Source organism: Stigmatopora nigra, chromosome 2 (genome assembly GCF_051989575.1).
Source record: "Stigmatopora nigra isolate UIUO_SnigA chromosome 2, RoL_Snig_1.1, whole genome shotgun sequence".
In the NCBI taxonomy this organism is placed as follows: domain Eukaryota; kingdom Metazoa; phylum Chordata; class Actinopteri; order Syngnathiformes; family Syngnathidae; genus Stigmatopora; species Stigmatopora nigra.
The window spans coordinates 1414749-1553362 of record NC_135509.1 but is presented as its reverse complement, the minus strand read 5'-3'; the positions used below and the strand labels follow the sequence as shown (position 1 = coordinate 1553362).

General features: G+C 41.2%; 5 protein-coding genes and 3 long non-coding RNA genes across 8 annotated transcripts in view; 3 read left to right on the top strand and 5 right to left on the bottom strand.

Annotated features, from left to right (window-relative positions):
• The window catches only part of LOC144191792 (uncharacterized), a 12368-nt gene extending 8586 nt beyond the window's left edge, over positions 1-3782 (top strand). Inside the window, exons 2-4 of the long non-coding RNA XR_013325015.1 lie at positions 463-598; positions 2161-2277; positions 3383-3782. This is a non-coding gene — a long non-coding RNA (uncharacterized LOC144191792). The remainder of the gene's footprint in view (positions 1-462; positions 599-2160; positions 2278-3382) is intronic.
• Positions 3783-20878: 17096 nt separating this feature from the next.
• LOC144191337 (uncharacterized) lies at positions 20879-36075 on the top strand. Its single transcript, XR_013325007.1, has 3 exons — positions 20879-21031; positions 34471-34610; positions 35358-36075. It is a non-coding gene; the product is annotated as an uncharacterized LOC144191337 (long non-coding RNA).
• A 4278-nt stretch (positions 36076-40353) lies between these two features.
• Positions 40354-64744, bottom strand: ncoa1 (nuclear receptor coactivator 1). The gene is made up of 22 exons (XM_077744212.1): positions 64054-64744; positions 57553-57736; positions 54631-54736; positions 53032-53201; positions 52861-52967; positions 52607-52784; positions 52194-52376; positions 52027-52119; positions 51814-51954; positions 51521-51668; positions 50569-51448; positions 50087-50299; positions 49686-49992; positions 49426-49593; positions 48887-49001; positions 48625-48793; positions 48223-48549; positions 47853-47951; positions 47453-47780; positions 47207-47366; positions 46950-47139; positions 40354-45598 (listed from the first exon to the last, which is right to left on the bottom strand). Exons 3-22 carry the CDS (start codon positions 54717-54719, stop codon positions 45410-45412), a joined length of 4254 nt encoding a protein of 1417 aa, XP_077600338.1. The 5' UTR covers positions 54720-54736; positions 57553-57736; positions 64054-64744; the 3' UTR covers positions 40354-45409.
• Positions 64745-65216: 472 nt separating this feature from the next.
• Positions 65217-66392, bottom strand: ptrhd1 (peptidyl-tRNA hydrolase domain containing 1). The gene is made up of 2 exons (XM_077744201.1): positions 66029-66392; positions 65217-65570 (listed from the first exon to the last, which is right to left on the bottom strand). The coding sequence occupies exons 1-2, from the start codon at positions 66239-66241 to the stop codon at positions 65400-65402; spliced, it is 384 nt and encodes a 127-aa protein (XP_077600327.1). The 5' UTR covers positions 66242-66392; the 3' UTR covers positions 65217-65399.
• A 167-nt stretch (positions 66393-66559) lies between these two features.
• Positions 66560-81496, bottom strand: fam184ab (family with sequence similarity 184 member Ab). Its single transcript, XM_077744237.1, has 21 exons — positions 80717-81496; positions 78051-78170; positions 77566-77964; positions 77414-77497; positions 77101-77352; positions 76568-76703; positions 76323-76504; positions 75401-75586; positions 74677-74799; positions 74313-74474; positions 74114-74235; positions 73388-73538; positions 72840-73052; positions 71698-71851; positions 70991-71118; positions 69777-69961; positions 69558-69704; positions 69240-69357; positions 69011-69115; positions 68437-68702; positions 66560-67342 (listed from the first exon to the last, which is right to left on the bottom strand). Exons 1-21 carry the CDS (start codon positions 80903-80905, stop codon positions 67261-67263), a joined length of 3504 nt encoding a protein of 1167 aa, XP_077600363.1. The 5' UTR covers positions 80906-81496; the 3' UTR covers positions 66560-67260.
• Positions 80629-82949, top strand: LOC144215376 (uncharacterized). The gene is made up of 2 exons (XR_013330416.1): positions 80629-80993; positions 81071-82949. It is a non-coding gene; the product is annotated as an uncharacterized LOC144215376 (long non-coding RNA).
• On the bottom strand, positions 81983-113448 carry man1a1 (mannosidase, alpha, class 1A, member 1). Its single transcript, XM_077744247.1, has 12 exons — positions 112690-113448; positions 99120-99216; positions 96762-96877; positions 95842-95922; positions 89126-89220; positions 87996-88119; positions 87336-87429; positions 86313-86428; positions 85357-85576; positions 85110-85282; positions 84929-85044; positions 81983-84540 (listed from the first exon to the last, which is right to left on the bottom strand). Exons 1-12 carry the CDS (start codon positions 113233-113235, stop codon positions 84414-84416), a joined length of 1905 nt encoding a protein of 634 aa, XP_077600373.1. The 5' UTR covers positions 113236-113448; the 3' UTR covers positions 81983-84413.
• A 6285-nt stretch (positions 113449-119733) lies between these two features.
• The window catches only part of tbc1d32 (TBC1 domain family, member 32), a 36444-nt gene continuing 17563 nt past the window's right edge, over positions 119734-138614 (bottom strand). The window contains exons 30-41 of the mRNA XM_077744224.1: positions 138104-138219; positions 137445-137599; positions 137220-137342; positions 136793-136981; positions 136184-136499; positions 135923-136094; positions 133312-133479; positions 132980-133188; positions 132437-132708; positions 131896-132064; positions 126378-126469; positions 119734-119842 (exon numbers count right to left, since the gene is read on the bottom strand). Coding sequence (XP_077600350.1) covers positions 136383-136499; positions 136793-136981; positions 137220-137342; positions 137445-137599; positions 138104-138219 — 700 coding nt within the window. The 3' untranslated portion in view covers positions 119734-119842; positions 126378-126469; positions 131896-132064; ... (3 more) ...; positions 135923-136094; positions 136184-136382. The remainder of the gene's footprint in view (positions 119843-126377; positions 126470-131895; positions 132065-132436; positions 132709-132979; positions 133189-133311; positions 133480-135922; positions 136095-136183; positions 136500-136792; positions 136982-137219; positions 137343-137444; positions 137600-138103; positions 138220-138614) is intronic.

The window sequence follows — 138614 nt, the reverse complement described above, 5'->3', positions numbered from 1 at the left end:
AAACGCCACATCCGTCTGCTGTACGTATTAGCATAACAAAGGAAGAAGAATCAGGGGGAGGGAAGCCATATTGACTGTCCTTTTTGACAAATTCTCCCCCGATTACTATCTATTTTTGTCTTCTCTCTTCTCTGCTTTCATCGCAGGGTGAGAACAGGTGTTGGGGGCCACCTTGAGAATATCCTCCAACATCATCTCCTCCCGTCTTGTCGGAATTTTTCCCTTTGAATAAAAAAAACGCTAAGAAAAAAAGAAGGAACTCATTGCTTTTCTGTTTCTATCTCTATAACCCCCCACCATAGAAAGCTCATTGGGTGGAAAGAGAAGGAAATGGGAAGGCTGTAAGAGGAGGCTGGTGGAGGTGGTGGTAGTGGTGGTGGTGGGGGGGGGGGGGGGGAGCTTGGAGGACATTATGCATATGAAAATGTCCTGAAAGAGGGTTGTGATTTATGTATGCATTAGATGCAGATTCCATTACGGGCCAGTGGCTCAAGTGAGATCTTCCCGGGAACGCCGAGGCCGACCTGATCAAACTCCGCCTTCATTACTGGCCATACGAGGGGCTGGCAGAAGAGGGGGCTGAAATAAAACGAATGAGGTGAGGGAGGGGGTGTTGTATTTACAACCAACACACACACACGCATATATACGTACACTGCTCACTCACCCATGGGGGCTGGCGAGGTAAATTGCAATCTGCCCTCCAAGCGTTTACTTGAGGGGTAAAAGAAGGGGGAAAAATATGTCCGAACCGTTGGGGATTCTGATGGTCAACATTTAGTTATTTCACTGCATGTCAATGACCTCTATGGAAAACAGTCGGAATATTTAGCGAGAAAAGTTAAGTAACTATGATCCTGTCAGTGGCAGTAATGTCCACAAGAGAAAGTAGAAGGATTACTTTGTAAGAATCAAAGTGTGGTATCTACACAAGTACTGCATAAAAAATCTGCCATTAGTGAGTTCTAAAAAACTAAAATAACGCACCATTGCAATATGTATGCTTTGAGTTTCCAACTACCAAGAAAAACTTGAAATACAATACTTGAAAACAAGTAAAAGGGGTACAAGAAGAAAGAAGACCCCTCAAATGCTTGGTATCAATACAGCTTCTAAACACAGTCCAAGATGTGAACATGTTGAAAAGTACACAGGTACAGACATATTGAAACTCTTGACACTAAAAATATAATTGGTCAGATTGCGTCTAACGTCCACAAAAAGTATTTTTCACTTCACAAACCCCCCCAATAGATGATGTAGTTTTCTGATGAAAACAGATACATAGCTTTACAAACATAGTCATTAAGGTAGTTAATGTCAATCCACTTAAGTCCAAATGGTAAAAGTCTTGAGGGAAAAGCGCAAATTCGCTGGCCAATACATGCGAGCGCAGAAAGAGCCGGCCAAACTGGATTCCGTCAGGATTGTTTGACTTGATAATCACGTGGCGGCCGGCGATAAGGAAAAAGTGTTTTGCGCAAAGAAAACACAGGCAGCAGGCAGGCAAGACGGCACCTTGGCGTGCGACCCCGCCGCCGCGGCCCCCCGTGATTGGGGTCAGCCGGGAGATTCCTCTCTGGCCAGCTAATGTGATTGCATCGCGGCAATCCCCCTAAACGCCATCACGTCTGATCTGCATAGTAATTGGCTGCGCTCTCCTTGGATGTGACCTTGGGGAGGGAGTGCTGTCACTCCTGCTGCTCCCTTGCCTGTAACACCAATCGCACATATACCTATATATACATCTACATATACAGGCATATATCTACATATGGAGAGTGTCCTCTGAAGGCTGGTTCGGACCTACAAGGTGAGGCGCCCTTGTCTTACATGGATGGTTGGGTTCTGAGTGGATGTGAGGAGATGGTAAGAAATGTAGCCAGGTATCTGGAAAAATGTGGGAAACATTTTGAAAGTGTGTAGCGTCCTAAGAGTACTTTTTCGGGTCAGAGACCAGGAGAGAAAAAGATAATCGGGGTTGGGATTTCTGTGTTAGCCATACTTATGTTGTGGGTGTCAAAGTCAAGCTCCTAGTTCAATTTACTACAAATGGTATTCTAATTACAACGAAAACAAACTTTTCTATGAGTGAAATCATCCTAACCCCCTATACACACCATCGCCAGTTTTAACGACATGTTTATTTTTTGCCAACAGATGTATAGTTGCCATGGTGACTGACGTCTATCAGTCATTTCTCTCCCGAAACAAAAGCAGCGAGGCGCAGAGGCGCCATCCCAAAGCCAAAGAAGGGGAACGGCGTGTTAAAATAAGGTTTGCATCTGTCTCATCACGACCCTTCCGCCGCCTGGGCAGCCGAGTCTGACGCGGCAGATGCTCGCTGACGTTAGAAGAAGAAACTAAAAGATGAATATGAATGTGAATTAGTAATTAATGCACAAAAAGGTATGGTCTATCCGGGCTATTTCCGAGGGACATGGTCTACGAATCCTTTACAATTTATAAATGATTACAATGAAAATACAAATACCTGAATGGGTAATTTATGAAAAAAGATAAAAAATATTTGCTCCTATATTCAGTTGAAGAAACAGGCTATAGAAAAATACGATATTTTTGGGGGATTTTGGATCACTGAGAAACTTCCAGGCCGATATTTTTTACAGCCTGCTAATTCAAATGAATACAGTTACTATTCTCCTTTCAAAACCATTCATTCATCCACACAAACAAAATCAATCAATACTACGATTCAAAATACAACATACGAGTCTCCCCGGCCAACTGTTAAGATGGCGCCGCAATTAACGCTGCCGTAAAAGGCGGAAAAGTACAGTTAAGTTTGAGGTTAAGTCCTTGTTCAAACACGCCCGTCGGCGCCATTCTTTTTCTCCTCTCTTTTCTTCTTCTGGGTTTTTTTTTCTGGCATCAGCGCTATTTGCGGAAGATCTTAACGAAAGACAAAGAAGCCAATGTATATTTTATGAACGTGCGCCGCTGGTTTATCTGGATTTCTTCTTTTTTTTCTTCTTCTTCATATATATATATATATTTATTATTATTTGGCGCATACGCCTTGTGTACACACAGAGCGGCGGGGCGGCCCTCAAAGAGCACGTCGCCTTTCTTCTCCCCCTCGTAAGCCCACCCCCCTATATTCGCTGCTCCCCCCCCCCGAACCCGATGTCAGCGACAAGGTAAGTTGTGGCGTTTTCATATGCATTTCAAACAGGCCCAACTTCACAAGCACGCCAACGACGGCTAATTTGCAATGGAGATTTCTTCTCCTTCCTCTTCATCTTTATTATTATTTTTATGATCACCAAGGTGGTGCAAAAGTGTCAAGCGAGTGACGAGTTTGTTTTGCTGTAATGATTTGCGCAAACTTGAGGTCTGTTGTGTTTTGTTCCTGAGACAGTTTGACCTAGTTGGAGTACGCAAGCGTCCCCTCTCGCGATGCCGCGCTCATGCATTGTTAAAGAGGCGGGACCACCCGGCGCACGCCGACAAGCGACAGAAAGGGGGAATCGGGCGGGCGGGCGGAGAGATAATGGGCGACAGCACGCCGGAACCGTCCAGGTCCGACGTGGCCGTCTCCCGGAACTGCCATTTGTTAACAACTTTTCCCCATCGCTAGCACGTCTGTGGACAAACTTAGCTTCTTAACTCTGTCTGTCAAAAAGTTGAATCGCAGTTAAGTTAATGGCTGCCATTCAGTTTTGCTGCGAGGAGTTAGTTGTTAAAAGACTGAAAATATGTTTGACTTTGGTAATCCAAAATACATTTCTACAAATAAACAATTTGTCACATTCATCCATCCATCCACCAATATTTTTTCATGATTAATTTATGAACTCCATGAGTCATTCAAAATGAAATTGTTTTCATTTAAATGAACAAACAAATTAAATCTGACGGCATTAATATTATTTTTTAATTGCATTCAATGTTATTAGGACGGAATAACAATTAAAAAAAATTAACTGCAATTAATAAGAAGAGATTAAAGCCATTGATAGTATTGTTACATAAAGTAATACTATTCCAAAGCAAAATAGAACTGTAGTATTGAAACTTTACTCGATAGTTGAATGAGAAAAAGTCTTGAATCTTTTGACCAAGTATGTTAATAGAAATGATGGACTTATGTTCTTTAAGTAATGAATGTCTCTTTGATAAATAAAGTCAAACTGAGCTTGTAAAACTACTCAAAGCTAGTAAGCATTACAGTAAAAGTATAGAAGTATATGGTACATCAAATCCCCCTCCCCACCCCGTTCAAGCGGTTTGACACGCGTCTCTAAGGACCAATTGAAGTCCTCAACAAGCCTATCCCGATTACTTTTCGAACGTGGGAGGAACCCCGAGTACCCAGAGAAAACCCACGCAGGCACAGAAACTCCACGGAAAAGACAACCGGGACCTTAAAAATTGTGGGGCGAATTACTGCGAATTACTAAGTGAAATTCCTCTAAAATATGCCAAAAAAACTCTCAAAATTCTCCTTTCAATACAGCTGAAACCAAAAAAGTCAACGGCACAAAAAATTCTCAGCGGCCTTCAGCAACTTTTCCAGGTTAACCCTATTTCCCATTGGCGTGGGAGAAGGTGGGGGCTGCATAAAGTTGTACAAAGCACCGATACGGTGACAAAAGTCAACAAACGAGCATAAGCCTCCACCGCCCTACCCCTCTTTCGCCCCTTCTAACCAACCACGCCACCACCCACCCCTTCCTCCTCTCCCGGCTTGCCTCTCACCATGACACCCAACGGGAAGACGAGGCACCTCCAGAGAGCGCGGTGCGCCTGGTTGTCTCCAGGTGACAGATATGTCACCGCAGCTAAAACCCTGTGGCACAATTATACTTCTGTCGGTCTGAGGGGAGAAGGAGGGTGGGCGCAGAGGGGGGATAGGGCGGCTTTTCGGGCTGCTGGGTAGTTTGGGAACACAGTGAGTGAGAAGTGTGTGTATATATGTGTATATGTGTGTGTGTGTGTGTGTGAGACGCTTTACTCGCGGCTTATTCAAAGAGACAGCCCAAGGGATGCCTCTCGCTCTTCTAACAAAGCACTTTTTTTTCTATTTTTTTTTCTTGAGTATCGCTGGGTGCGCTCCAGTCAAATCCTCGGGGTCTCAGTCAGTCACCACGCCCGCCCAATCATCATCGCCGTCAACCTTCTCTCCACCTCAGCCATTTGAGAAACTTTTTTCAAATGAATAATCCAGAAGCGCCGCTAAAAAGGTCCAGGGTTTTAACGTCAAACGGGGCGGTGGCTCGTTTAGATATTTGATTTATCGGTGATTTATTTTTTATCCTCGGAACGTAATGAATAAGATGGACGTCGCGAGGTCGGCATGCCTTGTTCAGGTGCGTCCCGGTCAATTGATTATTTCGATGGGTCACGGTTTGCCATTTGTTGATTGTTATTGACAACGAAAGATGTCCGCAATTAGTTAGCTAAGTGATAAGAAAATGATTTGACAACGGGTGACTTGTATTACTGTCCAAACACACAGTATGATCCTAACTCACAGTCATACATCACATGTCAATTTCTAATTGTAGTCCGGTATTTTCAGCTATTTTTGCTTCAATTTCCAAGATTTTTTGCTGCTTTACAAATTTTCTGAAGGAATTTCTTCACTTTCAAAATCAGGCAATTGTGTTTCCTAATATTAGAAATATTTTAAAGATGACTTTAGTGGTACTGCCGCTTTTTAAAGTTGAAGAGGGAAAAAAGTTTGTATTGGGGCAATGAGAGGACGGAGAGAAGTATTTTTCCCGTTTTATTTTTCGTCATTAAACAGGTACGGCGACGGCGCGTACATCCAAGACAATATGTCTGCCTTCTGTCCTTCCCTGAGAGGCTCGCCTGACTTCAATTTAAAAAGGAAAGTGTCATTTTTCCATAAATGATGAGACGCGTCCGTCGTCGTCGTCCCTCCTTTTTGGCTCGTCCTCGTACTTCACAGCCAAATCAACGATTCCTTTGGCAGTGAAGTCGAGTGAATTTGACAAATCCGAGAAAGACTTTCTGGAGGAGAGTTTTTTCGCATTTTTTTCTTTGACTATTTGATTTTATTTATTTTTTATATATTTTGGGGTGACCTAATTGTACGCTCCCCATGGCTGCTCCTTGTGCGGTCTCTCTCTCTCCTTCTCTCTCCTTTTTTTTTTTCCAAACGGCTTCATTTCCACATTCAAATTATTCATCATCGCCCGGATTTATTCCTTCCTTTCTTCACTTTTCGTACCTTTGGTGTTCTCTGCGGGGATTTGAGAAGTGGAAGAAGGAGGGAGGAGGAGGAGGGTGATGCATCAAAAAAAATGCTCCTTTGTTTTTTCATTTTTTTGCCTGTTTTTTTTTTCATTCTTCTTCTTCACGCGCTATTGTTGAAACACCTTAAGTCTCTGGTGTGTGGCAGGAAGCCAAGTGATAGACAGGGCTGCCCTATTTACAGCCAGATTAAAAGGAATCCGACAGCAAGACGCGGCTAAATGATGATTGTCTATGACATTTAACAATTGATTAAAGAAAGATAAGTTTTAATAGGTGCTGAGGAGCTGGCGGCGTGGGCGGTGGCTCTGGCTTTTTAGGCGAACCGAGGGAAAAAAAAGGGAGGGTAGGAAAGGAAAAGAGGGGACTCTTCTCGTCGTATCAAACGTGGCACGGCCGCAACGTCGAGAAAGAAAGTCGTTTAGCGCCCCCCCGGAAAACTTTGCATCAAAATAGGGACTTTTTTTCTAGATATTTCCAATTAGTTGGGAGAAAAGTGAGACATGAAAAGTTTCATTTTGACTGCGTTGAAGGCGTTTCCAAAAAGTAGGTATTATAATTAGGACATTTTAGATTGAGCGGGTTACGGCGGTCAATTGCGTTTTCCACGTGCGAATTGAACGCTGGCAACCGAGGCGAAGACGAGATGACAACAAAGACGGAAAAAGTGTTGATGCTAATTCAAATAAATCGGACTGCTGAAGGTAAACTTTAAAAGGAATCCAAGATTTGAGGTATCAGAACGTTTTTTACTATGGATAAAATACAAAATGTTTTCAAAGTATTTTCAAAAAGTACATTCAAGACTATTCCATGAACCTTGCACTCTGGTCAACGAAATGTTTTTTAGCAAATGTTACAAATACGGTACAGACTCTAAATAATACATATTTGGGCGTATCCCATATTGGTGGCATACATTATGTGAGGCAGAAGAGATGGAAGGAAATGAAAAGAGACTGGAAGGAAGAAGACTTGGCTTTGATGGCTGATTTGATAAATATTCACTATACACCACATTACGTATCATTTGGAAGTCGCTTGTCAAAAATGTCAATGAAATGTCATCTGGATTCAAATTTGTAAAATACTGAGAAGGAATTTTTTGCAAGGTAAATTAAAAAAAATGGCACAGAATTTGCTGTTCAATGAATACCTTTTTTTAAGTCAATGAAGTGATGGAATGTGCTAAAGTTTAACCAAAAACTTGCTTAATGAAGAAGACAAATCCTGTTGTCCAATATTTTAAGGTTTGTTTTTAATTGGCATAACTTGCTGACCCTAAAGTAGTAAATTTACTTTTTAAAAACAGTTATACATTTAAAAGATCTAGTTAAATTTGCACTTCTCAAGGATCCAAGCCACCCATCTAAATATAAACCTAAAAAAACAACAGCCAATAAACTCATTTTTGTCACGTTTTGGTCACCGAATTAGCCTCGCAATTCACAATACACGCCGAGGTTGTTTCCGAATCCCCCGTTCCCCCAAACTTGCCCACTTCTCCGAAAAAAAAAAAACTCAAAAGAAAAGTGCGTCTAAATGCGTCGGAAACAAACAAAAGTTTTCAGGGGGTGCGAAGAGTTTAATGAGTTGCGTCGTATTGTGCCGTAAATAGTTCCTCTCGCCGGGGCTGCGCGTTGGCCTGCGGACGCTCGCTGGCGCGTCTGTGAAGTGTGGCGGTGCCCTGTGGGGACGTGCGTACACGCCGCGCACACACACAAAAGTGCGCACCAACGCGCACAGCCGTACGCACGCACGTACGCACGCCATCCCCGCTAGCATCCCCCTCACAACAGCTGCCATGCTGCGGGAGGCAGGCGCACCCCTCGCTGATCAAATCTTGTCCGTCACATTTCCCCTAATTAACGGGCATCTGCTTCCCCCGCGTTCCCAACACGACGGTGACGCGCTCTGCCCGTGTAGTCGCAATCATCCGACTGGCGCGACCTTTCACCCCTGCGCGCAGGCACCTGCGCCGGAAGCAGCTGCCAACAGACGACGTTGTTTTCTTTGGCTAACGTGTGCTGGAATGTTAGCGAGTTGTTATTTCTGTGTGTTCTTTTTTAAATAACAAAAAATTATATTTTTATTTTCAACTGACAATAAACGCCAGCTATTTTTGGAGAGTTTGAAAATATCTGGCAGTCTAAGGCCGTGCTGGTAAAAATATGACGCAATGAAAGATTTTTATGGCTGTTTTTTTGCTCGTACGCTATGTTTGATGTGGAAAAAGTCCAACTGGTATTTTCTATAGGTGGGCCTAGGAGGAAACACGACACTATAAAAGACCGATTTATAGAAGTGGCAAAGAGTGCGGTCATTAAAAGTGTTTTATCCACTCAAACGCGGCGGGCTGTTAGCGTTTTAAAATGTTATCGGTCCCTAAAGGAGAAAGAAGCCTCAATACTTGGATTTACTGCATTATCAATCCTGAAAGAATTCTTAAAGTGGACTTGCGAGCTTTCATGACATGTTAAAAATAATTAAAGATTTGCATATGGTGGACGGTACAGTCATTTAGTTTGTAACGATAAATATACATTTTTAAAAATGTGGGTTAAATCTAAAGATACATTGGAACATTAGCATTTTGATACCTAAAAATCCACAAGTTAACTATAGCATGAATTTAAACAACAAGCTAGGACCCTGAAAAGTGCAAATCTTTACCTTTTTTGAAACAGAATAAGTAAGATGTAAAATAACCTAAAGTCAAATGGGAAAAACCGCAAACTTAATGAAATATTCTGGAAACATTTTAGTTACATTTCTCATGGTTCAATTTATTTCTGCATGACATATGTTGTCAAATCTAAACTGGCAGGAAAAAAACCCCATAAGTCCAGTTTAAATTCCCCCCTAAAATAGAGAATACTAATAATAATTGAGTGCCTTGACATAATGAAAGTGCGCTAAAAGCCGGGATTAACACCAGTCACTCTCTTTGTTGAGTGAGGGTGCTAAGGATTGAGGATACGAGTGTGTGTAAGTGTAAGTGTGTGTGTATAAGTGTGTGTGTGTGCATGCATTCCGTCATTCACAACACAGACGCACCTGAACAGGCACCAGCTGGCGACGTGGAGAGGTGCGCTCTAATTTAAAATGCATCTCATTAAAAGAAAGCCTCTGCCTGTCACATAGCAAGGCGACGAACGACCACGCGGGCTGGAATTAATGAAGATTCTCTCAAGGAAAGAAAAACTAAAAAGGATGGGTACAATACAATGAGACATTTTCTCCCTCTTATTTAAAATGGATATTTCCGCCCGGTGGTTTTGTTGTGGTTGGACCTTGGGCAGGCAGGTGTCACGGCCGCTTTCTGACGGAAACGTCATTGAAAAAGCTTTTGTTTGTTTGTGTCCATTGTTTTTAAAAAAGAGGGAGAAAAAAGCCATTTCCCATTTGTGGGCAGAAAAGGCAAGAGAAATATACTTAAGAGAAAAGAAGTGTTTATTCATTTGTGGCGATGGCACTGCGCCGCTCGCTGCCAAGGAGAGGGGACGTGATGGAAGCTCAGATTCATTAAAACTTAATTAATATGCATCATTATGTAAATGAGGGTGCAGTTAATGAGTTTTTAAAAGAAGCATTCCTTAATTAGTTCACTTTTAATGGCATCATCATTTATCTTTTTCTTCTTTGAAGCAGAATGATGCACGGGACGCGGGCACTTTCTAAAATGCTAATCTACGTTTTATCATCTTGTTTTTGCGTCCCCCCCAACCCCCCCACGACGCCTCACGTGACGCCTCAAATCTTGTCACTAATGAGCGACGTTTACGCGTTTTAATGTTGCTTTTTTTTGCAGAGAATTTTTTTTTTTACCCCCGTTTTGTTTAACCCCCTTTTTTTTCGAACGGGAAAGATTACAAACGACACGGACCGCTTATCCCGCCCGGCACCTCGGGAAAGGATAATTAAAAATGTATTGGTCCAAGTTAAATCCCAACCCTTAGGCAATACAAGTGTGTATATTTTTTTCCCTTTTTTTTCGTATCGTATCCTGTTTGGAGTTGGTACAAAAAAATCAAGTGACGAGGTGTCAAGGCACCTGACGGATACTTCTGATGGCGCCACACTTTGGGGGATAATTGGTAGTTTCGCATAAGAAAAAGAAGGGAAAAAAAGTCGGGAAAGTTCCTCGTTTAGCCGGCAAGTGTTGATAAAAGTTTGGTGGCTTTCGAAGTCGACGGGGATTCATTTCGCTCGACTGTCAGCTGTCGGTTGCCAAAACAACGCATTGAAGGTTATAAATATAACAACTTTAAATGAAGAGTAAGATTACTTTGTGGACATTGGCATTTAAGTTGATTTCTTATATCGGAATTATGGAGATCAGTAACAAATGGAGATTGAAAATATAACGAAATTGACGAAAATATTATTTTCTATGAGGAAAAAAAATAATATTGTTGATTTTTAGGGTCAAAATAGATTGGGTGTCTATTTTAATCTCTAAAAAATTTTCCTTGAGAAGTGCAAATTTAACTAGATCTTTCAAATGTATAACTGTTTTTAAAAAGTAAATTTACTACTTTAGGGTCAGCAAGTTATGCCAATTAAAATTTAACTTTAAAATATTGGACAACAGGATTGGTTTTCTTCATTAAGCAAGTTTTGGGTTAAACTTTAGCACATTCCATTACTTCATTGACTAGTTTTTTTTTAATTTAATTTAATATTTTTAAAATATTTTAGATATTAAGGACTGATTCAAAATGATAATTTAATAGAACTTGCACTACAATGATTTAAAAAAACCTATTTTGGGAGAGGAGTTTGACTTGGACAGTGGATTTGATGCTCAAGTTATGTTAAAAAGTCAAAGTATTGTGTTTAAAATGGTCTTACATGCTTTTCATGGGCTTGCGACAATCCGCGCTGATAAAAAATTCTGAGGTTTCAGCTTTTCTACACACACACCCATACGCACACACTGATGAACATCCGGATTGTTCCGCCTCAGAAGGAATCAGTTGCATCATTCCTCCCAGGGCATTAGCACTGGGCGCTACAAGCCTTTTGCATTAACAATAAATTCATCATGCATGAGGATGGATGGTATGATCAAAAGCGACCCTAAAGTAGCTAAAAGAGATGGAACCGACCGCCAGGTCAACACTACACTAAGAAAGTTCACGTGGGTTGTCGCCAAGATGGAAAAGGGAAAAACAGGCCATAATTGGACACAATTTCTTTCTGCCTTGTTGACCTTAGAACAAAGAATTAATTGCAAAAGACAACATGCTCTACATCCACTCTTAGGAGAATCAGTATGGTGGTAAATCGCAATATTTGTATGACCCTAGAAAATTGATATGACCCTAGAAAATGGATATGACCCTAGATAATATATATGACCTTAGATAATAAATATGACCCTAGATAATATATATGACCCCCACCAAGTAAGCAATAATTACTTACAGAAATGATGCAACGGAATATTCTTTGTATCTATAAATATTGTACACATAAATATCACTAATAGTCACAGAATCAAAAGGTCCAACTAAATACTCAACCATTTTTACAACACAATTAACTTTGCTTGACTTTGTCTATTTAGAAAATGCAAATATTTTGCCTTATGATAGATATTTCAACTCTATTGGCATCAATGGGAGCGTAAAAAATTACCAAAACGATGGGACGTCTAATCGAGGGCGACTCACTCCACTAAATATCAAAAATAACAAACTTGCCTCAACTCATTTAAATAGTAGCCTCCGTAAATATCACTTTTTATTTTTACTATCACGCCGATTATTACGGGCACGCCGTTGTTGTTGTTGTTGTTGTTGTTGGGGGGAGAGAGAAAAAGCCGCCTTTGTTTAGCTATTATTATCCCCAGCGCTGCGGCTCCTTATAGATGAAATGCAGCAGATTCTCTCATTATTTAGATGTGCATTCCTGTGGAATCAATTCTCATAGACACATATAAATTATTGTTTAACGAGAAGCTGTATCCCATAAATTATTCAAAGCACCTGGGATTACAATATGAGATCAAATGATAGGAAAGAAAGAGCACTCTGCTGGAGGCGGCCCGCACACCAGTCAGCCCCGTCGCTGGTTTGATGTTGCACACAATCTGCTTATGCGGGAATAATTGAGGGATGGGGACAAGGATGGGGGGGTTAACGTGCACCATGTGTTATGGCGAAAGAGGGCGCCAGGTAATTGGGACGCCGGACACGGTCCAAAATATCTGACTTCTACCACAGAAATAATAATCATGGCCTTATTTATCCCAAATCCGACATGGGGAGGCGTTTACAACTGTCTAACGTGTGTGTGGCAAAAAAACACTCGTAATTTTTTTTTTCTTCTTCCAACGGCACTCTCCAAGTCTGGGCCAATCCGAAAAGACTCTGGAATACGCAAGCAGCAAGTGAGAAAAAAGAGAAGAAGAAAAAAAAAGGGAAGGAATTTACGGCGCGTTACGGCGCCCTGAAGTGCCGTAAAAAAAGGGGACACTCGTGCAGATAAGCAGGAAGCCATTGTGTGGCGTGTGACTGATGGAGGGTGGTGAGGGTGCCGAGGCGGGGGCTTCGATGGAGTCCTCGGCCATAAAGTAAATAATGTGCGTGTCAGCCGAGCGCCAAGCAGATAGGAGGAGAAAAGATGACAATGATCTGCTCTCACGGCACACCCGGCCGGCCTGGGAGGACGAGGAGGGAGGGGCGGGAAGGAGGCGGAATAGAGGGCTGGGCTGTAATGAAGGCCCCAAGATGGAGGGCATTGTAGGACAAGGGAGGTGCATGTCCACCGGGCCATTCCGGCACCGCTTTGCTTCCAGGTCGCTTGATTTATAGACGCCGAGTTTTTCAACAGGTAGGAAAATGTGGCCGAGTCGAAAATGATCGGCAAGATATCCAGGCTAGGCACTGAATAAGAATTTTAAGGGAGAGAAAGGCTAACATGAAGGTTTATGTAAGAGGATATAGACATTGGATTTTGAGGAGTTTCTAGGCAAAGTACACCCTGACCTCTACCACACAACCGCTGACAGATTTCCATCACTACGGGGAAAAACATTCATCCATGTATACATAGATCCTACATATTGCAATAACTGATTTGAAGAACTTTTTAAGACCACACTCTATGGAAATCAATTCCTGTTACAGACCAAAATTCATGACAAGTTTCATGCATGCCAACCAATAAAGTTATTTCCAATCATTCTTCCTCGGTACAAGATGTCAAATTGTAACAAAATATGCAAATAGTTTGCATGTCTATTGTTGTCCAAGGATTTAAATATTAGTTCTTCGTTATCAGTGGGCATACTTGAAATTGCAACTTCGGCCTTTCTCTGCCACAATTGTTTTACATTGCTGTGAAAATTTCTAGAAAATCCCAGCAAAATATTACAAGCTACATAGAGATAGGTAGAAGTGTCCACAAAAAAGTTCTGTTGTAAATTATTCTGCTTTATAAAGCGCAAGGTTCCCGGGTACCCACAACAGGACGGCTGCATACTTTTATTTTTTGTGTCATATGGAACACAAACACATACAAAGAGTCAAAAACAAGTCAGTTAAATATTCATTCCTTTAAAAAATGTTCTGGCTTACAAAAACAAAATAAAGTTTTCAGAACCTTTGGAGGTGTGTCTACAAAAACTATTGGCTAAACCTACTTTCAGAGTAAAAATGTGGAGTCATTCCAGAATAAGAGAACATTTTACATCCCACCACTAAAACGCTTAAGGGTCAAAGTCGTATAAAACTGTCCATAACACAAACTTATTTCACTTTTTGGGTAAAACTTCTGGGAATGAAAAGTATTGCAAGAGAGGACGAGACGTGTCCGCCGCCCAAAAAGTTAAAAAAGATGTAAATGACTCTGCCTTACAAAGCGCAAGTGCTACGACACCCTCAACAGGGCCATTTCCTCTTCTTCAACTCAAGCTCTTTCACTCACACATACACAGTCAAAAAAAAAGAAAGTTTTTTTTAAAATATAGCGGCGGCGGCAGCAACGCCGAGCGAACACACGGAGGAAGATGAAGCGAGGACGGGCCATGGGGAGAGAGACAAACCGACACAAAGATAGAGAGGAGGAAGCGGGCGAGTGGGAGGGAAACAGGAAGCGGCAGATCACAGCCACGGAGAAGAAGAGGAGCCAAAGATCACAAGAAGAAGGAGAGCGATGCGCCATTTGCACACGAGAGGGAAAAGAGCGCCAAAAAGGAAGAGGCGGGAGGGATTGAGGGAGGTAGGCCCGGGACCGTTGGGGACTGTCCCCATTCCGGCACCCCACGCTGAGGCTGACGCTCGGCCGTGGCCCCCGTGACGAGTGGCGGCGCCATCTAAAGGCTGGATCCCTTTGGAATAGACCCACACCAGAAGCTGTTTTTTTTTTTTCAATTACAAGAGGGGGACGCTTGTACCCAACCCCCGCCCACGACTCCCCGGCCGCCGTCCCCTCGTCGTGTGATCCGGTGTAACTCGGTGGGGCCGACACGGTGGAGATACGGCGTCGAGACATTATCTGCATATTATATGCGGATGCTTACATTAGTGGAGGAGGAGGAGGTTTGCACAGGCTGGAGAAGTAGCACACACACACACACACACACATTTTGCGCAAAACAAATTTATGAGGGCAAACATGTTGTGAAAAAATAAAAAAAATGCCACGCCGTGTTGTGAATACAAGCGGGACTGCTTGAGCACATGTGTCAATGTCACGCACTGACCGACTTTATTGCAATCTAATCAGATCGGCTACAAATTAAAGAGCCTTCCTAATGATTTGACTTATCTCCTTCTGACTACAAGGTACACTTGTACTATCTATACACACGCAAATGGAAAAATAATACACTGGATGGACACTGAATGAGAGCCCCTAAAGTAGACATTAAAAAATATCATTCTGCAATTCGCAACTACCCAAAAGAACCTGATAAAGTCTTCACATATGTAGCTATACTTGCAAAATACACAATCTTAAAAGAATACCTTAAAGAAAAGAGTATTATCATCTCTGTAAATGCAACATTTTCCCATTTAGTGCAGGTGTACTTTAAATTTATGTCCGGTGCGCCACGGTTAATCCGCTTTCTGCTCCATGGATTAGCCGCAAAATGTGGATTCATTCGTTTCTACCTGAAGTCTTTAACTTCCCATAATCTTGACTTCCATTCTGAATGCTTTTTGGGGTGTCTCCACTTCCTTGGGAAGAAGCGCCGCTCGTCTTTGTGCCTTTTATTTGTGTTTATGCATATGAATAGCATACGCTGAATGCCAATGATTAGATGGCTTAAGTTCCCCTTCAGAGTTCATATCCCCCATAAAACTGTCCAATTACGCCTTGGCGAGGCTGTGCCTCCAAAGCACACACAACAGCGCCCCCTAGCACCCGATCCACACCACTCTGTCGTCTCGATTTTTAGGGGGGCGAGGTGGCGTGGGGGTCGTCTCAAAATGCCGAATGATACGTCACACAAAAGGAGGGAATTGTCACTTTTCTGTGACAATTCCTTGTTTCCTAATCACTCTTCACACACACACACGGGTAAAAATTTCCAGCCGAGCACATAATATGCATACCTTGTCGGCGGCGCGGCACAATACCTCACCGGGAGCCGGTGAGTAATTTTTCGCTGTGTGAGTTCGCCAACGGAGCAGGGGGAGTTATTCGCCGGGCTGATAAGTGCCAAAATAACAGCAGATAATTAGGCCCTTTAGAGCGCGGGGGTGTCTCTTAACAAAGGCACCTGCGCACCCCCGCGCCTCCCGCACCCCATCGAGGCGTCGTGGTTCAACCCACCCCCCCAACCGACTGATTGTCATTTTTAATCTGCCGCTACCGCTGAGGCTTTGTTGGTGGCGGCCTTGTTTGGAAGACGGCGAGGATACCTGGCATCAAGACAGGGGGGACAGTTTTACGTGCAGAGGTATGCGGCTATCCAAAACGGGGTGAAGAAGTACATGAAAGTCTACATCTAATGATACTACTGATTCCCAACACAAAGTAAAGTCAACCCAACACAAGCACCTGAACTGGAACAATACTGTTAAATATAGAGATGGCAAATTACTTGCAAGACACATCAACAAGAGCTGGCTCTAGAGGTGACTGTGTAGATATTGCTGAAATAATAAGACCGTTGAAATTTTATGAGAAGAAAAGTCTAAGGTCACTGCAATGTTTCAGCCAAAAGTAGTTATCTTATTGTATTTCCAGGTTACGTTATTGGTCCCAGAAGAAGAGTCTGCTAAGGGTTCGCATTTTTCAGAGAGCCATAAGCCTTAGGGCAGGATTTGGATTGCTTGGGGTTGTACTGTAAAAAAACGATAAAGGACTGGTAGGAAAAAAATAACGGGAAAACTGTAAAACACTCGTTGACAAATTAACAAGCAACAGTAAAAAGGATGATGTTTTATATAGTGTTTAACTCTAGTTGTATGCCAAACTTTTCTTGTCAATCACACAACTCTACAACGGGAAAAAGAACAATCCTCCACATGACACTACTATTTTGTTATCATTTTTCAAGTCAAGAAAGTGAGAACTCAATGAGTTTAGATACATGTCTGGATACTTTTGGATCACATAAGTGTGCACCCACCGCTGTGTGTGCAAATAACGATCCTTATTTTTTTTCTGTCTTGGCTCTCCTCAAGTAATTTCTTCTGAGCATCTTCGCTCATCCGACAACAAGCTTGCCTTCCTCCTCTTGGCCGAGGCGCCCCTCTTTTGTCTCCCCCACCACCACCATCTTTCTCTCACACTCCAATAAAGAAACAAGCGGCGTGCCAAATAAACGCAATTCCTCTCCAGTGCAGCCATCCACATCCTGGACTGTGCCAGAGCTGGGAAATCATTGGGATTGTTTACCCCCTTTCGTACCCACCGCCGCCTTCTCCCACGACGACACCCCCCCCCAAACCCAAAATGAGAGGCGCCTCCCCGCCTCCTTCTGCACACGCGCTCAAACACATAAAGAAAAGAAGATGCTCGCTGGGTGATTGTCGGAGCCAATTTGCGAGGCCCGCGTGGCACCCTTCCCTTCAGACGCGGGCATTGTGCCTAGCGCTCGCTTGGCAAAGAGGCGAGGAATTATTTTTATCCCCCAAACACGCGGGGCTACGCGCTGATGATTTCCAAAAGGCTCGGCCCTATTGTGCGGACCGTTCGGGCCAGGTGCCAAAGCTATTATATTGATCTCTCTTTTCTCTGGCATTTCAATGCAGATTTAGCGCACCGAGCATATTAGGGGAATACAATCAAGACGGGGCGGCGCGGTGGACCTGCGGTTAGCACATCTGCCTTCGCTTCTTGAGTTCGGGGTGTTAAATCTCTGATCCGACCTTCAACACATTGGTTGACGGTGCAGGGTGTCCTATCTGTTTTCGAATGGGAGGAAGAAAATAGCCAGTCTTCCTAGAAAAGGGCTGACTGTCATGTCTGAAAAAGACATGAAAATCCTCATCACTGTATTCACAACTGATCACAAGGTAAAAAGCAACTTTCTCTTCTTCTGGCATGAACCAGCAGGTCTCCACATGTTGGACAGACTATCAGACACGTTTGTGATTTCCGGGAAACGCCAGCCAAACAGCACGCCGTTAAGTATCGCCGCATTCCAGCTATTATTTTTCCCTTTCTTCTTCTGGCATTATTGCCTTGGCATGGCGCCGCTCTCCTCGGAGGGCGTCGCTGGCACGGGCGGCGGCGACTTTGGTTGGAAAACGACGAGACCTCCGATGTTTGCCGAGGAGCGCGGGGGAATATTCCAATGTTGAAACTGGCAGTGTAAAAGGAGGAAGGAGGGCGGGCGGGCGAGAGAGGGTGGCTAATGAGCGTGTCTATGAGAAAATGATTTGCTTGTTTCCTGAGAGGGGAATCACAGAGAATGGCTAAATGGGAGCTCTCCGAAGACACGGCGGCAGGCCTTCGTGTTGGGAGGCCGTCGACTCTGCGCGCCAATGTCATTAACGTCGGGAAGCCAACGCTGACGCCGGTCGCCGACTTCCGTCTGCTCTCCGTCGGAGGAACGCCGAGGGACGGCCATTCCGCCGAACGCTTTTGCGTATAAAAGATTTCATTTGTTACTGGGGCTGTGCGGAGAGACTAGCCTTGGCGCTGACGCTGAAGTCGAGGATTCGTTGTCAGACAACCTACTCCTATATCACAAACATTCGTCATGTTAACCCCAAAAGACAACCGTTTATACTCCTACGGACCCATGACAGAGAAGTAATCGAACTGATGCCAGCGGGCGCCATCCTCAGTGTTTGGGAGGCCCGTCTGACTGGATGTGCCAATGTCATTATTGGTGAGAAGCGACCATCTGAGAAGCAGAGCCAAACAGACGAGCCGCCAAAAACAAGAGGGTCCCCGAATCAGACGACAAGCTGAGGTTACGCCAGGCTTTTGGCGTCCTTACGGGCCGCAGCCTGTTTGGCAGGAGGCGGGCAACGTGCGGAAAAGCCAAAACATAGTGTGCTGGTATCAATGCATTGATCACACTTGTCAGGGATTGAAATAAAAACGACTGGCGGGACATGAAATGCTAACGAGGGTTCAACAAGCTCATTTGTGATTGCCTGTGTTTGCTATTAGCCTTCACCTTGGAGCTCAGTCATAGTCATAGTCCCACTGGGTGACTGTGTTCGCATCACAGGCTTGAAGAGCCGCTAAAATGGCGCTAATAAAGATTTAAACGGGCCAAACATCCAATCCATTTTGACTAGGGGAACTGATACTGATCATTCTCTGCCACTTTTAAGCCAGGCTTCCACCAAATCTTCTTTCTATGCTAATTTCCGATGACTGATTCCCAGCCTTGCATTGGTTCTAATTGGGTTAGAGTCCAAGAGGTGATGTCAGGATCTTCTGGCCTCCGGTGAGCATTCAGCACCGTCAGAATAAAGATTGATGACACGGAGATTAGAAGGGTCGTCGTGGCAGCGCAGTATTTTTGCAAATGGAATAAAAAAAACATGTGGAGAAGCAATTAGTGAGCTCTCGGCACCCTTGACGAGAGACAAACGCTTCTTGTTTGGCCTTCAGTGTATGCTGCTCCATTTTCATCCATTTTCATGCAGTCGTCCCACGTTAATTGAGGTCAAACCGTTGGTATGAAGCTACACTTGATTCTTGCGATGATACCCCTCATGAAAGCAAGCGTATGACCAAGAAAACAATGCTGTCTGTTGAGTGGTCAAAGATTGGTCACTTAAATCCCACATTGTTAATCCAAAGCATGAAGCAGTGAATTGTAAAGACTTTTTCCACCAAATCAAATGGATAAATATTCTTTAGCCATCTCATCTTGAAGTATATTTTTGTAGTAGACTGGAGAATCCTCCTCGGAATGCTTTCATGCTCGTCTGAGGCTCTTCCTGTTGATTTTGGGGCATTCACGGATGACTCGCCATTTCTTTTGAGCTATTTCCAGGTCACTAACTTCTGGTGACTAAGTTTTGATTTGGGGCACTCCAGAGTCTCCTCCTGCTGATCTCAGGCCAATCTCTGCTGAAATATTTCCTGTTGAAATATGCTGTGTTCATTCTGTGGCACCATATGTAACTGTATCGTTAAGGTTTGATTTCCAACAGTGAGAAGTAAAAGGCGAGCCAGCTGGCTGTAGCTAGAATCCAACAAAAGCCAGTCTTCTCGTTTCTTTGCGATCCCACAAGGCTCCTTCCTCCGGCTGGCGGCCCGTCAGAATCCTACTCTCTCTCATCGTTGCAGAGACGGCGGGATGTTGCTCAGATGGCACGGGTAGTATTGTCGGAGGGGCGACATGTGACTAATCAGGAGTGGGCCTGCCTCGCCGTATAGCGCCGATTCAAAAGGCCACTGAGACTCGGCGGTAATGGAAAAGCATGATGGGGGCCATCAGAGGGAGTCAACAAGTATTGCACTCACTATTGCTTTGCTTTGCATCCAATAGCGAGCGGGGTAATATATCAGCGGTGTCACTGAAAGCCATCGTGGGATTCATTACATAATGTAAACAAATGATTGATCCCCCTCTGCTGTCAATAATCTGCTTTACAAGTCAAGTGTGGATCTGGGGGGGACGCGGGAACGTTGGGGGGGGGGGAGAAACGGCACGTGTCACTCGTCTCCCGCCTCCATCTTTCTCTGGCTCCCTTGTTATCTCTTATTTCTCTCCGCGGTCATTCGGCACCTCCGCACGCGAGCATAAAATGGAGGGCGGCCAGGTTCCAATTCAGATCTCATTTGCGGCGCCGCCGGCCCCCTGCCCGCGTCGCAGTCAGCGAGGGGACCCGGGGGAGCCCTATCGCGGCTCTATATGCAAATGCGCCTGCACCTGGGCAACGGCGTGGGCATGCTGTGACGCCGAGCTTATTTATGCAAATCTGGCACGGCGCCGTACGCAGCCCAGCCCGCGGATGGCGACCCAACTCTGTGTCGGGTGGGAAACGTGCAGAACATGAAAGATGTCCACTGAGGTGGGCGAGACGGGGATATAAACACAGGGGAAACGGGGGACGTTAGCCAGACGTGATGCTAGTTCCACCATAACTTCACAATTTTCTAATGTTTCACATATAAAGGACGGAAAACCATGGCAACTGCAAAACAAATGCGTCATCGACAACAAAGCTGACTATGTCAAAAAGGGCAAAAGCATGGAGCTATTCGGGCGCCCCGCCTGGACAATCACATGGGAGGACATTCCCTTGGCAAGTAAAGAATCACATTTGTGTGCAAATGTATGCAAGAAATGTCAAAACGACTACTGAGCCAAAAATACCGACACAAATCGTTGGTATTATGAATAACTATGGTAGGTGCTTTTGTTCTTACTTATTTACTCTCACTTCATTCACACTTAATTCAAAATAAAACAGAACAATGGATTTGTGATTTACTCAAGACTAATATAAGTATGGTGAGGATGAGGGGAAATAGACACGGGATACTATATTTCTATAGTCTGCCCTAAGGGCAGTTTGCTATGCAGTTTTATCAACCCACGTTGTATTCTGAAAGTAACAACCGCTGAAGAATTAGAGCCATATAATACTGAAAATGATTAAGCTATGTCAAAAGCCTCCCTTTCAAGGAGGTACTAGAGTACTTCTCCTGGGACAAACGGTGCCAAAGCCCAAGAATTCCCTTGACTGTTCATTTGTACTTGGTTGCTGGCCTGTCATTTAAATCTGTCACATGACTTCAGCATCTCATTGAGTACTTGTACAATCGCGCATACTTTTCAGAATTTCATCAACGCCTGACTCTGATCCACCATCAGTACTGATTGATGAATGCAATAGTCTGATTAGAACCTCCAGAGGAGGATCATATGTCTCAAATACAGCCATCCATGTATTGAAATCTAAAAGGGTTAGGAAGAAAAAATTCCTAAATGATCGAGGACCATCCACTCATACTTGTTCCATGTAAAGAACAGAACTTTACATTTGGAAGAGGCCTGATCGTAAATTTAAGATATCAACGGTATATGTTAACAAGGTAATGTATAGATAAACACCCAACATATCAGAATCTTGACACTTGGATATTGTCATTTAAACCTGTCAATCAATAGACTGAAAGTACGGTACATTTAGGCAGATATAAAACCAACGATAAGGAAAACTATACCCTTTAAAGAAGCCACACAGGTTTTTACTACCTAAAGAGAAGCAACACCACACTGGAAAACTACAACTGAGATTTAAAACACTGCTCCTATTTTGAACCATGGAGACAAAATCCAAACTACTCAGAGTTTCCAACTTAAAACAATAGGAGGTATCATTGACTACATTGTATTTTTACTTCAATCTGGGAATTGCCTTAACTACACTTTCCCGATCATACTTGCGCTCATTTCCGTAAGCGAACTAGTCAATAGGAGGCAGCTCCGCCCGGAGGCTGACTGGCAGCTTTGATGCTGTGATCATCAGGTTCCTGCCTCGCACCTTCTGGTTCAAAACCCTAGTCGACAAAAGGACTCTAGCCGTCTCCGCGGGGAGTGATTGACTGCGGCAACACGCCGTGACGTGGCGTGCAGGTAAGTTGCCTTTAAAGAATGCATATGAGTCCACCGTGAAAGGCACATGAAAGCAGCCTTTGGAGATGAGGCCCAAGAAAGGGAAATGTCAGGGAAAGTATTAAAGAAAGTAAGGGGGGGGAAGAACGAGGGGGAGGAGGCAGCTTGCCGCTGTTGTTATTGTGTTTGATGTAGCGCTTGACAAGGCAGAGAGTTTAGACATCCTCGTGTCATACAATATGCACGCCAGGAGAGGTTTCATTTAAATGCGCGCTCACTCGGCGTATGCGGCGGAGTGCCGGTCTGCTGGGGATTCATCACGGCCTCGCCGATAAAGACTCTCAGCAGACACCGATCGCTCGCTCGAGGTGAGATTGCCTTCCGAATGGACACTTGTTAAGTCGGAACACGCGACCCCGGCTGGTATTATCAGCGCACTTGTGGACGAGCCCGTACGCCTGTCCGAGGATTGGAGTCGCTACTTTTGCTACAAAGCGTTCAAGTGGCCAATTTGGCACATCGCTGAGTGTCGGCTTAAACGGGGAAAAAACAGGCACAACTATGACTGAGTAGAAATAAAATGTTGGCGCTCGCCGAGGTCTGATTGGAGTTACAACGGGAGATAAAACTGCAATATTGAAACGGGAGAACTGTGTGACTGTAAACTACATCTACAACTACAACTAGTTACAAGACTTACCTGCGCAAAATATCTATAGGTTCGAGTGAGTTGACGTTAGAATGGGAGTCCCTTACGAGTAGTACAAGGCACTTGCTTACATTGAAAATGAACTTACCGTGAGTACAATGTACTTATTTACCTAGAAGATGAACTTACCTTGATCTTTACAAACAATTTTCATACAGATATAACAACAAACTTACCTTGTTGAGAATGAAACAAACAAATAGCAGACAACAATCTCAAATGGTTGAAATTGTCAACCTCATAAAATTATGTGCCTCAGTGAGTGTTGTTTGTGTTGCAGGTGCAGACTACTTTCAGCATTTCTTCAATTTAGCGTCTTCTTGTTAAAAGCCACAGAATCAATCTGTAGCCTTTACACATTTTGTGCATCTGTAGTATGTATATGTTCCTCACTAACATTTTTCATCCAAACATGTAACAACACTTACCTTACCTAACTAACAGACTAACTTTCAGCATTTCTTCAATTTAGCGTCTTCGGATAAGGCCACAAACGGTAGCCTTTCCACATTTGTACATTTTAGCTGAAATTTGCAGGAAAAATTGCCAAAATAATGTGCCCCAGTGAGTGTTGTTTGTGTTGCAGGTGCAGACTACTTTCAGCATTTCTTCAATTTAGCGTCTTCTTGTTAAAAGCCACAGAATCAATCTGTAGCCTTTACACATTCTGTGCATCTGTAGTATGTATATGTTCCTCACTAACATTTTTCATCCAAACATGTAACAACACTTACCTTACCTAACAGACTAACTTTCAGCATTTCTTCAATTTAGCGTCTTCGGATAAGGCCACAAACGGTAGCCTTTCCACATTTGTACATTTTAGCTGAAATTTGCAGGAAAAATTGCTAAGCTGAAGTGTTCACTAAAATGTCTGAATTAGCAGATCTTGTACAATGTTGGAAATCTAATGTGTTATAGTAAGTAAATATTTGGTCCTACTGGTATCGAAGGCGTCTACATCTGATGGGATGTTTTTCCATGATGGAGGTTTTTGATGCTTTTTCAGCATAACCTCATTATTGACACTCATTGTCATGTTGAGTATTGACAATCCTTGTCATGTTGAGTAGATGAGGACAGACTTGTCATTATTAATGTCAAGTGCTTCTCCTGAAAAAATGGGGGAAAAAATATTTGAAAATTGTCAAGTATAAACCTAACCCCAAGAACTTTCTTGAGGTCAAGAATTTCCAAAATGCATTACAAGTTATCTCTACACTTAGCAGTTCAAGCATACTATAATATCACTCAAATCCTTATGTTTAGCTGAAATATTATTTAGTTAAAAGCACAAAAATACATTTTCTTTGTTAACCCAAGTTTTTAAAAAACATCTAGTCGATGGCGGCCACTAAATGGGAGTCCCTTGCGAGTAGTACAAGGTACTACTTCTTTACATTGAAGATGAACTTACCGTGCGTGAGTACAAGGTACTCGTTTACGTTGAAGATGAACTTACCGTGAGTACAATGTACTTGTTTACTTAGATGAACTTACCTTGATCTTTACAAACAATTTTCATACAGATATAACAACAAACTTACCTTGTTGAGAATGAAACAAACAAATAGCAGACAACAATCTCAAATGGTTGAAATTGTCAACCTCATAAAATTATGTGCCTCAGTGAGTGTTGTTTGTGTTGCAGGTGCAGACTACTTTCAGCATTTCTTCAATTTAGCGTCTTCTTGTTAAAAGCCACAGAATCAATCTGTAGCCTTTACACATTTTGTGCATCTGTAGTATGTATATGTTCCTCACTAACATTTTTCATCCAAACATGTAACAACACTTACCTTACCTAACTAACAGACTAACTTTCAGCATTTCTTCAATTTAGCGTCTTCGGATAAGGCCACAAACGGTAGCCTTTCCACATTTGTACATTTTAGCTGAAATTTGCAGGAAAAATTGCCAAAATAATGTGCCCCAGTGAGTGTTGTTTGTGTTGCAGGTGCAGACTACTTTCAGCATTTCTTCAATTTAGCGTCTTCTTGTTAAAAGCCACAGAATCAATCTGTAGCCTTTACACATTCTGTGCATCTGTAGTATGTATATGTTCCTCACTAACATTTTTCATCCAAACATGTAACAACACTTACCTTACCTAACAGACTAACTTTCAGCATTTCTTCAATTTAGCGTCTTCGGATAAGGCCACAAACGGTAGCCTTTCCACATTTGTACATTTTAGCTGAAATTTGCAGGAAAAATTGCTAAGCTGAAGTGTTCACTAAAATGTCTGAATTAGCAGATCTTGTACAATGTTGGAAATCTAATGTGTTATAGTAAGTAAATATTTGGTCCTACTGGTATCGAAGGCGTCTACATCTGATGGGATGTTTTTCCATGATGGAGGTTTTTGATGCTTTTTCAGCATAACCTCATTATTGACACTCATTGTCATGTTGAGTATTGACAATCCTTGTCATGTTGAGTAGATGAGGACAGACTTGTCATTATTAATGTCAAGTGCTTCTCCTGAAAAAATGGGGGAAAAAATATTTGAAAATTGTCAAGTATAAACCTAACCCCAAGAACTTTCTTGAGGTCAAGAATTTCCAAAATGCATTACAAGTTATCTCTACACTTAGCAGTTCAAGCATACTATAATATCACTCAAATCCTTATGTTTAGCTGAAATATTATTTAGTTAAAAGCACAAAAATACATTTTCTTTGTTAACCCAAGTTTTTAAAAAACATCTAGTCGATGGCGGCCACTAAATGGGAGTCCCTTGCGAGTAGTACAAGGTACTACTTCTTTACATTGAAGATGAACTTACCGTGCGTGAGTACAAGGTACTCGTTTACGTTGAAGATGAACTTACCGTGAGTACAATGTACTTGTTTACTTAGATGAACTTACCTTGATCTTTACAAACAATTTTCATACAGATATAACAACAAACTTACCTTGTTGAGAATGAAACAAACAAATAGCAGACAACAATCTCAAATGGTTGAAATTGTCAACCTCATAAAATTATGTGCCTCAGTGAGTGTTGTTTGTGTTGCAGGTGCAGACTACTTTCAGCATTTCTTCAATTTAGCGTCTTCTTGTTAAAAGCCACAGAATCAATCTGTAGCCTTTACACATTTTGTGCATCTGTAGTATGTATATGTTCCTCACTAACATTTTTCATCCAAACATGTAACAACACTTACCTTACCTAACTAACAGACTAACTTTCAGCATTTCTTCAATTTAGCGTCTTCGGATAAGGCCACAAACGGTAGCCTTTCCACATTTGTACATTTTAGCTGAAATTTGCAGGAAAAATTGCCAAAATAATGTGCCCCAGTGAGTGTTGTTTGTGTTGCAGGTGCAGACTACTTTCAGCATTTCTTCAATTTAGCGTCTTCTTGTTAAAAGCCACAGAATCAATCTGTAGCCTTTACACATTCTGTGCATCTGTAGTATGTATATGTTCCTCACTAACATTTTTCATCCAAACATGTAACAACACTTACCTTACCTAACAGACTAACTTTCAGCATTTCTTCAATTTAGCGTCTTCGGATAAGGCCACAAACGGTAGCCTTTCCACATTTGTACATTTTAGCTGAAATTTGCAGGAAAAATTGCTAAGCTGAAGTGTTCACTAAAATGTCTGAATTAGCAGATCTTGTACAATGTTGGAAATCTAATGTGTTATAGTAAGTAAATATTTGGTCCTACTGGTATCGAAGGCGTCTACATCTGATGGGATGTTTTTCCATGATGGAGGTTTTTGATGCTTTTTCAGCATAACCTCATTATTGACACTCATTGTCATGTTGAGTATTGACAATCCTTGTCATGTTGAGTAGATGAGGACAGACTTGTCATTATTAATGTCAAGTGCTTCTCCTGAAAAAATGGGGGAAAAAATATTTGAAAATTGTCAAGTATAAACCTAACCCCAAGAACTTTCTTGAGGTCAAGAATTTCCAAAATGCATTACAAGTTATCTCTACACTTAGCAGTTCAAGCATACTATAATATCACTCAAATCCTTATGTTTAGCTGAAATATTATTTAGTTAAAAGCACAAAAATACATTTTCTTTGTTAACCCAAGTTTTTAAAAAACATCTAGTCGATGGCGGCCACTAAATGGGAGTCCCTTGCGAGTAGTACAAGGTACTACTTCTTTACATTGAAGATGAACTTACCGTGCGTGAGTACAAGGTACTCGTTTACGTTGAAGATGAACTTACCGTGAGTACAATGTACTTGTTTACTTAGATGAACTTACCTTGATCTTTACAAACAATTTTCATACAGATATAACAACAAACTTACCTTGTTGAGAATGAAACAAACAAATAGCAGACAACAATCTCAAATGGTTGAAATTGTCAACCTCATAAAATTATGTGCCTCAGTGAGTGTTGTTTGTGTTGCAGGTGCAGACTACTTTCAGCATTTCTTCAATTTAGCGTCTTCTTGTTAAAAGCCACAGAATCAATCTGTAGCCTTTACACATTTTGTGCATCTGTAGTATGTATATGTTCCTCACTAACATTTTTCATCCAAACATGTAACAACACTTACCTTACCTAACTAACAGACTAACTTTCAGCATTTCTTCAATTTAGCGTCTTCGGATAAGGCCACAAACGGTAGCCTTTCCACATTTGTACATTTTAGCTGAAATTTGCAGGAAAAATTGCCAAAATAATGTGCCCCAGTGAGTGTTGTTTGTGTTGCAGGTGCAGACTACTTTCAGCATTTCTTCAATTTAGCGTCTTCTTGTTAAAAGCCACAGAATCAATCTGTAGCCTTTACACATTCTGTGCATCTGTAGTATGTATATGTTCCTCACTAACATTTTTCATCCAAACATGTAACAACACTTACCTTACCTAACAGACTAACTTTCAGCATTTCTTCAATTTAGCGTCTTCGGATAAGGCCACAAACGGTAGCCTTTCCACATTTGTACATTTTAGCTGAAATTTGCAGGAAAAATTGCTAAGCTGAAGTGTTCACTAAAATGTCTGAATTAGCAGATCTTGTACAATGTTGGAAATCTAATGTGTTATAGTAAGTAAATATTTGGTCCTACTGGTATCGAAGGCGTCTACATCTGATGGGATGTTTTTCCATGATGGAGGTTTTTGATGCTTTTTCAGCATAACCTCATTATTGACACTCATTGTCATGTTGAGTATTGACAATCCTTGTCATGTTGAGTAGATGAGGACAGACTTGTCATTATTAATGTCAAGTGCTTCTCCTGAAAAAATGGGGGAAAAAATATTTGAAAATTGTCAAGTATAAACCTAACCCCAAGAACTTTCTTGAGGTCAAGAATTTCCAAAATGCATTACAAGTTATCTCTACACTTAGCAGTTCAAGCATACTATAATATCACTCAAATCCTTATGTTTAGCTGAAATATTATTTAGTTAAAAGCACAAAAATACATTTTCTTTGTTAACCCAAGTTTTTAAAAAACATCTAGTCGATGGCGGCCACTAAATGGGAGTCCCTTGCGAGTAGTACAAGGTACTACTTCTTTACATTGAAGATGAACTTACCGTGCGTGAGTACAAGGTACTCGTTTACGTTGAAGATGAACTTACCGTGAGTACAATGTACTTGTTTACTTAGATGAACTTACCTTGATCTTTACAAACAATTTTCATACAGATATAACAACAAACTTACCTTGTTGAGAATGAAACAAACAAATAGCAGACAACAATCTCAAATGGTTGAAATTGTCAACCTCATAAAATTATGTGCCTCAGTGAGTGTTGTTTGTGTTGCAGGTGCAGACTACTTTCAGCATTTCTTCAATTTAGCGTCTTCTTGTTAAAAGCCACAGAATCAATCTGTAGCCTTTACACATTTTGTGCATCTGTAGTATGTATATGTTCCTCACTAACATTTTTCATCCAAACATGTAACAACACTTACCTTACCTAACTAACAGACTAACTTTCAGCATTTCTTCAATTTAGCGTCTTCGGATAAGGCCACAAACGGTAGCCTTTCCACATTTGTACATTTTAGCTGAAATTTGCAGGAAAAATTGCCAAAATAATGTGCCCCAGTGAGTGTTGTTTGTGTTGCAGGTGCAGACTACTTTCAGCATTTCTTCAATTTAGCGTCTTCTTGTTAAAAGCCACAGAATCAATCTGTAGCCTTTACACATTCTGTGCATCTGTAGTATGTATATGTTCCTCACTAACATTTTTCATCCAAACATGTAACAACACTTACCTTACCTAACAGACAAACTTTCAGCATTTCTTCAATTTAGCGTCTTCGGATAAGGCCACAAACGGTAGCCTTTCCACATTTGTACATTTTAGCTGAAATTTGCAGGAAAAATTGCTAAGCTGAAGTGTTCACTAAAATGTCTGAATTAGCAGATCTTGTACAATGTTGGAAATCTAATGTGTTATAGTAAGTAAATATTTGGTCCTACTGGTATCGAAGGCGTCTACATCTGATGGGATGTTTTTCCATGATGGAGGTTTTTGATGCTTTTTCAGCATAACCTCATCATTGACACTCATTGTCATGTTGAGTATTGACAATCATTGTCATGTTGAGTAGATGAAGACAGACTGGTGTCATTATTATTGTCAAGTGCATCTCCTGAAAAAAATGGGAAAAAAAACAACATTTGAACATTGTCAAAGTATAAACCTGACCCCAAGAATTTCCTTGGGATCAATTGTAGGAGTACATCTAGAATTCCCAAAATATGTTATAAGTTATCTCTACACTTAGCAGGTCAAGCATACTATAATATCACTCAAATCATTAACTTTAGCTGAACTGTTCATTAGTTAAAACACAAAAATGGTTCAAATAATATGCAGAAATAGTTTAGTTTAAAATTCTATTACACATTACATTTTCTTTGTTAACCCAAGTTTAAAAAAAACATCTAGTCGATGGCGGCCACTAAATTTACGTTGAACAGGTGTATCTAACAAAGTGGTGCACAGTGCCATTAACAGCATAAATGAACAACAACAATTAGCTTTTGATGAGTAATTAGCGCAGATGTGCAGACAAAAATAAGCGAGAAATAACGGCCTTAGGTGGTGGGGTCCTTCTTGTCTGTTCAAGATATTTCAATGTTTGCATTAAATTCATTTTTGTGAAATAACAACACCAATGTCTTAGAAAACTACCCAATTAAGAAATGTGAAGAACATCATATTTGATTTGTGGTTTTATTGAATTTCAACTTGCACACAAAAAAGGCTATTACATTTCAGGTACATTTTAGTTTTAGCTTGAATATTCCAGTCGTAACAACGGAGTATGTTGCAGGTGGGGTTGAGTCCAAGCTGAATCAGCAATTAGTAGCGAGCAATTAGTGTACTCATTCTCTTCGTTGTGTTCTCGGACACAAGTGAATCCAATCAGCGAAAAAGATTCTCGGCGTCGACACGGTAAGAAGAAGCGACCTGGGTATATAAAGTAGCCCCCCTCTTCCAACCCCCTGCGTTTCCTCCCATAACTTAAGCAGAGATCAGTGGCTAACACTCTTAATCCCAAGGGGGTGCTTTCTGAGCTGTAATTTAAAAATAGCGTTTTAATAACACACCACTGCTACAGTACATTAATCTCGGAATTAATTATCTAGCCCACCCTCAGCCTATTTGCTTGAAAGAGACTCTTTGCTCGCGTTTCTTGTGTTTTAGCTCTATTTATTCCACGAGTGAGCGGATAAAGAGATGCTCGCCGAGCCTCTGCCGTGCACCGCGCTAATTATGCCGCTGTACATTAGCGTGCCAGCGTATTAAAAATTTAAACCGGACGAGGAAGCGGGGCGCGGGCGGGCGAGGTGTGAATTTCTTAAACGCCGCCCAATCTAGTGCTGGGCGTGCAACGTAAACAAGAATCAATTCAATTAAATGGGGGTAAATGCGAGCATAATCCAAAGATATTGTCGCAAACGGCTTCGTTTACATTTTCGTGCCGAGACACTATTTTTTTTTTAATCAAACGTCACTGGCAGCCATAGGAAATCAATTCCGGGGAGAAATTAAAGAGGGCGACGTGACGGCGCGAGAGGCCTAAAGGCAGCGCAAATATTCAAAAACAATATTAAAGTGCAATAAATAAAATATGAAGCTTCTTTGGCAATATAACACCGGGGGCGTCGGGGGAAGTGGGCACTAAATGCGACTTAATGAAAGACGCTAGCGTTTAAAGGCGCAGTAATCACCGTGCCAAAGGTGGCGCCGCTCAGCCCTCCGGCGCGAGCTGCTGCCTGACGAGTACCAGTGAGTATTAAGGCCACACACTAAAGAAAAACCATGGCAAGAAAAAACTCTTGGAGGAAAGAAAGAAAAGACACTTTTTCATAAAAGCAGATTATGACCTACCTTTCCTCAAATGAATGGAAATGCTACAATACTAACAATGTTTATGACAATTAAAAATTTTAGTTTCAGACCATAACCATGACTATTGTTGTACACGCCGGACTTCTAATAGTAGAATGCTTTCCCCCATTAAGTCTCCAACGCTCTTTGTAGACTAGAGATCAAGTCTAACGCTGACATTTATGATTTGTATATGAGGAGCCATGTTAATAAAAAAAGAACATCATCCTTGTCCCCTTCTGTCTCCCCCTGATGATTGACTGACTGACTGACCTCTATTGTCACGCCGACACCGATCTCCCCGTACACGCATCACTTTGTACGTCCTCGGCTGAATGGCGTCGGGGTGCGTGAGGCGGGTGCCCCCGGGTCTGTGTATAGCAGATAACCTTTAAGGAGGTGCGGTTCATGCCTCCTGGCCCCCGGCACCTCGCCCGCTATCGCGCAACGGCATCGGGGGCGCTAAAATGCGGAGAGTGGAGGCTCGCCGCGCATGATTGATGTCGACTATGGCGCGGCCGCTATCGTGAGGTGTAATGCGGAAGATACCGTGGAGTGTAAGATTGCTTTGGATGGGGGGCGAGGGGTGGTTAGGAAAAGTATGTGGCGATAGCGTCCTGTTTCTTTTACGTGAAATCAAAGTCTATGTGCGTGTTTTAGGCAGAATAGTCTTAAACTTCTGTCCAGGGGCGTTATGGATGTGCATGGTTATGTCTAGAAAATGTGGTTCTTGCAATTGAAATTATTTTTTAGCAGTTGTATGACGCGCATGAACAAGAGAAGGTAGTCTTTGATTTAACATGATAATGGTGACGCAAAGCAAAATACAGACAGTTGCGTGATGCTAGCATGTCAAAGCTACAAATAGTTTTGAACATTCAATTAGGCTTGATGGAGTAATGAAAGGCAACATGCAAGCAAGACCAAAAATATTTGATTGAAAAAAAGATGACATCTCTGCTGGGTTTTTTTGGGGGGTGACACGGCGCCTGATTTTTTTCGCACCTATTCGTTTTGTTTACGGCGAGGCAGGTGGTCTTCTCGTCAATCATCTCGTTTTGTGCCCTTGTACGGGACTGACTATATTTTTTCAAACGGGAAAAAAAGAAGTTGCTAATTTTGCCAGTGCTCTTTCTAGACACTGCAGGTTTAATTGCTAATTGTTAACTGGGAATGAATGCATTTGCATATTAATTAGTTAGCCCATTTGCATTTTTAATTTGCCGCCTTCAAAGGGGGTGAGATAAAAGGTCGCACAATTCTGAATAATTTAAATAATTTATGCTCCATTGGTGAAAAGAAGGCGAACAGAGAAGTGTTCCGCGGATATTAACCCCTGAGAGCTTTTACCGAATAAAGCACTCCAAAAATTGTTTTAACAAATCTAATTAAACGGAAAAGGGTCTGAACACACAACCACCCGGAGCACCAGCAGCTCGAGTGTGTCCCCGGGACCAAAACAACGCCGGGGAGCTGAGCTATGGCGGTGGTGGTGGCGGCGGCGAGGACGACACTTCCTGTCCTCCGTGCGGATATAAAGGCCCGGGCGAGTCCTTTCATCAGTCAGATTGATCAAATATCCCTACAGGAATGCTGATGGAGTCGCCGCTTGCTAATAGGAATTCTCTCTGAAGTGAAGCTACTCTCCGCTGAGCGTCACCCTCCATGAGCAATCAAAGAGAGGCGTGCATCCTGGAAAGTTAACCGGGACAACTTTGGGCGACGAGGGGGCCTAACGAATCGCAGACCGCCACAGACACTGTCCGCCTGCCAGGGTGCGTTGAAATAAGGCCAAGCTTTTTTTGCAGATCTGGGCCCAAGGAAGAAACCCAGTAAGACGAGCGTGATTGGATTGATCTCCATGTCGAAAACAGCCGCTTCCTCGCAGTCAATGCCTCACCAAAGTTTATTGAAAAAAGGCCAACGTTTACACTTCTCTGCCTGCCAGTTGTCAATATTTTCTTCTCTGCCAGTGGTGATTAGAAATATGGGCTCAGGGAAAAAGACCATCCCGATTCAAACTAGCTTCTGTAAAATGACAGATCTCATCATTGCAAACAGTCCACGTTGATCTGAATTAAAGGTTACGTTGCGGCAGAAGGTGAGCTTGCAGAAGCAAATTGGAAACTACTGCCATGAAGAAAACCAAATGTAGAGTTGGTTTTAATTTGGGCAATTTCTGGCTGCCACCACCCATGGCCAAAAAATGATGATTTTTGCCACGCATTCTTCACTCCTATTTGCTTGTTGTGCCATCTTCGTCAATCTCTCCAAGGCTTTGTACGTCTGACTCTAATCCGGTCTCCTGGATGATCTTCCAAACAAAGCAGATGCAGATATCCTCCATTGGAAAAAGTCCAACTTCAACACTTTTCCTCGTGCCAGTCGTTAAATTTCTCCCCCCTCTCTCTATTTTTGATCCGGGTCTCGGGGCGCTTTGTGTGTCTGTCTCCTCTCCGGTGTCCTAGTGATCTTAATTACAGGCCCTTGGCTTGCAGCTGAGAGAGCCATTAGAATCAGAAGACATCCAGCTTCCATTATGGGCTTGGCATTTGGTCTTTGTGCCCGTGCTCTTAAATTACACGTTGCCAATCGCAGTAGGCACGGGCAGGACGGGGATGGCTAAGGGATAAGTTGAAGGAGGAGTGGGCGGCGATGGAGGCGAGCGACGTGGGGTTCTGGGGCTTGCCAACTGTACCCCCCCTTTTGGTGGGCGCCCCCTCCCGTGGCTCCTCTTTATCGCCAGATAACTTATGCAAAATGGCAAATGAAACCCATTCCCATTCACGTCGCGCTGATTGTCAGAGTACGCTCGCATTCCTTTGAGAGCGTGATTGACCGGCTGAAAGGCGACAAATTAGGGGGCCTGCGCCGTCTTTTCTTCGCGCCGGTCGCCGGGTTTATTTGCGGCAGATTCACCCGGGCCCAAAATGAAGTGAACTCAGGCAGCGCTGAATGGGAGAGCTCTGATTGAATAATTGATTTCCTTTGTGTGGCCTGTGTTTAAGAGGGATAACTCGACATCCTTTGGAGTGTAATGATTGTAATTACCGCCGTGACTGGTCATGTCAAATATGACACAAGAAAGGACTGTTATTAACCTTTATTCTCCACCAGACGACAAAAAAAAGATGTCCTCGTCTCTTAGCTTTTGCTTCGGGTTTCTTCCAGGCAGGCGTGGGTTGGAACGCTTGGACGAGCTTCTGGTGCCAGCCTGCCAAAGGTTGACGCCTAATTGAGTGTGCAGTCGGGAGTCGGCAGAGTGTCAGAGACTCGTTTTCGGGATGAAAGAGTAACTACGACGCATTCAGGTGGATACTGAGAGAAAACGCATCCCTTACCTGTTGTCTTTGGGTTATAAGCTTGGTGCGAAACGAAGTCCACGGATCGGGAAAAAATATTCCGGTGAAGTAACGTAACCGATCTTGTTCTGCGTAACTACCTTTACCTAACAGCAATTTACTCGAAAAGATTTCAAATGACCCTGGGGTGGCAAATGATGGAGGATAATAACTACTTTTATCTGAATGACGCTCTTCAAATACTTTACCATTAGGTCACACATTATAAAGCATATACAGAGTATTCACTTACCTGTAGTTATACACTTTGTATTACATTAGGAACTAATCTATAAGATATTTTTTACAACTATGGCTCCTGGCCCTTTGTATGGTTAAGTATCTATACTTTAACTAGCTAAATTCTCCCCAAAAAAGATTTTCAACAAATAACAAAGGGTAGATTACAAAATATAAGAGTATGTACTTACCCAAAGTTTCTCCTTTTGTCTTCTTTTGTATTTTTATTGTAGCATTGCATTAGTTGTACTTGCAATAAAGCTTGAGAATATTTTGTTTTCTTGGCCTGAAAGATAAACAAAAAATAGTTTAATTTTTTTTTATTTCAAAATGCAGATTTGCTTTATGTACTGTAAAGTTTGCTACCATCACTAGATTGTTTAATAATGAGTTCAAAAGTGAATGGGAGTGGTAAAACAATTTTAAAAATGTATCTTCATAGATTATTGTCCTTTTTGTGTCTCACTGTTGATTTAGGTAACAGCATTGAGGTTAACGGAGACATATTTGGTCATATTATCAGTGACGAGCACACGCTGTGGTCATGTGTCAGACGCCCAGCAGGATGCGTGGCTTCTTTTAGGTTGTAAACAAGATGGCCGATTAGCCTTGTCGTGCACTCGGCCGCGTGGAAGTGAAGTCGCGCATCGTCTGGAGTTCCCTAATGACTTCCTAATTCCTCATCAAGAGATGAATGTCCTCCACAGCAGGCGGACTGGCGCGGTGGCAGGGTGCCATCCGGGAGCAGGTGCCGCACACCCGCCGTCCGTAGGCCTCAATTACCTCCTTCCGGCGAGAAGCCCGCTCACCTAGTCGCCCCTAACGCTAATCATGCTCATTTTGACATCTGGCAGCAAAGTTATTGCAAGAGCCGCCTTTCGGGGGGCATTTTGGGGCTTTTTTAGCTTGGTAAATGAACACATTCAATAATTACATGTAACAACAAAATGGCTGAATTCAAATATTATATTATGTTTTTGTGATTTACTCAATCATACAAGTTGTGTGAATTTAAATTGTAACAAAAGATGCTAAACTTGCTTGAGTATTCATGTGACATAAGGCAAAAAGTGACATTTGCTCATTTTTATACTCTAACATATTCATTACTGTTGTAAAAAGTACTGCCTGATAACAACATGGTCATATCATAAACATCCATAACAGAGAAAAGTAGTTTTTTATTTACACATGAAACACAATGACTCATGAACAAAAATAACTGCGTCACATTGACCACCCAATAACGTCACGAAATGTGTACAACGTCTAGCAAAACTTCCAACATGTGTCCTATTAAATATTAATGTAATGTACATTACACATACTCTTGTTAACTCAACAATATTCCATTAGTGTAATAAGGGTGAATACGCGATGTAAATGGTAATTACTAGCTTTAAGAAGCCTAAATGCTAATAACCACACACCGGTGCTGTACTGTACTGATTACAATAAAAAAAAACTTCTAAAACGCTAATTTAGCACAAGACTTCGCGTTTATACTCGTTTCTGAAACGTTCTCAAAAGAAACACATAGTAGGGTTTCAACATGAAAATGTAAACGACGACGCAACGAGTAATAATACATTTATAAGTGACGTTATGCGTCTTTTTCGCCATTTTAGGACGTCTCTTTCGCCATTTTAGGACGAACGGAGTGTACTTGAATTTGAACATACATTGAAGCGCGCCCATTCTGGAAACAAACATTTTATTGAGTCATAAAACATATTCGGTTAACTTCATTAAGCGTCACTTCTCTAAGAAGGCGAAACGCATTTTTTCCACATACTACTGTTTTCTAAAGTTTAGCAATGTAAAAGTAACTGCGTCATGCTATCTTAGCACAGTAGCCTATTAATATGTACTTACCACGTCATGTTCGTTTCAAAAACGTCCACTTTGAGCACACAGTCGACGTTCAAAGGCGGGAATGTCCTAAAAACACATTTAAAAGTGCGTATGAGGCGAGGTGGACGTTTTAACGTGACTTTTAACCATACATTTTGTTTAATTTAATTATCCGGACTTCGGAAACATATTACCTTAGCGCCATTTCGTCCTCTTTGTTTGATCAATTGCAAGTATGTATTGATTAGGGTGAATGCCCACAAGCGCCCCCTAACGGAAAACAACGTAATTATTTAGCTATCAAGAACTTGTATTTAACGTTCTTTTAAAGTCACATATTATAAAAATGAGGACAAATTTTAGAGCACAGTGACGTTTTGAATATATTTATAATATTTCTAAACATTATATGTTACTTATTGCATCTATTTCAATCACCAAATTCAGCTTTTACATTTCATTACTATTTTCATCTCATGTTTTTAGTACTTTAACTCTTAAAAGCTCAAACCACTAAATAATTGACAGCATATTAAAATTATTTAAACTCTGAGCCTTTAATACTCCCCGGGGAAAAGTCTAAAACATTTCAAACATAATTTTTCAAGACTTGGTATCATATATATGTATATATGATACATCAGTTTCATCAACTGGGAAAAAGTATATTTCTCAAAACTCATGTATCAAATAATATATTCCTATATCAATTCCTTTTATGTACTGCTCATCCTCACATCGTGGGGGGTGCTGGAGCATATCCCAACCAACTATGTGCCCTAAATACTATGTTAACCTATTGTTTATAAATAACATATACATAACATTACCTTTTTTTGTAGTTTAGTTTTTGTCATATGCGACATTGTCTACTTTTTAAAAGCATGTTATTTTTTAATGTAAAAAAAATACAAATGCAATTACATTGTATTTATAAGGAGTGTTTACATGCTATATGCTGCTTTATTTTATGTTTATAGCAAATTATGCATATATTTTTCTTACATATTTACCTTTGATAAGTCAGTATTATTAATATTTTTGTTTTGGTTTGTTTTTTCTAGCATACTGCATGAACCCACTTGGTCGTGTGTCTGCAGCATCCACCATCCGTCATCCCATTAGCCTCATTGGCACAGTGCCGGCCGGTTATCGGGGGTTGGTGCTCGGGGTACCCGAGGGGGGTCCGAATCGCTCTGTCACTCAAGTCCCAGAGTCATCAATCGCGGCGTGTAAGCGTCCTGCCAACAGATGGAGGCCCGATAGGGAGGGAACCCAGGGTGGCGCCCTCCTCCCCTGACCTCACACAGAGTACAGCAAAGAGGGCCACTGGGAGTCACCTTTGCCTGTAGTAAAATCTGATTAAGAGACCCTAAATGGACAAGAACAAGCAAGAAAACATGCAGTCGGGTCATTATTTTCCACCAATAGCAATAGTACTGTTTAATATCTAAGTACTGTTTAATATCTAAGTACTGTTTAATATCTAAGTACTGTTTGATATCTAAGTACTGTTTAATATCTGAGTACTGTTTGATATCTAAGTACTGTTTACTATCTAAGTACTGTTTAATATATAAGTACTGTTTAATATCTAAGTACTGTTTAATATCTAAGTACTGTTTGATATCTAAGTACTGTTTACTATCTAAGTACTGTTTAATATCTGAGTACTGTTTGATATCTAAGTACTGTTTAATATCTAATTACCCGAATACGGGATGAATAAAGTTATCCAATCCAATAAGTACTGTATAATATCTAAGTACTGTTTATTATCTAAGTACTGTTTGATATCTAAGTAGTGTTTAATATCTAAGTAGCGCTTTATATCTAAGTACTGTTTACTATCTAAGTACTGTTTAATATCTGAGTACTGTTTGATATCTAAGTACTGTATAATATCTAAGTATTGTTTGATATCTAAGTACTGTTTACTATCTAAGTACTGTTTAATATATAAGTACTGTTTGATATCTAAGTAGTGTTTAATATCTAAGTAGCGCTTTATATCTAAGTACTGTTTACTATCTAAGTACTGTTTAATATCTGAGTACTGTTTGATATCTAAGTACTGTATAATATCTAAGTATTGTTTGATATCTAAGTACTGTTTACTATCTAAGTACTGTTTAATATATAAGTACTGTTTAATATCTAAGTACTGTTTAATATCTAAGTACTGTTTGATATCTAAGTACTGTTTACTATCTAAGTACTGTTTAATATATGAGTACTGTTTGATATCTAAGTACTGTTTAATATCTAAGTACTGTTTGATATCTAAGTACTGTTTACTATCTAAGTACTGTTTAATATCTGAGTAGTGTTTGATATCTAAGTACTGTTTAATATCTAATTACCCGAATGCGGGATGAATAAAGTTATTCAATCCAATAAGTACTGTATAATATCTAAGTACTGTTTAATATCTAAGTACTGTTTGATATCTAAGTACTGTTTACTATCTAAGTACTGTTTAATATCTGAGTACTGTTTGATATCTAAGTACTGTTTAATATCTAATTACCCGAATACGGGATGAATAAAGTTATCCAATCCAATAAGTACTGTATAATATCTAAGTACTGTTTAATATCTAAGTACATTCGCCGGCGACCAAAAGACCGGTGACACAGCTATCTGAAAATAGAACTTAAAACAACACTCGAAAAAAAATCTCTCCCAACTTTTCCTACTATGTCTTTCATGTATTTAATTGTATTATACGACTTTGCAAAGCACTGACATAAGAAAAAATAATTCCCCTTGTGCCGGCTGGAGAGCAAAAAATAGCGATTAAGACGGATAAAGATGTCTCGCTGTGTCGACGGAGATATGTAATGATATTCATAAAAGAGACCAGCGACTGGGGGGGTCTTCAAAAAAGAGAAAGGGGGAAAAAATGTTCCTAAGCAACAACAAGCGCACAACAAGCTGCGACTTGGGAAATTTTGACCGGATTGGGACGAGGCAAACGGGAAAAGCTTTTTCAAAGTAGGCCATGATGTGTGTGTGCATGTGTGTGTGTGTGTGTGTGTCGTCTCTGCGGGCTGCAAACACCAGCCAACTGCCATTGATCAATTAAACATGAAAGTCTTAACACACTGGCTACCATTGACGGTGATGGACGTTGAAGTTGGAGGGCCTGAGAGTGTCCTTCATGTCCAAATGGCTCGGACGTCCATCATCGTCAATGGCAGCCAATGTAGACCAGCAGTTTGGATTAACAGTATGGTTGTGAAGTTACATAGTTTTAGGATGGACTGTGCTCAAAAGGAGAGGTAATAGAAGGGTCTTTCTGCCCTCCTGTGGCTGCAGGTGATATTACAAGAAAGTACTCCTATAAGGGCCAGAAATGTTACTATATAATAAAGGAAATCAACTATAACTATTTAAATATGCATACATAGTACAATTTTGATACAAACATTTATAAATAATAAATATTTGAGTAAGTTAGGCTTACCTTAAAGTCGTTACGAAGCCACCCTGGGATGGGAAAAAAAGAACTTTAAAAATGAGTATTAAAATACAATCATGAAATTGTGACTACTTAGAAATACTTATCCTCTCATCTAGTCAAAACACACCAATAAACATCAAGTCAACCGACGTCTGCATTTTAAATGGTGCTTTTATTGCAATGTGTTGCATTCCCACATTCATATTCAGATGTTATAGATTTGTTAGTCAAAAAAAATAATAATAAAAAGATAATGTATCATGTTCTCCAAAGAGGAGCAAATAAAATAAAGACAACGCAACTAAAACATTCAAAAGGAGCTTCTTTTAAAAAGAGCGAGGGATCCAAAATGATGCACGAGGTTTTTTGTTTACTCGAAAAGTGTGTTACATTAGTGTGTGTGTGTGTGTGTGTATCTGTGTGTATTTGTGTGTATGTGTGTGTGTGTGTAAACTTGAGCAGCCACAGACAGAAAAAAAAGTTCCAGTAGAGGTTTTTTTGCTTATTTTTTCTTTTCTTTTCCTTTTTTTTTATATATAAATGAGTCCAACGAGGAACGGGGCACTGAGAAGGCCCACACTGATTGTCTTGTACACCCCCCAAAATAAAATCATTTTCAATTTACACCTGAACAGATTGGTGGGAGGTGCTAAGCGGACGGGGATTTTCAAACAAAAACAAACAAAAATAGACTGGGAAAAACTCCCAACATGCATAAAATAAAATGAAAATTAAAAAAAATGAAACAAAAAGTTATCCCACATGAACACTGTCACTCGTCATATTGTAGCTGCTCCCGTGCCACTTCAAAACCAAACGAGGGGGGTCATATACAGAGGGGGCAAAAAAAATGCATATTTATATCTCTATATATTTATTTATATTAATTTGTACAAGGGGAGAAAGTGGAGCATAAGCGCTTGAAAGCGGAGGAAAAAAAGGCAGACTTGGCCAGGGGTCTTTAAAAATAATAATAAAAATAATAAAGTATTTTGCATGCAAAACGTACATTGGGAAGTGCTTTTTCAAAATAAAAGTGCGTGAGAAAGCTGGGATTTGTGTTTTTTAAAGAACCTGCTGTTGTGATCCGGAATGTTCTGAGAGCTTGAGGTCTGAGTTGTGGATAAAAAATAAAACTATTTTGTGAAATGTTAGCCATTTTTTTCTATAACAAAACCGTTTCTGGTTGAATTCAATGACGGTTGTATTTTTAAGTGCTTTTAATTCATTTTATGATATGTAAACCAGTTTTAAACTGTGTTTAAAAATTAAAGTACTGATGGAAATGTCCAAATTTACAAGTGGAATGAAAATATATTTTGTCAAAAGATTGGCTACCGTTTTTCTTAAAGGAGCATATTTAATAAAGGATCATTGCTAAACTATTTGCTTCAAAATTTTCTAAATGCTTTTAAGTTAGCAGCAGTAATGGTCATTTTTTCTAGCACTGTCAAATTAGCTTGAGAGCTGGATTATAATAAAGTACAATTGTTATAAAGTAGTGCACTGTGGTTTTGTTTTGCTTTTATCGGGATGCATTTGCCAAGAATCTGACCCTGCAAAAAAACAAGAAAAACATTAGCTTAGTTCAAATACAAGACAATATTAGCCATCCAATAAGTGGCCTGCTTCCACTTTCAGTTAAATTTAACATTACTATTCTGGAACTGCTACTGCCGCACGGGTTTTAGTCTAACAACAATAACTGATGACTCATTCCAGTATTTTAGTTTCTAACAACAAAGTTTGCATTATTTTTTTCAGGCTTTGGTCATTTCTACAAATTAAAAAGGGCCCAAAAAATCTAATCGAATCAAACTATATAGTCTGTCAATTTTTTCTCCGCTAAGCAAAAAGCTCCACTTTCTCACGTCGACTATGACAACAAGAGAGAAAAAATATACAATATGGCCTTTTCTTCTCTTAAATTAACCCGTACGACGACAAATAATAATTAAAAAAAAAGCCAGTCCAAACTGCTCGTCGCTCAGTAAAAATCACATTCAGCAGTCGCTATAGAAACCATTCTCTGGCGTGGGGGGGACACGTGGAGCAGGAAAAAAATTATTCAGAACAATATACAGTATTCATCACACGCACTGATAGTCATATACATACGCGTCATCATCCTCATCCAAAGAATTAGAAAACAAAATCTTTTAAAAAAAATGGCGGAGGCGAGTCGTTATTTACCACAAACTTGTCTTGATGATGATGATGATGTTGATGATGATTCTCCTATTATTATTCACATTTCTTTGTTATTTACATTATGTTAACAAAAGAGCCTGTACCTGCCGACTAGGAGGAGGAGGAGGAAGAGGAAGAAAAGGGAGACCTTTCCGTGGAGCAGCTGTTGCATAACATCTGGAATTTTCAACGTGCATCGTTTGGGTTGTCATTTTTTTGCTGTTTTTTTTTTTTTTTTGGCTTTTGGTTGTAGTGTGGAGTGATGAGAGGAAAAGAATTCCTCGTCCCTGCAGAAAAAACATTGCCAGATGGGACTAGGAGACATTACAAATCATAAAATGAAACATTCTCCCACTTTGCCAGAAATTGACAAAAAAAACATAGGGAATAATTCGGAGCGTTTTGTTTAAAACGACGAGGACGTAACCAAAAACATGATGCAAAGTGAAGTCATGCTATAATTTAAGAAAACTTAACAGTGCATCCATTTTTTTTTTTTACATACTATGTTCCAATTTGTAACAAAATTCTATGTACTCGTGTTCTAATATTATTATTTTTTGATAGTCTAGCAATTATGTAGTTTACTGTTTTATCCACAAAAGTTGTGCCATATTATCTAACATTATTATAACATATAATTATAAAGTTACTCTTGGGATAATTTAACTTGCAAAAAAGGTAGTAAGAAAAACAAAAAGTGATTCAATTATGGATACATTTGTCATTAAAAAACATTTTGGAGTATGAGGGTTCAAAGGCCAAAGGTCACAAAGGTCATATTGACCTGAAATGCTTTAAATTTCCCTAAAAGTATATTAGAATGAGTTAACTGCATTTGCATTGAAAAATCTGTAAATATGGGCCATTAAAAAAATGTAAATAATCTCAAGGCACCATTTTAAGAACACATTCTGATCTATTTTTTAAAGCTATAAGCAGTGGGGGTGCCCCAATTTTTTTTAACAAAGTTATGATAGTCCTGGATGCACTGTGTCTATATATAATAACATCATCTTTTAAATTCTATTAGTATTTACAACCAAAATCATGTGACAAAAATTCCTTCCTGAATTTTGACCTGGCCCAAAACTTTCCCCATCCGCCTTGGCTCCGATAGAAAAGTACAGTAAAATCTAAAAAACAAAAAAATGGCCATCACTAGAAAGCAAAAATAGTGAATAAAGTTTACAAAGTGTGGAAAAAAAAGAGCACATTGCGGTTCTCCTTGATCGATACTGCGTCACTCACCACCGTCATGGTAATAATACACAAAATATAAAAAAAATAACCAAAGAAGAGCGGCGAGCTGAGATCACAGTGTGAAAACGAGGTCCGAAAACCAGACCGGGTCTGGTATAGAGAAGTGGATGAGGTATTTGGAAGAAAATCTAAAGAAAAGTGCTCTGAGGTAGTGCGTGGAATGACAGAGCATCTCCTGTCCGTTTTGAGGGAGTCTTAAGTGCAGGATGCCAACATACCATAAACGCGGCGCTTTGGCGGGCGAGCGAGCGGGCGAGTGAGAGAATGTTTGCCACCCAACGTGACCCAAGTGCTTCTCCTAGGGCGACGAAAAGCGGCGCTAAACGTGAGAATGCAACGTTTTCATGAATTTCTTCACATTTTAGAGAAAGGGTTAGGGGGCCACTACTTCCTCCTCCGCTGCAATTTTTCTCAGTACAGATTGAAAAATCGGCTATGATAACAATAACTCCCTTTTGTGCCAAGATCGGTTGTTGGGGAAAATGGGGCGGTAATGTGGTGGAAAAACTAATGCTGGGCGTAGATTTCTTTACCACAAAAAGCCGATAAAGGTTTTTTTTCTTTACACTGAAATAAATAAATCAAAGTTGTGACTAATACTATCGCATTATGAAAGGCCCAAATCATAAAAATATGTTTTTTTTTCTGTATCGCCCATCAGTAGTGAGACCACTGAGAAAATAGTGTTCATTTGACACAGCTATTTTTGGGGGTATTTTTTTACCTTAAAAATTGTGACAGAAATCCCGAAAATACATATTTTTTGCCCAGAATTAGCTAGACCCGTGGGCCAATAGCATTAATTTGAAACGGTTGAAAATGTTCCCCCTCCCACAAAGAGGTACCTTTGGTAAACAGAGTTTGTCAATTAACCATCACTCCATTTTTCCCAAGCGGCACAGCACAAAAGGGGTATTTTTTTTTTTTTTTTGCCGTTACTGTCCTTCTGTACTGTACAACACTACACACGCCCGCATGGCAAACAACACTGATAGGCCGAGTTAGCGCCGGATAGAAAAAATAAAAAGAAGATGAAAGATGGAGGCCGAGCTGGCCTCATATTCACAGCTGCTGAGGTGAGGGCTAATAAACTGGCGACTGTTAAATAATCCCAACAGTCTCCCACATTGTTGTTGTTTTTTTTTTTTGTCTGGTACTTATTAATAATACAAAAGTAAAAGAGTTCCCATTAAAACGAAAAAAAAAAAAGTGAGCAGCATCCCGTCCGTCTCCCGTCCGTACATCACCGTTTGTCAAAAAGTTGATGGAGATGACGATGACGAGCACGAAGAGAGCGGAACAGAAAAAAAATAAAAGATCGGATTAAATCGTGTGTGGAAGAAGGAAAAGAAAAGATGAAGCTCAAACTTCCACCAGGCACCGTGAGGCTGACGGAGAGAGAGCGCATCGCAGAACCAGCTGGTACCGACCCAGCTTCCGTCGTCACATTCCCGGAAAAAAAGAAGCCCAAAAATACAAAATAAAAAAGCCAAGGCGGGGGCTGCCGCCCCTCCGAGGTATTCCCGGGTCCCGATTGGACAGCGGGTGGGTGATGGTTGGTGTTGGGCGAAAGGTGGGGGATGAGCAGCAAAAGACAACACTGCCTTCAATGAATTGGCTGAGGCAGACAGACAGGTTGTCAGACAGGCAGCTTGCCGGTGCCCTCTGCGGCACGGGAAGTGCTAAAACACCCCCAAGGTGTACGAGTAAAAAGAAAAATGGAGGAGTAGTGGGGTGGGAGGTCCACGCTTTGACCTCACTCGGTGAGCAGCTGCTGGAGGAGACTCTTCTGTTGGGCCTGGCTGGTCTGGGAGGCCGGTGGTGGGGCACCGGGACTCTTTTGGGCGCCGCTACTGCCGGACATGGAGCCCTGATTCAGGTAGGAGTCGCTGCCCACCAAGTTGACGGTGCACTGGACGTCGGCGTAAACCTGAACCTGTTCCACCTGTGAGGAAATGTAAACACAGGTTAACAAACTAGGCTTTATTCTATAACACAGGTATCACTACATCACTATTTATTCCCAGGTACATATCTACAGAAACAGGTACAGGCACACATGTACAGACACACATGTACAGAGACAGGTACAGACACACATGTACAGAGACAGGTACAGACACACATGTACAGAAACAGGTACAGACACACATGTACAGAAACAGGTACAGACACACATGTACAGGTACAGGCACACATATACAGACACATGTACAGACACATGTACAGAGACAGGTACAGACACACATGTACAGAGACAGGTACATACACACATGTACAGAAACAGGTACAGGCACACATATACAGACACACATGTACAGAAACAGGTACAGACACATATGTACAGGTACAGACACATATGTACAGGTACAGGCACACAAGTAGACACATGTACAGAGACAGGTACAGACACACATGTACAGACACACATGTACAGAGACAGGTACATACACACATGTACAGAAACAGGTACAGACACAGATGTACAGAAACAGGCACACATGTACAGAAACAGGTACAGACACACATGTACAGAAACAGGCACACATGTACAGACACATGTACAAAGACAGGTACAGACACACATGTACAGACACACATGTACAGAGACAGGTACATACACACATGTACAGAAACAGGTACAGACACACATGTACAGAAACAGGCACACATGTACAGACACATGTACAAAGACAGGTACAGACACACATGTACAGACACACATGTACAGAGACAGGTACAGGCACACATGTACAGACACACATGTACAGAGACAGGTACAGACACACATGTACAGAAACAGGTACAGACACACATGTACAGAGACAGTTACATACACACATGTACAGAAACAGGTACAGGCACACATGTACAGACACACATGTACAGACACACATGTACAGAAACAGGCACATATGTACATATGTACATGTACATATGTACATGTACATATGTACATGTACATATGTACATGTACATATGTACATGTACATATGTACATGTACATATGTACATGTACATATGTACATGTACATATGTACATGTACATATTGACATTTGAATACGTACATGTACATATGTACATGTACATATGTACATGTACATATGTACATGTACATATGTACATGTACATATGTACATGTACATATGTACATGTACATATGTACATGTACATATGTACATGTACATATGTACATGTACATATGTACATGCACATGTACATGCGCATGCAAGGCAGAAATGAATTGGACATCTAATTGGACTCATATTTTGAACACACTAAAGTTTGTTCTGACCTGCTGGTCGTCACACAGCGAGCCGCCACCGCTGCTGTTCAGGCCGGCGCCCGGCTGCCCCAGGGACGCCGGCAAGGACCCAGCGCCGCCAGAGCCCCCCGCCATGGACACGGTGACGCTCATGTTGTTGTACATTCCCTGCTGGCTAAAGGTCGGACCCCCGCCATGCTGCGGCGATGGACTGAAAAGGCTGTGGGGGGCACACGGAAGAAATGCTAGACCCTTGTATGATAAAATAATTCCATTTTATAACGGACCTGTTGCTGGTCTGCTGCCAGTTCTTGATGTCCGGGGACTGGTAGCCAGAAGGCGGGGCTTGCTGCATCAGAGGACTCTGGCAAGGGGGGTTCTGGGGGGACAACAGTGGACTGGAAGGGCTCATCTCGGGGGGGAAAGGCGGGTCCGGCTGCACCATGGCTGTGAGGAAATAGAAATATTTTTTAAAAGGGGAGCACAATTCGCTTCATTTTTTTCTGTCAGCCATTAGCCGCATCTGGACTTACCGGCTCCCCCAAATTGCTGCATCAACGAGGACCCCCCGCCAAAAGGCAGGGCCTGCACGGCGCCCAGAACGGGTGAGGTAGGAGGGTTCCCCGAAACCAGGCCGTAACCGGTGGGGAAATTGAACTGCGTTTGCTGAGGCGCACCACTGCTGTTGTTGTTGGCCATTTTGGGGACCCTGGCGGCACCGGCGGCGACGGGTGCGGCAGTGGCGCCGCCGGCCATGTTCTGTCTCATCAGCATGACCTGCTGGAAAAGCTGGCGCTGGCGGTGCTGGATGCTGTAGAGTTCTCGCTGTCGCTGAGCTAGCATTTGAGCATTTAGTGGAGGCTGCGGACAACAAATATTGACGTTTGAAATCAAAGATTCACTATAGTGGTATAAAATAGAGTAAGTTTTCACCTGCGAGGGAATTTGAGGTTGCGGCGCTCCCAGGCGAACAGCCATGTGTGGGGGTCCGCCACCCGCGGGGAACGTATTCATCGCCAGTCGGTTCTGGAGCTGAGGACAGACGGGAAATGTGTGGGTGAGATGTCAGGCAAAGAAAGAGCATTGGATAAGATGACCAGAGAAAAATGAAATGGAGCAAGGAGATAGCATAAACCATTATTTATTCATGTGGCTTCGGCCTTCGTTTCTTTAAATAGCCAAAGGGGCTCGTGGCAAATTCTATGCTCAGATGAAGAGGAGTTGTCGATCAAAGACATTTACTTTTCCCTTCACTACTTCGTTAAAGAGCGAAATTTAAAGAAAGTAGTTGTTTTCTTCTCACCTGCTGAGGACCTTGAAGTCTTTGCTGTAGTTGGAGCCGCAGCTGGTTGGGCGGCAGCCTGAGCTGAGGGCCCATACCCTGCACCGCCGGCCGGACCATCCCGGGTCGGAGTCCCACTGCCGGGGCGGTGGAGGCGGCGCCGAGCAAAGCCCCCCGGGCGGGGGCGAAGGCCAACGCCTGCTGCCCCGCGGCAGCCAACTCCGGGGAAAACGGAATGGGTGGCGTGAACTGAGAAGGGTACGAAGGTGGTTTGGACTCCAAGGCCAGTGGAGGGGCGCTCACTTGCTGAAGTGCAAAGTTTTGTCCCAATGGGTCGAAACAGCCGCCCTTGGGGAGAAACAAATTAAAAAATTGTCAGGAATACAGTGAGTGGATTTCAAGCAAAAGTGGAATTATGCTCACCTGCACTAGTTTATCGATACCGAGCGCTTTGTCAAGCTCGGCCAGTTCGCTTTCGTCCGTGCCGCTGAGGAAGGAGACCAGCTGTTCCAGCAGGGCTTTCTCGTCATTCCGGGCCTCGGGGGTGTTGGGTGCTGCCAGGACTTCATCCAGCGTACAGGGCACGCATTGCCTGATCAAAAAAACATTTTCATCGTGTTTGTAAATGACAAGAATGAATTTCGTTATGGCTTTGTTAAGGGCGAAGACGTGAATCAGTACTCACTCTTGGGGTGAAGTCAGAGGAGTTTGCAACGGCGTTCCGAGTGTATCGAAGGACAGCGAGTCAGGCAGAGTCAGAGGCTGGAACTGGGAGTCTGCTAAATCCAACTTGGTCTGGCCTGCATGGATTGAGCAACATGAACATTTAAGGAAAAGGACATAGAAGGCTTTCGCCAGGAGGTGGCAGCCCGGAACAACTCCGTGTCGGGTGGGTGACTATTGCATATTTTCTAACGTCATGTGATTCATTTCTGAAACATTGTATTTCAGAAAGTATCGACTTCTGTTTGGCCTTTGGTGACCTCAATGTTTGAAATTATCGGTGCTGCATTTAGCGCCAAGGTGCAAATGAGCGCCAGGGTTATTGTTATCTTACAACATGGACATGACAGAATATACATCTGCCTTGTAGCAATGTGTGGTCAAAAGTACAGGTCTTGTTTTGGTATGTGCAACCATGTCTGAAACTATCACAAGCAGGAGACTATTTTTTACAAAGCTGTTTGCCCAAAATGTCAATGCCTGCGAATTCCCCTAGCTTACCAGTAGTCGAACTGAACAGGTTGACGATTTCTGCCTCGGGGAAGGGACTACTGCTATTTTGGGGGGCCTGGAAGGGGTCTCCCAGTCCCTTTCCTTGGGTCTGGCTTGGTGTCGGAGGACTGCAGAAATCGAACGTCGATTGACTTTGGAGACCGCCATCATTGTTGCCTTAGAAAACAAACATTGGTAATGGGTCGACTCGTATGGATATTTATTGATGTAACCCCCTTCCTTATCGGTCGGGGGAGGTGGGAGCTCACCTCTATTGGGAGTACCGGGCGGTTCCCTCTTCACGCTGATGCCACCTGGCTGTGGTTGGGTGGGCGACTGGAGTTTGAGCTGAGGAGAAGGCGATTGGAGTTGTGGGGACGGGGACTGCAAGGAGGACTGGGAGAGTGGAGACTGCATTGGAGGTCCCGGTGACTGGAGTTGTGTGGGGGCCTGGGAGGCCGGAGAGGGGAGTTGGTGGATCCCGGGGTCGTCGGTGACCTGCTTGAGGGCGTTGGGGCCCCTGAGGGCGGCTGGTAGCTGGCTTGGGGTCTCCGTGTCAGTCCCGCCGCTTGACATCTGGATGGTGGATTTTAACAAAACAAAAGGAGGACCAAAAAATGAGAGAGCAGTGTAATTTTGATAAATGTTGTCAAATCAATGCTATCGTTACCGTGGAGTCACGGCTATCCCGCCGGCTGTCTCGCCGCCTCTCCCCCAAGGGGCTGGATTTAGGGCTGACGCAAGCCGGGGCACTGCAGGTTTTGGCGACGGGGCTGCCGCCCAGAGTCGCCGCCGTGCACACCTCCCCGGTGTTTCGCTTCTCCACCTTGACCCGAACTGTCTGCAGGCTGAGCGCCGAGGGAGGGGGAAGGTCTCCCAAGTCCTGCCAAGGAAAATCCGTAAGTGTTATTATTGCTCGCTGATTAATGTTTAACTGGAGATAGTAGCTGGTGCCTTCTAAAGTCTCAGCAATAAAAGGATTGTTTACTCAAGTTTCAAAATTAAATTGTTAATAGTCACTTTTTCCTAGTGTTACAAATAATATGAGAAAGGAGATTTTATGAGGTCTAGGTTTTCAGAAATAAATTCACAAGACCTTTTCTGACCCTGTACACAGTTAGGATGAAGCAACCAGACTGCAGTGAAACTCACCTTCTCGTCCGTGTCAAGCAAAAAGCGAAGGAGCTGGTGGTCCTGGGGTTCTCTGGACGTGGAGCGCTGCAGGGTGGACGGCGGTTCTTTCTTTATCTCCATCTCTCTCTTGTCCACGCCGTCCTCGGGGGCGGTCGAGGTGGAGCAGGTACTGGAATCGTTGCTGTCCTGGAGCAGTTTGTGTAAGATCTTATGCCGTTCCGTCAGCGTGCTGTGGGAGGCGGGGCACTGGGGCGCCGGAGAGGGTTTGGGGTGAGGTGATGGGGTGCGCTGGAGGAGGTGGAGGTCGCCGCCGCTGTCGCTTCCCTTCCCATTGCTGTCCAGCGGCTGATTGGGTCTGAGATGAGCGGGCGGCGTGACGGGGGTCGTTGGGGCTCTGACCGGGTCCTCTAGCCCTCCCTCCACTCCGGGCCGGTTAGAGGAGAAGCCGCCCTGTCTGGAGAAGCATCCCTTCGGCTGAGCGCCGTTACTGGCGTCGCCGCCGCTGACTTGTCTGTTCAGAGGCGAGTGGAGGCCCGGCACCCGCGGGCCCCCCGTCGAGGGGGCCCGTGACGCGGTAGGCGACATGAACGAGGTAGGGGTGGCTGTGGTGGTGGTGGTGGGGCTGCCCAGAGGGGACGGGCTGTCTCCCCGCTGGGGTCGAGTCCGGCTGGGGGGCGGCGGGTAGCCGGGATTCAGTCGTTGGGGGGAGACGTTGCTGCTGCTGCTGCCGGGGCGGAGCCCCGTTGAGGCGGAGGCGCTGGCGGCGGGGCCTGAGGTTTGTTTAGAGTTGCTGCCGGTGGCGAGGGCCGGCGAGCGTGAGGACGTCTGGGCCGGGTTGCCCAGGGTTGGCTGAAGGCTGGGGTTAGTGTTTTCCTGAGAGCTACCAGTGTTGTGTTCCCTGGGAAGAAAAACAAAAAATCCAAGAAAGTTAGTATGGAACTGTTTTCAAAATTGGAATTGAAATGAGCACCTGTTTATAGTGTGGATGCCCATGATGAAGGGCTGAACGTCTGGGTTGGGGGGGCAGCAGAACTTGCAGCGGGTCTGAGCGCTGAGCGGCGTGCCGTCACTCAGGGCGAAGCCATACAACGGGCTGATGGCAGTGCCGTGGGTCATCACTGGATGTGAAGAAAATATTGAAGGGTTCTCAAGTTAAAACAACATTTGTATACTTATATACTACCAGAAAACTTAGAAAGTGGTAGCTTTGTGCTACCTTAAACACTGTCAGTAGAATATGTTATGCACACTCGTTTGACTCACCGTCATGGAGCAGCTTTTTGGCATGGGAGGGTTCTTTGCCCTGCGGCTGGAAGAAGGCGTAAATGCACTTCCTGACCAGGTCTTCCCAGCCAGGCCGCCCCGTCGCCCGCAACGCGCTGGTCTCGATGGAGACGATCTTCCCTGAGTGGAACAATGGGCAAACCAAACATTGTAACGGCGCCAAGGGCAATCTGGACCCGCCCCCAAAATCACCTGTAGGGTCTTGCTTGGTGATAAAAGACTCGTTGGTGACGGGCGGAGGACGAGGCATCCGGCAGGCGATGCAAATCAGGCAGCTCTGCAGCTCTAAAAACAAAATATTGGTGGATGAGATGTTTTGGCTGATGATAGAGCGGAGCCAAAAAGCATGGTGGTCTTACCATCTCCCTCCTCCTGCACAGGGGCCCGGGGCTGCGTCACGCTAAAGCACTGCATGATCTCGTACTGCTGGCGGGCCTCCTGGTTCTCCGAGTCCATCTCGTCGGGGGGTCTCTTCAGCATGCGGCAGTTGAAGGCGTGGCCGCTCCCGCGTCCTGACTCCTGAGGCCACGGCACGCCGTTCACTAGGCGCACGGAAACCAACAGTTCATCATTTGAACCACAATTTGCCCATTGGCAGACACTACAGGTCTCACAAAGGCAGTTTCTGGGTATGAAGACAATTAGGCTTTTGTTGTTGATGATGACAACAAAGTCTACGTCCCATTATTATTATTATTATTATGGTAAATAAAAATTAAAGTAGATCAAGATGCGACCCTACTTTGCCATTTTTCTGGTGTACATGACTCACCCTGACTTTTGGGCAGCAGTTTGCGGACAAACTCGTTGTGGTCTCCCACGTGGAGGATGCTGTAGACGCTGGACGTCATCAGCTCCTCCGGAGGGTAGCCCAGGTAGCTCACCACGTTCTCCGAGACAAAGACGATGCGTCCTTCGCGGTTCACCACGAAGAAAAAGCCATCCAAAGCCTGCCAACAACAACAACAATGCCATTCTTTTAAAAAACTGTGTCTTGTTAATGGAGAGTGGGGAATGTTTTTTTACCTCGAGCAGGATGGGTCCCAGGGCTTCCTTCTCCAGGAGTCCTTGGCTACTGGAGGAGATGTCACTCTTTTGCACCGCGTCATCTGGAGAACGAAGAGCTGCTTTTTCTTTGGAAGGGAAAATGAAGCAGTCAGTTGGTGGATATTTGGAAAAATAGAAAAAGTTTGTCACCTTGCTCACGTCGCTTCATCTGCTGGATTTGGTCCACGGTGCTCTTGAGGATGTGGCACTTATCGGGCTTGGCGCTGAGACTGGCGATGTCGCCCATGTTGGAGGAGGAGAGCAGATCCGCCAACTCGCCGATGTAACGGCTCTCCAGCTCGCGCCGCCGCTTCTCCAGGCTGTTGGAAAAAATATATATATAAATACATGTGATTAAAATTTGGGAGTCATTTGAATGGATCCCTCAATTAGCACAACAGGTTTTTTAAGTGAACTACACAGTCACCTCTAGAGCCGGCTCTTGTTATTGTGTTGGGATTTTTTGGGACAAAATCTTACAGGGTTGCTGAAGTTTTTTTTGAAAATCTGTTGTTTATTTTTCTAATGCAAGGTTGTCATGTTCAAAAAACAAAACAAAGTGTTTTCCATGAATGAAGGAAAAACTCTAAATATACATAAGTGTGGTCGTGGCTGTGTTGAGAACCAACCAATCACTTTCAACTCATGTTAAATGGCAAATCAGTGCGCCTGCACCATCATTCAAAGCACCGCTGGTTAACTCCAATTTAATTCCCGCCGTCCTCACAGGCTTTTCCTCTTACATTTTTATCAACGGCACGGTTAGCGCTAACGCAAAGCGTGACGGAAACACGTAAAGAGATTTGTCATAGACGTCACTCCGTCTAATAAAGTGCTAATGAAGTCCTTTAAAGCTCGATTTGAAAATACTGCGTTAACAGGCGGCTACTTTACGTAGTAAAAGCGGAAAATGAAAACGTTTGTGTGTCTATGAAGACAACAACGGAAAAGTAGGTCAGCGCTTGGACCGGCCAAAACACACAGGCATGGTGGCCCAGAGAGAGGGAGGGAGGTAGGGAGGGCGGAAGGGGGTGTGTTATGGAGGGAGTCGGAAAAGGGTGAGGAGGAGGAGGAAGAGGAGGAGGAGGACGCTGTGTGAACACCAAGGCGAAGCGCAGGTCGCTCACTGGTGGCTTTTGGAAATACGAGCCGGGATGTTACATCAGCTTACATCAGCTATTGGGCCTTAAAAGGCTCACAAGAGTGGCCAAGCTTTTACTCTGGGATCTGGAAATGTGTGTGTGGGTGTGTGTGTGTGTGTGTTTGGAAGTGCGTGCGTGCCAGGGTCCACGCTCGACTCTTCGGCTAAACTTCAGCTAACCCGTGATCTGATGATCCGTCTGCATGAGAAGTAGACTCAAAGGCGGTACTATGATAGAGTAGCAATTTGTTTTTTTAGAGGGGAAATGACTTTGGTGTCATCGTAGAACTAAAATATATATACGTATTTTGGACATCTAGGGCCCCATAAGTAATTTCTACATGTCCCGGATTTTTGCCATTGCAATCAATTATATTGTGTTTTTGCTTGATTGCTAAAAATGGCACTCAAGATTGCCTTTTTGGTGATAAATCATTTAAATATTGAAAATGTAGTATACGGTAAAAAAAAGTTCAACTTTCAAAATTCCTCGTGTTTTTGTATATTGCCAGACATTGCATTTGCTACATTTTAAGCAGAGGCCTTAAAAAGTCAATATTTTGCATGTACATAGCACAAGAGGATTTTTTTTTGGTGTGTGTGGTTACCTTTGCGCTGACGTGTCGCATGGCGAGCCCTTCCTCTTGCGCGACTCGGCCGGGTCAGGGTCCAAGGGACTTTCCCCGACGGCGCTCATCTTCAGCTTTGACTGACCTACAAGTCACAACATAAAAACAATTATTAGCAGAGCTTCACAATTACTTTGTTATTTTTCATAATGAGCATAAAACTTGTTGCCATTCCTGGCAGGAATAGTAAGTAATCACATTAGTAAAATGGGTGTGCAAACTTTTCTAATTTCTAAATCTAATTATAAGCCTATACATCTTATCGCGTTTGATCTAGAGTGGGCCGAACACCGGGGGGGTGTTCTTTGCATGCACAGTGTTAATGCACAGCGGGCCTATCTTTTTTTAGGCCCTGTGTGTTAGTAGCGTGTCGGAGGGGTGATCTCAGGTCAAATGCAAACAAGGCTAGTCAAGAGGGATTAGCGTCGTGCGCCAGTGCCACAATGGCCGCCGACCCCTCCCGCACCCTTTTTTTGCCAGTGGATTTCCAAACCATTTTCCGGGCGTATACGTACACCACGAAAATTATTGTATTGGAATATCATGTTGGTTTTGCTGTGTGCAAACACAAAAGGTCGGGTTTAACAAGTTGTCCTAAATAACCGTGAAATGGACACTTCCCGTCACTTTCCGGCGCCACTGGTGGTATGCGTGCGTGTATGTACACTATGTACTTTACGGGCTGGTCGCATGATGACACGCTTGGGTCGTGTAAGATGATCGAGCAGTTGGCGCTTAAGCCCAAAGCTTTCAAGTGTTGATAATGGCGCCGTAAACGTTGGCCTAAAATGACATGGAGGGAAAAAATAATCACCTTTAGGGTGGCGTGTTACGCATTTGACAATCTCGCGCATAATGCGGCGTGGGGAGGAAGGAAGGATGCTTAAATACTTGGACATTGTCCTTCTTAATCTTTGAAATGTACATTCAAAGTTTCAGAAGGTTCCACTTCATTATTTAAGCTTCTTTGGGGCCCCATTGGGAGTCGGCCTGGGAATGCCAGGCGGCAGAGGGAGGCTTATTTACCAAGTTAAACAGTCAAATGCAACTCAAAAGTTGCTTCAAATGCAAGAAATATTTACAAAAAAGACTGCCAATGTGCGCTCATACTATTCTTTAAATTTCCATTATAGAAACAAAGCAAAACATGATATGTAAACGAAAAAGTATTCCATTATTGTATACAAATAATTACAAAAATGACTGCCAATGTGCTCTTGTACTATTCTTTAAATTTTCATTCGCAAAACATGACATATAAAAAGTATATATATTCCATTATTGTGTACAATTACCATCAGCATCCTCATTTTACTGACTTTTGTTTCCATATTCTTAAATGTTTTGCTACTACATGAAATAAATTGCCTTGACAATAAAACCCAAGTCACTTCATCCTCTTAGTATTAATGATTATAATTAAAATACTACACAGATATACTCACCCAGATATGCAGTTCAAATACTTAATGATCACATATATTCCAGTTTGCTAAACAGGTTATTCCACATGGAACCACCACTGCACACTAACCAAAAAATTTAGAATCCCACATATATTTGCCAAGCCCTTCCAGACGTCGAAATGATGTTGCAAAGCTTTGTTTACAATGACACGCCACCAAAGTAAAGCATAAAAGGGCAAATTATATTTTGGGGTTTGAATCTTAAATGGCTCTATACCTTTGATTCACAGTGCTTTTATCATTTAAAAGCTTTATCATAGAAATCTTTGATTTGTTTTTTCAGTTGTTTCAACCAATTTGAGTTGTTTTTGGTTAAACCGATGATCGCCTGCAAATGTTAAGCGCTACTTTTTCTAGAACGCGACCCCCCGTTGGGACCGGGTCCCTGTGGCCAAGGCCCCCCTGCCGTGGGTATAGGACATATGGAAGGGACGTATACACGGATGGACGCGGCGTCACCCGCTGAATCCCCGCTCGCACGACCGGTCCACTCACATGAATAGTTGCGATTAGCGAGCGCGTCGTGCGTGAGGATGCGTTGCTGGGTCACTGCGTTCGTGGTTTAATCAATGGGGGAAACGATTTGGCCGTTAGTGTGCTGCGATTGATAAAGCGAGAGGACCCGTCGCGGCGACAAATTTGCCCACTTCATTATGTTATCTTTGAATGCATCGTTTATGCATTTTAAATGGTTGGCGTGCGGGTTTCCCTTTTGTATTGTTTTAAAATGGCGGTCAAGAATTGATATATTAGACGGCTATCTTTGTCTATGGTGAGAAATTAGTGGGAAAGAATGTATTGGAATAAATGAAGGATATGTTAAATCAGATGGAATTATTGTTTTAATCCAAATTTCAGCCATTTTTTTTTTGTTGGAAAATATTTCTTTTCTGAGAGAGGATAAAGAATATAGTACAATACAGTAAATATTGCTGGATTATTTTCATTCCTTCATTAAAGTATTTTTTTCTGAATTCTGAATACGAGGTATTTTGGATACTACACATTTTAATTTATTTTGAATGGGGGTAAAGATGATGGCAATTTTTCAGATATTATGGTTTATAATTTAATCAATTTAAAGATGACTTTTATCTCCATAAACCTAGAATATTTTATAGTGGAAAATATTGTCAAAAACTATTTAAAGTCTTGAAGGGGAAAAAAACATAGATTTTAAAGCTTGGAAGTTATTTTGGCCTCCTTCTATGCAACTAAAGACTTAAAAAAATTATATATATATCTTTATCTTTTGTCCCAAGCAACAAAGAGACTATATGAGGAGTATTACATCATGCATTGAAGCCATCTAAAGACTCCCAGCTCCCTTGTTAAGACCGACTTTGCCTCCCAGACCAATAATTCCACATGAATATGGGAGACTATTATGGATACGTATTTGTCGCTGTGATTGGATGTCAGTGTGCAATACAACCTGTGTGGTCTAGGTCTCCAGGGGTTGAGTCATGTGGCGGCCGGCCGTGTCCGAGGCAAGAAGGCGGCGGCGGCGACCGGTCGGCGGCGTGGCTTGGAGCAAACCAGAAGGTTACGGCTGCGTTAGGCCGCCTCCGTCACGTGGCATGGTCGCTCGCGGGTGCGCCGTCCGCCAAGTACTGCACCTGGAAATGATGCAAAAATAGGAAGATTTGTTTCATCACAATAACATGACATCAACACTATTTTTAAATCCTGTTGACATTTTTTATAGTAAATGCCATATAAACATGCATATATATAATGTAGTATGTGTATATATAGGTAATATGTGTATATATATTGTTGTATGTGCATATATATATGTAGTATGTGTATATATATGTAGTATGTGTATAAATATGTAGTATGTGTATATATATATGTAGTATGTAGTATGTATATATATGTAGTATGTAGTATGTGTATATATATGTAGTATGTGTATATAAATGTAGTATGTAGTATGTGTATATATATGTAGTATGTGTATATGTGTATATAAATGTAGTATGTAGTATGTGTATATGTGTATATATATGTAGTATGTATATATGTGTATATATATGTAGTATGTGTATATATATGTAGTATGTAGTATGTGTATATATATGTAGTATGTAGTGTGTATATATATGTAGTATGTAGTATGTGTATATATATGTAGTATGTAGTGTGTATATATATGTAGTATGTAGTGTGTATATATATGTAGTATGTAGTGTGTATATATATGTAGTATGTAGTATGTGTATATATATGTAGTATGTAGTTTGTGTATATGTGTATATATATGTAGTATGTAGTGTGTATATATATGTAGTATGTAGTTTGTGTATATGTGTATATATATGTAGTATGTAGTGTGTATATATATGTAGTATGTAGTTTGTGTATATGTGTATATATATGTAGTATGTAGTATGTGTATATGTGTACATATATGTAGTATGTGTATATATATGTAGTATGTAGTATGTGTATATATATGTAGTATGTGTATATATATGTAGTATGTGTATATATATATGTAGTATGTGTATATATATGTAGTATGTGTATATGTGTATATATATGTAGTATGTAGTATGTGTATATGTGTATATATATGTAGTATGTGTATATATATATATGTAGTATATAGTATGTGTATATATATGTAGTATATAGTATGTGTATATATATATGTAGTATATAGTATGTGTATATATATGTAGTATGTGTATATATATGTAGTATGTAGTATGTGTATATATACATATATGTAGTATGTGTATATATGTAGTATGTAGTATGTGTATATATATGTAGTAAGTAGTGTGTATATATATGTAGTATGTAGTATGTGTATATGTAGTAAGTAGTGTGTATATATATGTAGTATGTAGTATGTGTATATATGTAGTATGTGTATATATATGTAGTATGTGTATGTATATGTAGTATGTAGTATGACTTACTATTAAGTACCTATTTGTGTATAATGCCTTTCCTATTCCTGCATCCTCACCCTCTTCCTACTGCAACAAAGAAATTTCCTGATTACGGGATGAATAAAGTTATCCAATCCAATCCAATATATATGTAGTATGTAGTATGTGTATATATATGTAATATGTAGTATGTGTATATATTTGTAGTATGTAGTATGTGTATATATATGTAGTATGTGTATATATATGTAGTATGTAGTATGTGTGTATATAAATGTAGTATGTAGTATGTGTATATATAAATGTAGTATGTAGTATGTGTATGTATATATATGTAGTATGTATGTATATATATGTAGTATGTATGTATATATATGTAGTATGTATGTATATATATGTAGTATGTATGTATATATATGTAGTATGTATGTATATATATGTAGTATGTATGTATATATATGTAGTATGTATGTATATATATGTAGTATGTATGTATATATATGTAGTATGTATGTATATATATGTAGTATGTATGTATATATATGTAGTATGTAGTATGTGTATATATATATGTAGTATGTAGTATGTGTATATATATGTAGTATGTAGTATGTGTATATATATATGTAGTATGTAGTATGTGTATATATATGTAGTATGTGTATATATATATGTAGTATGTAGTATGTGTATATATATGTAGTATGTGTATATTTAAATGTAGTATGTAGTGTGTATATATGTAGTATGTATATATATATATATATATATATATATATATATATATATATATATATATATATATATATATATATATATATATATATATATATATATATATATATATATATATATATATATATATGTAGTATGTGTATATATATATGTAGTATGTAGTATGTGTATATTTAAATGTAGTATGTAGTGTGTATATATGTAGTATGTATATATATATATATATATATATATATATATATATATATATATATATATATATATATATATATATATATATATATATATATATATATATATATATATATATATATATATATATATATATATATATATATATATATATGTATATGTAAATATATATGTAGTATGTATGTATATATATGTAGTATGTATGTATATATATGTAGTATGTATGTATATATATGTAGTATGTATGTATATATATGTAGTATGTATGTATATATATGTAGTATGTAGTATGTGTATATATATATGTAGTATGTAGTATGTGTATATATATGTAGTATGTAGTATGTGTATATATATATGTAGTATGTAGTATGTGTATATATATGTAGTATGTGTATATATATATGTAGTATGTAGTATGTGTATATATATGTAGTATGTGTATATTTAAATGTAGTATGTAGTGTGTATATATGTAGTATGTATATATATATATATATATATATATATATATATATATATATATATATATATATATATATATATATATATATATATATATATATATATATATATATATATATATATATATATATATATATATATATATATATATATATATATATATATATATATATATATATATATATATATATATATATATATATATATATATATATATATATATATATATATATATATATATATATATATATATATATATATATATATATATATATATATATATATATATATATATATATATATGTAGTATGTGTATATATATATGTAGTATGTAGTATGTGTATATTTAAATGTAGTATGTAGTGTGTATATATGTAGTATGTATATATATATATATATATATATATATATATATATATATATATATATATATATATATATATATATATATATATATATATATATATATATATATATATATATATATATATATATATATATATATATATATATATATATATATATATATATATATATATATATATATATATATATATATATATATATATACACACATAGAGAGAGAGAGAGAGAGAGAGAGAGAGAGAGAGAGAGAGAGAGAGAGAGAGAGAGAAGGAAGGGATTGTGTAAGACAGGATCTATATTCTGTGGCATGCTTAGTACTGCATTCCAAGCGTTGAAGCAAACACTTCTGGTCCCGTCATCTGCGCCCTACGCGGAGGCCTCGCAGCCCGCCATGGTCGTCTGGCTCGCCCTATGGATAGATCGATCTCCCCCTCGCTCGCTCGGCCTTCCCTATTCTCTTTTCCCTCCTCCTTCCTTGGCGCCCCCGGACTGTCAATAACCGCCACGAGCCAGAAAATAAATCTCCCGAGCCTCGGCACGCCATTCTTCTTCTTCTTTGCGGCTTTGTGCTATGGCGTGAGCTAAAGTGGAGGGGGATTCTAACGTCAAAAGACGGAGGGTCGACTGCCACAATCAAAACAACAACAGCATTCAGACTTCAAGAGATGAAGGACTGTAAAGTCTTCTTCTGGGGGTCGGCTGGGGGGGCAAAGAAGTGCCATTTGTACGTCAAAATGACCTTTGGGGCTGCTCTGCAAAACAAACACATGCAAAGGTTTGACGCGCTAGCGGAATCTGCCACGGAAGGAGCGCATGTTTCTGCAGTGTATAAATAATGCAGAGGGAATCTATAGCTAGTTCTGCCAAGGACGACGACGTGGTTGGCAAATGCAATGTAATCATTACAAGGCTAATAATGCGTGGAACATTGAAATGATAGATTTGGGGCAATATGTAGACTTTTTTTGTCTTGCTGAGATCACCCTTTTTTAAAAATGTTACCATTATTTACCATCTACTTATTCATGTGACAGTATACTACTACATTTGTATTTTGTTTGGTTAAATGACTTGAGCATTGTGCTAGATTTAGGAATGAAAACTCTTCTGAGGCCAAATCCAAGAGATGACACCACCACGGACTAAAAACATGACACGCCGCCACCGCCTTCCGCCGCTCTCCGGGCCGAAAGCCACCGACCGGGGCGATTAAAGCCGGCGATTCAAGTGCGGCCAAGTTCTGGCGGCAAGTCACAACTGCCGACGGAGCGCGTTGATAAATATCGCAGCCACCCCGAAGGACAGCTGGCCGCCTGACGACATCCGGGTCGGGATACTTCCTGGAGTCAAGTGACAGTGTGTTAATAAGAATCCGGTGTTGTCGCCTAACCAGGTTGGATCCCCATTGGATGGGAAATCTGACCTGATCGTGTCCAAAAAAATCTATTATTATTTTGAAAGTATTAACTCATCAAAAAATCCAAATAACCAAAATAATAAGGCTACAAAAATTAAATATATATATATATATATATATATATATATATATATATATATATATATATATATATATATATATATATATATATATATATATATATATATATATATATATATATATATATATATATATATATATATATATATATATATATATATATATATATATATATATATATATATATATATATATATATATATATATATATATATATATATATATATATATATACATGTGAAAAATATATATACAAAAAAACGTTTTATTTCTTTTTAAAGTATGAACTCATTTACTGCTAGCAAAAATCCAAATACTTAAAGCGCAAGACAACAAAAATTAAAATATATATATATAAATGGTACCTTTTATCCTATTTAAGGTCAACAAACAACAAAATAATATAGCAAAAACCACTCAAAATCTCCTGATTGACTCTTGTATCTTAAAAAATCCTGGAGTTTGACATCCCTAGACTTGAACAAGAATGACCGCCGTATGTTTGCTTTTAAAATGGACGTTCTCAGTAAGCCGCCATGACATTGAGCCAACAAAGACATCCACAACAACGGCAGAAAAAAAAAACACCAGCCGCCCGCCCGTCCGCCACCAGCTCCGTCCCGTGACACGGCAGTAAATCTCCCAAGGATCCAAACAACAAATGGACCCTGCGGAGGGATCCACTTTACAAAAACCTCACACGCCCCCCCTTTCTGTTTGGAGAGATTAGTGTGGAGGAATTCCACAGCAGATATCGCTTACCCACTCAACTTTGCTCGCCGCCGCCACAATTTTTACTTTGAGCCGCGAGCAAAAAAACAACCCAAAAAAAAAAAAAAAACAGTCCGGGTGTCTGCCGTTTTTTGCCCGTGGAGTTAAATTGGCTTATCTGACGACATATTAACCTCTAGAGGCCCCCGCTAGAATGCTTCCACATACAAAAAAAATAAAAATCGATCAACTAGGAAACTTGACAAAAACAAAGCGACCGCAAAATGAAAAAATATTTGTTATTGGAATTGCTGGGTTTTGGTAGAGTCAAAATAATCTGAAAAAAATGGGTGGAATCTTATAAAAAATCTGGTTGTTGATTGGACGATGGATTTCTCGTTATGCTGGTAAAAATATTTTTATCCTGTCAAAATAGCTTTACCGTCAGAAAAAAATGACAAAAAACATTTTTTGTTCTGCATTGTACACCTAGTTTTTTGTTCACTTCTGCTGACCCCGCCTCTTTCCCCTGATTGGCTTGCCCTGAGAAGGCACCCAATAACACCATGCAAAAACACACAAAACCATTTTTACTGTCAAAACTCAAAACCCGTTCTTTTCTTCCTCCAATCAAGGAAACAAATTAAATTTCCAGGAATACTTTAACTAAATACTTCCTGTTCTGCCCCAGCCTTCAAATCTCAAACCACAACAAAAACTAAGTCAATAACATTTGGATGAGCAATTACAATAAAATCAATCAATCAATTAATTTGAAGAAGAAAAAAAACAACACATTCTGGTGACAGCGACGCCTTGTGGCCACTCTGGCAATCTTACGCAAGACTTGATTAATTTACAGGTGCGCAGCTATAAAAGAATGGATGGGTAAACGTGCAAAGCGCATGTTGGTGGGTGTGCACGGCCCACGTGCACGCGCGTGCGGCGTCCAGGCAAGGCATCGGTGGGAGGCCGCAGCCGTAGCCGCAGTGGCCGTGTGTGTCCCATTGTGGCTGTCAACAGCCGAGATCCAACCTCCCCCCTCCCCGCACGATGGGCTTACCTTATCCCCGCATAAGCAGGCGTCGTCCTCCGGTGTGCTCTCAACCCCGATCTTCTCTTCCCTTGATTTGTTTGTTTGTTTTCTTTACATCCCACGAGAAGTCACCGCGCCCCCCTCTGCGAAGGGGCGTCCAACAAAAGCCAGTTAGCTCAGATCAGCTAACATAACTTACGTGTGACGATCGCGTTGATCGGGGTATTTTTTTTGGCGTGTTTACTAGATGTCTGCCACTAACTTTACGGGGGTAACTTTACACTCGATCCGATCAGGCTGACACGTAACATCCCCCTTTTATGAAGATCCAAGCTTTAAGTTGGATCTTTTCTTCACGTAGGCTGGCTAACAAGTCATCGGCGTCTGTTGACAAACAAGCCTGCGTGGAGGGAAGGGGGAGAGAAAAAAATCGCACACACGCCTCGAAGCCAGCGAGCCTGAACGTCAGTTAGCTTAGCCGCAGCTAGCACGCCTGGCTACAGCAGCAGCACCGCGAGGGAGATCCGCAAAACAAATCCTCCGATCCGAGTCCTTCCTGCGCGGCGGTGGCGTGGATCTTCCTGGCCGGCGTGTCAGTCCCGTGCGCGGCCAAAAATGCTCGGATCGAGCGATGGCCCAGTTTGCGAAGTCAAGTTGTCAGTACGATCGGCGTCCTCCGCCATTTCCAAGCTCTCTCGCTCTCTCTCTCCAACACAAACAAACAGGGTAGCGAGGACGCGCGCGCCCGTGCGTGCGTACTGGAGTGCGTGCGCGTTCGCGAGAAGAGGCATGCGAAAACATTACCTGGCTAATGGAATATACTGCACATTTAAAGGGCTGATGCTTTTTCTTTCACTGTAATTGCTTTACATTTGCATGTGACATTTAAGGCATGGTAATGCATTGCATTAAAATATATATTTATTAAACCTGGAGTATTTTTTTTTAAAGACAGGCACTTTGGAGCCTTAAGTAGTCTTCAAAAATGGACCCGTTTTTGTAGTCTGATCCAGCTAATTGTAAAATAATAACTAAGCATCAATAGTTGAATGAACAATTGTTACCAAAATACAACAGAAAATGCATTATGTCATTTCTGTGTAATTAGAAGTATATTGCTATATCTAAAACATGTTATTATATTGTGCAGTTCTTTGGAAGCAGAAGCAGTCAAAGGGAGCCAATAAATGTCATTTTAAGTTTTGGTGTTTATTTACTTAAAGTGGAAAGCAGTGATAATGACAATGACAACATTTTTTTTTAAACTACTATGACTTAATGAGTCCAGCTTATCATTGTTTACGTTACCAGTTCAGTTTATACAAGAAAACTTGTATATGCAAAGTCTTTTCCGTCAGGGCAGTGAGTCCAGTTCATTTAAAGAGCTTGAATTTGCGCATATGCGCTTGCACAGTTTCTTTGGGGTATGGTTTAAGGGCCAGGCAGGTGGGGATGTTCTCAGGCTGCTCCATCCATAACTTGTGGGCCACGCCGGCTTGGGTCAGACTCGCAGATAGACCCGTGAGGGCGACCTCATCCGGAGCCTGGAAAATACAAAGTCACGGTGACTTAGTTTTAATACCTAATCTGATGTGGGGAATGTGTTTAGACTTTTGACTTGCAGCCAACACTCAATAGAATACAGTCAGTTCATGAATAATATGACTTTTCCTGTTGCAAAATGTTCAGCTGTTAAAGTAGTTTCTATGTGAAATAGAGTAAATTGTGCAAAATTGACTCAGTTGCATGCCAAAATTCTATTTAGTACTACATTGCTTTGAGTATTTAAACACAATTCTGTATTGAACCTGAGTGACAAAAATATGGCTTTACTTGCATTACGCACTGCAAAATCTACACAAGTAGAAAAAATAGGCTATTTTTAATATACCAAGTTTTAAAAAAAGCGAATTTAAATCCACTATTAATTATAAAAATAACATCAAATAAATAACAGTTATGTATTATTATGATGATTATTTGAATGGAGTTTGGTACATACCCCGAGCACCACTTTGTGCATGGAATCGAGCTCGGCCAAGTAGTGCTGTGTGTCCCCATCGGCGTAGTGGAGGTGGATGGCGGCTGTAGCGGCGTGGCAGGCTTGCGTTATGACGGCTCCGAGCGGCCAAGACAGCTTGTGGACCAGGTCCGAGCGGACCACGATGTACTGGACCAGGCGGCCAGGAGTACCGGCTGCTCCCGAGGCTGCCATTTCTTCTGTAGGAGTGTTTATTTTCCGGGTCAAAAAAAAAAAAGAGACTGGGTGGTTAATAACACAACATCACTGCCGTCTTGCGGTATCAAAGTGGAATTACAAGTCCAAGCAGGTCAAGTGAGCTGAACAATAGACTAAAATTGTTTTACTACAAACTATTTAAATAAATAAAAACATTTAGTGCACACAAAAATTAAGTATTAAGCATTGATTTGAAATTAGTTTTAAAAATAATATTTTAAATGTTATACATGTAATAAATAATATTTAAAAATATTAAAAACTTACCAAATAAGAGGCTGGAAACACCTGAAGTAAATGTCACAATAATCATTTATTAAGCATACACATTATAATATAAATATAAAATGCTATTTTTGCTCTTAAAATCGGTGAGACATCATTGTATCTGTGTAGAGACAGACAAGCATACAAACAAGAGTTTTGTAGTCTACCCAAAAAGATCACCATCATCATCATCTATCATGAGGATGGTGCCCCCCCCTCTAAAACGGACTGAATGATCTAACAGAAAAGCGGCTTTTTCATTTCATTTTTTTTTAAATTACTTCTATTATATTTGGTAATTACTTTTTTTTTCGGAACGCACAGAGAAGAGCAACAAGGACCTCTAAACCAGGCACCGCCACGCACGTCTACTTCTCACTTGGAGTCCAAAAAATAATGCTGCCAATGATGAGAATGACAAAACAAACTAAAACATCCAACCTAGAAGATGACAAATCAGAATGGTGAGCATTTAGTCCACGATTTCCCCGAACCAAAGCCTATTGAGCATTTTTATTTTCAAATTTCCTTGATAGTCACTGACAATCTTTTCAAGATGCCATAAACTGAACCAAGCCTTTTTTTTCTTAAACAATACAGAAAACAAATATTTTCTCTCTATATTTTTTAGTTTAAATCCAGACATTTTTTTTTCAAACGTTTGGCTGACATGCTGCTGAATCCTGGTGTTTTTGCGGGTGTGTGCGTGCATGTAAGTGTGTTGTCAATCAAAAGGAAAAGTATTGAGCGAACCACTCTTGCCGCTGAGCATCCGGGAAGTCGATGGCGGTGTCTTTTGTCTCAGGAGGGCTGTGGGACACACACAAAAAGACCACAAAAATCAATATCTTACAACTATATGGATATTAATAAATATGCATTTGCAATATGTAGAGATTAAGCCTCAAAACAGTGAGAAAAAATATATATATTTATACTGCAAGGACATTAAATATTTTAAAAGTATTTGATTTTCATATGGGCATTTACATTACATTTTAGTTTTAAATGTATTTGTACAATATTAATATTAATACATATTCTACATGATTTATATACCCTGTCTAATCATACTTGAACTGATAACAAACCTTTTCTATGAAGCTTTCAATCAAAATGAACGGACTAGTTTGCCGATTTTTCACGTTTTTGTAATGCACTAAGTGTCCACGGGTAGGCGACAAAGGCAACATGATCGCAATACACTGCATTACTCTGCTGTCCTGATTTCTTAACGATTCTACTCATCATTTTTGCATGTTTGACACTTTTCCGAGGGTTCAAAACATTCCATGGCGTGCTGCCAAGTCCTAATTTAAGATGAAAGTGCATATTTGAGAGCTTTATTAAAATTAACGACGTGATTGAATGATTCAGAAAAGGGGAAAGCGAAAGGGTCTAATCTCTTAATACAGAGTGGATGGATTCTACTATATGTGACCTCATACTGTCACTTTAAGTGTGTGTGTGTGTATGTTGATTTAATTTATCCTACCTTCCATAGATAGTTCCTTTCTTTTCTCTTTTTTTGATAATATATGTCATCTTTTTTAAGATCAACTGCACTATGCAATACATAAACGGATCACATGACTCTGCCCACAGCAGCATCACATGCAGTAGTAAAAACATGCACATACATCTTTACTTCATGTGCATGCGTGTGGTCCACTGTTTGCCTATACTTGACCTTAACAAGCAGAAAACTCATAAAATGTCAATAATTATGAAAACATTTAATGGATGAAGATGAGATGGGACAAAAGAAGGCAAATACAGACACAAACATGCTAATTTTTTGCATCCCAAAGCCATTCTTCGATGCCTCAAATAGGAAACCCCGCCCATTGGATGATTTTCAATTGGCCGCCGCCCACCTGAGACATTCACTCTCTTTGGCTCACCTCGTGAATTTCTTAGGTTCGGTGGGTGGGGTCGGCGGCAGGGGAAGAGCTTTGTTGGCGTTGAGCTCGAGGTGGCGGAACAGGAGGGGGGAGTGGGGGAGGGGGTGGAGGCGGCCGGCCTGGGACGGGCCCGAGACCGGGACCGGGGGCGGCGGCGGAGGGGGCGGTGGCGGCGGCATTGGCCCCGAGCCGGCCGCCTCCGGACCCCGGGGGCCGGCGGAGCTGCCGAATCTACTCGCCGCCGCTTTCTCATTCTTTCGCTTTTGCTACACAGAGAGAAAGGAAGGGACATGGGGGGGGGAGGACACACAAAGGGGATTCAAAGCAAAAAATAATAATCAGGCTGAAAAAAAAAATGAAAATAACAAGGTAGGTCAAGAAAAAGGGAAAATGGGCTCAAGTGGTGGGGTCCTGCCGTTGGACTCAGTCCCGACATCCAAATGGCTTGGAAAGCAAAGCGAGAAGACAATCGGGAAGGACGTACGGGACGCAAAGAAAAGACAAAAGCCACAGATATACACATTCATGGTGAGCATGCCACGGGTGGGAGAGGGAGAATGAGGTGACCTCTCACCTTGATGAGCGGGTTGATGACGCCGACGTTGGGGCTGGCGTTGAACACTTTGTTGAAGTTGCTCTCCCGGTTGACCAGCTCCAGCTGGTAGAATTTCTTGTCGTCCTGGATTGGTGAGAAGGAAACAGATTAGTTTTTAGAAGGGTACTCATGTCTATTTTGGCTGGGCAACAGCGCCACCTGAGGGAAGCTATTAAAATATATATTTTTTTGGATGGGGGAGACTCACCACCAGTTTTTTGACCAAAGACTCCCGCTCGGACACCATGTCTTTAAGCTCGGCGATCATCTGTAGATCTTCAGGTCGGCTTTCTCTGTTTTTGAACTTTTCCTCGGTCCCTTCAAGCCTAATAATAAATAAAAATAAATACAATTAGAGCAGCTTATCTGTGAATTTGTTATTTTTAACTGCTGTTTAGATGACTTGATTAACCTCTAAAACTTGGGCTCATTTTGTCCTAATTGTTGCTGTTGATGACACTTAAATGTCAAAGATGGACTACTTAGAAGCCAAATATGGATTTTAGGGAGTGAAGAGGACACTTACAGAATTTGCAAAGCTGAAATCTTATCCTTGAGGACCTCCTGCGCTTTGTTGAAGTCGGCTAACATGTTATGCGTCTCCCTGTTGTGGATGACGTGCAACTCCGATACGTCACGTTCGTGACGTTTTTGCAGCTCTTGTTCGTGAGTCCTGCACACAAATCCATCCATTTTTAAAAATGTGTCCCATTTGAGAAGCTTTTGCCATTATTAAAACCATTACCTGATCTGCTGGTTGGCCTCACTACGAATCTTAAGCACCTCTTTGCCTTTGAGTTCCAGTTCCTTGGTCAGACTGCTGATGTTCTCGTTCAATGTATGGATTTGGTGGTCCAACTGGGCGATGTGCTTCTTTCTGCGGGTCACCTCCTCCTGGAGTTCTGAGTTGTGGCCCACCAACTCGCGTTCCTGACAAACAGAAAGTTAGATTAAATGGAATTTTTGGCAATCCATACAAAAACTGGCCCCCCATATGTGAAGTTTCAATTTGATTTTCCGTTTGGTGCCACCATTTCCGATGCAATCAAAGTTGCTAATTAGAATTTCCCTTTGCCGCATCTCATGGCTCTCACGAAGGCACTTTGGTTTTTTTCTTCTCTTTCCGAGCCACAAAACGATAATGAGCTCATTTCCTCTACCGTTAACACACGTCTCCGTCACCCCGACTATTTCCAAGCCCGTTTTTTTTTTAACCTATTTAAAAATAAGAAAAAGGCTTCCATTATTAATCCAATGAGGACATTAGCCAAGTGAAAGGGAGTAGCTTGTCTCACTGGGCTGAAAATAGAACTCAGAAAATGTTCAATTCATTCGGGGACCTCATTTTGTTGCCTGACTTTATATTCGACAAATATATTTAAAATATATTGGGTTGAAAACAATTGTAATGACAATAAAAATATAGACTTTTTCATAGGAAAGTTGAATATGAAATTGAATGCAAATGAAAAAAACTAACAAAGAGTGAATAGAAAATAGTGAGAAGTAGAAATTTAAAAAATATTTTTGGGGACCAAAAAAATAAATGGAAAGACTATTAATCTTAAAAAAATACAAAAAAAATTTGATTTAAGTAAAAATGCCATTATCTTTTCACTATTTTTTTTAATCATATGTATATTCAATTATGAATCCAATGAGGACATTAGCTAGATTATTTGAAGGTCTGGCATCTTCAATGCCACTAAAAGACAGCATTGATTAAAAGCAAATTTAAATAGCAAAGAACTCCCTCTACGAATTCCCCTTCCAACAAAAAATGACGTCTGTTATTTGCTCATTAAAATGAAGCAAAGCCTTCTTTACCCAGAGGCCATTTTAACCCATTTATGCAAACAGCGTTTGTCCAATTAGCAGCGGCAAAACAAACACACACACCTCACCAATATAGCAACTTTCAAGATGGCGTTTGGAAGCGGGATGGGCGATGGTGTGTACCTGCAGGCGAGTTTTCTCCACCGTTTTTTCCAGTTCTTTCTTGGCGGCCGTCACTTCTTGTTGGTGGTTTTGTCGCAGGTGCTCGATGGCCGACGCGTGGATGTGATTGAGCTCCGAGCGTAAAGATGCTGAAAAAAATGATTGAAATATTTGGTTAATTTAATGCCATTAAGGGATGGAAATAAGCCATTTCAGCTTAAACTAAAATAAAAGTCATTCAAGCAAGAAAACAATGTTGGTCTAATTTTTGTTTTTTGGAAAATTAATTGACTGAAAATAAATATTTATTTGGAGAAAAACTGCCTATTCAAAAGATCCCAATTAAAAAGTATAACTATAATAATGGAGTATCTTTTTAAATCTGTTAGACATGAAAAAGTTCAAATTTGTTATCACTGTGTAACGTTGTCCTTGGAAATATTGACCCACTACTTGCTTTACACTAGAATTTATGATGATACCAAAAAAACACACATACTGCAAAAAGAAAGCAGAGTACGAGATAATAAAGGAATATGTTGGGTGAGACGGATGGTGTCGTTGTTCTGGTGTCAGGAGCGCCAAGGTTAATGGTGGAACATCCATCAATGGCTGTCAGCACCTACTTGGCAATCTGGAATGTTCCATTTGGGTGGCCCGACTTTCAGATTGATTGAATATTTTGGGAATGAAGTTTTGGCAGCGATAGAAAAGAAACGCGGCGTTACCCAGCATGGCTTTTCCCTCGTCTTCCAACTCGAAGCGCAGTGTCTGCAATTCCTGCTCCGACTGCTGTTTGAGGGTTTCCACGCTGTGCCGGTGGGCTTCACGTAGCGACTGTAGCTCGGCGTGGTGGTGCAGGCGAAGTCGCTCTTCCAGTTCCTGCAACAGCAAAATTGAAGTGTCATTGCTCAAATTTTCCATTACATTTATTCACATGTCAATTCTGTACAAATAAATATACATTTGCAAACTATTTTCATGACAGAAAATGTTAAAAGTAAGCAAATTAGCGCAATTAGCTTTCCATTGTACATACAGTAACTAGCACATGACTCATATGTGTTAGCATAGCATTTACCATTGCTAATTAGCAAAATATTCACATAAGAATGAGTGTATAACCTATAGAACAATATTAAAAACTTGTAAAAATAATTGTTTTCATTGAAAATTGGCTTTTTGAATCAGATTTTATTATTTCAGGCGACATTATAGAGATATCAAAGCATTTAGCAGGCACGCAAAGCTAATGGTGTTAGCGTCAGGATGATGGAGAACAACCCTGTGGCAAACATTCTCCACCCGGGCGCTAGGTCATAAAGGAGAAGTGATTTAAAGAGCGCCGGAAGATTCTTAGTCAGCACTCTGCGGTATAATGATCAGCTCCACTGCCTTCTATTCACTCGGAAATGATGGCTGCGCTGTTTTCTTTTTTTAATATACAGTAAACGCCAAGACCAAACGATCCCCGTCTGAAATGAGTGAGATGCGAGATAATAATAATAACAACGGGATGGAGTTGGAACGGGTAGGACTCAAGTGCTAATCAGTAGCAATTTGGAAGTCCGGGCTTCATTTCTTGCCCGGCAACACCCGCGTTTTCCTCCACGCAATCTTTGCAATGCAATTCCACTTTAAGACGATGAACCGAGCCGAGCAATTTTCCGTTTGTGTTTGTGCAAATGAGAACCAGCTCGTGGGAGGAAAGAAGAATGACATTTCTATTTTTTTAGCCCGCTATGACGTTAGCGCCCATGACTCACGGCGTATTTTTACTCCGCGAGACGATGGATAAAAGAACGGAAGCTGTTAAACGTCGTGACGCCTGTTGACGCAAAAGGGGTTGCTTTGGATTTGCGTGGCGTACCTTGATGTCACGTTGGCGCGCGTGCTCAATGTCCTGCAGGGCGCAGCACTGAGCCTCGTGCAGTCGTTGATGTCGGCGTTGGTGTTCCGTCTGTAGCTCGTCCAATTGCGTGCGCAGGTGCTCACGTTCCTGGCTGAACTGTTGCTGGAGTTGTTGCAGAGACGACTGTGACTGCGACAGCTGCATTTCCAGACTTTGTTTCAGCAATGATATCTGCCCAAAAAAAAACACAAATTTGCTTGAAAAATGAAAATTTTTGGATGAAAATCCAGAAAAGCTAACATTAGCTAGCTTAATGATCCATTTGTATGAATTTCACAGTCTTGGGCAAAACATTTTCAATGATGATTGGTTCATTTTCTCAACTGTTTAACCTCACAAAATAAATAAATAAAGTGCCTTTTACTAGGGAGCGCTGGCCAAATTTCAAAATGTCCTGTCATTAAAAAAAATAGAGAAGAGCGAGCCAATTTCACGCTCCGTCACGCCATCTGCGACGAGCCACTGACTCTCTTGAGTGTAGAACCCGAAAAGAGCCCGAGGCGTACCTGTTCCAGCAGGTCGTCCACTTTCCTCTGCCAGCTGTCCCGGGCGTTGACCATCTCCTGTTCTTTGCTTTGGGCCAATTGGCCAAGCGCTGCCGCCTTGTCCGCCTCGTGATCTTCCCGCAGTTCTTCCCGCAACTTCTTGCATTCCTGCCTGCACCAAGAGAGAATTATCCGTGTTAAAAACTCAACCAACCTACATATTTGACTCATTTAAAAATTGTGGATTTGATGTTGTCCATCTATCTAGATGCCACATTGTAGGATAAGCTGACAAAGTCGCTTTGCAATTGCTTGTTCGTATTGAATGAGTTTGTGTGAGTTATAAAAATATTTTTGTCATACAAACTTTACCCTGCAGATGTCTAAATGTATCAGTCCAAAGTCCTGCCAACAACTGCCTGTTTTTCACATATTTAATCTCATTTGTCTTCATTTTTCAGCGTGCCCATTGTCTCAATGTGTCTGCAAATAATGGCAAAGTGCGAAGTGAGTGTGTAGTATTGGCGTACACTCAAAACAGTGTGTGTATTTGTGTGTGTGTTCGCTTCACTCTGACATTTACCACCTCTCAAAATGACAAACTAAAGTGCTTTGGGTTTTTTTTGTGCCCTGGAAAAGCCATTTACCAGCTGCTGTTTTTTTTACACGGCCGAATAAACACAGCGCAGTTGAAGTATTAACTCGAATCTGAACATCAAACCACCCACTTGTATACTAGTGTCTTACCGGAGGGTCTCGGTCCACTTGAGTTCCAACTCCAAGGCCATCTTATCCATCTTATGCTTTTCTTCTTCTTTGGTGATGATGATTTTGGCTTCGTGCTGACGTGTCTGGACCTCCAGCTCGCCCTGAAGCGCCCCAAAAAAAACCGAGTCAAGCCGATGCCGTTACACCGAGGGGGTGTCTAAGCCAGACAGTGACTCACCTGCAGGGCACTCAGCAGGTTGCTAGTCTCCCTCAGTCGCCCTCTGGTGACGTCAAGCTCCTCCAGAAGTTTGTCTTGCGCTTCCTTCATGGTGGCCATCTGAGTCTCGGCCACGCCCATGTCCTTCTCGCCCTGCTGCACTTGCTCCTGTAGACGGCAGACCTGAAACAAGCAAAGAAAATTTGTTACGATTTCTGTTGTTGTTGTCCAAAACAATATTATTAATACCCAAATTCCTAATCTGAATACATAAGATCTGTCTGCAGTCTTTGTGGACTTTCTGTGTGGGGCTCCAGTTTTTTTAACTAGGTCTACAATGTCTTCTGTGTCTGTCTTGCTACTGCAATCAAGGAAATTTCCTCACCTCTTGGTCGGCGGCCGCTAGTTTGGAGCTCATTTGGTCCCTCAGGTGATGAAGCTGCTGCAGCAAGGCAGTCCTCTCCTCTTCCAATGTGAGGCGCTCTCTTTCAAACTGCTGCTCCAGCTCCTGTGCGCACAAAAACAACAACAACAACAAACACCAGAAATTCAGGTTGAGTTCTAATTTTACACTTGTCTTTAAATACATTTGTGTCGAATTTTAAATGAATTTGAGAAGTAAAAATATGAAACAAGCTGACTAGTTTGCTGACTACTTTCTGAATACTATGACTGTTTTTGCGATAAGATTTTTTGCTCCCTTAATTTTGCGTGACTTGAGCTTAAAATGTAAATAACGTAACAAGAGCATAAAGCGGCTATACTGTACATACGCCGCCGCCGATGATGGCGTTATGTGGGCCACGAGCAGCTTAAAAGCAGATGCATAAATAAGTCACTTTAATGCATGTTAGCTACACGCTCAAGTAACTTCAAATATTCATTCTCTAACTACACATACGCACTTTAGTACTTTACCAGGTAGCTACTAATTTTGTAATATGAAATAAAAAAAAAAAAAATGATACAATTTGAAAAAATCAATTTTGTGATAACTTGACAATGAGTTAGCTTAACATAGATGTGCTGGCTAAGTGAAGGAGTTAAAGGTCACAAATATTGGGGATGTTTTGAATTTGTTGGTGTTTAGGGAAGAGTTACTGACTTACGGCTAACATTCTATTTTTGTCTTTTTCCGCCCCGCTAAGCGCGTTGTCCAGGGCCACCCGGTGCTTCTTGGCTACGTCGTCCAGCGCCCTGGCTTGGTTCTCCTTGCTTTGGCTGCTCTCTTCCTCGTAGCGAGCGTGCAGGCCGCTCATGTCCATTTCGTGCGACGCCTTCTCCTCGCGTAGCGTCTGCCAAAAACACACACAAATGCCAGTTGGGCCATATGCTGCGTCACTCTGCCATATTGATGGCGATTACTAATGAGCCGACTGGGATTCGGATGGCGTTTTGTTTTTGTCCGTTTGGTCCTTCTCCACAACTTTTTGGCTTTGGCTTGCAGTTGGTGCGGCTTTAAAGACATGTTGAGAAATTCAAATGACTATACCAATCCTATTTTACAATTTAAAAAATGGCAGTTTAAACGATTTCATAGCTAGCCCACCTAAAACAATGCATCACTTGTTTTTTCGGAATTCTGGTTGTGACATCACAACCAGAATTGATGATTATTTTTACCTTTTAATTTCACACAAGCTAGCTCGCACATTGAAAGAAGAGAATAGCATGCTAGCAGACACCTTCAGAAAGACTTTTGGGAGAGTTGATTATCGAGCACTTGTTTTATTTTGTTGTCCAATCCAAAATAATTTTCCTCCTAAAACAGATCTGGAAATATCTGGAATCTACCCCCGTGTGCGTACGCTTCCAGCAATGGAACCCTCTCGGAGGACACGGCAAATGTCAGCACCAAAGAGACAACGAAGCCGCCACCGTGCTTGACATTTAGCACCGTGGGACGCGCCGAGGGCCCTCGTGGCGACCTTTCCCGAAAAAAAAACAAGCTATTTTTCCTCCAGACTAGCCAATATTGACACGCATTTGCCTTCAACTTCGTAGTTTTGGGCCCAGCGGCTTGGAGCTAACCTTTTGTAGAGACATCAGCTGCTGCTTGTGCCGGTCTTCTAGCGCTCGAGTCTGGCCGTGGAGCGCCTCCCGTTCCTCCTCCAGTCGCATGACCTTGTCCTTCAGACGACTCCGCTCGTTGTCCAAGTCACGGACCGCCGCCTCTTGAGTCATCTGAGTGGCCTGCAGGCTGCTGATCTGACCTGAGAGCAGTCGACGAAGGGTCACTTTGGTCTTACTGGCAAAGTATCGGAGTCTGGTCTTACTGGCTTTGAGGAGGATCTCAGTGGCTTGTTGCTGGACACGATCCCGGGACGCCTCCAGTTCGCACTCGGCCTCCTTTTGACGGATCTCCACAATCTCGGAATTCTGCGTCACCTCGTCCAACTGCTTGCTCAGTTCCTGAGGAAGCCACCAATTGTAAAACCGCTGAATCTAATGTTTCTAATATAATATACTGTGCTTTTCTATTTAAAACTGTCAGTTTCCACTGTGAGGATTAAGTTGAATGTTTGGGTTTGACTGCACAGATTACATAGCATTAGTATTAGTATGATAAATTATTGTGTGTATAATATTTTCCCTACTGCTGAGTACTACAACTATAAATAATTCTGTATTTGCTGGTAATATATTTAATCTAGCTGTACATATTGTAGTTAAAGCCCTAACTCTGGAGATCAAGTGAAAGCTTTTACTTTGGCTATTTGAGTTAATGACTTAAAATTAATGTTTATTTTTTCAGAGATGGAATATTGGTCAAATTGGATTGGACGTCCATCTAATTTTTTCCCCTCACCTTGACGGCGTTTTCCGAGGCAGCCAGCGAGGCCTGCAGCTTGTGCGAGCGATCACGATGTTCTCGGGCCTCCTCGCTGACCCTGGCCAACTCGATCCGGAGTTTTCCCAACGTCTTCTGGAGCGCCGCCTCCTGGGTTTGAAACTCTCGGCGCAACTCGGCCTCGGTTCGCTTCCACGCCAGGAGGTTGTCGGCCGTCAGCTGCTGCGTTCGCTTCATGGCCTCCAGCTCGCGTTCGTAGAAGGCCTGAGACTAAAAACGATTGGACGCCGTCATTACCATAGCCCAGCGGACACCTTAACCCAAGCCATACCTTGCTGAGTTTGGCCTCATACTCATCCACCAGTCTTTTCTTGTCCTGCTTGAGTTCTTCCACTCGCTCTGCTAGCGAGTCCACCTTCAAAAAAAATAAAATAAACATTATATTTCAAGTTCTTTTGAAAAGTTTTGTCGTCTCGATGTCACCTCGGCTTTGTGTAGCTGTCCAAGCTTCTCCTGGTCTTTGCTATAGTTGGCGTTGTGACTCTGGTGGCTTCGTAAGAGCTCCTGAACCTCTTGACGGTGTTGGCCCTTCAGCTCTTCTAGCACCCCCTTCTTCTCCTGCTCAAACTGCGTCTGCGCTTGGCTGAAGGTTCGCAGTTTCTCCTCGAAGGAGCGCCGCATCTCCTCCACCTCACGCGACATGGACACCACCCGTTGGGTGTGCTGAGCTTCCGTGCACAACTGAAGGTCTTCCACTCTCTGCCGGTAGTTGTCAAACTCAGCCAAGGCTTGCCTCTTCATCCTCTCGTGAAGGTCCATGGACTCCTCCAAGGACTGGATACGTCTCTTCAGGTCCAGCTCATCACTGATTTTGCTCTTGTACTGGACCAGAAGGAGTAAAAAAAAAAACTAAGATAAAAAAACGTGAAGTGTAGGGGTCAAGAAGGGGAAGGGGGAGTAAAAGTTACTTGTAAAATCTTCTCCCGGGTCTCGGAGAGGATCTGTTGGACCTCTTCCTCGTGAGCCTCCTTCAGGGTGGCGATGGCCGCTTCGTGTTCGTCGTTCTTGGTGTTCAATGCGTAGATCACCTGAAGGACATTTGAAAAAGTTTCATTAAATATGAGGAGAAAAATATTCATTGCTTTTAAAATAAAATACAAATACAAGAAGAAATTTTGGGGGTATATATTTATTTTTCCTGGCGCTGTAAAGATGAGATTGACTATGAAATACTTCAAGAGTTTTTTTTTGGTCATTTGAATATTTGAAGCGACGTCCGCTCTGGAATATTTTTAGAGCCGAGTGGGAAGATGATAATTACCTGCGGCACGGGCAGGTAAGGCGGGGCTCCATACTTTCCTTGTCGCGCGCCAGGTTTCCTTGGCAACTGCATACAGTCGCCTACGTGAGGAGGCCTTTTTAACTCGTTGACTGTCATAGACGTTTCATCCAAACAAGGAAAAATGGATGGGACGTCTATTACATTTTTCCTCATTGGGTAATTCTACTACTACTATTACTATACCAACAACAACAACAACAACAACAATTACTACTACTGCTACTATTCCTAGTACTACTATTCCTACTACCGCTACTACTACTATTCCTACTACCACTACTACTATTAGTACTACCACTACTACTATTAGTACTACCACTACTACTACTATTCCTACTACCACTACTACTATTCCTACTACCACTACTACTATTCCGACTATACCACCAACAACAACCACTAGTACTATTACTTCTATTGCTACTACTACAACTACTACTACACCACCAACAACAACTACTACTACTACTACCACTACCACTACCACTACCACTACTACTACATCCAATGGGCTTGGACGTCTATCCTCGCTAATGCCAGCCAATGAGTTACTACTTCAAAAAATATATACATTCGTCTAAGACTCTAAAAGCGGGCCCAATTTTACACAGGGACATCCCCTGTACTCTTTCTGCTCACAGCACGGAGCATATGGCGACGTGCACGATGGATGTGTGTTTCAAGGCCTTTTTTTTTCTATTTTCCTTTTTCCGCCCGAACGGCCCATTCCGCCCGCCGCTGCGGCTCGCTATGCAAAATCAGGTCAGATGAGTCACCAGCAGCGTGCCGCTCAAAGCTACAAGTCTCTAATCCACCATCGGCCTGATGTCACCGCCTTCCTCTTATGCACGTAGTAGTATTGTCAATTTTTATCAGTACACCTGTCAAGACACAAATTCAAAGTTGGATATGGAAAGACATTTTTTTTCTAGAGTAAATGTACGTTTTTACTCAGAAGACCGCCATCAAAAGACAGACAGTCGATAAATTGTTGATTTTGCAGATTGTGGATGTCATTTTTTGGGGGTGAGATCACAGATTGCTTGAAAACAGCCTGCTAACAGACTGTCAGAACACAAAAGCGCCTTCCATTAGCGCTGCCATCCGTTGGAATTGGCACGCCGTCGCCTGCAGACTCGCCGTTTTGTGGGTCATCATATGCTACATACTATCAGACGCTGAAATATCTGAATAGTGTTAGTTCGCAGTACGTTATTTTTTGAACCTACGGGTGTCCAATCCGTTTACACTGGGAGGGTTGGCGAGGATCTTTTGACGATGGCTGTCAGGAGTTATTTTACTGCAGCGCTTTTATTCTAGTCTTTTGAGAGCGTCTGTCTCGCGGCGAGCGGAACGTTTCTTTCTTTTTTTTTCTCCGGTGGGATAGTTGCCATGGAAACTGCCGCGCTTTTGTTGTCGCACGGTCTACTTTAACGAACTCGCAACATTAAGAAAACGCAACATGCAAGTAGAAATAGTCGAAATTCAGGATGATTAAGACAAGTCATTTATCAATGTTAATTTTTGTTTATTTTAGGACAAAAAAATGTCATTTTAAACATGCATATATTCTTTATCCTCTGCAAAAATTGCACTTGCATTGTTCAGAGTGGCCTCGTTTGACAAGTTCCGCCTGACTTGTGCGAGCACGCCGTGGCTGATGAGCGACTGATGTGATTAATGTGGTGGCTAACGACCCCGCGCCAGGCTCCCAGACGGACGCAGCCTCCCGACAAAACGTTTTCACCTCCAGGCAGCTGTCAACTCTTTCTCTGAATCGACGGTATGCAAGCACTCAACTTCCATTTTGAATGACTCGAAACTAGGGGTGTCAATATTGGGTTGGCGGGCCACATTGTTGCTAACAAGATCTCATGTGGGTTTATTTTTTGGCCTAAAAAGTTAGCTTGATGGCACTAAAAAAATCATTTAGGGTACTTTGCATCACTAACTATTGATTTTTTGAAGGCCGGATTGGAGACCCCTAAAGGGCCATTCCCGGCCCCCCGTCAGCAGGTTGGACACCACCGCTAAATGCACATTTGTCGTACTCTTAAATACATATCCAGTGCACTATAGTGATAAATCTTAGTCATGGTGAGTTCAAATGCAATTTTTTTTCTGGTTCACAACAGAGTGGAATGGAGAGATGACCAATTAAACGAGAGGAATGGTCGCGGAAAATGGGAATTTTTATGGGAACTGTCACAACTATGCAGCGGTGAGGTCAAATATGCGCATTCCTGGGCAGTGGGGGGAAAAAAGGCCTGGAAATATTTGGCTGCGTCTTACCTTGGTCAGCTGGGCGATCTTCTTGCTCATCTTCAGGTGAAGGTCTTGCGTATATTCCATGGTCAGGCCAGACTGGAAGGAGGACGTGGTGGACGTGGACGCCGTGGACGACGTTGAAGAGGAGGATGGAGGATATTTCCCCTGACCGGCGGGGCAGTAATACTGCTGCCAAGCCGACCCGGTCGCCATCTTCACGAGGATGCTGGATGGAGGGAGCTTCAATGATTCAAAAGGAACATTTGACAAATGACATCGATCGATGCAAATCCACGACGCGGTAAGCTGTTTAAAATGTGTCCCATTTTGGCTTCAAGTGACGCGTGCAACATTTTTTTTCTTCAATTTTTTTTTAAGCTCCGGAGATGTTAGCGGTTCGCATCGGGAATGAGGCCGCGCTAGGCGCTCCGTCGAGCGGCTACGGCCGGCTTCACCTGCCGCCGACTTGCCGCGGAAGTCGGGCTGCAAGTCTGGCTACTCCTGGCTGCTCCCCCCGCCCCGGTCGGTCACCTTGGAGCCCAAATGAGGAGCCGTCGCGCCGGATTGGTCCTCTCCTCCGAGCTCTGCCACTACATGGAGGTGCGCTGTCGTGCGCGTGCGCGAGACGGGAGGCGAGCGTGGCGATGGACGAATGGATAGATGGATGGATGGATGGACCGAAGGATGGATGGATGGACGGAATGAGGGACACGAAGCCCCCCCAGCTAGCCTCAGCTCAGCCAGCGCTCGGCTGCTGCTTTTCTGTTGCCATGGATCACCTCAACAGTCCACGTGGCCTTCACGGACACTGCGAAAAGTAGAGATGCGTTCACAGACACACAAAACAGCCACGTACACGAAAGCAACAAATATGAAGGATGCTTTTTTGACAACATGAAAGAACTTTAAGATGAAAAAAAGTCACACAAAAAAACTAAAATTGCCATCTGCTATGTCATTTTGATGCCAACATGGAGACCAAATGCAGTAAAGATAGCAAGTAAACTAGCACAAATGCTTTAAACTTTAAACTTAAGATCCATGTAAAAGTCAAATGTACTATAATAGTCCATGTTTAACGCATCAAGTCAAAATTTTAATCTAAAATAATCCATCATTTAATACTTTAAAAGCGTTTAAAAAAAACAATGCACCTTAAGGAACAATACATTTTCCGTATGAAGTCCTTTGGTTCCCTCCGGTGGAGATAAGACGCCATTACACAATATGAAGACCTAGAACCTGTAAACCACAAAATCTGTAAAAGGGAACAAATAATCCACAAGTAGCCCCTAATAAAATCTTTTTTATTTATCTTTTTTTAACTTGTTGACTATAGAAGTGTAACAAATATAATTTCTTAAAAAGTATGCAGATCAATAATCTCTTTTGGAATCCACAAATAATCTTGATAGAAATGTCCAGCAGATTCTCGCCGCTATTTGATATTTACAAAGACCAGAGTCATCAAAATAATACCCCCCAAAAATCTGAAAACATTTGTCCACAAATGAAAACATTGCATAACCACTAAAAAGGAATGATTTCCAAATATTAATGATGAGAAAAGTGGTTCATCTAGAATTTTACCCCTAAAAAAATGTCATATGCACATATTCTTCCTCAAAAAATTTAAATACATCAATAATTTTCATTCTCATGAGTGATTGTCATTTAACTATTACATATGAATCAAAATATAATTAAACATACATCCAAGTTTTCACAATTAGAATCCTAAAACTCTTAATATGATGAATTATTTCAGGTTTTTTTTTGTTAAAGCGGCCTGACATTTTATTCCTATCAATAAATTTTCAGAAAATGCAACGATTTTAACTTACTTTTGGCTTAAAATCTGTATTTAAAAAAAAAGCTTCAGTGGTTAAATATCTTTTTTTCCACCCTGCCTTTTGCAATATCATTCACATTAATCATTTATATCCCCAATTTTGCCAGAAGCTATTTTTAGCAGGTTATATAAACTTGGCAAGAAAAAAAAATAGTTCACAATTAAACAAAAAAAGGAGCGAAAGAGAGAAAAGTTGAAAATAAAATAAAATAAAGAGGTGGAAAAAACAAATAGTATCACAAGACATTTTTAGGACAATAATTAAAACAAAAAGACCCAATTAAAGTAATTGAATTTTACCGTCCCCAAAAAAAACTGTCAAAATAACCCAAAAAATCACTTAAAACATAAACAACAAAAATACTGTAATTTAAAATGAAGGCAAAACCTACTAAATCAACAAAATTGACAAAAAACAAACAAATTCTTTACAAAAAATGACAACAGACAAACAAAAAAATACAATAAAACAAAACCATAATGACAAAATTACCCCCTCAAAAAATGATAAAAGATAAGAGTGAAAGTTGAGGCATGAAACTGAATTCACTTCACATTTGAAGGTTCTATTCCCACTCTCATTTGACTCCTCATTATTATATCCTTTGAATAATTGCTTCATCTAATCCTCCTTGTTCGCAATATACAATAATAAATTAACACAATCTAATAAAGACAATCACAAACATAAATTAAACATCCTCCTCCATGACAATATCACCAGTACTCACTTGTCATTTTTTGGCGTTGTCATCAATGTTCACATTTCTTTAAATTAATGAATCCAGATGCTGAAATGTGAATCAAATATGTTTCAAGTTGATTAAACAAAATCCACAATCACATTTTCAGGGTTTAAAAGAAACAAAGCAAAGTGGAATTCAATGCAATTGAGCTCTGTGTCCAATAGGCGTCAGTGTTGTACAAACTAAATATTCCTTGTTTTTTTTTTTTTTTTAAACTGGAACACATTCTGAGGGACGATGACTTGCTAAAAAATGGGTTAATTGGATTAAAAATAAAGGAAAAAGTGCTTTTTTATGTCGAGTGAGTCATTTCATTGGCAAATTATTTGATTAATATATTTTTTGTATGAACCCTTTAACCAATGAGTGTATACAAAAAGTACATGTAAATAGAAATGAGTCTTCAAATGGCATTGTTTTGAATCTGGCAAGTTCTTAAAGCTACAGCGCTTGTATTTTGTTGTGGCCTTAAAGCAAAGGCACGAGATAAAAAATTGTCTTTTTAGATTACGATGAATAAACGTGAAGAAAAAACAATGAAAACAAACGACAAAGTGGATTGATGACTAAAAAAAGGAAGTTAACGGACAAAAAAATCTGAAAAGCAACATTTTGGATGAAAAGAGCGTGTTTGGAGGACTAGTTTTACGTTTGATATGAGTTCCGAGTATAAAATAGTTGTCTTTACAAGAGGTAGAAGCTCAAATTAAGGCCTCTCCTTCATTAAATCTGGGTTTTACTAACCTTTTCCATCCCAGAAAATGTGTCAAAATGAAACAAGTGCTAGCTTGATGATGCTACATTGTTGCCAAGTCATACCTAAAATTAAAGATCGGAATCAGGGACAGTCTGGATATGTCATACTTTGATAAATATGCACTTATAATCAGATTTCCAAAGCTCCGCCTCCTCCTGGTTCAAAGCAGACAAAATAAACGATTAAAAAAAGAAGCTAAAAACCAGATGACAACGTCTTTTGTAAACACGATGACGGGAAGTGACGTCACCTGACGGATTTTTTTCCGACGTGGTCCATGTCACCGTCTTCTCCCCAAGATTTTTCCACGCTCAGTGAAAAAAAAGTCCAGAAAAAAATAGAGAGAAGACGTCTTAAAGGTAGTTCCTACTCCACCTCGTTGGTTTGTTCTGGTGGTTCCTTTCTGATGATGGGTAGAGGATGGGCCTCCGTGTTGAAAACCCAATGTTCCAACGAGACGTGATCGTCGTCCGAGAACAGCAAGTACAAATATCTGCCAAGAAAAAATGGAAAATATGGATTTTTACATTGTTTTTTAACTTAGCGGGTTAGCTAACTAATATCATACTTTGTCTGTTTAAAAAAAGAAAACAACAAATTGCCAGCAACATTTTCCGCTTAAATGCTAACTCACTAATCTCAAATGGAGCTAGATGACCATTTTTTTATGACTAGGAGGGCCGAATGAACAATTTTTTTGTAAACAATCTCCTCATTCATTTGTTGAAAGCCACACCGGAAAAAAAGGCTCCCTGGATTTTGTGGGTTTTCACCAAGTCCTCCGGTTTGCTCAAAAGCTCCCAAAAACATGTATGCTAAGCTAGCTGCTTAAACACTCTAAATTGCACTTAGCTATGAATATGATTAATTGTTAATCTTACTTGAGCGTCTCAGCCAGGAAGAAGCTCTGCTGCACATTGTCGTGATTGGGCGAGGCCGCGTAAACGTCCCGGACGCCGCTGTACCCCCCTTCCACCTTACAGTGGCGCTCCAAGGCCTGCAAGAAGGCGGTTCAAAGGTCAAGCCTCGACCTTTGATGACCGGTGGGTAAGAAAAAGTTACCTCCACGGCTTCCCAACCCCACTCCCTGTATTTAGGGTCGTGGGTGAACCTCCACATGTACATGTACGTTTCGATGACTTCGGGCCGCAGGATGAAGTACTTTTCGTTCTGCCGGGTGGCGATGGCCTCCACACCGCCGTCAAAACGGAACGCTTCGGGTCCAAGTTTTAGCGCTGGGTGGGAAAATGCGGGAGAACGTTAGAGGGTGGAAGGAAGGAGTGTTAGGGGATGGAAAATGGGGAGGTACCGGTTCTGGTGTAGGACTCGTGGCAGGTCCTGGCGATCTCGGCCGCTTGCTCCATCTGGTGGCCGGTCTTGTCATCGGGCGCCCCGTCGGCCCCCAGCGCCACCATGCCGCCGGCAAAGCAGGTCAGGTGACCCATTTTGTGTTCCAGAAGGCCTCCCTTCCACTCTGCGATGTATGTTAAGCCGCCACTGGACTTTCTTATTAGGTTGCTTTCGATGGCCTGCAAAATAGGAGGACAAAAATATTCATGTCAAAAATTTGCTTACATTTTATTGCATGAAATTTGTCAAAAAGTCTTGCTATGACATAAACAAAGTCTGCCATTTTGGTTTAAAGTTTTGTACTCCAAATTTAACACAAAAAAATCAGCCACAAAAAAAGACTCTTAAAAATCCACAAAAAAAAGCCATCCATTTTGACATGTAGAAAGGTGACATCCTACCTGATGCCATTAGCACCGCCCCCCTGAAAACAAGACCGCCAAGCAAGACGCTCATCCACTTTTCCCCATCTCCCTCTCGATAAATAAATCACTTTTAATCCGGTAGATCAAGAGGGATTACGGGTAAAGTATCTCCTCAAGATTAATGTTGCGTTCAAGATGCTACGTTGACATCGCACTCTCATTCATTCGTGTGTATTTGCGTGTGTGTGTGATCCTCCGTCAGATTAATCCGATTGTTGTTGTCGTGCAAAAGTGTGTGTTTGGTATTCATCGGCGCTACGCTACGCGAGCACGCCGCCATCTGCTCCGACTCTAATAACACGTCAGCGCGGCGACCGAGACGACACCGCCTTCGCACCTCTCCAATAAAAATAACTGACAATTACCCAGAGCCAAACAAAGACGTGCGAAACGAGACACAAAAATTGGTTGGCGGCCTTCCAGGACCTCCAAAAAAGTCGGAAAATACACTCCTGAAAATGACAAATGCTCAACCGGGTGCGTGGTTTACCTGTAGTGCGTCGTAATACATCTTCTTGGCCTCTTCGTCCGTCTTGTCGGACATGAGCCAAGCTTTTAGCAGGTACTCGTAAAAGCTGTCGCCCAGGCCGCCCACAGACACGTGATCTGGAAGAGCAAGACGAGGATTAACTTTCGCCGTCTTTCTTAGACGCCAAGGCGGTTCGCGGTATGTCAAAACGTCAACGCGGGTGTGCGTTTCGAGTGACGACAGGTGACATGTTGATAATGAAGATGAGTCAATAAGGAGAATTTATTAAAGGTCAATACTGGATGTATGTCTATGTTATTTTTGCTATCTAGCCAAAAAGCCTTTTTTTTGTGATTTAAAATGAAAAATCTAATTTTGTAAAAACTACATATCACAAAAAAAGAATATTAAACTATTTTACACGCATAAATGTAATGAAAAACTTCCTGCGATGTACATGTTAGTCAGTAGATGGCCCTAATTGGCCTGCAAATTGTATTCCATATATTACAATTGGAAATAGCAACACCTTATCGTCAAAGGACAGACGACACGATTGGTTCTAATTACAATTTGAAGTATTAATGTTATGGCGTGGATATCACGTACGTATTTTACATATAGATTATATCCACGACTTGATTTTTCTTTTTCTCTACTTCATAGTTAATCTTATTATCATGGTTAGCTCTTCTCCGGTATAGAAGCCATTTTGAAAGAGGATGTTTTGGATGCTAATGGAGTGACATATGCTGTAAATAGAGCATGATGGGAAGTCATTTGATAAACTAAAGATGGAAAACATTTTCTTAAAGACAGCTGCTCCTCAGCAGATGATAAAGATCCAGTGGTGGCTTTTTGGAAATTAATTTTTGGTCCAGACACCCTGAGGTCATAAATGATGCAGGCCGTGCGTTTTCATGGTAATTACATTATGAATTTTTGAGAGCCAAATAAGCATTTAAATAAAGTTTCTGTTTAGTTGTGGATGATAGTTAAAGTTGGCATTTGAAGGTGGGATTAAAAAAATATAACAACACTTACGTTGACCCCATTGGCCGCTGTTTGGGTTCAAGTAGTTGGGGTACAGTCCTTGAGGTTTATCCAAGCGGTTTAGGACTTTACGGATGTTCATCACCTAAAAACAACGAAAAAAATAGCAATGAGAAATTATGACATGGTATTTTTTAATAGATAGATGAAATAAAAACAATGGAGGACGGTTGAAGGGTTTTTTAAACAGAGCCCTTTTGTTTATTGGTCTGGAATTTTAATAGATATTTCGTCTTAACAAATTTTAGTAGGTGATTTAATGTGATTTTTAAAGTTTGTTGCATCTGTGTTTTGTACTGGTTAATTGGAGTTCGTGTTGTGGAAATTACCGTATTTTTACGACTATAAGGCACATTTAAAAGTCTTAAATTTAGACAGGGCGCCTTATAATCCAGTGCGCCTTGTATATGGAAAACATGAAAATGTTTCATTCATTGAGAGTGAGTCTTATAATCCAGTGCGCCTTATAGTCGTGAAAATAGGAGCTTTGTCTAATGTCCATTTGTGCTTTATTTTATATATATTTTTAAGGCATTCATTCAGATGATCGTACTTGGCCTGACACTTTTTGACAACCGTGAAAATGAGCGATTAACCCTACCGTGAATCGACATTACATTTTGAAACGTATTTAGCCGTCGGCGTTGGTACCTTTTGAGCAAATTCCGGGTTTCCCGACAGCTTGCTGAGGTGCATAAACTCCAAATGCAGCGTTCCGTACTCGGCCAAAATGCTGCTGCCTCCCGACGCCCACGGCCAGTTGCGACCAATCCCGCTGCGCAAATCAAAGACACACAAAAAAAGAAAAGAACAATGCGAGAGGCGTTTAAGAGGAAGCTAATTAAGAAGCAACTGTCAAAACATTTGAAGTGTGTCAAAGTGCTTAAGGAAATACTTTTCTTTTTTACAAAGAGCAGATAAAATATATTTCCACCTCTACCGGAGCAAAGTTAGGCGACTAAACCAGCTTGTTATCTCCCTGTTGCAGTTAGCCGGTTTTCCTTTGACGTTTTCTTTGGGGCTTTTTCCTTTCTTTCCACACGGAGTGACACCTAAAGGTCGTTTCGCCGTAACGTTTGGAGACGGTAAAGAGTCAAAAACTCTCAGTCGGAAAGTCACGCTGGCTTTAAAAAAGGCTTTAAAATGTTAACTTTTGGGATTAAAAGTTCAATGGCCGAGTTAGCTTCACGTTAGTCAGCATGTGTCGGCTTTTGGGCAAGGATGCTAACCACTTAGCTGCGAGATAGTGAAGAAAATATTGCATTCTGTAGATAAATACTTCAAAATAAGGGCTGTTTTTTGCACCAAGAATGAATTTGAGCTGACGCTTAAAAATTATAATAATAATACACAACGAAGAGGAAAATAAATGGATTTTTAATCGCATTTTTAGTGCTAATAGTAATGTAGAGTGAATTGGACCACCTTGATGTAAACAGAACTCTATTTGTAACGGCACATTTATTCCCATGACGACTGCGATTTTAATTAGCGCCTGACAAACCGCCGAGTGTCGCCGTGTACTCGTTGTGGGCCCGTGGGTATTGGTTAAAAAAAAAACGGGAACAGAAAGGAGGATGATTGTTCTTTTAGCGATTTATTGTTCACAGAAGTGAAGCAAAATGAATGGAGGCCACTGAAGGGATAAAATTGGCAAGCTAACATCTGTGGGTTTGGCGTTTTTTTCGTTAGATTGAGACGTTCGTACATTGCAATTAATCGGCTGTTAGCTTGGTGTAGTTAGCTTGCTATGGAAAGTGTTTTTAGCATGGTGGTCTTACCTTTTGAGGTTGAGTAGAGCCCACGGGATTCCGGTGGGGGTTTTAAATGCAGGCAGCAGTTTTTCACCCAGTTCCACTGCTTTTCTGCGGTAAACCTGCCAACCAGAGAAACACAAGAGTCATTATTTGCAGTAAACTAACAATAAACTTGTACTTTTTCGTTGTAAAAAAAACAACCAGTGAGCCTTACCAGAGTGATTCCATCAATTTATTTTCTTATTCTAAACACATTTCACACTGTTAAGTTCAAAGTAATAAGAAATACAAATTAGTTTTGCAGTGTTTATGACTATTTTGTTGATGAATACTTATTTTAGAGTTATAAATTGGCATTTTGATGGACTCAATTGTGCTGGGAAAATTATAATATTAATCCATGCAGGTTTGCATTGAAGATTGAGTTGTTGTTTTTTTAAATTGGTGCTGATTTTACTTAAAAAGACAAAAATAACTACAGATATTATTTCCATACTTAACATAAGGGTATCCTGGTTCGAATCCTAAATTCCCTGAAAACATAAAATATTAAAAACAAACTTTTCCTCATGCAAGACCACTCATTTGAAGACTTGTTTTTCAGAGAACACAATACTGCGTTCTGACCAAGTTTGAGTCCAAGTCAAAACCCGTCTTTTTACGATGCCTCCCTGACATCAACTTGTTCAAGCTTCTTGGCTACTCGGTGGCACGGCGGATGCCAAATTACCCCTCAGCAAGTGTGCGAGTGCGTAACGAGGTGTCAGAGCCCGCTGATTAATGCCTTTAATAACGCGGCGAGCACACGGCGGGGTGGAATAAAAACACTCGCCGGGACTGACGGGAGAAACATTCCAACGCCCCGCGTCCGACCGAGGCGGCCTTCACGCCGCCGCGTGCCAAAGCCGCTTTAATAAGCAAATGAATTATTCAGCATGGCGAGATTGTGAGCCGTATTATACGCACCTAAAAAGAAAATTAAGAACATGGTGAGACGTTTAGACAAACATGTAAAAGAATTTGTTCAGATTTCAAAACCTGCAAAAATCGGTATCAAATTTTCAACCTAAAAATGATTCAAAAAAATATTAGTGCATATTAAAAACCTAAAAGACTTGAATTTTTTCAATGGCTCAAAGTGTAACAAGTTGAAGATACATTTTTAAATGGGTTTGAATGGTTAAAACTGTGTTGAATTGTAAGATGGTAGTACAAATATGTATTTGTTAAGAATTGAAAAGATGCAAATTCACGACTCGCCGACCTTCAAAGAGCGTCCTCCAAAGACACGCCGGAGGGCAAAACTTTGCTCGCCGCCTCCGACCGACTTCCAGAGGAATGAAAAAGTAGGACGCCCCTTTTTTCTCTTTTTCCCAGTCCACATTTATTATCCGTCAGGCTTTGAAAACGTCGGTCGGTCGGTCGCTCTATCGTTCCACATTTGCTGAGCTGAAACACAAGCGTGGCTTTAACTTTCCCTTTTATTGTTTGGATGCACTTCCAGATGACCTTCTAATCAGAAGGGATGGAAAATGGAAGGTCGTAAAGAAGCTTCCGTCCCGTTTACGACCGCCTCCTCTTCTTTCAAACCCGTCTACGTAGATCAGCGTTTCCCAACTACTGTGCCGCAATCCAATTTCAGCCAAAAAATATGACGCTATTAACGACAAATAATGAAGTTTGCCCGGGGTAGATGCCGAGCGTACAACTGTGTATTAATAATTCCAAACGGACCACAGGAGTAAAGTGGAATGGGTTTTTTCCCTTTTCCATCCATTTGTTTCACTTCAGGAATTGGGGATATTTTGCTATTTCTTCTGTTATCCACAGCCTTGAGTCTTGCTGATTATTTACCATTTTTCCACCTTAGTATAGTTGGGAATCGCATTTTTTTCCCTTTTCCATCCATTTGTTTAGCGCTTTTTCCATCTCAAAAAGGGGGTCTCTTGGTGGTTCCTTCAGTTTTCCAGTTTGTTGCTGATTCATGACCATTTTGTTCACCTGACAGAGTATAGTTGGGAATAGAATTTTTTCCCTTTTCCATCCATTTGTTCAGTCTCTTTTCAACTGAGAAATTTGGTGATCCTTCAGTTTTCCACAACCTGGTGCTACTTTGTTACAATTTTTCTACACATGACAGGGTCACATTTTTTCCCTTTTCCATCCATTGGTTTCACGTCAGGAATTGGTTGTCTTTTGCCGATACTTCAGTTTTCCACTATTTCTTGCTGATTCCTGAAGACTTTTCCACCTGGCAGAGTAAAGTTTGAAATTGCATTTTTTTTCCCATTTCCATCCATTTGTTTAGCCTTTCTTCAACACAGAAATTTTGGTGATCCTTCAGTTTTCCACGGCCTGTTGCTACTTGGTTACCATTCTTCTCCACCCGACTGAGTATAGTTGTGAGTTGCATTTTTTCCCTTTTCCATCCATTTGTTTCACATCAGGAATCATCAGGTCTTTTGCCTATACTTCAGTTTTCCACTGCCTGTTGCTGATTCCTTCCCATTTTGTTTTCCTCCACCTGAGTGTAGTTAGGAATCGCATTTTTTCCCTTTTCCGACAATTTGTTTCCATTTTCCTTCATTTTACTTTCAACGTCTCCTGCAGGCAGCATCAATTGTAACTTTTGGTGGACGCAGAAAGCGCTCGGGTGCAAGACAGCAAGACAGCTTTGCACCCAGGAGAAGCCTGCTGTTGGTTTGTACGCCGCGCCAGTTCTTTTCCTCTCTCTCGGCGGCTTTATTAGCTTCCTTCAAGGCGGCGAGAACAAGTCAAGCTCAAAGAGCGTCGGAATTAAAAGCTACGGTGGTGGAAGTACGCCCAGTTAGCCAAGCGGAACCCTACTTGTCTTCGGAAACATTTGTATTCTCAAATGATTCGGTCATCCTGGTCCTCACGAGGTTGCCGAAGGTGATTTTTGGAAATCTCTCCATTCCTGCAAAAATGCCATATTTTTTGCTTGTGTGTCATAAATGATTCATAGCCAAAATAGCTTTCTGGGATGCCGCTTTGACTTTTGCAACTATATCGTATTTTGCCAGAAGTGACGTCAAACATTGGAGGGCGCCAAGAGTGGTCATTTGGCTCCAAGATGATCAGGTTGTGAATTTTTTATCTCTACTTTTATGAAAGGAAAAATGGTCAAATGTAACTTGAAACATTGCCTTCGGGCCATAAATGCCATCAATTGATTCCATTTTGCGCCATAAGAAATGTTGTAAAATACTTTTGACTTTGAGTAGACCTTCTCCGTCCACCAAGACCAAACAAGACAAATTTGCATGGTCTTCAATCTGCATGGATCAAATAAAATACAGTATTGTAGATGTTAAAGTCTTTTTTTCCTGAATTGTTCACAGTTCCAGTGAATATAGTTTTGGCTAACTCCCACAAGCTAGCAAACAAATGAGCAAAAATGAGAAATGCAGTTGGTGCGGGTTATAAAATTGAGCCATAAAATGATGAAAATTCACAAGCTGCCTGTAAAAATGCAAATAATTTGGTATTACCGCAGAAAGTCCGATCTTGCAAGAGCCAAACATCGATTGTGAAGGCAGTCCAAAGTCAACCGTGGCGTTTTTCGCCAAAGTCGAGCAGAGGAAAGTTCCGTAATGGCCTGATGGCGAAAGCTTGCAGCCCCCGGGCCAGGCCGCGGGAGAGCGCCGCCCTTTTAAAAGGCAAGCGTCCCGGCTTAAAAGCCAGTGGACGACGCACGCGCGCTTGACATTTCAAGTGGCGGACGCCAAAAGAAAGTGTTTTGGGGCGCAGCGTTTAGCCGAACAGCTCGGAAATGAGCGCAAAAAAGCCTCCGGGCAGTCCCACGCCAAGGGACCTAAAACGGGTTGCTGATGCATTTCTTTAAAAGTTGGAAAAATGTTTGGGACTTGCCTGAAATTAGTTTAAGGACAAATTGTCTTTAAAAATGTGTCCTGCCAGTTTTCCAGTACAAATGTGCACTTCACTATTTATCTATGTTGTCGACTACTTATTATGTATTGATATTTTTATTGTAATGATATATATATATTGCTTTTTATCTGTTAATTTAGTTTGTTGTTATTTGAGCACTTACCTACTTATTTATATTGTTGACTAATTATGTATTGATGGATTAATATATATTTGTCTCTGTTTATTGTTGTTGTTATTTGTATTTATGTTGTTGACTAATGCTGGATTATGTTGACTACTTATAGTTATTATTTTTAAGATTATTTATATGTCTATTTGTTATTTGTGCACTTGGTGAAGTTTAAAATCTCATTCTACTTGTAATGTAATGACAATAAAAGCATCTCATTGAAAAGAGGAGGCGGAAAAACAGTAAATTTCGACGCAAGATGAAATCAAAGCCTCTCCGCAATGACACGATTCGCCGTTTTGCTCAGCGCGCCGGAAGACAAGCCGCCAAAATACATCAAGGAAAGAAAGACGAGTCCCGTAGTGCGCCGAGACCGACGGCGGCAACGTACGGAAAGCACAAATAAGAAGCAATCGCCTAAAACCTTGACGATAGGCCGAGAGTCGGATGATGGAAAGCCAGGCGGCGCCGACGTCCTGATGGCGCCGGTGATAAAGCGACTTTACGGGCGGAAGAAGAAGAAATCAGCAAAGGAGGAGCTTTGACGGGCCGGAAAAACAACAACAACAAACTCATAAAATGGGAGTTTATGTCCCAGAAGACTGCTATGCTTTTTACAATACTTTTGGGAAAGTAGACAAAAGGACAGAAGGAGGTCACAGATTTTGGAAAATTGGGATTTTGGTGTTCCTAAAAAATGTCTAAAAATATTAGAGCAACTGAAAGCCTTGAAATGAATAAAAATGATTTTAAAAAATCAAAATAAACAGCCCAAAATCGAGATTAAGTTACCTCAAGTCTACGAAAATTGAGCCAAAATGGCCTCTCACAATCCCCACTCCAAATCCATCGTCTCAATTCCAAGTACGACAATGACCTTCCCGACATTTCCAATCTTTTCCGCCAATTTTTTTCCTCCTCCCTCCCGCGAATATGTCAGAGTCGTTAGCCAGGCGCTAACCGCCATTCTGAACCACTCCGCCGAGTGACCTTCATCGGCGGAGAAGGCCACCAATCAGCCGCCTTCGCCGGACGAGCGAGGGGCGGCGTGCGATGACTTTTGAGTGCTGCGTATTGATTGGCTCATTAAAAAAAAAAGTACTGAGGAGGGATAACGAGTGTCACAGTTTGCTCTGGCGACGGGCGCCATCCTTTCGCTACTACCTGCGCCCATTCCCGTCAAGAGTTTTCCGTCCCGGTTTCTAAACGCCAATCAAAGCTTTTTAATCCTTCAAAATGATTATTAACATTATTCATAGCTCACGTGCTGTTATTCCAAGTCGAAATTTACATTTTTTTCCCTCACCTCGACACTTTTAAGTATCTTTTTTCGGAGAGCAGCCTGATTTTTACGTCGTGGGTGCGCCTATTAAATTCGTAGCAAACAATACGATTTATTTTCACGAGCATCCTCAAAGAGTTTTTACGAGCGGCAGCGGTAACAAGAAAAAAAACAAAAAAGACGTCTGGCGTGGTCTTTTTGTTCATCTTTGGGCTCGCGAGCGAACAAACGGGGGGGTGAAGGAGACGCGAGCAAACACGCTCGTTGACTTGTGATTTGTTCGTATGGGCGGCGCCAGCCAATGTTTCCCTACAGGAAGGCAATGAAATTGGATGTAATGAGTTGAGGGGGTTTCCGACGTTTATGAGCTGTACAAAGTGAGAGATATTAACAACGGGTAATGGAAAATCTCTTTTATCTGTTATTTCCCTGCTCCAAATTTGCCATTGGTCTCATAAGACTTGGCTTAATTAGATGACATGACAGGAATTTACACAATTACAAGCTATGGAAAGCAACATACATTTCTAATTAGCCCAAAATAATTTTACCAGTGATGCTAAGCGTCCACAAAACACACTAAAAATGGTAAGACATTTTTTGTAATAATTTTGTATGACAGAATGCTTTAAAATCTTCAAGTCTAAAGTCGAAAAGACGCCAAGAGAGGAAAGCAAAGATGTAGCAAGGCCTCACAGACACGAAATGAAGCTAAAAGGCAGAACAACATGGCCAATCAAGGCTGCAGTCAAATCTCTGGTGATTCAGCCTATTTTTTTTTTTAGATCAGCGCGCACCGTAGCCCGAGGTTTTCAAAAGCTCTTCGGCAGTCGGGATTGGCGGGCAGCAGAGCTATTGATTTTTTTGCGCAAAGTTTTAATTAATTAGGAAAAAGAAGCATATCATTAAAAGGAAAAAAAGCAAAAACCTTGCAGATGCCGTTTTTAGCCTTAGAAAAATGGATTCTACACTTTTAAAGGCTTTTATCATGATAAAATTATATATTTTCTGATATGTCATCGTAGGCCTGCAGTGATAAAATCGATTTAAAGTCATTGGAAACACAACAAAGTGCATTTAAGGAGCATGAAGCATTTTGTAGGACTTTCTTATTGTATTATCTGTGACTTTAAAGGGCGGGGTCTATCAGTGAAAGGGGTGGGGCTGTTGGTTAAGAGGCGGGCCTGTCTATGAAAGGGGCGGGGAATAAATTGGAGACTCTATTTTGGGGGAAAATAATCAATGATGCAAATAACTAATAGTAAGTAAGTGAGTACATCCATACATAAAAATAATGTAAAAAGGCATGTGCAATTAAAAATATTTTAATCTTAATTTCCCTCTCTTGCTAGCTAGCACAACAAATAATCTTACCTCTTTCCCGGACAAGTAGTAGGCCGACAAAAGTCCTCCCACAAAGCGGATGTTGACCTCAAAAACGGATACTTCGGCATTCTGTGGCAAGAAAGCAAATAGAATTCAAGTCAAAATGGCAACTCAATCCCACATATTTCAAAATGCAGCCCTACTGTATTCATTTTTATTTTTTTAACTGACAGTTGAGCGCTTTAATTGCTGTCTCCTACAGATTAGACAATATTTCCCGACCGGCGCCAACAACAATTTCAATGTTTTCTTCCCGAGTTGCTGATTGCAAATTTGGATTGTGCCGTTAATTAATCCCTGGCCAAACAAAACAAAAGCACGCAATGCAATTTTCTCCATCGAGGCTAAGCCAAAAAGTACAGAACTTTTTTGAAACAAATAGTACATTTGTCAGGTTTTAGCACTCGGAGACAAAGAAGTTATTTTATTGATTAGTGTTGAATTAAATTGACTGAATAGCAAACTGAGAACTGTAACAGGAATTATGCAGGATTATTATTATCAAGACCTAGATATCAAGATTTAATTTTTTACTTATAAAATCACTTATTTTGGGGTATTAAAAATGTACTTTATTTTTTAAATGGGGAAAACAGTAAGTATTATCAGGAGGTATTTGAACAATATGCAAAAATGCTCCCTTATTGTTACATTTTGAGGATTCTTCAATAATGTATTGCCCTCTGAAAGCCAATTGTCATTTGTCTGCGGAATAATAAGGGATTCCGTGCTTGTTGCCAAGCTTCTAATTAATAAACATGAATCCAAAAGCCATTATAATCCAACAGTCATAATTACAAAACGTTATTATCTGTACCGTGAAATGTCATTGACATTCTCTTCCCATTTGTCTGCGTTAAACGTGGCCCGGTGGCGACTAATAAAGCGTTTCGGCTTCGGCGGCTCACCACGTTGAAGTCCAAGTTCTTCTCCACCCACTCGGTGGCGGCGTCAAATTCCTCAAACATCTCCATGATGTGAAGCGTGTCCAGAGCGTCTACGATGGTGGCGCCTTTGATGCTTCCTGAAGCGCAAAATCAAATCAAATGACACACTTAGTTCATAATGGAACAGAAATAGGAATACTTAGTCGTCAATGGCAAAAAAAGTACATCGTTTGCTTTATTTTGGTCAAAATCTGAAATTTTTTATAGCGTGCAAAAATTCATGGCAAGAAAGTACATTGTTTACTTTTTTGGGTGACATTTTTTATAGCGCATTTATTCAAGAGAAACCAATATTTCAAGCTAGCGCTAAATGTAAACATTAGCTTAAACATATCGGAATTTGATGTATTGACTCTGACATTAATAAATCCATTTAACGGACAAATAAAGATGAGAACGTTTATTCAAGTGTCTTTTTTGTAACGTGATTATCCCATCGACGTCTTCCGTCCCGAAAAGGGCGCCGGAGCCTCGTCCTTCTTTGTCAAAGTCTCTGGAGGTGAAGTGTCTTTCTTCTTTTTTCTTTTTTTGCTCGAGTCTATTGTCTGGTCACGGCGCTTCCTTCCCCCTCGATGCTTCTCCCGTTCGGCAGCGAGTGTCCACCAGAGTGATACAGATGGCTCAGACAGTGACCTGAATACTAATATCATCCTTTCGGCTTTGATTTTTTTTCTTCTTAGCGGTTTGCTCCCTGAACCGAGGTTTGGATGAGACGGGCCAAACACGGCGGGAACCCGGTTTGATTTTTGAAGGTCAACGCTAGCCTGCTTTCTTCTGCTTCCGATTTATGCCGTGTTTATTTTGGAATAGAGCGGCGGCGGCGGCGGCACTCCAATTCCCCACCTTGCCGCCTTTGTATTCTGTTTGTTTGTCAATGCGCCACCAAATGATGCACTTTTGTAGTGTGTGTGTAAAACACAAACGTAGCTACAAAAGCATGCTTCCATTGCTTTTTTGTATTGAAGGGGAAAGAATAATTTGAGATGACCCAAAATATAAGACAACCCTGAATATAAGACGACCCCAAGTATAAGATGACCTCCTCTTTTACAAGACTCACGTTTTTTAGTACCAAATTCACTTTTAATGACAGTCTGTAATACAATTATAACAATATATTGGGGAGAAAAAGCATGTTAATGTGGACAGGTCAATTAATATTTTAGCTAAACCAGCGAATTGGTTAACCCGGAGTTCCGCAAACTAGCACATTTCTTCGCCGAAGCAAACCCGGACGCAGCAGGTTGCGTATTTTTCATGACAAACAATTAGCCGGCGCGTCCCGTAGTCGCCCGACCTCATTTGCTTGTTGATTAATTAGGCTAATGCGGGCGCACAATCGAGGCGCGCCATGACATAAGTGTCGTGAAGCGAGCGCGGGGTTGTCGGAGGCTCCGCCTTGCCAACCTCGGGGAGCGCCGTGGTGGAATTACGCCATCCATCTCAATTACTCACACTGAATACGGGATCCGCGTGGCCGAGTCCAGCGCCAACCCGAGACTCAATGTCAAATAATATAAACCTGTAAATGACTTGTTTGTTTAAAGACGAGCAAAAACATGTCGCTGTGTTTGTGGATTTTACAGTGGAGTGACCGATTTCCCATATTTTTAGATACTACTACTGAAACGGATGTACTTTTTGGGAAGTTTAGTACCTTATTTTACCTCTACATGGCGACCCCGGCAACTGTAAAGCATCTACGTTGACAATAATCCATAACGTGGCGTCCCCGGAGACAGTTGTGTTTCATTTGTGGCGTGTGGAGTGTGTTCCGAGTATTTATAGAAGCTTGCTGACAAGCCACAAAATGCCGCACGCAGACGTTAAGAGGAGTTTAAACGCGGGATGAAAAAAGCAATCAGACCTCCGACGACGAGGAGGAGGAGGAGGACGCCCGCATTAAGCGCTTCAAACGAACCCCACGTCGGCTATTAATACGGTTCTTTTAAAAAGTCAAACAGGATTTAGGGAAGGAGAAGACAACTTGGTGTCCAAAAATGATCATCAAGTTCACCAGAATTGAGAATCATTTTTAAGTCGAATTAAAAAAAAAAACATTTTTTCATTTTGAGAGCTCTATGCGGAATCGAACCTTGGTCTTAGAACGTCGAGCCACAAGTGGTAACCACTTACCCACCGAATTCAAAATTGACAGATTACTGAGAGACAGATGTTGGTTATTTTATGACATTTTTGGACCTCCCAAACAGTCTACCACAAAAAAGCGCAATACTGTGTCTGATTAATTTGAGTTTACGCATCAGGTGTTAATCTAAAGGCCAAGGCTAAATCCAATCTGACGACGTGGACACTCACCAAACAGATTGCTGGAATGGCCTTGCTTGGAGACAGGTCGCAGCTCATTGGAACCCCAGGCGTAGCGTCGGTAGCTGTCCCACGCGTGTTTCATCATCTGTCAGGGAAAATAAGACAGACGACCAGATGTGAGTTCATGCTATGGGGGAGAAATGCTTACATGCATGCTAATAGTGGCTATGTCAAGATGTGGATGGAGGGAGCGGGTATGTTAGCATCGGAGTTATGAACGGAATTTGTTAAAAGGGAAATGTGTCGGTATATTGCTGCGGTTTTTGGAATAAAATAGGATTGTTTGTCATTGTTGGGTATAAGATGTTAATATGTATGGAGTCATTTACACTGCCAACTAGTGGCCTGGCATGCACACTACGGCTTGGTCATAAATACAGAAATGTTGAAAAATATCTTTTTGTTTTTATGATTCCGTTTTCAACTTTTGTAGAGTAAAATTTGTCTTTGTCTACACAAAAAATACTTTAAAGTCAGTATAGTTAATATAGAAACATAAACAATGTTCCATTTCACCCAAACTAAGGTCACATGACAACATTTTCCCATTGAAATAACAAACGCATACCCTACAGAAACCATGTCTTCCCATAATTCCCAGCTAAAATCCATTGAGTTGAACGATTCTTGCTAGCAAATGCCGTGTCCTCCCGAGATTCTCACTCTAGTCGCAGACACCCTGTTACAGTAGCTATTCATTAACCGGCCAGAGCTAGACACCGGTCAGATTGGCGGACAGACACCTGCTCAGTCAGTGGATCGGTCGCCGGATGAGTGAGCCGGGCAGTCAGTCAGGCGACCAAGCAGCTTAGAAAATCTCATTTTCAGCTCGGCTAGCTCTTCACCTGTCAAACGCCGGCTGCGCAAGCAGAGATAAGAGGGCGCTCGGGAGAGTTTGGGCGACAATAATATCGGCCGGTGACACGCCGGCGATCCGCGCGTTTGATTTCGCGAAGCTACAAAATGACCACTGGAAAATCAGCGCTTTTGAAACGGTGGAAGTCAAACGCTGGGAATGTCATTTCAAGCTAAATTAGGCATTCAAACGCTAGCTCGCGCTAACGTCGGCGATGGCACGATTAGCATCGATGACGCTAGACGTCCGGAAGGTGAAATTAGTTTCACGCTAACACCGCTAACGTCCCAACGAAAGTGAATTGAAGCTTGATTACGATTTGAAATACATTAAAAGATAGAAAATGGCTCATTTGAAGTACAAAAAAAAATGCGATTCTGGGGCATTTGTGCTCATTATCTGTGCACTTTACCTTGACGGGCTCATTAGTTGAACTGGCATCAATTTCAATGACAGAGTGGGGTTGGAGGAGGGCTTATGTTGAAATGCACCAAGAAGAAGAAGAAGAAGAGATTTTCACATGAATGCAAATATCTTGCGTCACGGCGGATGAATGAGCTCTGATTTCACGCGTTGGCGTGCTAGATGCGGCGCTGATGTTAAATCAATGGAGGCAAATGACTTGGATTATTACTTATTTATTTTTAAAGCGCATCTTCAGCGGCAGGGTTGTCAAAGTCATCTTTAGTGCAACTTATTCCTTCCTTGAGTGGATTGTAACATGAATTAAATTAATAAATCAATAAAATTGGCATGTATTTCTAATGGATAGACATATTTGAGTATGATATTTTTTGCGATTGGACGCCGGTCACGGAAAGAATGAAGAGAAGTGACGACACCCTGCCCTGGCCGGCACGCGGCAAAGCATGTAACGTAGCGACGGCATCCTCAGTCCCATCTTAAAGCCGCTAATTAAAGCTAGCCAAGCCGCTAATTACAGCTCCTCGAGTGGAGAAGAGGCTCGCTCCCCCGGGACGGCTTCCATCTTTTCGGGGGCTTCCAAGCCACCACCGACGGAGCCCGTTGACAAATTGGCTTTGGGTAGCTCAAGTGTGACAGCAAGATCCCAAATAAAGCCGCCAGAAACCCGATTATGGGGCCGTAAAAAGAAGAAGTGACTAGAAAGTGCTACCACAATTTATATGGCTAACGCACCACCCTAAAACCACACACAGTAAACCACATACATTTTCTCAAAAGTCAGCTTTTAAATTATTTCATATGTTTTATATTAATTTAGGTACCAAGTTGAAGTGCTAAAATACAAATTTGTCATGGTTAAATTGATTCAGGGTATTTTAAAAATTGGATTTAAAACAGTACAGTAGTTGAGACAATTGAAAAAACGCAAAGTACAATTATTACGACAATGTATTATTATTTCTGAAAGCAAAAGACCAAGTTTTGACTTGAAATGGGCCCCAAAATGAAATTTAGACACCAAAGTCACCGTGTCGGAAAACCCATTGTCGGAATAAAATCGCGAATCCAATGTCGAACACAACGAGCCGTATTCGAAAAGCAAAAGACGAGCACGGCTAAACATTCCTGGCCGTTATCGGCGTCCCGACATGCCGGCGCTAATTGGATTAACGGCTCAGGATTTTTTCAGGTTGGTCGCGGCTATTAGGACCGGCTGCTATTTCGGGAGAGGTAATTGGCTCGGTGCTGAAAGGTGGCGGAGTTCCGAGGGACAAACGCCGCCGACTTAAATACGATCAAAAGGCCTCTCGGCCTATCGATCGCTATCGGTGTGGGTTGTCATCGTTGTTGATTCCGCTACTTTTCTACGTATTGTACTTATCGCGACTGTTAGCAGTGATGCTAACGTTGGTCTTGATAAGACATCAATATCAGGGAGTGCTAAAATATATATGCTCTTTTCGAGATATTGTTTACGACCAAAAATGGCCGCCAGGAAAAAAGGAGCCCTACTATAGCAAACCACTAAGTAAATAGCAAATGTTTTGTCAAAAATAAAATAATCGGTAAGCTAGTTCGGACTTCATTTTAAACGTCACTGCATTGACTTGATGGAAACTTTGCCTGTCCCAACATGGCTGCTCTGAGGGGCAATGAATGGAAAAATGGAAATCAGATAATCAGCTGAAGACATCCAATGAGCATATCAATGAGTTGCCTTGTCTAATGGATTGGACATTTAGGAACATTAATACAAATAGAAATTATTTTACAGTCAAGTGAGTGGGCTGAAATGTATGATTAAAAGAAAGTTAAACTAGCAAAAACAGCAGTGTTGGTACAGGTACGGATACAACACTAATTAGGATATCTGGTTTAAAAAATAGAAAACCCCTTTTCAGTTTTACGAACACTTTCACTTACACGAAAAAGCGTGACAAATCGTCCCACTTCCACTTTTTGAGGGGCAAGAAAAGAGAAGTGGGAGTTGTATGCTCAGCGCAAACAAACGCAGTACACGGCAGCACATCATTAATGTAGTGTGCAAAGGGCGAAGGGCTATTGACCTTGTTTAGCAGAGCTCATTTCAACAATCGCTACTCTGGCGGGCCAATCCTCCGGGGAGAACATTGGCGACTAACAATGATCAATTCTACTTCGCTCAGGACGCCGGGTGATCTAACGGCGTCTTTTCCAACCTGCCAAAACATGGCTAACGTGGGTATAATGGGCGTGGCTAGCCCTCAACAAACCCAAAAATAGCAAGACATAATCCACATAAAACCAATATTAGCTACTTATTAAAAGTCAAAACCAGTAGTTACTGCTTGAGTTTACACTGGATCGTTTTAGGTGGCGGCACTACTTTGTAGATTTAAGCGTCTGTTTGAATTTTGTAGATTTTTTTGCAAATATTTAAAAATGGATTAAATAGACACATTTTATGATGTTTAATGGGCTATATCGTTTGATTGGAGCGCTTTTAAAAGTGATTTTTTCTTGGAATCTCACGTCAACGGATCGTCAAAGTTGGCAAGGCGTTGGCGAAGCAAACAAAACGTCTTGATGTGGATCCAGGCCCCTCACGCTGCGAATTTGGGCGGCGCCGTCAAAAATTCCTTTTGATCAAGTTAGTTAAAAGAAAAATAATTTCAAAATCTTCCCCTTACATCATCAAAGTACACAAGGCGCAATGCACTGCGGCTAAAAAATAAAAAATAGAAACACAGAAAACGAAAACCAAAAAGAAGAAACAAGCATTTGGACAGTAAAATGTTATTTTTATTTAATTTTTTAAATTGTCCCTCATAACTAGATGTATCATGTTTTTTAATAAATAAAAAAGGCTCATAAAAATTACAATTTTAATCTCAATTACCAATCAATTTACGGACAAACGACTCAGAATATTTGGAATATTTTTTCAAGATAATTTTATTCACTTGTTAAAATATTCAAAATTTAGAAACATTTCCAGTATTATGACTTCCATGTACTTCTACATTCCCCAATGTTTTTTTTTAAAAAAGGAATATTTGTTCAATTCAGCATGGAGGAGTTAAAGCAGCTAGCATGAATGGTCGCTAATTAGCCGGAAAACACACCATTCTTTTTTTAATTTCAATTATTCCGAGCAATTGCGTTCCAAGCGTGGCGCGCACCTGAACGCATTAGCCCGAGCGCTCGCCGTATGCAAATCCGAGCCTCCCCCGACTCGGCTCTCTTCCGTATCATCAGACCGACAAATACGAGGGCCGACCGGTCGCCCAGGTGGTAGCGCGCGCTAGCGCTAATGGCGGCAAAATGAATACTTGCCCGAACGCAATTTGCCCGAGTGACAAGTGCACTCGAACATGACGCCGAGTGACGCTCGGAGAAAAAAAAAAAAAAAGAAAAGCTCCATTAGCATTAGCGTGGCGGCCGTTACGAAAAAAGCTTCAGAGTACTTCAAAAGTAGAGAGATTGATTTCGCCTGCCTGGGTTAAATCGAGCAATGGACGGGTTTGTTTAGCGTCATCAAAGGCAGACACGGTCGCTAACTCGCTAACTGCTATTGACAGATTTTAAAAATGTGGTTATTATTAATATATTACTTTGCAAAATCCGTCCGAATTGATCTCTACAAGTGTTTTTGATGGAAATAAACAAGTGGCTACACTTCCACTTATGACCACTAGTTAGCAGGCATGCCATTACATGCAGTAGTCATACTTGGCCACAGGAGGGCGTAGTTTTCCCGATCAATTTTATTTAAAGTGCTATACATCCTTTCAAAGGTTTTTATTTTCATATTTACAATCAATACAGTATGTAAGCAGGTTTAAAATTTGCTGAAATGATACAATGAAGTACATATGTATACTTTACGTTATAGTTGCACTTTTGACATGCAAAATTAAACAGAAAACTCATCCAAAAATCGCAATGATGGCCTAAAGGCGCCGTGTCGGGATTAATCGGGACTCTGCGATGAACTCGTTAGCTAGCGCTGTCCTACTTCATTAAAAAACAGGCAAAATGGCCGCCGGAGCTCCTCTCCTGGACGGCGCCCAGACATCTGTGTAGAGCTTTTATCGTGACATCTTTGCAGGCAATCACGGCACCCCCGCGGGAGTTTGCTTCAAGCGCCACAAGCCGTTTTGGTCCTGGACTATAGATTTCTTTCCTTCTTTTCGCGTTGATTTCATCCTCCTCCTCCCCCGTTCTCCCCCCCAGACAGCTATCAGCTTGTATCGATCAGCGTGTAAACGCGGCGTCTACGCCGTTATCGGGGTCGTTGAACTGCAATCAGACGCTGGGGATTCGGGTGGCGTGGCCGTCGCCGCGGGATTGGCTGGCTGGCTTTCTTCGCAAACTCTGACTCGGGCCATTTCCAACAGATCGTTGGGGTTGCCAGATAAAGTTCATGTCGATACTGGGGCGTGATGTTTTTTCGCTGCCGTACTAAAAACGCAGTATAAAAGTCGGAATAAAAAAATGGCTTGGGAATGGTTTCATGTTGGACGGAAAAATGCACATATTCATCACTTCTTGTTTCGGGGCATTTCCTGGTCACTTTATGCTGATTTTTTGGTCACTTGCTTATGATTTGGCATGGTTTCTGGGTCATTTTCTGACTTTTCCAGGTTGAAATGGGTACTTTTTCGCTCCAATTTGATTGGAGTCACTTCCTGAGGCATTTCTGGGTCACTTGCTGTTGACTTTGTGGCATTTCTTCTGAAAAAAAATCCCTGGATTCAGGGTCACTCCAAATTGATGTTTCCAGGCTACTTCACATTCATATTAGGTAAATTCTGCAGTGTTTACGGGTTTCTTCCTGTTCCTTCTTGGAATTTACGGCTGACTTCATGATTCCATCTCACTTCCTTTTGATATTTGGTGATTTACTTGTAAAGGAAGATATATTCTTGCTTTGCTTCTTGTTGCTTTTAATTCAACAATCCTTGAGTAGGTTTTCAGTGTATTCACACCACTAATAAAAATACAATATATTTTGGTACGTCGGAATATTCAAATTACTTACAAACTATATATTTGAGTACATGTACGCCACTGCATTCACAATGGCGGTTTGCTGGTGTTATTAAAAGTAGTACAACAATTGCTAGGCTATATACAGTCATACCTTGATTATCACAAATTCACAACTTGATTTTTTTTGCTATTAATTATTTTTTAAATTTATTTCTATTAAGTTAAAAAAAATATGAATATCCACGCTGAACCAATAAAAACTGAAGAATTTTTGTATTTTTCTTAAAGTTTATAAAAATGTAAATATCCATGCTGAAAGTCATAAAAACTGAATTATTTTTTTTAAGTTCATGCTTGACTTGTCCTTAACTCCACAAGACGAATCCACTCTCACAACTGGCCAATCAGGTCGATCCACTTTTTCCAAAGTATCTTCCGCCACAAAAGAAATTCATTTTAAATTTCCAAACCCGTAATTTGACGCACCTCCGCCCGGCATTATTCAACGCGGACGCTTTTATGGGGTCTGACAGTTAAAAGCGCAATAATACGTTGATTATCCCGCGCCTCCCGGTGGACGGAATTAAGACTCGCCTCGCTCCGGACTAATTAAGCGGTGTATTGAATAAGTCATATTTTATCAACTGGAACGTATTAGCCTCAAAATACGACTTGTCCGTTTTCATTGCTATCATTTTTACTTCACATTACAGTGAAAGTTGAAACGCCTGATTGTATTTTTACCTGTTTTTCAAGCCTGTTCTGCCACACCAAACTAAATAAATAAATACCATATAGCAACAGCTAACAAAATTGTCATTGAGGGACTTCCCCAAGTGCTTTTCACATTCTTATCTGATCTGATTTGATCTAATCTCGATTGCTTCATTTTCTTGGCCGCATGCTGGATTTTTTTTTTGCTGCAAAAAAAATCAAAACAAGACGAAGAAAAATGATTTAAATGCTGTCATTCCTGTATTTTCAAGTCTTTTTTTTGTACCAAAACTGATCTCAAAAGTGAACATTTCCAATATTTAAAGTCAAATGATCCTCTTTTTTAAAGAAATATGGCCACCCAAAGAAATAAACTACTTGATTATATTAATTCATACAATTTTAACTTTAAATAAATTGTGTAATAGCTTTTCCCAAGCAACTCTCTCTTAGTTTTCCACATTAAAAAGTTTCCTTTTCCACCACGAAAGCATTTTCCAACTTGCTGATCTCAACCGCAACTTTCCAAGACTCTCCATCACGCCACGCTAAGGCTACGCTAACGCCCAGCGGCGAAATCCTGCAGTTTGCTGATTGCGCAATGACCTCGAACCCTAATAAATCACATGGCTAATTACTATAAAACAACAAAGCGCTGTGCTTTGGTGACTCAGCCCGCCCTCTTTGACACCTCATTCTTTAGCTAATAAAATATGCAAGTTTGCCTGGCAACCCTGGAAGCAAAAAAAAAAAAAAAACAGATCTCACAAATGCACGGACAGATTGAAAAATAAATTGCCTAGATGATTGACAGCCGCTGACTCTGGCTAATAGACCCAATTGGATTTGGAGAAAGAAAATCAGCCGGCTGTGACCCCCCCGATGTGCTCAGGACAAGAGGGATATTCAATATCCCGGAGCATTCGTTTCTGAAACATGAGCGGTCGTCGTAATGACAAACAGTGGCAAAAAACTGGAGTTGTCCAAAAGTTGGTTGTGCTAAAAATGCAAAAAAATGGCCAGATTGTTGCCTTTCTGCAAGAAAAAAATGTTCCTGATATGGAAATCACCAGAGTTAGCATCTTAGCAAAGCTTGCTAATTTCCCCTTTGTTATAAAAAAAATATATAATACAAAAGTAGTTTCCTAAATAAGCTACACATTTCACTTAGCTAAAGCCAGACCATAAACGTGTCAAATGGAACCATTTTAAAACATTTATCCAGTAACGCTGTTAAATTTTCAATCAAAAAATGTCTGCTTTCAGCGTCAAACGTTTTTAAAAAAAACTCCAATCTGCCTAAAAGCCTTTTTGTAGTCTTTTGTTCCTTTTAAGCACAAGGCATTTTTTAAAGAGCCGTCCGAATAAAGTTGAGTTACTTCTCTTAGCCACAGCGGGGATTTCAAACCAAGCCACCGAATTCGGAAAATGCGGCTCTCGAAGTGTATCGGTGTCTCGTTATTGACGTAGCAATTAGCATGTATTTGACGGCGTATAAGTCTTATCAGTTTAAAGTCGTGGCAATACACGAACGTCTCCGAATCGGACAATAAATCCGACCGGCGCATTTCAAATCGGCGCCGTGGCGGGAAGACACGTTGACACGGCGCCCTAATGTGCCATTTATATTTAATGGGACGCTTTGAGCACTTAAAACGTTCAATCTTCAACGTTCGTGGCTAAATCACCTGACATCCAGACGCCGCTAATTGAGCTTGAGCTGGAAAATAGCAGGTTAAGTTGAGTTTTTGGGGATGGCGCACATTTTTGGGGTTAAAGATATTTAAAAATAACATTAAGGGTTGATCAAATTCCCCAGAGTATGATTTTTATTATGAAAGGCAATGAAAAGACAATGAGTTGAAAAGTCAAGATGAAAATATGCCATCATTTTTCCGTCTGTCAGCTGACTGGACCGACTTGTTTTTGCCATTGGCACTGAAAACCTCACACTCGTTCTGACGTATACAACAAATAACAAAGACATTTATCTTTTCCAAATGTTATGTTCCACGACCAAGACAAGCAGAAACATGGCAAACGGCATGGCAAGGCCGAGAAATGGCTTTGGGCGACAAGCTGGCCTGGTCAAAAGAATGAGAATCCAAGGAAACGCCATTCTATTTTGTCTCCGTGGGGTGCCCTTACGGCTCCGGGGCAGTTTTTGAAATATCCGCTGTGGGAACGATTCCCACAGCGAGACCTACTTAGACCACCCACCCAAATGTAAACAACCACTGGGCCTTTCATGACCCACACTGACTGCTGTACCACTCTACAGTGATGTGACTGGATTTGACATGTCTTGCAGGCTAGCCATATGTTCCATTTTTTTTTTAGAAAACATCAGAGAATATTGAAAAAAATGTAAAAATACATACACTGCAGCTCAACCTTAACTAATCCTTAGATGTATGAGTAACTGGAATGCAAAACTATGATTATATAATTAAAAGTACATGTAACGGATCTAACCTTTTGCCATAAGTGGACCCAAAATGACCATTTTGCATTTTTTGGAATAAAATCCAATAAAAAAACGATACTTTTTGTGTAAGTCTTGATCAGTAAGGTCAGGCATGTCAAAAATTCTTTTAAAACAAAAATAAATGCAAAAAAACAAGCAAACCTAACAAAAAATACAAAAAACATAAGCAAAATACACACAAAAAACTATTAAAATTTAGCATTAACATAAAAAAAACGAAAACATTTGGGGCTGTCATACAAAAATGCCAATTTCTTCAAATTAAAAACATAACAAAATATTTGAAGAAATAAAATGTTTTAAATTATTATTTTGGGGTCATTGTGATACCACTTATGCATAAGAGGTTTAAAATAATGCACTTATCAATGTAGCCATTTCCCTCCCCACAATCCAAGGGTTCTTTTATCAGCAAAAAGGCAGCCATCGACCAGAAGAAAGGATAATCTAGCAACGCCGCGAAGACCCCGTTTGTTTGTAACAATTTGTAGCGGCGCAATACAAGTCGATGCTTCTCGGGTGTTTTGAAAAGCACTCAAGCCGGCCGGCCGGCCGGGCAGGCCGCAAGTCGGGGCTATTATATCCATTAGACGATTAAACCCAGTCTTTTCGGAGCTCGGCGGTAACTCTAGCTGACACAAACACACACACACTCACTGGCACACTTGTGGAGAAACGCAGGTCCGCCAGCCAGAGGTAATTAGTTCAATGGTCGATACAGAAATTGCACTTGGGTTAGGCTGATAAAGAAATTTCATTTCAGCCTGGACAAGGTTAGCAAAGCGCTAAACGCCTCCTACTCTGTGGAGAAAAGGGCCAGACACGATTTATTAGCCAAGTCGAACTTTACATTAAAGACAAAACAAATGTTATGATAAACCTCCATCTAAATATGAAAATAAAATGCTCCCTTAATTCCATACCAAGTGCTAATCAAAGTCTTTTTGGGGCTAAAAACAAAGATAAAGATAAAAAATCCCAACTGATACTACCTAAATTGAATTAATTAAAAATCCTACAGTCTAGCTATTAAATATATTTTTTCTTAATTGAACTCTTGACATTTCCATGACCTCCCGATCCTAAATTCCATCTCCTTGACCCTAAACAATCCCTAATCGCAAAGATTCCCAACAAAATACCCTCACCTGTAATCCCACTGTAATCCCAGTCAACCTAAACCTCAAAACTCCATTCTACCCCATAAAAAATAGCTATTATCTCCCCAAATCTTCCATCAGTTCCAACTGACCAGCCTTAAAACCCAACTAGCGAGTATATCTCTATTTCCCTTTCTGTCCGAGCCCGAAACCTAATCTACTCTGAGCAGTTACCACCAGATAAAAAGCTTCGTTTAAGGGTGTCAAATAACAACATCTCTCCAGCCAGGTCCGCCTTCATCCCCCCCTATTTATCAGCTGGCGTTTTCTGGGCCAGCCCCCCCGTTGTCTCCGCCTCCCGAGCTTTTCCTACAGAGACCTCGCCAGCCGCCGGCCTGCCGCTTTCTCTTTGATTCGGACCCGACAAACAGATTTGGCTGATTGCAGGACCGAGGCGTTCGCTCACAAACAAGATGTTTATCCTTCTCTGGGAGGTCAACAGTCGTGGCACCCCCGACGGGGAAGAGAAAGTCTCTTAACCGGCTGGCTCCGGATAGCGGGCATTTAATCTGGAGACGGATCCAAAACCCCGTGGATATATACTCGTCTTGTTTCGGAGATGCCGGCTAGGCCTCCGCGGGGAAGGGTTCTAGCAACCGGTGTTTGTTGGCAAACACAATCAAGACGCTGAGGTTTGACCCCCGTGAACCATTTGGCCTTTGGTCTTGTTTAGCGACACAACACGTTAGCCCAATCAAAGGAGGGACTGACCTTGAATTGCCAAGTGGAATTACCCAATCTGGCAATGCGATATCTTCAAAACAAGAACAAGAAATACACAGAAACGTCATATGGTGACACTATCTAGCCAACAATAAACCAAATATCAGATTTCACAATCAACAATGGGACACGGTGCAACAACATTGCTATAGAAACTTCTGGAAACATGAACTCTAGCACTAATGCTAACCGACTACATATTCCAAAAAGAAACAGTTAAAAAAATAAGGGTTGCTAAACCTTAACTTTTCCCAAAGCCTTCATTAAAAATGACCCATCGCAACATAGTAGCATCTTAAAGGACCCTATGTCTCGTCAAAGGTATGATAACGCTACACTATCCAACCATAGTAGCCGTTATGTCATTAGATGCACGTTAGCCAGCTGCCATTTTGCTCCAGTAGGAGCCATAGAATGTCAATAAAAAATATCTGCTAGCAAGATCAGCATGTTCACATACAGTTGGTACTCCTTATGAATCGGGTTTATGGCACTTATTTTTGTCCTCAACGTGTTTTTCATGTTGCTGAACTACAGGTTTCTCACTGTTTTGTAAAGGAATAAGAAAAAAATAAATACATCAACGGAGCTGACCTGAGCTTTAACCCCAATTCATGTGATGCGGCGGGCGCTAAGAACGCTAAATCCCGACCGGTCAGAACAACAACACGACCTTTTGCTTGTTATTTATTCTAACAGTAGGTGGGCACAACCAGAAAATCAAGAGTAATATCAATACTCAATCAGTTATGATGTGTTTCTCTAGAAAATACTTCAACTCAGACACAAATGGAATTTCCTGCAATTGTTAACATGTTTTTAACATTTTTTTGCCAAAATTACCTTTTTACTACTCAAAAAACTTTCTGCCATACTCCCATATTACTACTACGAATACAATATGCACTAAACAGAGTACAATATATGTCAGTGAGTGAAAAACGGACTACTATACCCAAAGCTATGTTGTTGTTGTTGTTGTTACTCCATTAATATTTGATCAGTATAAAAAATATCCCTCAAGCCAGACCATTTGCGCTACTCTTTACAAGCACAGTAGCGGCTGCTGTTGCCTTAAAAGTCAGGCCGTCGCCAGATGGATGACTGTGATACAACACAGATGTAACAGACCAAAAAAACAATGGAACCGAACGATGTGTTTGCCAATCAAAAGGTTCCTAAGAAGTACCTTGGCGGAACTTCAAGATTAAATTCCAAAAAAATGAGATGCGGTGGCGATTAGACCACAAGATGTCAACAAGAACCAGACAATATGGGCGATTGGCGTATTACAAAAAGCACTCGCATCGTTAAAGATCTGACGAAAGCAAATGACTAATTTGGTAGAAAATGTTCCGAGTCGACAAGGACTCAAAAGAAGAACAGAAAGTACTACTCGCAAAGAAATAAGTTGAAGATGTACTTTAATATTTTTATGTCAATAGTGTGAACTTTTACGACTATTAATAACCCAAAGAAATTGTTACAGGGAAACCTTCACTAAAGAAACATACCCAATGTATTTACTCATAACAAAGTATGTCTGGATTGTCTAAAAACTGTCAAATTATGAACTCATTGGCAACCATTGATGGCATGAGATTTTGTCAAATGGGATCAGACGTCTAGTAGTGATGTCACCATACGATAAAGCTTATTACTTAGTACTAGATATGGTCAGAAAATGAGATCCTATCCAGTAAAAGTCCAAAAATCGGAAGAAGCACCTGACTGCATTCCACTGCCGATTGGTGGAAAGGGTTGGAACGAAAACCCGCACTTTGTGGAATAGTTTGGAGACCACTGCCTTTAAACAGGGAAAAAAACAGACATTACACCAGACAGTTGTCAATCATTAACGCTGGTTTTAAGAGAACAAGAAGAACGTGAAACCCGACACGCAGGTAGATAAATGTCGGCCAGGCGTGCAAACGGCGATTGCGAAAGAGCCTGGATTTGACAACCCGTGCCACACGGCCTAATTCCAATACAACAATCGCAAGATTGCCACTCTGGCCACGCTTGAGCTGGAGAACGTTTCAGCGGCGAGTGTAGCGCCGCACGACGGGCGCTCGGTCAATAAGAGAGCTAATTCGGTTGGGAAATGATTCGTGGCGGTCTGATTTCGTCCGTTTGGGTTTTGCCAGGAATGGCCATGAATGGAGATCACTTGTTATTGTTGCTATTTCTGCATGGAATTCCACTAAAGAAGCATACCTCTTTGATTTTGGCTCTCCGCTCCCTAGTGGTGGGGTCCGCCGGTTCGTGGCCCGTGGCCCCTGGGGGTCTCTGGTACCTGACGTCAGGTAAATCATTGGCCAGCTTCCCACCTTGAAGCAAACTCTCCTGGGCAACTTTCTCCTTGTCGCTTAAAATGTCCTGCTTGATCTCATCGGGGCGTTTCTGCAGAGTATCCTTGGCCTCCAGCAGGGCTTTTTCATGGTCCTTTTTTATTTTGATCAAGACCTTCTCGTCTTCGGACTCTACGCCGCCGCCGCCTCCTGCGCCGCCTCCTAACGCGCCTCCTCCCGCAACGGCGTCCGGACCGGTTCGGGTGTTGGTCTCCACGGCGGAAGAATGGAAGAAAACTCCGCTGAGCAGCTTAGATGAGTCGGGCAAAAAGAAGATCGCCCCGAAACACAGCGTAATGAAGGCGCTGAAGACCAAAAGCAGGATGAATTTCTCCGTCAACCTGAAGGAGGTCGGGTTGGCGGACTTCCGACTCGGGGTAGCCGTGAAAGGCAAAAGAGTTGAAACGGGCATGTTGCTTCCTTTTTCCCCTCCTTCCTTTTTTCCTTTTTCTTCTGTCAGATGACGCGAAATGCGCCCGTCGAATCGGCTTTATAATCCGCTCAGATGTCCACCGTCGGAGCGAAAAGAGCGAGACGACGCTGGAGAAAGCGCCGACCTAAAGTTGTCCATAGCTGGGGAGCGAGTAAGCGACAGCAGCCAACTCTCGGAGAGCCCAGAGCGAAGCGGCTCGGGGAGCGGAAAGGGCGTAGCCAGGCGTCAGCTGACACCAGATCACGGCCAATCGGCTTGGATGGACGATGAGGGGGGCGGGGCAACTTGAAATACACACTGTGAGAAAATATTCTCACTGTGGGGAGTTTTGCCTGGTCTTGCCAGGCTTGTGTGGGTTTTCTCCAAGTGCTTTGGTTTCCTCCCACATCCTAAAAACATTCTTGTTAGGCTGGTTCAACACTCTAAATTGTCCCTAAATGGGGTTGAAGGTTCGATCCGGGTCTGCATGGGCATTAGATGTTATTCCTGGGCTTGTGTGGGTTTTCTACGGGTGCTCTGGTTTTCTTCCACATCCTAAAAACATTCTTGTTAGGCTGGTTGAATAGTCTCTAAACTGTCCAAAAATGTGGTTGAAGGTTCGATCCGGGACTGCATGGGCATTAGATGTTATTCCTGGGCTTGTGTGGGTTTTCTACGGGTGCTCTGGTTTTCTTCCACATCCTAAAAACATTCTTGGTAGGGTGGTTGAATAGTCTAAACTGTCCAATATTGGGTTGAGGGTTGAATCCGGATCCGTCCTGACTGTGTGGACTTTGCATATTATTCCTGGGCTTGTTTGGGTTTTCTATGGGTGCTCTGGTTTTCTTCCACATCCTAAAAACACTCTTGGTAGAGTGGTTGAATACTCTAAACTGTCCAAAATTGGGTTGAGGGTTGAATCCGGATCCGTCCTGACTGTGTGGACTTTGCATGTTATTTCTGGGTTTGTGTGGGTTTTCTCTGGGTGCTCTGGTTTTCTTTCACATCATAAAAACATTCTTGGTAGGGTGGTTGAATAGTCTAAACTGTCCAAAATTGGGTTGAGGGTTCAATCCGGGTCCGTCCTGACTTTGTGGAGTTTGCATCTTCTTCCCATGATTGTGTGGACTTTCTCTGGGTGCTCCGGTTTCCTCTCACATCCTAAACTCAGCCTTGGCATCCTCGGGTAACTGGCGGCGGCCTTCTGCCAAACGTTGAAAAGGTATAATTCGACAAGCTTGTGTTTTCTATCCGAGCTGCTCTGCTCTTGACTTAATTGCTTCATTAGCATAGCCAGAATAAAAGATGACTACAAAGCCAACGTTACACGCTCACAATTATTCACCCGCGTGACAAACGGAGAAAAGCGCAGCGCAATAGTGTGGACGACAACACTTTCCCTTGACTCTAGCTTCACCCGCATTTCACCTGTTTGTTTTTACACGCCCGGAGATGAATAAAAAATCAGCCAGATGACGGACAGCTGCCGTATTGGAATTCTCAACGGAGGGGCGGCGGGTTGTCAAAACGATAGCACGCCGTCCGTCCGCCTGATTGTTTCCCCCCTCGGCACGCGGATATGAAATTAAACGTAGCCCGGGGATATCGTGGCGGAGACGCTTTAGCGGCGCGTTTGAGATAAGAGCACGTCCTTCAGATAAATGGTCTCAGTTTGAATGGCAACCTGATAATGAGATATTTTTATTGTTTTTCCTCGAACACTAAATAACATCATAGCTGTGAAATGAAAAGTACTGCTTCAAGAGATGCTATGCTAACGCTAGGAAGCGAATTGAGCATTATGGGAATTTGGGCTAATGGGATTCTGGTTTGAAAAATATAATAATCGACAAATAATGCTATTTTCGCAAATATAGATATTTCTAATTTAAGTGTTTCTGGAGTTAAAAGCGCTTCAAGAAATGACTCAATAAGAAGTACATTGACTTTCCTCCCCCCCGATTCAGAGCGCCGCATTTCTCATTTGTTGCCATTAAACTGTTGCGACAGCGCGTCGCCACCGGCAACCACGCTACAAAATGACGACGGCGGCAGCGAGAGGGAAAAAGAATGAAAAAAAGAGCATTAGAGTTTATTCTAGCTGCGAATTTCCGGATCAGAGACTTTACAAGAAAATGTGATGTCGCAGTTCACCCTCCCACCAATGGAGGGCAGTATATTTTAGAAAATTTGTGGCATATATTTTAATTCCCTCAAATTGTCTAGTCTAATTTTCCCATTAAACTGAATTCAGAGGCCTGTCAGAAAAATCACTTTCCAACGTCAGTCGAATTTGAGCAAAATAGGCCAAGCCGTCATCACCCAGTTATCCGAGGCTAGCATCTTTTCCGCGGCACTCCAAATATAACCTCGCCCTGATCCCATTTAACCGCCGCTCGGGTTTGCACTCACCCCTGGGGAACAGACGCGGCGGTTTGATTGGCGAGAGGAAAGAGCAAATAAGCCAGCCAGACAAAAAAGCCCGGGTTGAAAAGGTCCGTTTGGAAACGGAATAAGAAGCCGGCGGGGGAACGACGAGATGAGGTCGCTAATTGGCGAGAAAATCTTGTCACCGTTTTGAAAATCTCATTCAAACACAATGCAATGCCTAAAAACAAAGACGAAATGATGACCTACAAATACAGAAAAATTCCATGCACCCTACATTAAATTAACTGTAAATCCATCTAAAATAAAAATATGACTAAAATGAAGGTCATTTTTATATACAGAGAAAGAGAAGTTTCGCTTTGAGTGTGAAAAAAAGGAGAAAATTCAAGTGATGAAACATTTCAAAATCCGAAAGAAAAAAATACCATTATATTTTTGTCCACCGGAGGGCAACACCAACAACCCTTTTCTACATTACTACAATATATCCCGAATGAAAGAAGTCCAAATGAAGCACAACCGCCTGGCATAGGCTCCAGCACCCCCCTGCAACCTTAGTGAGGATAAAGCGGTTGGGAGAATGAATGAATGAATGAATAATGACCGTCTTTGGTTCGAAAATGCCCAAAAACACCAAGTAAGAGTCAGACAATACAAAAAAAACATGAATCTAGCAAACGGGCTGACTGTCACTCCACTCGACGAAGCTTTTCGAGTTCAATGAGCAATTTCGTCGAGAGTTATGGAAGGCATACGTGCGTGTCGGCTAATGGATGCATAATTAGGAGCGACGACAGGCTGAGATGATAGATTGCCGCGAACGGCGCAGGTGCCGGAGACAACAAACTTCACCCAATGACAAACATACGGCAAGAAAGAACGCCGTAAGAATGAAAAAAAAGGGCCTTTTAATGAAGATCTCAAGGGATTCAATCAGAGGATATAAAAGGTGACATCCAACGTCGCCGGTCAAATTATTATTTACATAAAGAGTATGTCGTTGAGCAAAGAAGAATTCCTGAGGGAGCGACGTGATTGGTTGCACTTTTTTGTAATCTAGTCTAACATGTCAGTGGTCTTCTAATGGGGCGCCTGGAGAGATGGGCGGGGCATCGTTTCTTATCAAAGGCCAGCCAACGCTTTTCAATTACATTCAATTAATGACTTGTCCAAAGATGGGATTATTTTTAGCGCCCCGAAAAAGTATTTGAAGTATTTTATCAAGTGCGCTACAGCGGTTTCGCTATACAAACTATTCCAGACATTTGTTTTTCAGAAGAGAAAATGGATTTTACAAAAGCTCATTTAAAGTAGATAGATGTATTGTTCGGTATACGTTGCCAAGAAAAAATCTTTTCATTGGAAAGTACATCTTCTCCTCCTTAAAAAATGGCCGCCCGCTAAGATTGAAGCAATCCGATGATATTGAAAAAGGCAGAAGGGCGCAGAAAAGCGGATTAAGAGATGAGGGCAGGTAACTAGCGAGGAGGCGGAGGGTTGGGGGTGCCGCGACATGGCGACGCAAGACAAAACCAAGATGATGTCTAAGATGATTCGCTAGCCAATAGCAGCTTGGGAAAAACTACAAGAAAATATCCTGTTTCAGACATCTCCTATTGAAGAAAGTGAAAAGAATTGCAATCAATCAACAATGGCTGGCTCTAGAGGTGAATGTGTAGTTCCCTTCAAAAAAGACCAAGAAAATTGCCATTATAAGACAAGCACGATATCTTAACTAAACTGAGTTTGACACCACTACTCTAGAGATTCAGATTTTGACCTCAGCTAACATTGCTATTGCTTAAATTGAATGAAAAAGAAGGCCCACAAGAACGGAGGATGATTTTAAAATGCGGGATGAGGGATTTTCCCAAGCCGCCCGCCTCCAATGCAGATGGCATTCCCCCGTCAGCGTATCCACGCTTTGATGGTTACCCCAAGAGAGAGTCGATACGTTTCTAATCCTCGCCGGCTGTTTTTCAGATGCTAGCTCACGTTTCGACCGAAGGGATGAAAATGTCGCCGGCGGATATTGTGATGAGAAAGAAGAAGAAGAAAAGTCTTGTTTGCTTAAACGTCTTCCATTGACAAGAATGATTTAGTGGCTTGAATGAAAGTATTTTTTTATCATAACTGACTCATGGATTTTAAAACAAACACAATGAATAGGAAAATCTAACATATTTTATTTAGGAACGGCAAAATATTGATTGTTTCGATGAACTGAATCTTTCATTAGCGAAAAATGACTTAGCATGAATAAACATTTAACAATTTATGACAAACAACAATACCAACAAAATCCTCAACTTTACGTACATTTTTCCAAAATTAGCTTCTTTCACTGAAAAGACAAGTTTCCCTTTAGTAAACATCAAAAACTAATATAATAACAAATATTATTCTAACATAAAAGATTAATTCCCCCAATAAAACCCCCTCTGGTAATTGCCACCTTAATGGGCGGACTTACAAACGTCTTCCCTCCCGTTTGACACTTTTAATGCGATAAAGACGAAAAGCACGACAAGGTCATAATAAAAAAAATCCCCCTTCCCCGTTGGCAGAGACGTCGAACCGGTAATCATCGGGAAACAGGTAAATAATTCCTCGGCGGGATTAAAAGTAAATAACTGCAGGGGGATCGGCGGGTAAACAAATGATGTTCATCACTTCCCGCCTAGCGAAGGCCTCGGGCTAGAATCCTTTGATTTGTTGTCGGCGCGTGGGGATAAAAAGCCGGCGCGCGACCTGCGAGGCTACCGATCGATAGCATCGCAAAAGAGGGGATAAAAAAGACGGAAATAATAGAACCCATTAAAACATATAGTCGATATATAAAACACAATAGCACGCGTGGCTAATGCTAGCTTGGGTTTTTTAACTCGATGGCAGCGATTGAGTTAAAGGACGTAAAAGTACGGCGTAGCCAGGCCGCTTTACGGCAGAAAATGTCCGCCTCAGCAGTTTAGGCGTGAATTGGCGTGCGCGGAATATTAAAAGAAAAACCTGCCGCGCTTTCTTATTATTATTTATTTGATTTTATAGCGCTCGGCATGCACTCATGGGAGATGCACTTGGCGCCTAGCCCAGAATTGGAGTGTGTGTGTCTGTGTGCACTCATTCACTCTGATGGATTGCTAAATGAAGGTGAGTGAGTGAGTGAGTGAGTGAGTGAGTGAGTGAGTGAGTGAGTGAATGTCAAGCGAAGTTAAGATAGCCATAAATTAGCATTAGCAACAGACAAATGACATTAGCATATTTAATAATGCTACCATAACGATTCACATTGTGAAATGAAAAATAAGTATCAGGAAGAGAGTCATAATCAGTATGTATTCATATGTAATATGTTGCATGGACTTACCTTAGGTAGGAGAACATTATGCTAGTTCTCCATGAAATGTAATGGCAAAATAACATAGTATGCTACTATGTCCACATATGTACACATGTGAATGCATGTTGCATGGACTTACCTTAGGTAGGAGAACTTTTTGCTAGTTCTCCATGAAATGTAATGGCAAAATAACATATTCTGATATGTCATTTTTGGATGTTATTTGTTCTTGTGAAAAGTCAGTGAATCTCAAGTGAAGTTAAGATAAGGTAGAAAGTCATAATCAGTATGTATACATGTGAATGAATGTTGCATGGACTTATCTGAGGTAGGAGAACGTTATGCTAGTTCTCCATGAAATGTAATGGCAAAATAATATGTGCTAATATGTCATTTTTTGGATGTTATTTGTTCTTGTGAAGAGTGAGTGTATGGACAGGTGTACAAATGTTAGCGATGGAGTTTAAGAGAAGAAGAGGCCCTTGATTTATCGCAGCTAAACTAAAAATAAAAACACACAAAACACACAGTGTGATAAAGTGTGTACTTTGCACTAATGAAGTCATGAATGCTTAATGTGAGTTATGTCAACGTGGCGAGGATATCGACGCCACTAAAAAAGCTTCCCCACCTTCCACGTCCTATTCGTCAATAAAAAGGGCAACTTCTGCTAAACTCCATCTCTTATACTCCCGTTTCATTGGCTGCCATCGATGGCCAAGGACTGGCCTTCACCACCAATGGCGCCAATTGCGGTAAAGACTTACCGGTGGATGCTTGTCCAAATGGGTTCCGATCACAAATAGGATTGATTGTTCAATCACTTTTTTTCCATCCTTATCAAATCAATTGGGATTTCCATAGTCGTCATTGTCACTGAAAGAGAAATAGATAGATTAATTTGATGCATATCAACATTAATGGTAAGATATTACATTGTATTGAATGCTCTTATTGTTATTATATATATGTATAAAGAGATTTAAAGTATGTGTTGAATGCATTGTTGTAGTATTAGTAGTAGTAGTAGTAGCAGTGGGTTATTATCTATAATTCTTATAAAACAGGATTTATGATTGTGCGAGTATGTTAAGATTCTCTCGCTACGTTTGTCCAAACTGTGCAACGTAGAGAGCTGAAATTGTTTTCTACAAGTGTGTAAACACAATCTTTTATTTGTAAAACATACATTTTTCCCCCCAATTTTTTTTTAATAGCGCAACAATTGTCTTTTGGTTCTAAATGGAGCTATGCTAAAGGGAATGTCACACAATGATGTAGCCATTTTGATCCATATGTATCGTGCATGGGATTATTATAAAGAGGTCCGGTTGATACTTTTCAATAGTTGTTGCTGTTATGATAGCAGACAAGAAGTTGATTAGGGAGGCGAGGCGCATTTAAGCCTTGGCAGAGGTCTCTTAGCACTTTGCTTTAATCACGCTGATGTAAATTGGAAAGTCACTTTCACTTTGAAGCCCTGCTGACGGAGGCGGAGAAGATGGCGGCCGCAAAAGGACAAGGCCGTCCTTTGATTCTCCACCGTCGCCACATCTCGACTTTAACGTCGGCGGCGGCGAATAACGCTGGTTGTTTCGAGTCGATGCTCAAAGACGGCTGACCCAGACGCACTTGTTGGATTCCCCAAACGTCGGTAGTGAACACGTGTCGTCGACAAGGAGATGACGACGGTAGGCGAAGACGACTGGAGGATCCACGGCGCCCCCGTTGGTTGGCCCGTTTGATGTCGATGGAGGCTAACCCATGCGGGTGAACGTCGAAGTAGGAAAGATGACAGCCGAGAGAAGGCCTAATTACGGTGGAAGTTTATTTATTTATCTGCATGCTACGATACAACTGGATGCATTTCAAAACAAGACAAATGACGGTGGAAAACAATACTGTGGAATGCCAAAGGTCTTTTTAAATAGGGGATTTAATAAGATTAAAAAATGGCAGAAGACTGCAAGATACTTTGACGAGATTGTTTTACAAAATTAAACTGTAAATGGAATTTTCTGTTTTTAAAAAGTATTGTATTTTAAGGGCTATACATCTTTAAGAAAAATGATAAAACCAAAGCTACACCCAAAATATATTTGTCTTAGCAAGATATTACAGTAAGTTGCTCCCAAACATAACAATAAAACATTCTGCATCTCAACATCGATCGCTAACGCTTTATTACCAACTTTATGCTTCTGTCAATACACAAAAATATATATCCAGATGTACTCGAAATCGATGCTAACGTCATCAGCAACTTTACAGGATGACAAACGTCTTTACTTTTTTTAAGAGTGGCCATTCCGTTAACATGACTCCACCTCCCTCGTTCTCCGGCACCCCGAAAAAAGCCAACGGGAGCCCAAGAAGGAGAGGACGGCGGCGGCGCCCGTAAAGATGACGGACGCGCGGGGCGGCTGTTTTACGACCCACGCCGGCACTTCATTAAAGCGCCAATGAAATTGATGGGCGGCTATAATTGACCTCTGGAAACCTGGACTGGGAGTCTGTCTGGCGCGCCAGACTATTAGAAGAACTTCCTTCTGACCCACGTTGATGGATTCTCGTTTTAGGGCAAAAGAGCAACAGATGAAACTGATGATGTCATTTTTAAGAGTCGGAAACAGTTGGATGAAAGAAAAATCTGTTTGTTAAAGTACAATGACTACAGAATAATGTAAAAGACATCAAGATATGCAAAAATATATACAAAAAAATACATAACAATTGAGTCAAATAGAAAATATATCAAATCAATATATCTAAATAAAAATATAATTACAAGACCACTCTATTCAAAGGCTATTTTCTAGGCATGGGGTTACAATAATACTTGATTATGCAAAAATAGGTGAGTATCATATTTATATGGGGTGAAGCATAGAAAATTGTTCCTTAAGAAGACAAAAAATCCAATAAAAATTCATTCTTAATTTTCTAGACCTACAATACATAGTTTTTTATCAACAAAGTTGTTATTGTTGTTTTTTGCCAGCACAGCAAGACCCAAAGGAAGGTGTCACAGTGTTTTATTATGAAGGCGAGTGCTGTGTTTGTGTATCTTCTTCACAACAGTAAATCACTTTTTTAGTTTTTAGAGAGTTTAGATTTAGTTTTTCTTTTCACTATTAGTCATTGAATTGGTTAGACGCTAAGCAGGAGGGCGTCCAATCAAAAATGAGAACCGTAGTTAGCATTAGCAAAAGATTTTGGACGATTCCGAAATTTGCCTGTTGCCATTTTTTCTGAAACACGCTTGCCGCAGTCGTCGTCCGGGTGAATAAAACATGAGGCGTGTCGCATTCATGGCGGGTGACAGGTCGCCGCCATTGATGTCTGTTCAGCCTGACATTTGCTAAGCAGCCGCTCACCGTCTCGCCGCCGCCGGTGAGGCCCGATCGTTTGTTTACTCTGTTTGTTTGTCGTCTGCCTACTCGCCCTCGCCGGTAGATGTTAAGTCGCATTTTTGGGGGTTTTTTTTGGCGGATTATACGGCGGTACCGGGGCCCGGAAAATGTGCGGTTGTCACTGGAAAGCTAAAATTTGAGAAAGCATGGTTTGTAAATAAGTAAATTTATTTTAAATATAATAAAAACATTTAAAATTCCATCGCAAGTGTGTCGTCACTGGGTAAAGTTTGCATAGTTTCTCTGGGCTTGCGTGGGTTTTTTCTGGGTACTCCAGTTTACAAGCCACGCCCACAAGTTATCCACACTACAAGGGGATGTTCAACTTGGGAATGATTGGAATGATCCGTGACGTGTTGCGTGCAAATAAAATGAGTTGTGTAAAATACAAAAAAAATGAAATAGAAGAAAATGGAGAACAAAGAATGGTGCAGTGTTGCATCATTCATGTTCACCTCCTCCCTCGGCGAGTTCCTAGCGTTAGCGACGTGCTCGCCTCCCGCTTCATTTGATCACGCCGTGCGCTCCGCCAGACCAAAATGTGACGCGTGTTGACGCTCACAAATGCGGCAGAAACCTTACGGCCACTCTTGGAAATGCAAATGAAATAATTTTGGCCACATTACAGACCACGCCCTATCATGTACATATAAATGGCAGCCCAGGTTTTAAAAAAAAAGATGTATTCCCCTCTTATAAATATGATTGTGTATTCATGAGCATCTTTTTCACCAGAGGCAGCTGTCAAAAGTGAAGCCTGTTCCTATAAAGTAAGAATTTTGAAAGAGTTAACATGGTTCTGGCTGTTTTCTTGTTACAATCTTAGAGTTATAACAACTACAACTAAGCAACAGAGAACGCTCACTTTTGTTGTCAATTCAGAATTCTGATTGTGACATCACAACCGGAATTCTGATTGTGACATCACAATCGGAATTCTGGTTGTGACATCACAGCCGGAATTCTGATTGTGACATCACAACCGAAATTCTGATTGTAACATCACAACCGAAATTCTGATTGTGACATCACAACCAGAATTCTGATTGTGACATCACAACCAGAATTCTGGGTGACATCACAACCAGAAATCTGAGTGACATCACAACCAGAATTCTGGGTGACATCACAACCGGAATTCTGATTATGACATCACAACCAGAATTCTGATTGTGACATCACAGCCAGAATTCTGGGTGACATCACAACCAGAATTCTGAGTGACACCACAACCAGAATTCTGGGTGACATCACAACCAGAATTCTGATTGTGACATCACAACCAGAATTCTGGGTGACATCACAACCAGAATACTGATAGTGACATCTCAACCAGAATTCTGGTTGTGACATCTCAACCAGAATTCTGGTTGTGACATCACAACCAGAATACCGATAGTGACATCTCAACCAGAATTTTGGTTGTGACATCACACCCGCCGAAGAAGCGCGACGCAGCCTCCAGTGGGTGAGCGGAACGCAAACATCCAGCCGCGAGACGAGCGCTCGTTACTAAAATAAACTCTGGTCTCTTCTGGCGTCTTCTTCGGGCTGGCGGCGTCGTTTGCTCGCCGGTGAAGATGAAAGTCGGACGGGCCGTGGGCGCATCCGCGGGGGCCGCGCTCTCGGCGCAAACCTCATTTAGCGACGCTCAAGAAGCCGACCAGAACACGACGGCGAGCTTTGATCAGACGGCGGATGAACAGCCGGCGGCGGATCAAGTTCTTGTTCGAGGCGGTCAAGCGGAAAATAAGATAACACGGCGACGCTACAGATGAGCAATATCACAGTCAAGTGGGGACTTTGTACTATTCTTAATCCCACCATTGGCGCTATCAGTATTTACCCGCACATTTCTGTCCGGGGCGCCAGATTGTTTGATCCAGTTTTTCAAATGAATCAACAACCTGTACTCATCTTTCTGATCCTAATGACTGCATTACAACGCTACTTCTAGTCATGTAGCATACTCAAATATACATGTTTTTGTACCCGGTGGACGAGTGGTTAGCTCGTCGGGCTCACATTTGGTGAGTCATGGGTTCGATTCTAGTTTGGTCCTCACTGTGTGGAGTTGTCAAGTTCTCTCTGGGCTTGTGCAGGTTTTTTCCGGGTACTCCGGTTTCCTCCCACGTCAAGCACCCCCTGTGACTCTTGAGAGGATAAGTGGTTCAGAAAAATGAATGAATGTTTTTCTACCCTTATTCCCTAGCCTCCTGAGAACAAAAAAATCATAAAATGTACTAAGTGAATAGCAATCCCTAAAGAATGTTAGCATGGGTGTTTTTATTTTATATTTTATTTTAATTTGAAGATCCAAGGGGAATTTCTATCGATCCGTTTGAAGTGTTAGCGAGCTGCTGGCTCCTCGGGCCGATGTTATTTGGAGGTTTGGACATCACACAGCATCCGTGAGGAAAGATCCTGCTTGCCACTCATCAATTCTTCATGCGGAAGGAATCCTATTGGGCCCGGCTGGGAGAATGCAAACATGGCGCCGCAAACATGGCGCAATGCTAACTCGGCTTTATTTGCATGTTATCTCATTGCTTTCCCGATTGTGTGATATGAATTTGTTCGGAGTGGGATGTCGTTATCACCTCATCATTATTTTAATGTTGTCTCGTTGGAATCGCATTAATATTATAATTGCGCTCTGGTATTGGAATGTAATGTGGGTTGTATTATGGAATGAATCTGGATGGAGTTTTATTTTATGTTATTTAGATTTATTTCAGTTTTTTTTACCACCTTGGTGGATTTAACTAGTTTCTTTGTGTTCAAGATACCCTAAAACCATTTTTTTAAATTTACAGGATCAGTTTTATATTAGGAAACGGAAGAGGTAATTTTATTTTATATTTGTGAGGTCAAAGAGGTCAGAAAAGGAATTTCTTACTGCTCCAATTTTTGTTTATATATTTATTTAAGTCATTTTAAACTCAATATTTGAGGTCTAGAATGATTATTATTCTCTTCTCATGTCGTACAAATGTTCTTTCATTCATTTCAACGGTAATAAAAATGTCTCTGGACGTTATTTAATTTGCTCAGGCGACCCTACGCTTGACAAATGCGGACGCCACGCGGGGGAGTCGGCGGGACGACGTAGGGAGCCCCAGGACCTAATTACATTGCGGTCGTAAAAAATCACGGGATATCCAATTAGGACCGGCCTCTGGTGAAAATCCATGGAGTGGCGGGAGCTAGAAGGCAGCGCAAATTGCTAGCAGAAGTCCACCCAGACTCAGCAGGATACGAACGAGTCGGCCTTTGAGAGCTTTGGTCGCCGCGGAGACGGGCTCCGCCGGCATCGTTAAACGCCAATTATGATCCCATTGGAAGTGGGTGACATCGTCAAGTGGAGCCTGAGCGTCTGGGTTGGAGACTGACAATCGTTCTGATGGGGATGCCGTGTTATTTGTCAAAGTCAATTTTACGGTTTTTTATTGGAAGGTTTAAGTTTATGTTTTTCTATACTGATAATTGTATATTTGTGTTTATTATCCACGGTTGTATGTTTACAGAAAATGTCATTATTTTGTGTTTAGGGTCGGTAATTATGAATGAACAATAGCGAAGAAAATATTCAATTTCTATCAACATGTTTGTGTACGTTCATTTTAATCGACGGAGATATTTTTAGCGTCGCATTTACAATTTATGTAAGATTTATAATTGCACTTAATTAAATTGTATTTATTGTATGTTTTTGTGGACAATGTGCATGGGTTTATAATCAATAATTGTATGTTATGGTCACCAATGAAGTGTATGGGGAAAAAATATGGTATGACTGACAAAAATAAAAAGACTATACTCTTTATTTGACCTAAACCCTAAAAAACAATGCAAACAATCACTCACCTTGCATCATTTAGATGTTTATGGCCAACCATTTTATATTTCTATTCATCAGACATGACAACAATTGTATGTTTCGTCTAATAAATCCCTTTATTAAAAATCAACAAGTGAAGGACCAATCAGTTGCTTACCTTTCACTTTTTGAAGAATCAATAATTTTATCGTATCTAATCCATTCCAATCCAATCCAATCAATTCCAATCCAAAATTCTTTGCCATCAACCTGCAAAAAAAAACATGTACATTAGCATACATGACAAGTACAAAAGAATGATAACACATGCTAACAGACACATTAGTTAGAATTCTGACTTTAATTTGATGCAAAGAATTCCGTACACTTGAATTGTCCACCACGCTAAAACTAAAACACGAGCTTTCCCTTTTTTTTTCTCTACACTTTCTCCATTTGATGTCAAAATGATTGACACGCGAGCACCCGAGCCATTAACATCCACAAATGAGTGTGCTGATAGGCCGCAAATGGCTTGAAAGCCACTTCCCGACGTTGCTCGGCAAATCGCTGGCATTTGACGGAGGCGGAGTGTTAATCTGCGCTTTTGTCGTGTCGTTCCGGCACCCCCGAGACCTGAAAAGATTTTAATTTTATTTTTTTTCTTGCCTAAGCTACATGCTAGCTAAAATCCAATCCTTTGCTATAAGCCTAGGCAATTAGTTTTAAAAATAACGACAATAAAAAATTAAATGTTTCCGCTTTAGGAATTTAAAAATGTCTGCCAATGAGATCCACATTTTTTTTAAATTTTATTTCCTATAGAGCCCATTGTTGTTTGATTATAAGGATGTGTAACAAATGGCTTTTTATTAGAGGGAGACCTCGGGTTACGATATGTTTGACCTACAAGCTTTTTATGACAAGTGTGTCTTGTCCGCCATTAAGTCCTCCGCGCCATAATTTATGTTAACCTGGTGGATCGTGCTTGGAGTATATTTGCCTTTTTGAAAGGGAAAAAAATGGGGTCTTCTTAGTTTAGCTGAAAAAATGGCAATTACCATGGAAACCAAGCAAGTAACATCATTAAAAAAACACAGAGGAATTGACGCAGATTGAATGACGCCAACAGTCAAAGTCAAACAATTTCTGGTGTACGAATAGAAGACAAAAAAAATGAAAACATTTCTTTTTATTGGGCAAAAAAAACATTCGTTGTTAGCATGTTAGCACAGACAAACTTATCGTCGAAATTAATAACAAATGTCGGAGCTTTTCATTAAATTGTACGATATAAAACATGCTAATAGCTAACATTACTTGCTCATTTCAGGCTTTATTTTGGAATCTAATTTAGCTTCGGTATATTGACGATAATATTAGCATTAGCAAAAAATAAAGGAAAATAACAAGGCTGTTAGCGCTCCAATTATTTAATCCAACTTGCGTTTCCCTCCATTTTCTTCTTCTTTTCTTTAGCAATTCGCTGACCGCTGCGCTAGCTTTTGTCGTCCGTCTTATCTTCCCTTTCTTTTTTTGTTTTGTCTTATCGCGGCTAATTAGCGGGCAATCCGCGGAGGATAAAACGTCGCTGCCTTTGAAGGAGTTTCCTTTTAAACTTCATTTCCCAAGAAGGAAAATTTCTTGGCATCGGCTTGGAAATATTGACATGGCAACAGATTCGGGAATCCGACCAACATTTCCCATTTTTCTTCATCTTCTCGGCGTCTTATCTTTATTTCCCGTCGCTTCGGCCTCCGGAGAGCTGCTGTGACATTTCGGGAGGGGGGGAGATGAGTGAGAAATTCAGATGGCTTCAACTCAGCATCCCACTTTTCGCCAGTCGTCTCTTATTTTTTAATGCCCACTTCTTTCCCTGCTTGGCTGTCAATTTTCTTGGAGGTTGTGGACACTTTTCTTTGCAGCAGGTGTCCAAGTTGAACACATGTTGGTGTCGTAGCGAACAAAGGTGCTCGGCGGGGTAGTTTCCGAAAGATAGCCGACAATAATAAGTGGAAGGAGGAGGCTTCAAATGAGTAATACTTTTCTTTTGTGGGTCTCGATGATTGCAGGGAAAAGTTTGCTTGACGACAAAACAAGTGTTCTGAAAATGTACTATTAATTATTTTACTGGATCGATAGACGTTTAATTCGTTTTAAATGGGAGGGACTAATCAAGTAGTTGATGATGCTAAAAAAATGTAAAATTGTTTTATTTTTATTTTCTATTTACACAATATTTTGTGTGAGAATGTTGTTTGGATACAGAATATATTTCCCTTTTTTGTGTTTTATTTTTAGTTCTTTTCCACATTTATAAAGTAGTAAAGTGTAAATAATTTTTAATGACAACGAAGGGAAAGACAGCTAATTTTAAATACAAAAAAATTAAACTAAACAAGTAAAGTTAATACACAAATATTCTAAGTTGCTGATTTTTTTCACAGAAGATAATAAAGACATCACAACTTGTATTCACCCAAAAAATGAATAAATAAACATTGGAAAATGAAATAAAACTACAATTTAAGGGCTGAATTCACTGATTAAATGACAGCGTTTCCCCTAAATGTGAGCAGGTGTCCAAAACAAATGAGAAATGACAAATTGTTTTCGCTTCCGCTGTCAAACGTCGCCGCCTGATGATCACGGGGAGGTTTTAGCGTGGAAAAAAATGGCGTTCTTTTGTGATTTTACAAGCATCTGTAACGAGGCCTACTTGAGACGCACGTGCTAAAATCCAAGTCAAGCAAAACGCCTTTTTTTCAGTTCAATCGTCACAAAAAGACGGAAGCGCTGACACTTTTTGAGCTACAAAAAAAGTGTATAATTTCTATTTAAATGTCGGTTTGTACTCAAGAACTTGAAAGATACAAAAGGGGAATTTTAGGGTTGTGAGGTCACAGAGGTCAGAATAAGAATTTTATGGGAACCTGATAAATGATGAAGGTATATTAATTTAAATCTGAGTTAATATTATTTGGGAAAATGAAGTAGAGTGCCGCTAATAAAAGCTTAGTAGCTGAAAGTCATAGCCGCTGGGGGGTACTTTATTGAAATTATTAGATTGGACTTCACTGAGGCAAAACCCGTTGTGCTTTTGTTTGGAAAATAAACCCAAAAAGCACAAAACATTATTTTAATCCCATTTCCCGCTTGGACAGAAAAGCAGACTCGCTTACGAGCAAGTCATGCAAGCAAAAGCCGGGCTTTAACACCCATTTATTTTCACGGCTGCGTTTTAGTTCTTTTTCCAAGAAATTTAATCGTTATTGGAAAAATGATTCATACGTGTTGCGTGGGGAAATTACTTTAATGCAAACAAACGATTTCTCGGGGAGCGGATCGAAGCGGTCAATGTTTTTGTTTATTTTAATGCGAGTTGTTAATGTCTGTTTACTGCTTTTTATTGAAAAATTTAAAAATACTAGAAAATATTTGGTATTGGGAGGGTCAAAACGCAGACTTGAATATCCATAAATGAACTGGAACGGTGTTAAAGTGGTTAGTACGTAAGTCTCGCAGTTCTGTGGTCGAGGGTTCGAACTCAGGTGTGTCCTCACTTTGAAGAGTTTGCATGCTGGCATGGGTTTTCTCTCTGGTTGCTCTGGTTTCCTCCCACATCCCAAAAAACAAGCAAGCTAGGCGAATTGGATGCTAAATTACCCTTGGCTATGATTGGTTGTCACCAATTCAGGGTGTCCCCAACGTTCGTTGGCCATGTAACCGTGGTAACGGTTAACTATGCCAAAAAATACATTTGGCAGTTGATATAAAACATTGTCAAAATTGGGCTAGTGGAAATTAGCAAGCCTAAAGAATAGGGGACACCTTGAAAAACAATAAAAGTAGACTTTGATAAACAGACCTGCCAAGCACCTGTCAATCATCCATCAAATCTAAACATCCTTTCCCGCGGCAACATCAGTCATACTTTCCCACACAGAAGCCGTCTTTTACGCATTTGTCCTCTCGTTCTTCTTCTTCTTCTCCTGTCATCTTCCACAAAGACATCGACGCCACCCACGCTAAGCCCGCCTCCCTCATCGCCGGGGGTGACGAAGGCGCGCCGAGGGGAAGACGATTTTTCTCCGCGCCGAAGATAAGACGACAATTCTTCAGAATATTTGTTATTTTTAACCCTAGGACGATAACTCGCTGGATCTGTGGTATTGACGTCACGATGCCAGCCCTCCCGATCTAAAAAGATTGGACGTCCATCGCCATCAGCGTCAATGTAAAATGTCACGACATTATCTTTTCATTTATTCCGGCATTTTTAATATCAGAGGTTGTTTCCGGGTCGGACGATATTTTTTGGAAGGCATTGATTTTTATTTTTTTTCACCGCCACCTAACAAAAGTCGTGGCGGCCATGAATAATTCAAAGGGGCGCTGCTGATATTAACCAACAATAAAAGATAGAGATGCTAAATAAAAGATCGGGCAAAGTACTTTTTTTAATATTTGATGCTCACCCCGGCAGACCTCCATTTGACAAGAAAAAGTACAGAATATGACCTCCATATTAAAAATATATCAGGTGCATGAGAATATTGATGATGTCACTGGATTGTAAAGCAACATCAAATGACTTTAATGGCTTGCAAATAATCTGCCTTTTTTGTTATTTTTAAATAGTTTTGCTTAAATTCCCTGAATCGATGGACAGCCAATTGCAAAGCACGAGAAAACAAAGGACAACCAATCACATCTAGGAGCAATTTATTGCTAAATTAGCCTAGCATTCATATTTTTGTGATATAACAGAAAACCAGAGTACCCAGAGAAAACTCACAAAAACCTGAAGAGAGCATGCAAACTCCACACATTGAAGTATCGAACCTAAGACCTCAGAAATGCGAGCCCGTTGTACTTACCACTCATCCACCAGGCCAGAACATTTTTTTAGTTTTGATACAAAATGGTTATTTACTATTTTGGATTAACTTGGCCTGACACCTGAAAATGACAGAGTGCTCTTTTTGGCAAAGCAGTCAATCAGTGACATTCACCCATGGCCTCCTAAAGAGACGCTTCAATCAGGCCCCGCCCCCAGAGACCCCCGCAAAACACAAAAGTGTGTACTTGCGTATATTTTGGTGTGCAACCTCTAGAGTGCTGACATTCCACTTTGCGCTAACACTGACATCGGCCTGACATTTTCTATCCCGTTGCTTCCCCAAAACGTTTTTTTTTTGGCGCTTTAACGGTAAAATACGGCTCGAGAACGGTTAGAAAACGGCTATGAATTCTTCTATTGTAACTTTTTGCTGGACAAAAGCATATTTTCAGGGTGAAATATCACAGTTTTATGGCCGGGTCTAGCCTTTTTGCAGGTTTATATGGGTTTTTTTTTTTAACATCAAAATGATGGATTTTACGGCATACCTGTAACATTTTAGTGGTGGACTATAATATGATCGTAACCTTGTGTTTTTAAAGTGAAGCAGCTTTTTTTAAAGATATATAATAGATTTGTGGACTTGGTCAGTTTTTTTTTTTGCTCAAGATACAATTTTACATTGACATTGTTGAGTTAATATATAGGTATGACAATATTAAAGGAGAAAAAAATATTTTATTGGATTATTACATTTTTACAATAATATTGAAGACAAAAATGTTTGGGTTTGGTGAAGGTATTTCGTAAAAATAAAAAAATAAACAAAAAACAACAGGTGTGTGTAACTTACCGTTTAATTTCCATCCTTCCATTCGTTGAATTCAACGAAAACATTTTTGGGAGGTCCTTCTATTCCTTCTCCATTCGTTGAATTCAACAAAAACATTTTTGGGCGGTCCATTTTTTCCTTCTCCATTCGTTGAATTCAACCAAAACATTTTTGGGAGGTCCATCTTTTCCTGCAATAGAAAAAAATAACTTTGGTTAATATTAAGGTTTGAAGAAATTCCTACCAAAACTTTATGTACTTTATGAAAATGGTTTACAAAATTAAAACTGATTGCGCATAATCCTGCAAAAATGAACATAAAATTGTTGGTCATCAACACACAATTTGAGTATTAGTCGGGTATACAAAAATAACTTGTTATCTTTCCTTGAGAATATATTTTTTAAATCGTCATGGTTTTCGTTGAAGAGAAACGTACAATTGTGAAGTAAAAAAAAAACCCACCTTGGCCAACGTTTTCCCATTTTTATCCGCATTGGTGAAATAAAAAAAATAAAAATAAACAAAAAACAACAGGTGTGTGTGTGTGTGTAACTCTTACCGTTTAATTTCTATCCTTCCATTCGTTGAATTCAACGAAAACATTTTTGGGAGGTGTATCTATTCCTTCTCCATTCGTTGAATTCAACCAAAACATTTTTGGGAGGTCCATTTTTTCCTTTTCCATTCGTTGAATTCAACCAAAACATTTTTGGGCGGTCCATTTTTCCTTCTCCATTCGTTGAATTCAACGAAAACATTTTTGGGAGGTCCATTTTTTCCTTCTCCATTCGTTGAATTCAACCAAAACATTTTTGGGAGGTCCATCTTTTCCTGCAATAGAAGAAAATAACTTTGGTTAATATTAAGGTTTGAAGAAATTCCTACAAAAACTTTATGTACTTTATGAAAATGGTTTACAAAATTAAAACTGATTGTGCATAATCCTGCAAAAATGAACATAAAATTGTTGGTCATAAACACAATTTCAGTATTAGTCGGGTAGTACAAAAATAAGTGTCTTTCCTTGAGAATATATTTTTTAAATCGTCATGGTTTTCGTTGAAGATAAACGTACAATTGTGAAGTAAAAAAAAAAACCCACCTTGGCCAACGTTTTCCCATTTTTATCCGCATTGGTGACAACAAAAATTCCATCACGGGAGACGATGGAAAACTGTTTAAATTATACTTGTTGGCAGCAGAGTCAGGTTTTTAACAGGCTTACGCTGGGATTTGCGGGCAGGCCTCCTAAATCCAAAGACAAATGCAACTTGGATCGGTAATAATGTGTCAAAATATGTCAAGATTTTCCTGGTACAAAACAAAAAAATAAGGAGATAGTGGGGAGCAGGTGGATAAGTTCTGTCACAACTCATACATCCCATTCTAGCTGCAATGCAAATTTGCCGGCATCTTTATTAACGACGAGCTGACCTTTTCCCGCACGCTTTTCATCAGCGGACTCCGACGTCATCCCATTTCCACGCGCGGCAGAACAATAAGCTCCACGGTGGGAAATATTGACCGTGGCAAATGGAAATGCTAATGGAGGAGTCCCCGAAGCCCAGAGGTGTTCCGCCTGCATGTCCAATGGAGATGAGGCTGGAAAAAGACAGAAAAAAAAGAGAAGCATTTGAGCGGAAAGCCATGATGAAGAACATTAGATTTTCAAAAACAGATAAGTGCGGAAGCAACAGAAGGGGAAAAAAAGGACATAAAAGCCATGGCGCTCGACATGGATCATTTGTTTTTTGGCATTTAATGGGAAAGATTGGACACTGTTGACTAAAAACATACAACCATAAACACACAATTGTTGGTAAAAAGCTCAAATATTGACCTTTAATTATCAATGGTTGTGTATTTATGGTTAGTAAAGGACTATAGGCAGTGTTTTTGACACTGGTAAGTTGTCATTTCTGATGTAAAAAGACCGTTTATTTCAATTAGAGTCCAAAAAGCTCGTTAGTGGGTCGGCTCGACCTCGGTTTAGCGATGATAGCGCCTAATGGCGGTGCTGTTGTTAACGGCGACCCTTTTTAAGGCAACTGCAGTCGGGTAATTGTTGATAATTAGCATGACGAGACGGCCGCGAGGTGTCTCGCTAAAGTTGGAGAAGTGCTTATCTTCAAGGCATTTTTGCAGATTTAACAAAATGGAATTGCTATGTGTGGAAAGATTCGAAGGAAGCAATTGGATGCTTTTATTTGCATTTTGTACATCTGGTGAACATTCTTCTCCTGTCAACATCATTTAATAGGCAGCCATAGACATATGAATGACAGTTGACCGGAAAATAGATGGCTGAATGTAAACATATAAAAACATTTCTGTACTTTGGCATTGACTTACTATTGTTAAAATGGCTGCTGCATTTTCAACTCATTTTGAAAATACTGGATTGCCCATGAATATACATTTGCTGAACTTCAACATAGAATTGTGGACAAAATAGCATTTACTGGAGACAAATAAAACGCAATTGTAAACATGAACATTAACTTTAATACTCACAATTGTTGACCTTGATGGTGCGAAATAAATACCCTATTGGCTATAAACATACAACTACATTCCGTGAACATATAATTAGTAAAAGTATATTTGATGGAAACCCATTAACATCCTTGAAAATCATACTATATATACCTTAAATATACAATTGATCAACATACGTTTCTCTACTACAGTAATCCCTCGAATATCGCAAAGTACGATCACCCCTAGCATCCGATATTCATTTTATTATATTACAAATGATCCACTATTTTGCTGGATTTTCCAACTAGCGTAGACACAGATGTGGCCGTGAAAAAAAAAGTTCCGTTTCTTTCGAAGGCCGACTACGGAGTCAACATGCTACGACCGAGTGTTTCTGTCTCTAACTCGCCCGGCGACAGTCGAGTCACCGAGTCAGTGACTGTCTCCCCTCATAAAAGAGCTCCTCGTCTCGCAAAGGTCAGCCGTCCCCCCGTAACGCATCACCCGGCGCGCCGTTGGGCCTGTCGTGGGATGGGATGAGATGAAGTTTAAAGAAAAAAACGGGTCGCACGTCGCCTGGGTCGCCTCACTCGACCCGGGGAAACACTTGGCGAGTGTTCCGGCACCCCGAGAGTCCGCCGTGGTGTCCGGAAGGTCAGCGCGGAGTTGCGTGGTCGTAAAGTCAATTGAATTCTCGATGGGATTCATGGTGGCAATAACACATTTGCAACAAAAGGACAATTTAGCGCTTTAACGGGCGAGAAGAAATGACGTTGTGAGAAGCCAGAGGCAAAAGTACAGCTATAAAATTGTCAAAGTTATTTAGGTTTTGCTCATTATAGTAAAGCGAGTGCAAGTCCTGTGATTAAAATGGATTCTTTACAGCATAAGACTATTTTATTCTTAGTATAAACACACAAATGTTTTCAAATTCAACAGTTTATTAGTCTTTTCTTCCTTTAAACCATCTTTACTTTTTGTCTTCACTGACAGGTTTTGCCATCCTCCCAAAAAATGTAATGTTTTTCTTGAGGAAAGGTTTGCATACATTACCATGAATATAAAGTCTTATTCACAGCGGCTAAAAAAACAAAGAATAAAAACGCAATTTTATCCTTTTTTTCTTATTTTATCCGCAGGCTTGTCACGTCATTAGCGTCCAACCTCGCAGTGGGTTTGACAGTGCGCATGCAAAAATACTGCTTTTTCCTATCCGTGTTTGACATTTACACGCAGACTTTCTTTATTGTTTTCTTTGTTCAAAAGCACTCTCAGAGCCACTTGAAACAATTTCGTTTGTGACCGATTCCCGCCTAACCGCCACAGTCATCTATCTGGAGGATCGAGGTGTTTACCGACAAAGTCAATAATTGTATTTAAATATAAACCTAGAGTAAACTATTCCTGTCCTGGACATACATTTTTCATAGTCTCCTGGTGTTAAATAAGAACTGAAAGGTTCAAATTCATCCTCTTGACGATATAGTTTATTTCTTACAGTGCTTTAAAGACACATTTGAATAAAAAGTACACGAAAAAGTAAATGCAATGTATTACCACCTACCTCTCTAGTTATAGATGAGTCTTTAGTGGCATGTCACAAAAGTCTTTGGGCATCTTTCATCACGACTCCCATTTGGGTTTTTGCCACGTGAGTCATTAAAAAAAGTACAAAAGTCAAGCTTTGGGGCTTCTGGTAACGATGCAAGACCCACAAAGGAGCTTTCATTGCGGACCTGGAAATGGAAGGCAGAAAAATTAATTTTACATGAGCAGCTAGGCTTCGGATCGTATCGGGAGTTTAAAAGATAAAAGTTATACCAACCTAACTCTTTTTCAGGAATGTTGAGGATTATGTGGCTCATTGAATTTTGGTCTGGACCAAATATGGACTTTTCCTGGTGTGATTAGGACCTGAGAGTGACTATTGACTAGCCTTGAAAGACTCTAAGTTGGCTACACATTATTTAAGACCCAAGCAGTGGCTCGATTGAGTTATCAGGTCCTGTCTCCATTCTGGTTTACTACATGGGCTGGTAAATGGTCTTCAGGTCAAGGAGCACGAGACTCCGGTAGCGTTTTTCCAGGAGTTCCATGTATTCCAGGTAGTCGCAGAACCGAAAGCCCCGAATGGGTTCCTCCTACAAAACATGAACATGATTAAGATATCTGATTACAGCCTTGACACGCCACCATCAGTGTTAAAAAATCCCCCCGCGGCTAGAGACTTCAAACTACTCCGGCACGTCGTCTGTCTTTTTAATTTTTAATTTGGATGAAATATAGATATTACTCTTGGTGAGACAGGCCCACGGTGAGAGTGTAAAAATCTTGGCATTGTTCCCATTGACTTCCAATCCTTTTTGACTTGAAATCCTAACTTGAAATGATCTGAAGCTCTTGTGAGTACCTGATCTCGGTTCTGGCATCTCACCTTGAGGAAAATCTGCAACTGTCGTGCTTGTGTTTGCTCCAATAGTTGTGGCTGTAGATGTTTGAAGATGGCCAAGCAGGCGTAGACCTGATAGTCGGCTCCCATTAGCGTACATATACAGACATAGTGGTAGATCTCAGGCCAGTCTAGAAAGTTCCAGAAGCACTGCGTCAGCCAGTGGATGCACATCTGCAAAAAGAAATCATAGCCACTGTAAACAAACACATCAACAATGTATTTTGCTCACGCACGTACACCTCTTCAGGTGCGTAGGAGTGTTTGAAAAACGTCGCCAAGTTGCACGAAAGAGGCACCGAGGAGCCCTTAAAGAGCAAGAAGACGAGCGGAATTTTAAGTCAAACCCTTTGGAGATGCAAATTGGAATGCGGGGAAATGACGGAGGTAAAGCGAGGGAGAGTGAGCTTACCTGCGAAGGGGTAAAACCGGACATCTTGAAGGCGGCGTGGACGAGTTGGAGTTCCATTTTCAGGAGCATCTCCACGTAATGAGCTGTGCTCCAGTACAATGGAGATATTCCAGAAAAGTCCACCTGTGGGTGCAAATTTCGATTATTTTTGTCCCTAAAAATTTGATTTTACAGTTCTGACAGTGAAGAATAAAGTAAGGGAAGAAATAGTGGTGTGGTACTCACAGAATTGTGAATACTGGCCGGCCAGATGAGGGCAGACGTGACCAGAGAGGACAAATTTCGTAGAACTCTCAAAGATCGTTGCCAGTCACCTGACATTATCAAGAAGACAGTCGACGTCAACCAATCGTGGCCTGGGTATTCGTCCTGATTCATCGCTGGCGTGTAGACTCAAGGATTATTATCGTAATTATTGTGAATGCAAAGTGAACGAGTGATGAATAAAAATGAGATGGCGAGCGCTTTTGGAAGTCATTCCGAGTATCCCCGGGGCTGGTTTTTCTTTTTGTGCTCTGATTATATTGGAGAAATAAAAGAATAAAACGAGGCCAAGTGCCTGATTTGTCTGCAAATAACAAACAGCTAAACGGCAGTTTGACGCCGACAGACGGCCTCGTCAATCCACCACGCGCTATCGCGTTGGCACAGAATTCCAAATGACGGACGGCTCCCGTCGGAAAAAGTACTTTTCATCTGTAAAGCAACCAAAATGAAGAGAACCACATCAAGTAGAATAATTGGATTCTTGCTCCTTCGGCTTCGTTGGGAATTTCAATGTCACTCAGACAACAAGCCCCTTAGTTTGAAAGCTTCGTTTTTTGAAAATTCATGGTGAGACTCTTGAAATGTGGGCCTGCTAAAGAAGATTTGTCAAAGGATACTGTGTCCCGAGGATGTGGAGACCCTTCGCCGAGATAGGAAATTTTTGACGTGCCGCATGAGGAGTGTCAGGTGACCTGATGCTTCTTGTGGGAGGAGTTTAAGCGAGATGCCGTACCTGTGGAAGGTAATGTGGGAGTCAACCATTATTGGTCTAAAAAATATCTACTTCAGAAGTACAAATAGCTGAATTGTACTGGAAAATTAAGGATTTTAGGGCTGGTTGGATAAAGAATTCCAGAATTTTTGGATCAGTCAAGACATTTAAAAAATATTGGAACACTTGAAGACCATCTCTGGAAAAAGGGAATTCATTAAATAATAAGAAACGCCCTTGGATTGGTGGGTTGTTCTCATTACTAAAACACCATTAAGAGCAAATGATGCTGACATTTAAGTTTTCCATTTGTAGTAAAATGGCAGGGTTTGAAATACCCGTGAAAAATGGCTGGTCTAAAAGTCAAAGACGGCGTATTATGGGGCCTCCTGTGGAGTGCTGAATCACATTTAGTG

Bases quoted from the DNA above. Each gene is read 5' to 3' on its own strand.
- ptrhd1 (XM_077744201.1), bottom strand. From the start codon at position 66,241: ATGGCAGCCTCGGGAGCAGCCGGTACTCCTGGCCGCCTGGTCCAGTAC. The intron at 65,571-66,028 runs GTATGTACCAAA...TGTATTTTCCAG, and splicing joins TGCACAAAGTGGTGCTCGGG to GCTCCGGATGAGGTCGCCCT.
- fam184ab (XM_077744237.1), bottom strand. From the start codon at position 80,905: ATGGCGACCGGGTCGGCTTGGCAGCAGTATTACTGCCCCGCCGGTCAG. The intron at 77,965-78,050 runs GTAACTTTTACT...CTTCTGGTCCAG, and splicing joins CCCGGGAGAAGATTTTACAA to TACAAGAGCAAAATCAGTGA. The intron at 74,236-74,312 runs GTGAGTCACTGT...GGGGCGCTTCAG, and splicing joins ACCTGCTGAGTGCCCTGCAG to GGCGAGCTGGAGGTCCAGAC.
- ncoa1 (XM_077744212.1), bottom strand. From the start codon at position 54,719: ATGAGCGCCGTCGGGGAAAGTCCCTTGGACCCTGACCCGGCCGAGTCG. The intron at 53,202-54,630 runs GTAACCACACAC...TTTTTCCAACAG, and splicing joins TGCGACACGTCAGCGCAAAG to CCTGGAGAAGCGGCGGCGCG. The intron at 49,594-49,685 runs GTGAGCTCCCAC...TTGTTTTCTAAG, and splicing joins GCCCGGTACTCCCAATAGAG to GCAACAATGATGGCGGTCTC.
- man1a1 (XM_077744247.1), bottom strand. From the start codon at position 113,235: ATGCCCGTTTCAACTCTTTTGCCTTTCACGGCTACCCCGAGTCGGAAG. The intron at 85,577-86,312 runs GTAAACCACGCA...CCTATTTTGCAG, and splicing joins TGTATTACGACGCACTACAG to GCCATCGAAAGCAACCTAAT. The intron at 84,541-84,928 runs GTAAGATTAACA...TTTTCTTGGCAG, and splicing joins TTCCTGGCTGAGACGCTCAA to ATATTTGTACTTGCTGTTCT.